The sequence below is a fragment of the Vipera berus genome (assembly GCF_964194415.1).
Source record: "Vipera berus genome assembly, chromosome: 3".
NCBI classification, from domain to species: Eukaryota; Metazoa; Chordata; class Lepidosauria; order Squamata; family Viperidae; genus Vipera; species Vipera berus.
This window is the reverse complement of record NC_138204.1, coordinates 167,150,590-167,294,768: the sequence shown is the minus strand read 5'-3', so window position 1 is coordinate 167,294,768 and position 144,179 is coordinate 167,150,590. Positions and strand designations below refer to the sequence as shown.

The following is a 144,179-nucleotide window of genomic DNA, read 5'->3' as shown; positions in this document are numbered from 1 at the left end:
TACCTGCATAAGCTGATTAAAAAGTACTCTCCCCCCTGTGGAGAGGGAAGGGAGATTTTATCCTTCCCTCTAGAAATAGTGGCGACTGACTATCCAGGGGAGTTTAAAACATTGAAAGAATAACTTGACCCAAATTTTATTTTTCAAAGTTTGTGGACTAAAAGATTTTCTATTCTTACTGAAGATTTGGGTTTTTACTTATAAAAAAGAAGCAAAACTGAAAAGATTATAAAAAAAACTTTGGACTTAAAAGAAAACTTTAAATGGTAGGGGCAACATCTTGTTGCTAAACCTTATACTTCAACTTGTTTTTGCTTAAAAGAGACTTGGCCAGTAGCCCAGACAATAGGTAAGATTTATGTAACCTTGAGATATCAGCTGTGAGAAGCTCGGCTGTGTTACATATTCAGTGACAATTTTGTTTTTGCACTGTATAGCTTTTAGCCTAATACACTACTAAGTAAATATGGATGAAGATCAGGAGCAGATTCTCTTTATGCTGAAAGCAATTCATCAAACTATTCTTACAGCCACTGAGGAAACAAGAGGTTGCAGAAAAGAACAAGAAGTCAGCCCAGATACACGAACTCAAGCTTTGGTTACAACTAAAAATTTAGCTATACAGAATATAACAGAAAAAGTAGAACAATTAAAAATCATGACAGAAGATTCAGTTGATCAACAAACACAGTCAATGGAAAATCCAGAAAAGTGACTGATAATATGGAAAAAGGAAAAGACTACAAAAATCAGAAGGAACCTAAGGATCAGGAAGAACAGGCTGAAGAGAAATAAACAGTTCAGGACAACTACATCGAGATGGAAAAATAGAGTGATGATTTGTTAATCCTCTCAAAAATATGGCAACCCAATGGTTTTTTCTACGTCAAACAATATATATAACAATACAGGGAGATTTGTCTGATGACTCAAAGCATGGACATGGAAGACGATTTGGCAAAGAAAGAAAGCTAGAATAAGACTGAAGAAAATTGGGGTTTTGACTCACTCATGAGAATTAAAATAGAATATACTCAAATAGATAAGATGCGTACTTGGAATATTAGATATTATTATGAGTTGAGATAAAGAAAACTTTGGTTATTTAAAACTTAGAAGTATAAATATTAACAGTTAAATTTGAACATTGATTTGCTTATAAAGGTGAAATGTAAAGGTAATTAAGATATATATAAGCTAAAAACCTATTGATGAATGTAACAAACATGTTTTTACTTAGCGGTAATAATAAAAATTATTAGCTTAAATATGAGATAGTAGATATAAAGAGAAAAAAGAGAGGAAGTATTAAATGTTGAAATAAGAGAAATTTGGGTTACTAAATTTAAGATATTTGGAAATTACCAGAAAATAAGAATATTATATTGTATTATTAATTAGTTGATGTAGATGGTGAGAATTCAAATAGATGTGTATCCTGAACATTACATCTTGTGATGAATTGTGATAAAGGGAATTGGGGTTATTTAAAATTTGGAAATTATAAACATCAAACATTAAATTTAAATATTAATGGAAAATTTAAAAAATGGGAAAAACCAGAACATTGTCTAAAAAGATTGAATGTTAAAACAACTAGATATGTATAAACTAAAAATTATTGATAAATGTAAGAAAGTTATTTTTTATTTAATTGATATAATAAGAATTGTATTAATTTAAATATGAGACAGTAAATACTAAGGGGAAAAGAGAGGAAACATTTAATGTAATAGTTTTGAGATCTGTACTAAAGATATTTGTATGTTATTGAGTTATTGACCAACCCAGCCACCACGTTGCTTTTCAAATATTTAAGTGAAAAACTAGAAAATCAGTAAAATTTTCTTAAAAGGTAAAAAGGACTATAAAATGACAGAAACATTTGGAAAGAAAATATATTGAAGAACTGACTCCACTGGAAACTGATGTATGACAGGCTGTCAGATAAGTAATCTCCAAGTACTAATAAAATACCAATTGAATTTCTGGGGGAGAAAAGCCATTAAAGTGTCAACAGCTATGTCCAAAAACACAGAAGACAGCCAGTGTGGTGGAGTGGTTATGTGATTGGCCTATGGTAGCAACCTAGAGGCCTCTTAGACATGTAAGCTGCAAGAGTGACTTTGGACCAATCTCTCTGCCCTGCCAACCTCACAGGGTTGTTGTTGTTGTGGGGAAAGGGAAGAGGAAAAAAGAGGATTAGGTGCATTCATCACGTTGAGCTGACCATAAATATCTCTGGTAAAAAAAGAACGCGTGATGCCGAAAACATAACAGATTGATGAGCGTGCTTCTGCTATACATCTGGACGTCTTACCGTAGTTTCTGGTGTATAAGACTACTTTTTAACCCATGAAAATCTTCTCAAAAGTCAGGGGTCGTCTTATACCGGGTGCTGAAAATTTAGGGACAGGGCTGGCTGGAAAACCTGGAGCGGATCTACCATTTAGTCTGCGCAGGGAAAGCAGGACCAATTGGAGAAGAAGCTGCAGTCTGTGATTTTTTACAGGCTGGGGTCTGGGCGTCTTTCTAAAGTTGAAGAGCAGCTGTAGTATATCCCAACTTGAAAGGCAGGTGGGGAAGGCAGCAGCCAGAGCAGCGGCTTAGCTATAAGGACACATTTGACTCAGGAACTGGGCGGGATGGCTGGAAAACCTGGAGCGGATCTCCCATTTGGTCTTTTTTTAAAAAAAATCCCATTTATATCCTGCCCTTCTCCGAAGACTCAGGGTGGCTTACAATTTAAAGCACAAATCAATGTGCTTAGCAATAGTCTTCATTCTGTGTATATGCCTGTTTATTAGGGCTTTCACCCCCCCCCCAAGCAGCATTATTACAAAGTCAGCTTATTGCCCCCAACAATCTGGTCCTCATTTTACCTACCTTGGAAGTATGGAAAGCTGAGTCAACCTTGAGCCTGGTAGGATGCGAACCTGCACTAATTGCAGGCAGCTGGTTTTACGTAAGGCTCTGCGCAGGGAAAGCTTTAGAGTGAATTAGGAAAAGTGAAAAAGTGAATTAGGAAAATAGGGAACGGTTGCTGGAATTGGGTATGTGTAGTTTAACGAAGAGAAGGGTGAGGGGTGACATGATAGCAGTGACCCAATATCTCAGGGGCTGCCACAAAGCAGAGGGAGCCAAGCTATTCTCCAAAGTACCTGAAAGCAGGACAAGAAGCAATGGATGGAAACTAGTCAAGGAGAGAAGCAACCTAGAACTAAGGAGAAACTTCCTGACAGTTAGAACAATTAACCAGTGGAACAACCTGCCTCCAGAAGTGGTGAATGCTCCAACACTGGAAGTTTTTAAGAAGAGACTGGACAGCCATTTGTCTGAAATGGTATAGGGTTTCCTGCCTTAGCAGGGGGTTGGACTAGATGACCTCCAAGGTCCCCTCCAACTTCTTCTTCTTCTTCTTCTTCTAGTTTAATCCACTTGCACTGTTTTATGTTTACGTTTGATGACAAACAGCCTTATGTTTATGTGACAGTTTTCCTACTAAGCACCTGCATGTCATAAGCATTTGAATTAAAATTACCATATTAAAATCAAATCTGATGTTTTTTAATTTTTATTTGGTGTGCGTTGGAAGAGGGGTAGTCTTATATGGCGAGTATAGCCCAAACCCTATAATTTAACAGGAAATGTAGGGGGTCGTCCTATACGCCGGAAAATACGGTATATCTTAACTTTACCAACAGGCTGAAAAATAGCTTTTATCCGTGGGCTGTTAGGCTTTTAAATGGGACATAATCTTATGCAGAATTGACTTGGGAGGCGTGTGGTATAGTTGGTTCACATAGTGTGGTGGGATGGAGGGTTTGTTGTCACTGTGTGTTGGGGAAAGAGAGGGGGGGGGGAAGCTCAGCTAATCTCAATGTACACATGTTGTACTTTGACAATAAAGGTTTATTATTATTATTATTATTATTATTATTATTATTATTATTATTATTATTATTATTATTATTATTATTAAAAAAATGACTCCTCATATTGTGCTTACAATACTTATAGCCATTTTGTGGGGCATCCCTTGGATCAAGTTTCCCATATCCCCCCAAAAACAGCAAACAGCCGAGGGAACCTCCTAGAATCGGAGGAAGATCTCTCAAAAGCGGGAAAGCTCGAAATCCCCCAAGAGGAGCTTCCCACTCCGTTCAATTAAAGCTGCGCTCCCTTCCCCCTTCCCCATCCTAGGGAATGCGACTTGAAACACGTCAGCTTGACCCGCGCGAACTTCCAGACGTCATCAGCGCCCTTCCCTCTACGGCTGAACAGGAAAAGAGTTTCAATTCCCTTACAAGGTCATCAGGCGCACTCGCGCATGCGCCCCCAAGTTCTCCTTCCCACTTTAGCCACACCCCGTCTCCTGGAATGCGGTGAGCGGACCGGACTGTACCAAAACAATAATAAAAAACGGAGGGAAGTGTTGGACCAACCGCTCCTTTGCTATTGGATTTTTGGGTTCCAGCACGCATCTAAACTTTAGAAGAAAATAAAATCTTCAGTTAATGTCTGTCTTACCAGCAACAGGCTATGTGTTTTCACTTGACTGCACCGTCTAATTCTATTTTGCTCCCCGACCTCCTCCTCCCGGGCGACAATAGTTTCCCCCGCCGTTGCGCTCTCCGGAAGTGCCGGGGCTGTTCGTTTCCTTGCTTTGAACGGCCGCTCGTCTGTTACCGCGATCCATCGGCGCCGAATTTCTTCCTTTAGAATCGAGGTGAGAGAAACCGGGAATAGTTTGGCTGAAGGGCCGACTCGTTTGCAAGAGGGAGCTAGAATAAAGGATGCGAAGGCTGCCGTTTCCCGTGTGATTCTCTTCCCCCCCGCCCTTCCCGTTTTCCCGTTGTGGTGTGAAGTTCGGCTTCGGTTACTTTTGAGCGGAGAGCAGGAAAGGCTGGGCAGGTCTCGTTGGCCGGAATCGGAGGTTGCCTTCTCTTGGCAGCGAGTCCGGACGGGGTGCGGCTGGCATGGCGGTGGCGGCTGGAGAAGGGCGTTGAGTCGAACAGGAAAGGGGAGGTTGAACGGTCGCCGTGCGTGTCCGGCAATCGCGCCGGCCCCGGCCGATCTCCTGATCCTGCAAAACCTCGGCCGGTCTCCGGTCTTGGCGGGTTGTCCGGCAGAGGCGTCGTCGTTGTTTACCTGGCCTTGGTCAAAGAGGGAGGCGGGTTGAAGCTGTTTCTGAATGCTTTGAAGAGCCTGACTAGTCTTCGCTGGATGCGTTGAGACAAGCGTCCCCATCATCCGCAGCAGACAAAAGCGTTCCTTTCCCTCTTTTGTTTCCTGGCTTCTAGTCTTACACGGCTCAGCATTATCGTTCCCATCACACTCAATAAGCTTTTGTCTGCTGCGGATGATAGGGACGGTTGTCCCAGTGCATCCAGCGAAGACCAGTCATCAGGCTCTTCAAAGAGTTACGAAGGCTGCTCTGCATTTCGCAATTTGATGTTGCAAGGAAAACGAATCAATCTGGAGAATAGAAGTTTATAGGATAATTTCCTGAACCAAATACTTTAAGAGAGCTTTGACTGCCCCCAGAAAGCAGATTGGGTGCTGCTGCTGTTCTGCCTGACCATATTTCCCAACAAATGGTATTATGTAGTTGGTGGTTTCCTCTAACGTCTTGCTATGAGATTATGCAGATTTTTCTTTCCTATCAAAAAACCACATCTCTGCTTTGGTAGATCTGTCAAATGCATCCAAAAGGCCTGATTCACAGGCCTTTTAGATGCATGTTTCAGTTTAATTTACTCAAGCTATCATCAGAAATCCATAGTGTAGTATAAGTATAGTATGCGGATTCAGCCAAACCATTGCATTTCAGAAAACTTAAAAAACCCGTCAATGAGGTACAGAACCCACAATATCAGAGGAGATCCACATTAAATTACAGATAATCCTTGGTTAATGATTGTCCTGTTTAATGACCATTCAACTTATGATGGTGCTGAAAAAGTAAGTTTATGACCTTCAAACATAAGATGGTCACAGCATCCATGTGATTACAATTTGGGTGCTTGGCAACCTGTGTGAATTTATTTAACACTCATAGCATCCTGTGATCACATGATCACCATTTGCAACTGGGCAGCTGGCTTCTGGCAAGCACAATCAGTGGGGAAACTGCGGGAAGTTGTAAGTTGTGGTCATATAACATTGCGCTTAATGATCTCAGCAAAACTGAAATAAGTTGGGCAACATCATGTAATGTTTTACTTAATTACTGTATTCTTTGTATTTTGGCCATACAGGTCCTTGACTTACGTCCATAATTGAGCCCAAAATTTCTGTTGCTAAATGAAACAGTTGACTGAGTTTTTCCCCATTTTATGACCTTGCCACATTTGCTAAGTAAACCATTGCAGTTGTTAAGCTAGTAACATGGTTGTTAAGTGTATCTGGCTTCCCCATTGACTTTGCTTTCAGAAGGTTGCAAAAGGTGATCATGTGACTGTGGGACACTGCAGCCGCCGTAAATATGAGTCAGTTGCCAAGTGTCTGGATTTTGATCACATGAACGTGGGGATGCAACAACAGTATTAAGTGTGAAAAATGGACATAAGTCACTTTTTTCAAGGTTGTTGTAACTTCAAATGGTCACTGTACAAACTGTTGTAAGTAGAGGACTACCTGCACAGCTACTTTTATGAAAGATGTTTCTCTGATCTATTCTTTTAAGGAATGAATATTCAATAACACTTGAGAATTTGATTTGTTCCAAAATGAAGACCTAAAATATGATTTTTGTATTCGAATTTGGAATATGTGCTTCTCTCTTCAATTACTGTGCAATATGAGGAGCAGATACATCTTTCCTACTCATTATGAACATACCTGCGTAGTATTTTCATGAAAACAAAATAAGCTCAGAATAATTATAAAACTGATTTGTATTAGAATTCATAGACTTTAGTACAAGATGTTTATCATTTCCATGTGAAAATAACTGGAAAAAAAATAAGTCTGGAAAACCTTGGACTCTGAAAACGTGCTGATAGTGGTGAGGAATTTGAAATATTTTCCCAGCCCCTTTTAGTTCATTCTGCTTAGCACATTCCAAAGGAAGCCATGTTAAAGAAGATTTGCACTGTGCTTGTTTCCAGTTATAGTATTGATTGCTATGGCAAACCCAATTCTAAAACCAAAACTTTTTAAAAATGGTTTCTAACAAAATAGGCTATTTTTGTATTCCGAGTCATAATCTCAAATTCAGTATAGTGAATGTGTAATCTGGAGAGACAGTAGATGGTTTCCTGCCCCCCTCACTCTGGAAAACAAAGTTTGAAGTGAATAAAGATTGGGCTTTGGGTTTTGTTTTGTGCTATCATGCAGCACATTTTTAGGCGAATGTTCAACAATGAAATCTAATGGCAAATCAACTTAATGTTCATAAATTTACCTAAACTCAGAAGTTCTTATGTTTTAAGGATGCAAGGTAGAACAGGACTTGCGTGAAATAAAATGTTGTGAATATCTGTCCAAAGTCAGTGCTTCTCACTCCTGTGCCACCGCTTTGAAAAAGGAAGCTTTTCTGATGGTCACTTAGAAATGCTTTTTATAAAGTTGCAAACTGAACAAATTGTAAACACCCAAGTCAGTTATAATTCAGAATAAAAGGTAATGAGTGTAAACGTCTTTTATATTTTGGCAATCAGGTGCAGTTTACATTTTATTATATTTTGATAGGAGTAATAAATATTACTCTGTCTTTTCTGTTTAATTGCAAGACCAATGTAACTGAGATACATCATCTCCTACACTATATGGTGCTATTAGCAGATCTTGGGAGTCCCAGAGTTCAAACCTTTTTTTAATTTTTTTTTTACTTAAGATTTAAGTGTACCCAATAGGCTTAAAATACTGGTTGTTTTCAAGCAGGAGAAATCAGAAAACCATGTGGTAGAAATAGTATCATTTGATTATAAATCAGATTTTGGTGCTTTTGGCTCCAGGTTGCTGAAAGATGCTGTTCTCTCATAAGAGAAAGGTAACAGTGCTGTCCTTGGAATCTTGGGTTTCTCAGAAACACAAAAATAATTTTAAAAGGAAAAGTTGAGGGGAAAAGGATATCACTAAAAGAGGCCAGTGAGGACTGAGCATGCTCATTTGGTATAAGCTGGACTGATTAATGTAGGGGTCCCCATCCCAGGTCCATGGAGCGGCGCCGTGGGATGTAGGCAGCATGCAAAACCATGCCCTCTGCCATCCACAGACAACACCTTTCTCCACAGAACCAGTCCCTGGTGCCCAAATAATAATATTATTAATAATAATAAATAATAATAATAGTAATAATAATAATAATAGTAATAATTTGTATACCGCCCTTCTCCCGAAGGACTCAGGGTGGTGAACAGGGCAAACATATAAAAATACAAAACTACAAATATTAAAAAAGATTAAACAAAGTGCCCAAAACTAACAACAATAAGTTAAAATGCACTAAAACAATATTAAAATCCAAACCCATCACCCATCAGGCCAGGCTGGCTTGTTCGAACAAGTAGGTCTTCAGATCGCGTCGGAAGGAGCGAAGGTCGGGCGCCATCCGGAGCTCAACCGGCAAACGGTTCCACAAATCCGGCGCGTCCGCAGAGAAGGACCTCCCCCTGGGGGCCACCAGACGACATTCTCTGATCAGTGGCACCCTGAGGAGGCCCTCTGTGGGAGCGCACAGGGCGGAGGGAAGTTGATCCCAGCAGCAGGTGATCCCTAAGGTACGCTGGACCCATGCTATGTAGGGTTGGGGACTGCTCTATTAGAGGGAAAAATGTGATGACTGATGAATGTAATGGACGCTTTAGAATCCTGAATAGTACACTGCATTGCATTTAGCTTCTAGAAGTCTGATAATTTAAAATTGATTAAAGTATTTGATTTATAAGTGGGGTTCTCCCCTCCCTCAGCTATATTAATAGATTAATATAAATCTTACAACTTTGATTTAGTGCTTAAGGCACCAAGCTAGAAAGCAGGAGACCGTGAGTTCCTCCTTAGCCATGAAAGCCAGATAGATGATGACTTTGGGCTAGTTACTCTTCAGGCCAACTCTCTTCACGGAGTTGATGATCTGGGGAAAGTAGGAAGAAAAAGATGTGTTAGATATTTTTGCGGCCTTGAGTTATTTGTAAAAAAAGGTCGGATACAAATAAATAAAAATAAATATGTTTTACTGCATTCTTAGTTCTAAAGTATTTATGTTTGAGTTTCAGTTGCTTTAATCAGAACAGACAAAAAGGCTCATAAATTTCCCAAAAGAAACATGTTCCTTAAGATTGTATATAAAAAAGTAGAAATGTTTATTTTTGTCTTCTGCCAGTTCTAATTTTAATTAATTAATATAGTCGCAATCATTATAAGATATTTGGAAGTCAGGATCCTCTGAAAATGGAGTCGTTCCCCCCCCACCCGCTGACGAATAGCTGATTTTTGCTGCCAAAGCTGGTTCTTCAGCAGCATGCTGCCCAGATTTTAATGGGAGCAACTAGGATCAACCCTGGATGACTCTTGGATGACAGCAATTATTTACCTGTGATGAGGAATTTTAATGGTTGCAGTTCACAGTAAGAACGGGTCAGAGAGTCGGTTTTCCATCTTTTCCTATCACTTATTCAGATTTTTAAGCGTAGCTTTGTTGTAACATCACTTTTTGAAATTGTTTTCTTTTGCTTCCGACTTACATTTTAAATGCTAAACATCTGATTGAATGCTGAACTATTCTTTACCACTTTGCTAAATTATAAATGTGATTTTTTAAAAATATTTTTACTATTTTTTGGAATAACAAAATACTTTTGCTTTTGTCACATAGAAGTTGATGGGGTGAAGATTTCTTCTTTTATAGTGAAAGCAATCTGATGTACACTGGACTCTTGCAGTAAAGAATTTGTATTTTACCAGTTTTTATAAGAACTTTGCTGTTCTACTGAACTTTATTTCTGAATATTTCTCTGGTCCTTTTTTTAAAAAAAGAGACAGGAACTTTTTTCCTTTGTCTCTTCTATTCATTCTGTATGGTGGGAAAAAATATCTCAGTCCTTTCTGCTGTTAGCCATTGGTGGAAAAGACTTTCCTTAAGAGGAAATGCCTATGTTCTTAGACTACATTAAAGATGAAAATAACAAAAACCTTCTTGAAAGCCTTCAAAGGAAGAATGCTTTTTAACCTACAAAAATGTAGATAATAGGTTTAATGAAGCAACAACAGTTATAAATCAAAGAGGACACTCAGATACAGGCAAAAGCAGAATCAGATTTGCAACCAGATGGATTGGAAATTAATTTGTTGCTGACAGGGTTATGGGGAGAAAGAACTTGGTTGGAATCTTAAGTTTGGTGAAGAAGGCTGAAAGGGCCATTAATTCAGTGATGGTGGATCAGTAAAGAATTGGACTTTCTTAAGAAAATTTATGGATTTTTGAAAAACATATGCTGTGGAAATATTTACAACAGAGATCTGACTTTTTGGGAAATGAAATGCAATTATATGGAAAAACCCTAGTTATAATTTTAAGGAAAAGTTTTATTATAAAGAATCAATCAAGGATATTTGATCCTGGACAAACCAGAGACAATGACTGTAGTGCAGAGGTGTCAAATGCCGGCCCGCAGCCCAGACTCATCATCGGGAAACCACATCCACCCGATTGCTGGCAATGGCGAAAAAACTCTGATACGTTGCACAGCATCACATGATATCGAGAGTTTGACATGTCTGCTGTAGTGGATAAGACTAAAATCAAAGCTGTTGTCAACCTTCTACAGGATAAATACAATGATAGATTGTTAATAGAGGGTTAAATTAGTTTTTGCTGTTGGGCTTATCTGTTAACTGCTTTTTTTTTACAGTAATGGAAGGTCAAATTGCTTGGGTAAATAGAGCCATAGAAGCTTATATATTGTAGCTGTGTTCTGCAAAGGGGGGGAAACTTAATGTTGAAATATATTTATCAGTATTCAATTAGGGTAGACAATACTGTATATGTGTATTTTTAATGCAGTTTTTTGGTTTGATTGGTTGTTCTTTGTCCTGTTTAGTTTTGTTCTTTTCTAGTTTATATTTTAAAATTATGAATAAAAAATAAAAATTAAAAAATATTTGTAAGTTGTAAATTCCCAAGTTTAAATTTATCTTAATTATGGTAACCAGACTTTATGTTTACATTTATGTTGAAAAAGAATTTTAAATGATTTTCCAGAGTACTGTTTGCACAAGTAGTCCTCAACTTGCCATCACAATTAAGCCCAAAATTTCTGTTGCTAAGCAAGGCAGTTGTTGAGTGAGTTTTGCCCCATTTTATGACTTTTTTGCCACAGTAATTAAGTGAATCACAGCAGTTTTAAGTGAATCGTGCAGTTGTTAAGTAAATCTGGCTTCCCTCATTGACCTTGCTCATCAGAAGCCAGCTGGGAAGGTTACAAATGGTGATCACATGATCCTGGGACAATGCAACTATCATAAATACATGCCAGTTGCCAAGCGCCTGAATTTTGATCATGTGACCATGGGGATGCTGCAACAGTGGTAAGTTTGAGAATGCCATAAGTCACTTTTTTCAGTGCCATTGTAGCTTCAAATGGTTGTAAGTTGAGGACAATTTGTAGTTTGGTTATTTGTGATAGTTTTAAATATTTTTTAAACTTTTGAATGTTTTTCCCCCCGAATTTGAAGGTAGAGTGATTATCCAAAGATTGGAGTTTAGTATGTGATCCAATTTCTAATGTCAGTTCTTGTAATAAAGTCCATTGCAGATATTTTTAAATTATTTTTTTCACATTGGTTTTTCTCAGCTATTGGGACATTTATTTAGGAAACTTGATCAACAATTTTTCATATATTCAGCATATATGTATGATGCTGAATAAATAATATTTTAGCTAAAATGTAGTAGTCTCTAGGATAATTGCAGCAGTAGTTGTATACAATTATACCTGGAAAGTTTTTACATCTAACTGTGGAAAATTATATTTTTAATTCTAGTAACTTTGATTTAGATCATTTAACATCTGAAAGAAAGTTGACGCTTCCATGGAAGATTCCAAATATTATGCTTGTTGGCTATTCTAGCTATGGGGTAATGAATGTTTGTTGAGTGACTTGTACATGGGCTTATTTTAGTCGACAGTAATTTGTGTTCTTATATGTCAGGGGACTGTTGTAATAGATGGAACACAAGTTTAAAATTGTGAAGTTAATCAGCGGATGATATCAGGCTTACCTATTTATAGATCTTCCCTTTCAATATAACCAGCAGCAGCATCTTTCCCTGCTGTCTGAAAGTTTGGACTAAACTATTGGGCTGTAATCTATTTTGAATTATGGTAAGGTTTTACTCTAGTATATAAATTAAAATAAAATTCAGATACTTGATTTCGAAAAGCGTTTTAATTTTTAAATACCTAGTTGCTAATTCAGTTAGAAATTCAGCACTGTTTGGTTCAACAGCAAAGAAATCAAAACATATTTTTGTGGGCAATTGAAAACGGATTTATCTTCATTTATCAGGTTGTTCCATTGAAAGGTTTGCATTCCCAGATCTATACAGTTGTGCGCTACCAGGTCTGATACATACGCCCCTTCCTATTTTCTCTCTAAAGTGTAAATAAAACGAGAATGTTATAGGATATGAACTTTTGTGAATTTCAGGAGTAACAGGTTATTTAAATTTCATTTTTCTGTATTTGAATACAGCATGCTGGCTTTTTCTTCACGCTATCTGTTGCTATTTTTGTTTTTCCCAAGGATGCTTTACAGTGAAGATTTCTCTGTTTAGAACAAATTGTAACTGTGGTGATGATGAATTGTTAAACTAAACAGCCTTGAAGATAGATTGTGGCTTCCTTTCTATACTGTCCCTTATTTCAATGATTTTCTTTCTTCCTAGAATCTAGCCACCAACATGTCAAGCAAAAGAGCAAAGACAAAGACCACTAAGAAGCGCCCTCAGCGGGCTACGTCCAATGTATTTGCTATGTTTGATCAGTCACAGATTCAAGAATTTAAAGAGGCATTCAACATGATTGATCAAAACAGAGATGGTTTTATTGACAAAGAAGATCTGCATGATATGCTTGCTTCACTTGGTAATCACTTTTTTCTATTTTATGTCAGCTATGTTTCTTCTAGCTAATTTTCGCGCCAGATAAAAGTGCAAGGAATTTTTATTTAACACTTTAGCGTTGTGTCTTAAAATATAACCCTCCGACTGTTCATATTGCTCAGTTTTAAATGTCAATTGATGATTGTAGGGAAAAATCCAACTGATGAATATCTAGATGCCATGATGAATGAGGCTCCAGGACCCATAAACTTCACTATGTTTCTCACAATGTTTGGCGAAAAATTAAATGGTACTGATCCAGAAGATGTAATCAGGAACGCCTTTGCATGTTTTGATGAAGAAGCAACAGGTAAGAAGCTATAGAGTATCACAAGTAATTTCATAGCTTTTGATTTTGATTATATAATCTCGGTTAGTTATATGTAAAATTATATACCAGTTCGAGGCAAAGGAATGAAACACCATCCAAACGCCATGGCAAAATAGTTGCCTGAAAAGCAAGGCTGTGTGACATTTAATTTTTAAAACTGCAAAAATTAGGGATATTTTCTGCAAAGGAATTTGGCTTATATTGGGTTTATTATTAACATTCGAACTGGGATCCGATCCCTGGCCTATTGCTTTCTCATCCAGTCAGAACTGGAAATTTCTGATCCTTTCTTCTTTGACTTATTTATCTATTCGATAACAATACCACAGCATTATTCACATTTTACTTCATTATTTCCAGTAGCCTGGGTCATTTGCTGAAATAGTTTTACTTAAGATCCTAGTCATAACTTTAATTTGGTAACAGCCATAATTGACAAAATTGAAGTCTCTGAGACTTCATACTTCTACTCATGCAAATAGTATTTTTGAATCCATAAATTTTATTTAAAGTGGAAAAAATTTCAATTATTTAGTACCGTGTTTCCCCCAAAATACGACCTAGGATAAAATAAAACTTAGCTTATTTCGGGGGGTTCGGGCTAATATAAGCCCTACCCCAAAATTAAGCCCTACTTAACCCCACCCACTCTGTCCCACCGTAGTTTTTTTGGCAGGCTGGATCATGTGCCTCTCCCTGCCTCACTTGATGCCGATGCCACCGCTGCATGTTCAATTTTGCGGCTCAGCTAAATTGTTGCAGCAGGCCGCAGTTCCCATCAGCTTCAGGAAGCCTGGGGGATGGAAACCTTAGGCCAGGCTCCTCACAGCTAAGGCAATCCGGCTTGCCTGGGGTTAGGTTGACCTTCCCCCCAAAAAAACTTTTTTTGTTTACATGCACGTGGCGGTGGATCGTGAAGGAGAAATGGCACAGGTAAGGAAAGAAATGCAATTCCCTGGGGAAGTGAGGGCATCTGGGCAGTGGTGTGGCAAGCTCTCCAGCTCCACTGGGAAGGGGCAGCTGGCATTTGTGCTGATGGCAGGATGCCCACCTGCTTCACCACTGTCCCTCCCCAAGCCTCTGGCACTCCACCTGCCAGTTTGTTCGGCGTGGCTGTCCCCACCTCAGCGCCCTTTATGCCGCCGCCCAGCACGGCTGTCCCAGGCTGCAAAGCCTGGTCTGGCATGGGAAGGGCACATGCCTTACCTGCCCCGGTACCATGCCTGGTCCGCCATCACGCTCTTACCCCATGCTTCACCGCATGCACAGGCCCTGCTCCACCCCTGTGCACTTATGGCCTACTGGTACCGGCAAAAAGTAAGCCCTCCCTGAAAGTAAATCCTAGTGCTTACTTGACTGGGTTTACTTTCGAGGAAATAAGGTAGTAACTGTATTTGCTAAATAACTACAAACGTTTTATTTGTACATGCAATTAATTATTTGCTAAAGTATAAATAACTGCTGAATTAGTAGAATTTTAAAAGCTTTTAATAAAGCCCTTTGATTAATTTTGCATTTTTAATTTTAATTACATTATACTAAAACTTCTTGTATTAAAATTCTCTCTTGAAATCTTTTCATATTTCTAGGTTTTATTCAAGAAGACTACTTGAGAGAATTGTTGACAACAATGGGAGACAGGTTTACAGATGAAGAAGTTGATGAGCTGTTCAGAGAGGCCCCAATTGATAAAAAGGGCAATTTCAATTACATTGAGTTCACACGCATCCTGAAACATGGAGCAAAAGACAAAGATGACTAAAACAGAACTCTTGCCTCTGCATTGCTCTTTAGATCTCATGGTTATCTTCAATGGGGATTTTTCCTGGTAGAACCTGTTGCATGCAGCTAGCTTTAAAGCTTTTACCTATCTTGATGTATTTATCTCTACAAGGCCATTCTGGCACATCTTGCACCTGTGTAATAAGGCCAGCAATGGAAATTGTAATTTTGGGGAATTTGGAGGATAAGACCAATGAGTTTGAAGGCCCAGGAAAAATATTCTCTGTTTTTCTGGTTTAGCTGGATTTTTACATTTTGTAATAATGCCATTTTGAAATAAGATTGCTATATCAATAAAATACCTCAAATGCTAGATTGCGAAGTATAAGATTTTTTTTAAGAGTTGACAGTCCAAATTTCATGATTTCTTTCAAGAAAATAGGAAAATGATCTTACGAAACACTAATATCACTATATCACTATTTTATATAGATTCATCTGTATGTAATTTTAATTTTATTCAGGGTAAACATACCCTGCACATATATTTTCTGAGTAGATTGGCCTAGGGCAGGGGTAGGCAACCTCTGCTCTTTTATGACTCATGGACTTCAACTCCCAGAATTCCTGAGTCAACATGACTCAGGAATTCTGGGAGCTGAAGTCCATGAGTCATAAAAGAGCCGAGGTTGCCTACCCCTGGCCTAGGGAACCATGGCATTACTACTACCATGGATCTCGTTTTTTTACCTACCCTTGTTAAATTCATTATTCTTAAGAAACTTTTATTTTTTGACATTGGTGAGAATTTATGGATCATGGTATTCTGGATTCATAAACATAATATAGTTTTTCTCAGTGTGTCACTGTACAATAGAGTCAGAAAAAATGAACTAGGAGTTTAGGAAAGCATAATGCTTTGATTTCTTCCCTAGCTAGTTATCACTGCTTCTATTACACGGATGTTTTTTTCCCCCTTTCCTTTCCTGTATGAGCAATAGCTCCTCTAAGCTTCTGCTTCTAAGAATTTTGGTGTGTGCTGTTGTCCAGCCAGAAATGGAGAAGCATTGCTATCCATCCTGTTTTGTAACCTGCTTTAGAGTGCTGTTCCTATCAGAAAAATGCACACAAAAGTAATTTCCATTTTTTCTAAGGACTGTATCCATTTCAGTGGATACAGTCCTTAGAACCTGCAACTCTGTGCAACCTTTTAGTAACCACGCTTGGTATTGTTGGCTAGAAATCACAACACCTCAAATAATGTAAGTTTATTGACAACTCGAAAGAAAGTACAATTGAAAATATGTGGTAAACTGGTTTTCATTTCTCATACTTGCCCCGCCTAAGAAATAATGGTTTTTGGACTAGTGGAGTAGGAATGAGAAGACCTAAATTTTAGTCTACCATGGCCATGGAAAATACAGAAAAGTTAGTCATGAGAAGCATAGAATTAATTCCTGGATTACAAGAATTTATCACATTAATATTTTTAAACTTAATAAATAAGGTATGCTCAGCTTCAAATCAGATCCAATTACACTGTGATTTGGTTATAAGTTATCTCTATGATTATCAGATATGGAATGATGAAGAACAAGGTTCAAATTGTTACTTGCTTGTTACTGTTGATGTTTCCCCTTCCTCATGTAAAGAGATAGCTTATATACAAAGCCCAGCGTTGTGTTTTAAGAGTAGGGATACATATTGTGGCACATTTAAAATTAACACAATTATTTGATCATAAATGTTTGCTTGTCAGATCCCAATTTGACAGTTGCATGATGTAAAACAGACACCAATCAATAAATGCATTCATGAGCACACAGAGGGCACAGATGAAACTAATTTACTAAGCTCTTAATTTAATATTTGCAATGCACTTTTTCAGGTCATCCAGATGACAAGCTGATACCATCCTTAAGAGCTGGGCCATGTTAGACATAATATCTAAAATTCTTCAGAGGCAGTATGATTCTGCATATCCCAAAAGTGGATTAAGGAAGGCAATCAATTTTCTTTCTAATGTTATCAGCTCCCCCAGAATTTTCAGTGCTTGTAGGAAAGAGAAGATTTGAATACATGAAATGTATAAAATACGTGCCTAGGGGGCTTTAATAGCCAATCTTATTCCTGATGCCATGGATATTATGTGATTCCAATTACAAGCCTCTTAATGTTTCAATGTCATGCAGGAGATAATTTTGAAGAGTGGGAACAGAAACTGCAGCTGAAAAGAATCTTTGGGGAGATTTACAATTTTATCACAAAAATTTGAAGTGGGCTGTTGCCACTCGAGAGACAAGAAACAAACTGCCTCAAAATGATAAGCTTCATTGCAATTGAATTGGGTGGATTGTCTTTGCTTATAAGTTCCAGGAAAACATGGCTGTTTTGTGTAGCTCAACATATCTGACAGTCATAACCCAGCATGTTCACAAACAAAGTCTAACTTTCACAAGGTTGATAATGTGCAATCATTAGCTATCATCAAGCAGACAAAAGAAAACACATTATGTGGACATACTTGCTTTGTAATTCCCTTACAGCTTCCATTCAATTTGGTTAGGCAAGTCAGGCCCTGACAACAGTGCGGGTAGACAAGTTGTATAGGCATGCATGAAGGATTACATATGAATAGGCTGACAGAATAAAGAGAAGTTATTTTTGAAAAGGAAATGCATGCTTGTCAGCACAAGTTATGACAGTCTGTCTGTCTTTGGATTAAAGGCTGTTAGTCTAAGTAGAGTTTATTCATTCAGAATCATTCCACCAGGTGGCACTGTATAAATACAGTGATGTCAGAGGCTTAAGGTTCGTTCTGTACCATCAGGATCATCAAAGCAGGTCTTGTATTATTTTCTCATCTGTGTATTTTTCATATCAGCTAAAGAACTGCTTCATTTGTATTTGAAAAGAGAAAAGAAAAGCTTGTTAATCTGAATATTGACCACATCCAGTATTAGTGTACTGTATACATTCCCTAGGCAGCTGTGAAAAATAATTTGGATCCATCAGTCTTGGGAGATGAGACATCCTAACTGTCCTTCAAGCTTTATGAGGAGCTTATCCTTAGCTTTGACTAAATATATGCTTTGTTGGGAAGAATTCACCATAATATGTACTGGGTCGCACCAGACAGAAATGTTTACTTGTTTCTGCATATGAAGACTCCTTGCCTTCAGGGCTATGGGAAAATAATTAACATTTAAAGATTCCTTATTATCTAGGGATGTTGTGATAGACATGTGTAAAAAAGCTCATAATCTCAGTAAACTACACATTTTATACCAATTAGAATTTATTTCTGTAAATATTGTCCACTGTTATCATTTCTATTATACCTATAGGATGCAACAATAAATACAATTTAAAAAATAAATCACAAATATTAATGAAAGTAAACTTATCAAATTTAAGATATATGTAAAAAAAGGTCCAGAGCTTTAATTGTATTTTTGATCTTGGCTTTTTAATCTCCTCATTGCAGATGCCCCCTATTTTAGATATGTTCGAATTATGGATTTAAGCCTTAAAATTGTTGTATCTACATTTATTAAAGACATGTTACAACAATTCTTATTCATGCTTATTTAGGAGTATCATTGAATTTTGTGCTCTTGGTCAATTTTAGTACATTTAAATTTTATCTGGAATATATGCATTGTGAGGATAAAAGGTACACCAGAATAGTGTTGAGTTTCTTGAAGCATTTACATCAGGGATGCCAAACTGGTGGCCTGCGGGCTGGATGCATCATGCACAGGGCACGCCTACCTGGCTCCAAAAAAAGCAAAAAAAGTCACAATATGTCATGATAACTCATGTGACATGACTTATAGATTTTAAGCTATTTTCCTACATAATGTACTATAATAAACATAAATGCAGATTTCTCACATCTTGAAAGAGAATCAGGACTCCATTTGAAATTTCAAATTGAATGGAATTTAATTCTGAATAAGCTAAAAGTCTATAACCCTATGTATTTATTACTTTAATGAATAGCTTTTTTTTGTCATAGAACGCACCAGAACAGAGTCCCAGCACCCTTTTTTGATGGATTTTCCAGAGTTGCGTTCTTTTCCTATTGTTGCCCTTCTTTGCTTTTGAAAATGCCCTGCTGGTGATACAGTGTGAGCGGGATCCCCTCTGGGAGATCTAGGAGGAGCCATGAGGCACCAGAGCACCACAGCCAGAGCGTGGCTTGATTGGCTGGGTCGGACCATGTGGTGTGGAAGCCGATGGTGGCATGGGAGACACATAAACATGGAGGGTGACTTTCATGAGAGGGTGAGTGAGCCTTTTGCCTTCCCTTACAGAAAGTGGGGTGTGAGGTTAAAAAGAGGCGAAGCGAGAGGAAAGAAAGGCGGCTGGCGTGGAAGCTTGCCTGACAGCAAAACTTTGCTGTTTTGGTTCTTGGGGTAGTTCAAAGGCTGGGATTTCTACGAAAATCTCTTTTTAGTCTTTTATACTTTATATTCAAACTGTAGAGGGGAAGAATAAGAATAAAGCCCATGTCTTGTGAGTTGGATGTATTATTTATATTAATTATGTATTAGTTAGATGTAAAGGTAGACCTACAGTATGAGGTTTAATCAGATCTATTTATTAAATTGGGTTTAACTTAAACGTAAATTAAAAGTAATCTGTTCACTGACAAAGTTTCAACTTTAATTTGTTTCAAGTCAATATCCATATTAAACTCCAAATGTAATTTTTTCCACCTTGTTTGACAACTTCTTAAAAATAATTCAATCTTTTACAAGCAACCAAATTTTGTTTTATTGGGCCAATTTCATTCCACATAGAAAGCTGACATTTCCACTCATTAAACTAAATGGGTATGCCAGTGGTAAATGTCCCCAAAGATTAATAACATGCCTTCTTGTAATTTAAAGCCACACAGTGCATGGTAACATTAACTTACCTCGAACAAAATCCTACTCTTTTAGATACACTAAAAATTGAAGGTTTTTTTTCCCAACTACAAAGGTAAACCTTGTGGGGTAGGCAAGGCGGGTTGTATGACGTGTGTGAGTTACGGCACCTTTTTTTTTTACACAAGAAAAGCAGTGGCTTTAATGAGTTTCAATTCCCTGTAAAATCCCATGAATGAGACACTAAAATCCTAGTCTGGAAGTATCCAGTGATGGCCAAGGAACTGAGGCTTCCAGGATAAATAGTTTTCAACCTGGCCACTTTTATTTTTAGAATATTGCCTGGCATCTTATGTCCTTTTATCCGACTTAGATTGGCTTTCCATTAAACATATTACTCTCTGTCATTTACTTGAGCAATGCTCCACATAAAATCTATTAAAAGGATTGAGAGGAAACGAGCCCCAGCAAGTTGTGCATTCATACCGTCTCACCCTTTTCCAGGAAAGGAGATCCTGTGAGTTTACACAACAGTAGTTTTTTGGGATCCATGCTTGGCCCTTTTGCTTTCAGACATACTTCCAAATGTCCATGGCATGGAAGTGTTTTCAGAAGGTTATAGCTCCAAACATGTGCACGTGTACTATGCAGCTACGTTACCTGGGGGCAGAGAGGCTGCGTAGGATCCAACAGGAGCCAAACTCGAGCGAAGGAAAGTACAGGTAGTTCTCAGCTTATGACCACAATTGAATTCAAAATTTATGTTGCTAAATGAGAAATTTGTTGAGTTTTGCCCCATTTTATGATTTTTCTAGCCACATTTCTTAAGCAAATCACCGCAGTTGTTAAATTAGTAACATGGTTGTTAAGTGAATCCATTGACTTTATCAGGTTGCAAAAGGGGATTACATGACCCCAGGACACTGCAACAGTCATAAATGTGAGTCAGTTGTCAAGCATCCAAATGTAAATCACATGACCATGAGGATGCTGCAATGGTCATAGGTGTGAAAAATGGTCATAAGTCACTTTTTTCAGTGCCGATGTAACTTCGGTCATTAAGCTTATTGTTGTAAGTAGAGGACTACCTGTACCCATACTCAAGCACTCCCTTCCTGGTCTCGAGCTGAGTCATGCCAACATTTAGGGCAATAGATCTGTGTAGCCCAGGGGTAGGCAACCTTGGCTCTTTTATGACTCGTGTACTTCAACTCCCAGAATTCCTGAGCCAGCATGGCTGGCTCAGGAATTCTGGGACTTGAAGTCCACGAGTCATAAAAGAGCCAAGGTTGCCTACCGCTGGTGTAGCCGAAAGGCGATCCTCTGCTTCCCGGAACAAGGAAGTCAACCTCATAGGAAGGTGGAAAAGTCAGGCGAACAGGGATTTCCTCCCAAAGGCGCCGCGTCCTCATCGCCAGTCACCGCATTGGCTGCGAGCGAGACTGCCAGGATGGCAAAGCAACCGCTTGGCGACGCTTTGGCGCGCTCAGCCCGGATGTGAGGTGTTCCTGACTCAGCTTCGGTCACCAATTGCAGCCCATCGCCGAAAGCGACCCCGGGGCTTCAGGCAAGAAGGCGCTGTAAAGATCGAGCCGCCTCCGCTGTGCCGGGCAGCTCTTTCGCAAGCGCAAGTCCAGCGCCGCAGACCAGCAGAGGAGAGCCTTGAAAAAAAAGAGAGAGAGAGAGAGAGAAAGAGAGAAAGAAAGAGAGAGAGAGAGAGAGAGAGAGAGACAGACAGACAGACAGACAGACAGACAGACAGACACGCAACGGCAAGGCAACACTGCGAGAAAAGACCGGTGCCCTCGCCTTGTTATATATAGTCTTGATTTCAGAGGAATGAAACACAAGCCTCGATAGTTGAAAGAACGGATGTCGACCAGAGTTTTAGGTCTCTTCTGAAATGTGAAAAAAGGCTGGGGGGTCACACAACGTCATTCTTACTATACTGTAGCGTGCCTCCTCGGAATTCCGCTCGGTGTTGCGGATCAGCTGAGCGATTCCGTCATTAATGATGACACGGCAGATCTGCAAAAGCCTCTCAGAAACACTTTGAGAGGGAGGCGTTAATTTATTCCTTGGGCCCGATAACGGCTTTCGGTCCAGATAATATGCAAAAGAGACGGGAGAAGTTTTTTTAAAAAAGTTCACCCAGGACTGCAACTGCAGATTAGTGCCTTAGGACGATCCTAAGGGGGTGGTGGTGGACTAGAAGACCTCCAAGGTCCCTTCCAGCTTTATTCTATTCTATTCCTACCCCCTACTGTATCTAACTACATGAACTGGCGCGCTGCTAAGTTATTTAAAGGAAACGACGAGGCTTCGGTAGCAACGTGGTCAATCACTTATTACCTTTGTGTACCGAGGACTGGAGTAGTTCGAGCATAATAAACACGATTCCTCCCGGAGCTCCCATTCCCCCCGCCCTTCCGGAAGTGAACCCACGTGGTTCTCTGAAGGCCCTGTTGTCTGCGGCTCCGTCAGCTGGTGGTTCAGTGGCTGGAAGAGCTTGTGGCCCCTTTCTATTAAGGCGTCTCTTGTTCGACTGCCCTATGCTTGTTGGTTGTTGGTAATTACTGCATGACATTCACATTTAGTCATGATGACTGTGCTCATTCAATTCAGGATTACGCGACGAGCTAACGCTTGAGCAAGAGGGTGCTTTCCCCGCCCCTTTCATCCCAGATGAGGAGAAGCCTCTTCTTACAAGGAAGAAAAAGGAAGACTTCTCTGTCCTTGGCAGCCCACTCATAAGTCCCTAAATTCCAGCTCCGGGTGGCCTGACGGAAGGGGTCGGTGGGTCTCATTCGGATGCCGTAACGTCCAAGTCACGCTGCTAGGATAGTCCAGAGGGAAATACAGTAAATGCGTTACGCACATGTTTATTCAGTGAATCAAACCGTGAGACTAAAAAAAAAATGAGAGGTCGCGGGAGCCGAACACCCACCCCCTCCCTTAAAATGCCATGTTTAAAATATATGAAGCCATTAGCAGAAGCGGAGTGGTGGGAAGATATTGTCATTGCGGGATCGGCGAATTTCCCTCCGTGTAAATTGGAACTGACGTAATGTTTTCTCCCCCCCCGACTCCCCTTCTCCAACTTCGCCGTCTGAACGAACCGCACGGTTCAGGCAACGGTCTGATTCTCGCGGTACTTAACCCCCCCCCCCCACACACACACCCACCCACCTCCTGTCCCGAGTTAAGCCAAACACGCTTCATCTTGTTGCTGGGCTCTTTTATAAGTTAGCAGATCACGTGTATCCCAAAGCGCGGCGAAGTAGATTCCAGCAGATTTGGGATAGGATTGAGGATGGGATGGTGGTAGGGGTTTTTATAAGAATCGCCGTTTCTCCCCCCCCCCCCCCAGTAAACTCAAGGAAAGGATTTGAGGGGTTTGTTCAACCCAGCAATGAGTTATTCGAAGCGGGAGCTGCATCGATCTCAGAGGAAGCGGAAGGGGAACAAGATTTGAGCCACCTGGCCGCTACGTGCGCGGCCGAAAAGGGGGAAAAAACTCGCTCTCTCTCCGGCGGGCCAGGGAGTGGCTCGTGGCGAGGACTCCACCAATGGAAAGAGGCCGCCAACCTGACTGTAATAATCCAAGAAGTGGCGCCTGAGGAGATTCCTCAAGCGGGCCCGCAAGGCTATTGACGCAAACTTTCTCAACGGTGTTTATAAGCGCTTCAGGCAGAGAAAACCCGGCGCCTGAAGCATTTTATATTCTCTCTTCCTTCCACTCCGCCCGGGGGTTCCCCCCCCACACCCTCCCGACGATTTCCCCTTTTCCTATTTTTCCGTTTTTGTTCAATTAGCGACCCTTAGGACTGCTTAGGAAGCGAAGCATTGAGGTTTCCCCCTCGCCTCCCCACGTTCACGCTGCGTCTCGGGAAGAGCTGCTCTACCTCCTCTCCGGTTTAGCGCCGGTGTTTGACAGTCTTGCCCTCCCTTCCTCCCCCCTCCCCAAAAGCCGTTAGCCAGCCAGCCGGCCAGCCTGCAGGAGGGGAGGGGAGGGGCAGCTCTGGCTCCTCTCCCGCTTAGTCAGGGCCGGGAGGTGGGGGAGGGCACACCTCGTGGCGGAGGCGGCAGCAGCAGTTTGTGCCAAGCACCAGTTGAAGAACAAAGAAGGAAGAAGCGGCGAGAAGGGCCACTCTCAAGTTACTTTCTGCACCAGCCAGCCCCGTCCATCCCGCGCGTCAGACGCTGCCTTTGCAAAAAGACTGCTTGGAGGCTGCCTTCTCTCCTCCGCTCTTTTTTCTCCCCCACCCCCGTTTTTCTTTTTTTTTTCTTTTTTCCAAAGTTTCTTTCGGCCTTTTTTCCTCCCTTCTTCGCAATAAAAGGAGAGCGGGCGGGGGAGGGAGAGAAATCTTCCACGAGAAGGCGGGAAGGCACCGAAATGAAAACTCAGAAAAGTAAGTAGGTTTGTCCTTCTCTGAGGCGTCTCTCTCTCTCTCTCTCTCTCTCTCTCTCTCGGCTTCTGCAGCGGCTCCAAGGGAAAAAAGGGGAAAAAACAAACAAGGAGCCCTCGCTTGCCTACCTCGTGGCGTTGCTAAACAATTGTCAGGCAGAGTTGTGTTGCGTGGGGCGTACGCAACTCTCTTAAAGAGAGTACGGTGCTGTGGAAGAGATTGGGACTTCTGCCTCTCCATTTCTTTGAAAAAGCCGGGCCTTTTGGTAACAGCTTTAGCACGAAGTTGAGGGGGGTGGTGGTGGGGGGGGGGTGGGCAGGTGAGGGGGCTTCCCCCTTCGGACAAAACATGAGCTGCTGGCGCCCTGTCAAACAACAAAGTCTCCCCGCGGCCTGGTTTGTTTGTCCGAACCAAAGTTTTCTCTCCCCGACCCGCTGGCGGCTCTTTCTCGAAGCCTGCTTCTTTCACCTTTTCTGTTCCGTTCTTCTGTGAAAAGCGCGAGCTTGACTGAGCAAGGCGGCATCCGAAAACAAATTCTTAGACTAGCAACAGCGTGTGCTCGAAGTAGTTTCTTTGTTTGCGCTTGTCGGATAGGGAGGGGGCAGAGGGGCGGGGGTGGAGCCTCGGCAAAAATCGGTTAAGAAAGCCTGGAGAGCGGATCTCCCACGCTTAAGACTCTGGACGTGTTAAAAAAAAAAGTGCAGCTTATATTTTAAGAGGGCACAAAAGCAAGTTTATAGGCTGTTTCCAGATGCAAGCCTGGGCTGCTACCCAAGATAATTGAAAAATCACTTTGGGAAAAAAAACAAAAAACCCGGAGAGGGTGAAATGTCTTGTAGGCATTGCTGTTTGGGTGAATTTAGCAGCACAGTCTCTTGTTCACGTTTTTTTTGTAATTTGCCCCAGTGAGTTAGAGTTTCTTACCTGTGTGTACTACCTGTAGTTTATGTTACAATAGTTAGCTGCACGTACACACTGAAAAAAAAAGTCAGTGGCTTAGGTAGTTAAATGGAGAGACACAAACGTAACTCCTGTTTTAACGATTCAGGCTTTGTGTGTGGTTGTGAAACTTATTTTTGCTTTTGAGATGCATCTAAAACTTTTCATGCAACTGTTCTTGTGTAGCGACATGTAACTATGAAATATAAAAAGGAACCTGAGCTAACAAGTTAGTTAGAATCATTAAATGGTAACAGTATGTGCTCCAACAATACCATGGCCTACCTCTGAAGTTAAAGACAAATAGAATTGCTTTTGAACTTTGTAACAAAACTATTTGTAACATTATTGGACAAAAAAAAATCCAGCCTGGATAATTTGTATAGTTCTTTTTGTAACTGCTGCTGTGCTCTCTTTATTTTGAACAAATAAAGGGGGGTGAGCTGATTTCCTTCCTGCTGATCCATTGTTCCAAGATTTTGGGGAGGGGGAGGGGTGGATGTGAGATGCTCTGTTTTGTGCATGTGTGTTTAAATCTGGAGCTTCTGTCTTGTCAACTTTAAGCATGCTGCCTGTTCCATCCGGCCAGACAGTGTTTAATAAAAACTTTCAACACATTAAGTGCATGAAAGAAAGTGGAAGGAGTTGAGGAGTGGAAGAATTGATCAAAAAGAGCATGAGGAAAAGTTTTTAGGTACATGGAATATAAAAGAGATCAGAACAAAAACATTTTGAAAAGTTGGATGGTTGATGGTACTTGTGGTGTAGACTAAAATTTTATTTGTGCTGTAATCTAAAGATTTGTACAATTTTATATGAATGTATTTTTTCTATTGGTGGTGTAAGTTTCTGTGGTCTGAGAAATATGCATAAGGTTAAAAATATTAAAGGTAGGATAGATGAGTTAGTAGACTTCAAATTTCACTGACCAGTGAAAGTGTTCTTAAAACATCTATTAACTGCACAGTATACTATACTTATGTATGCTTACACAAATTGTGATAAATCTGGCGTTAACCATTGTTTTGTGAAAGCACACACTGAGTTACATGTGACTAAACTTTAGCATAATGATTATGTGTATCTCTGGGATTTATTTCCTCTTACTTCATGTCTAAAAATTTCTCCTTTGTCACTACAACTTGGGATCATACTTATCTATTTTTTGCCTATGCTAAAAGTTTTCTATTTTAAAAAATGGTGAGATTTCATTCTGTAATGAAAAACATGTTGATTTTTGAAGAACTATATTCCTATTCAAATCTCTAAACTATCTTTTCTAACTTTTAAAGAGTTAGATACACATCCTTTCTACAATAAAGATTTATTTTATTTATTTTTTATTTTAATTCCATTTATATCCCGCCCTTCTCCGAAGACTCAGGGCGGCTTACAAGCTTAGCAGTAGCCTTCATTCTATGTATATGCCTGCTTATTAGGGCTTTCACACACCCCACAAGCGGCATTATTACAAAGTCAGCTTAATTGCCCCCAACAATCTGGGTCCTCATTTTACCTACCTCGGAAGGATGGAAGGCTGAGTCAACCTTGAGCCTGGTGGGATGCGAACCTGCACTAATTGCAGGCAGCTGGTGTTACTTAAGGAGGCATTAGCCCACTGCTCCACCAAGGCTGCATCACAGATAGGATGCTATAACTTTCTGGCCAAAATGAACCTGAAGGGATTATATGCTTGTAATTATTAGAAAGTCAGTTCTAGGGAAGTTCTTATTTTTTCAAGTAATATTATCTTAGCAGATAATAACTTTTGTGTCAGTCTCAAGTCTGCTATTTTTCTTTGTAATTTTGTCTTTCTTGCATTGAAAGAGTCAATACCACATGTGTACTTAAAGTTTTCAAATTAGGAATAATTTAAAGCTTGTATTTTTAAATTCTGTTTTCTGGAAAATTACTGAGCTGCTCTGGAAAACAGCTTGAAAAGAGTTTCACACACAAAGAGATTTGTGGAGAAAGCAGTTTTGTACATTGTTTATGGCACAAAGTGAACTTATGTGATATAAGGCATTTTGAACATTTATCAAAGCAGCTGGTATGTACCACTTTCCCATGTAATATTCCCCCCCAATAGTTCCACTATTTCATAAGGTTAAATTTTTCAGTAGGTTTGTCATTTCCTTAATATGCAAAAATCAAGGAATTAATTAATATTTTACCCATGCATGGTTTACAGATGTGGCCATGGCTTAAGGAATAATTGCATGTTAACTTTTTGGCAAATAATTTAAATAATGTACACATAAAAGATATTTTTCCTTGTTTAAATATATTTAGACAAGCTGTCATACTGTACATGCCTTTAAAGGACTTTTTCAAATTGAGTCCTGCACTATGAGATGAAAATCAACTGTGCCCATAAACTTTGGACAAAGTGACCTTATAATGTACCTGCCAATTATAACTGTGGTTTTGGGTTTCTTTTGTTAGACAAATAGTATTGTTAAAACTATTGTCTCCAGAAGAATAAATGACTACTGAACATTAAAATTATTTCAACAACACAGACAAAACTTGTGTGTGTGTGTGTATACATACACACACACACACGCATTAGTATGTTGTCCAATGTTAAATTGGTGTTAGCTAAATATTTCTCAGTCCTCAGATGAATTTAAAATAAGCTATTTTTTAACACTGAAATTGGCGCTTTGGTTACATTATGACCAAGTAAGTCATGTGAAAATTGTAAAAATTGTAATCTGCTATGTTAAAACAGAAAATTAATATTTCTCCCTGCAAGAATTCTGTAAAGAAACAAATAACAAAGCACTGAAACAGGCAGCCTAGTCAGACCACCTTTTAACTGTTCCTTGTTAAAACAGGAAATGCAGAGCACAGACTGATTACAGGCTAGCTTTGGTTTTCTCTTGTTAGTAATCAGCACAAATGCTCCAATGTAAACACTGCCATGGCAGCACCAATGTGGCCTTTGCTCTAATAAAAAAAATCAGCTAGACTACTTTGCATCTAATGCTCCCTGTAGTTTCCTGTAACTGCAGCTTCTGCACAAATTCAGGGTCTCCTTCCCGGCAGTTCAAAGAGTTAGTGCTTCTTTATTGAAATCTCATTATCTTTCTCCCCCCCCCCAAAAAAAAAAAGTTGCATAGCATTTTTCTCCTGTTTAGCCTAAACCTGTTTTGTATCATTAACCTCTTAGCAGAGGGAACATGTCACAATAAGTAAGCAGATCAAAGGGCACTCAGTATTGCAGGTTTGTTCTTGCTTTAATTTTTATTTATACTTTCAGGAGCTTTACCGGTTCTTCTTTTTTATGTTTATAGGATGAGGAGATCAACTTTTGTATTTTGTTTTGAAGGGACCAGAATAAAATTTCTAGCTTTTGAACACTTTTTATTTCAAGTTTCAAACTTGTTTGTTTCTTTTTCTTTACTTTTAAGGCAATCTTCTGTTCTAGGTAGCTGAAATAGTTTGGCTTGATTGCTTTTCTCAGCATTTAGGTGTCAATCTTCTGTAATATACTAGGATCCATTGATTCGCTTTTTATTACATCCCTGAATGAATTCCCATTTTTTTATCTGTGTATGGAAAGAGCAATGACTAAAGGTCCATGAAGGTCCATCAGACTGTTATGGAAAGAAGGGTCGGTCCCAAGTGCATCCAGACAAGAGGGAACTACTACAACAATAAGCTCTCAATTTTATAAACTATTTGGTATCACAGTACGAAAGTGTTCTTAAAAGGAATCTTCCATTCTGTTGACACATTACTATGGTTTCTATAAGGTATAAACTACCTTTTTATATTACTTTCTGCTATCAAAAGTTTTAGCAAATAGAAATATACTACCGGTATCAGACTGAAACCTAGGCTATTTATTGCTGGAAGCACACTGATGAAAAAAAATATCTGGCCTTGTACAGTTCAAACCCTGATTGAATGCCCCCCCCTTTACATTTGTTCCATTCATGGGAAGACCTCTGTCACAAAATCCTCAATTGAAAGAGACCATATGAATGTGTAACGTATTATAAATTATATCAAACACAATGAAAAGAGACCCCAATTTTCATATATTATGGTCACATGATGCATTGGATCACAAACTGGCTAACCACAAGCCTGTTGGATGAACCCAGATCTTGTGTCTAGATACACTGTGTGATCTCAGAAATGTTGATTAGTTGATTAAACCAGGTTTAAATCAGCAATGGTTAAGAAAGTTTTGTAAACATCACCACACCCCCTTACTTAATATACTAGATAAATATCTGAAAATGCAAATAAACCAATCCACATCTACAGCAAATGTCTGGGGCCTTTCCCTTTGCTTTCCACCTTGTCACCACCCCCTTCTCAGCTGGTGGTTCATTTATGTTTCAGGACACCTTGTTAATCTCTGTATTCTGTTCAGGATAAATGGTCCAACAGTTAGCTTTATCATTGTATTTAGAGAACACTGACCCATTGTATTGTAATCACCTGGTTTACTGACACTAGTGACACAGCATGACCAAAATTAGATCTTGAGCCCTGATACAATTGAACACCAGAAATCTCATTCTTAGCCCTGCACATGATCTGTTATGCTGATGTTTGTAGATACAAATGCATTTCTTATTTACCTTGAAAACTTACAATTTTTATTGAACAGTATCTCTTAAAAGGTATAATAACAAATTGGGTTACCAGAGTTTATGTTCATAAATAACCCTGGAAGTTACTAGTAAAAAAGTATCCACCAATAAACATTGAGCACCATCTTCCCATCAATGTATTTTATGCTTAAGAAAGCCCCAGCTTTTATCCCTTACCATCAGACATTCTGAAAAGATACAGGACCATTGCTAGAACAAGCAAAGCACAGAAAGCGTGCAGAATGTGGCTTCTGGAACGATATCCAATCCTTTAATTGCAGCTCCAGTCTAGCTCATGTGACTGGAATGGAGGATGGAAAGGATTTAGAATGGAGGTGATAATAACCTAATTCCTTGCCTAACTGCTTCTTCTGTTAGGGATGCATTGGAATAAGTTTTCTGTATTTATTTATTTTTTAATCCACAGCTCTCAGCCTGATGTGGTCCAATTTGAAAAGTAATCTTTCTTTTGCCAGCTCTATAACAAATTTGATTAGTTTTCATATTTATACTGGGGGATAAATTACATAATTTATTTTCAGTGTTACTTTGGAACAAGAAAGAATAAAGGGTGGCGGTGCAAAAGAAGAACAATCAAGCCCTTCTCACAAGAGGTTGTTGAATTAATTAAACCGTTAGTAATAGTTGTATTTACTAGTTTGAGAAAATAACATCACTAGATCAGTATTCAGAGGGAGGAGCTCTTTTTGCTCTGTTATTCTATTGGAAAGAACAGGTCTTGATGTGTAGCTGCTGCCATTGTCAAGAGACTGAACTATTTTCTTGATGTGTTTCAATATATAGGATGAAAATTTCTGTGTTCATGGAAACGGAGTTATGATCAGAAGTTATAATCATTTCCCCTTTTTATCCAATCCAAAATATACTGAGTTCTTCTTATAATAAAACCTGTTATCACTGTTAAAGAAGTGCTAAAAGAATAATTGAACTATAGGTAGTCCTTGCTTACCAACTGCCTCATTCAGCAACCATCCAAAGTTACAGTGGTGCTGAAAAAAATAACTTTACAACCAGTGTCCACATTTATGACTTTCACAGTGACTTTCAGCCATGTGATTGCCGTTACAGTTACTATGTATTGTCCGGTGCCTGACCTGTTGGTCTCTCCCAGTATTGCAGTGGAAAGATTGGGGAGGAAACCTTACAAGAAAGAAAGAAGGTACACAGTGGGGGGGGGGATACACCAGGCCATTTGTTCAGTACGCTCATGGTTGCCAAGGCCAGCATCTTGCTTTCTATGTGTATTCCCCAATACTCTCTTGTAATGCCTTCCTCTCCATTGAATGTAAATTACATTCAATTGAAACATTAATTTCCTTCTTGCTAATTATATGAGCATCCCCAGAGCTTGGGAAGTGGTTAGGAGGCAAACAAAGTCAAAGTTGTATCTTGTCAGTTTCAAGCCAGCTATCCCAGCACTAGTGGGGTGAGCATTTCAAAGGACTGGGGAGTGGGAGAATGGATAGCACAGTTGTGGTCATATAAGTTCTCAGTTAGTAACTGCCTCACTTAGCAATGGGGTTGCTGGTCCCAATTATGTTTGCTAAATGAGGACTATCTGTAGTCCCTATAGAAAGGTTAGACAAAAAACTTCATTCTAATGTAGACAACCACCTTTCTTGAGGACTTCAGAGAGAAGATGAAGGAAATGTGGATATCATTCTGAGGCATAATTTATCATTTTCTCACGATTTTTTTCTCAGTACATTAGTGCTAAATGCTAATTTGCAAGTACAGTTGTAGAAGTAGGATTGATATTTCTATTCATAAAAGAGATTGTGATACTCCATGCAAAATGTTAACTGTTTTGTGTGAAGTCTCATATCTAGCTATTATTGGGCTTAATTTTAGTATGTCTTCTAATTACGAAGTTATTATTCTTAGATGACTTAATGTTAGAATATTCATATAAAGTTGGTGTAATGAAGAGCAGCAGTTTAAAAAGGTCAACTGTGAATGGGAAACAGCTGGTGTTCCAGAAAAAAATTGTGAATTAATTAAATAACCACAATTTAGTGCTCTAAGTGAATTAGCTGTGAAAAACTGTTATAAGTTAGTAAAAAGTGGTAGAGTTGGTTTTGAAGAAAATTGGCCAGATGCATATCCACATTGTTGGTGTGGTTCTCCAAATACAGCAAATCATTGCATGTATACAGACAGATACCCAAGTTGTCCAGATTTTCAGAATGAAAGATACTAGGACTTTTTGCCTAATCCTCATCGCTGCATATTACCACATTTTATTGCAAAAGGATGGTGATAATGTGTTTGAGTAGAGAAATGCAGAATTAGAAGAGGTAGCATCACACCTGCCTTTTCATGTGCATCGTAGGTGCTGCTGCAGTATCAGGCAGTGAGACGGAAGATGATGATAGCATGGATGTCCCCTTGGATCTCTCTTCTTCTGCCTGCTCAGTCAAGAGGAGGAGACGGGGTAACTTGCCCAAAGAATCGGTGCAGATTCTTCGGGACTGGCTGTATGAGCACCGTTACAATGCTTATCCTTCTGAACAAGAGAAAGCACTATTGTCAAGACAGACACACCTTTCCACACTGCAGGTATGTAAGCGTGTCCTAGCGAAGCTTAAGGCAATAATGACAGGTTCGTCTGCCTGATGAATAGTATGTATTTTGCTTTTAAGAAAATTAACATTCAGTGTTCTATTGACTACTAGCTTCCACTTTACTTCAAAAATGTCTTGATGTTTGATTGACAAAGGTGCTATTTCAGCCTGGGTTTTGCTGTAAGACCCACAAAGTTCATAGCTTAAGTGGTATGGATACTTCCTTAACCAGCACTAACCTTTTGGCCAGTGCCTAAAATAAGTATGAATGTTCAGTGCCCATCTGTGCCTTTTATTAGGGCAATTTAAGCTTCCAACTTGAATGAGAAATCTTGATTTACGTGAGCAGTAACAGTGATGGAAAGAATGTAATTTCAGTTTTTCCAATCTTCTGGATGGAGTACCTTTGAAACTCAGTGCCCTTTCTTACTGAAATACTTCTTTCTGGATAATTAGAAATCAGTTCATGTCTAATTGTCTGATTTACCTAAGAATGCAAATGGTTGGTTTTTGTTCCAAATTCTGAAAAAAAAGTGTACAATTCTGAGTATGTAAATTATACTCCTTTTGTCTGTGGGATTTTAAACACAATTTTCTTCGAATCCATTAACTGCCTGATTTATTTTTTAAAATAATACATTGTGTGTGCAGAATTTGTAACAGGTGACGAGTATATTTGTATTTTTGGAGTGTGTCAGTTCAGCCTATTTCATGGGCTTTATTGTAAATCTCGTTTTGCCATGTTGGCTCAGTAATTGGTATTATTTCTTTGTAGGTATCCCACACATTTTCTTTGTAAGGAGAAACAGTTCTTGTGCACTAAACAAAAAAGGACTGTTGGACTTTCTTTTATTGCCCAGGAAACTGGCTTGATACTCAAACAAGGGTAAACTTGGTGAGGTAATCCCTCTTTTGCCTGTTGACATAGTCAATTGAACAAGGCAAATCAGTAACTCCTTTAGGGTGGAGTCACTGTTTCAGAGGAAAATATTTTCCTGTTGTTAATTAACCTAACTGTAATCAATTGGATTACTCTTTGTTCATTACATATATTCAGACTTAAAACCAAACTTAAGGCTCTACCCAGTGCAATATTTGGGTTTTCTGCTGAGAGGAAGGGCTGGCCAAACCAAGAAAGACTCTCTTTAGGGTGTGTCAAAACTTGTTTGCCAGCCTTTTTTTTTGATTAGGTTCAGGAATCTAGCTTGAAGGGATTCAGGCATTTAGCTGAACTGCTTTTATGCAAGATATAATTGGAATTGAATGAAAGCAAGAATGAAAATGTCATTGTATTCTCAGGTCTGCAACTGGTTCATCAATGCACGGCGCAGGCTTTTGCCTGACATGTTGAGGAAGGATGGGAAGGATCCAAATCAATTTACTATCTCACGAAGAGGGACCAAGATAATTGAGGGCCACCCAGCGGAATTTTCCAGCTCAAAAAACTGCATTCCCCTGATTGAGAGCTCCTTTCTCTCTTCTAGCCCAGGATCAAACAAGACTTGTAATGCTTCTTCTCCTGCATCTCTTCTGGCTCGTCCCTCGGTAATTTGTCATACCACCGTAACTGCACTGAAAGATGTCCCTTTCCATTTCAATCAGCTCATTGGTACAGGCCAGACCACAGATGATCTTCAGTGGGCTTCATCTACCAGCTTTACAGACAACTCTCTCCTATTGCACGAGGATAAGTTGGGACCTAGTTCAAATGCACAAAGTGGGCTTTTCAACACTCCTCCTCCAACTCCCCCAGATCTCAATCAGGACTTCAGTGGATTTCAGCTCCTGGTGGATGTTGCACTGAAACAGGCAGCAGAGATGGAATTGCAGGCAAAACTCATGGCATAAATTGTTCTTCATATTTTCTCCCCCCCCCCAACAGGGATGTAATAGAAAGATGTGGCAATTCTTTCAATGATATCAAGGATTTAACTGCATTATTTGTTCTAATTAATCTTATTTGCACAAGGGATTGCTGAAATGAAGCTTCCTATCCCTGTAATGGTCTTCAGTGGATTCCAGTCATTCCAGGAATTATAAACTTAAAGCTACTGTAGAAGCAAATTCCTCCTTTTAAAGTTTCTTAGTAGGGTTTTTTTCATAATGTGAGATAGTTCCCAAGATCATGTGATTTTGTTTTGTTTTGTTTTCATTATTTGTCTCTTTCAGACTGTGCAATATTTAGTAACAAGATTAGTATTCATATCATTCCCATGTGGAACAAAATATACCAACAGGCTGTCTTTAAAAAAATTCAGATTTTAAAATGTTTGGATTTGAATGATTATACTTTTTAATGATATAATAAAATATTTTCTTTAATAGTTGATTTACACTGAGTATTTTGTTGAACTAGTGTTTCAAAATGTAGCAAATTTGTAACATGGAGACATTCAGTTATTCTAACACTATATTTTTTTTTAAAAAAATGTACTACTACTGATTATAAGTTGCTGGCAATGAAACATGCTGTTAGATTTATATGAGCTTAATATATTTCCTTTGGTACAGTTTTTGGCATATTCTTGCTTGTAGACAGTTCTGTTTAAACAAGTAAGCATTTAAATGCAAGCTCCTTGTTTATTTAAAAATAAGTGATTCCATTGTCTTATTGATTAATCACTGGTTATTTCAGTATGGTTTGTTAAGATTGTTTTCCAAAATGCCTTATAAGAAATCCATATTTATGTGAAAACTGAATTTAAGATGACCCTGCCCCAAAGGATTATTAAACACATAATTTTTCCCATTGTCTAGGGATATTAGCCATTCTCAAGTGGGACCTGGATTTTCGCCTCCAAATACATGCAGATGGTCCAGGTTAAATCTGGTGTTTATTTCAGAGTGCAGCAATGTGATCTGAAAATGGACAATTGGTTTTCATGCCTCTCACCATCATGTTTAATCTCTGCAGAAATGTTGAAATAATCCACTCAAGGTCTGTTTGGGCTTTTGGGATTGCTTGAGTATTTCCCCTGTCAGCTTTCTTGCATGTCTCACTAATCTCTGGAACATGAAAATGGTGAGGAAGTTTAATGGAATTTTTCCAAATTTCTCTCTTCCATTGCAGGATCTAGCAAGTTCCTTGATTCTTTCTGTAGAGGAACTGCAGAAGATGAAACAAATGCAGAGATGGTGGAAAGTGATGGTGGAAAAAAATATGCACCTAACCAATCACAGTTTTATCTCTGGGAGTATACCATAACAAATAGGACAGCCATTTCACTGCCCTTACTATATCTGCAGACTTGCACCAGTTTAAGGATACCCATTCCCATTTGGGAAAAAATAGTGAAGATACTGTTGGTGTCATGAAGCTACACTTACAACTTTGTTTATAGATAAAATATTGCACATTTGCTTCAGGCTTGGTAGAGTCTGTCAACAAGTCCAAGGCAATGTCTTGCAAGAAGATCTGACTTGGATTGAGCAAGATCAGTCAATGTGTATTGGGCCATTTATTACATGAATTTTCCCACATTGTTTCCTGTTTGTGGTTGGATTCGGGAGGTGATCACTGCTTTGTTAAGGGAGTAGGAAGTTCTAGTCATCTTGAGGAAAGTAATGGTATGCCTTCTTCTAAAGCCAGTTTTCAACCCAGACACTTAGGACAACTATTAACTAATTTCTAATTTTGCCTTTTAAAGGAAAATTTTGGAAAAGGCAATTAGAATCTAAACAGAATTCTAAAGAAACAAATTTTCTTGACTTCTTGCAGTTGAAATTCAGGCCTGGGCATGGGATGAAAATTGCATTAGTTGTCCTTGTGTATTACCTTTGTTTGATCAGAGTGCAATGTGTCCCTCCTGATACTTTCTGGATGTATGCTAAGATTTGAACTTTGAGATAAAATTCTGCAATGATTCTGTTCCTATCTAACTGAGCAGTTCCAGTTGGTGTATGGGGAGAAATAGTCATCTTGCCACAAAGACTTATCCTTTTCCTTATGCTATTTAATAACCCCCTGAAGCTGCTGGAGGAAATGATTAGTTTGGGATGCAGTAGCATCTGTATATTGAAAATCAGTTAAACATCATTACCCCAAGTATGGCTATCTGTGTCCCAGTCTAAAGCCTGGATTCTTAAGCATCTAGATGGGTCAAATCAAGCTTAAATTACATCTCTTCAGGACTGGTACTGTTTGTTGATGTTTCATTGGCCTGATCCCAATTCCAATTCCTAATAGGGTCATGCTCTTCTATTGGAGCAAATCCATGTTTTGGAGGCCCTTCTGATTCATGACACTTCCTGGAACATTAGATATAGGCTGTGGCCTGGAAGGTCTTTGCATTAATTTCAATTCTTTTTGAACTGGGATTCCCTGGCTAAAGTTAATCATGCCTTTGGCATACTCCACTCTAGGACAATGTATGCAGGTCTTGGGGCTGCTTTTAAGATGGCTTGGAAATTTCAGCTGATCTAATAACCAGAAGCCCATGAGTTAAACAAGTGGTGTTATTACAGTGTTGGTGTTTTCTTGTGGGTTAAAAGCAAAGTGCTGGTTATAACCTAATGCTGTGGCAGGTACTCACCCTACAGGAGATGAGGAAAAAGAGCACTCAGCAACAACACTTCTCAGAGAAAGCTTTGCCCCTTGGTGTACTTTATTTGCAGAGGTGAGGAATGCATCCTATTAAGAAAGCTTTGAAAACTTTCCTATTATACAAAGCATGTGGGCACTGATAGTCTTAGGGCTGCCTTAGATTACCTAGATTCGTTACTTTTTTATTGGCTGCTGTTACTCTAAACTGGTGCAAATCCTTGTGTAAGTAGGCAGTCTAGAAATGATTTATCTATGTAAATGTTACATCATTTGAATGAAGATATTTATTATGTGTGTGGTATCTCTTTCTCTCCTCCTCCCCGATGGATGAATATGGTGGGAATGAGACTTTTGTACATGTTCTCATATATAGATACTAACACCATACCTGCATTTATATTCCTGATTTAGGAGCTTAAATATAGGATTCTGATATCTTTGTAGCAATCAGATGTTAAAGCATATAGATAACACCCTAGCCAGCTGAATATGCATATAAACACATGGATAGATGTTCAGTGATATGTGAATATCACCAGACTTCATTTACAATATTTACAAATGCTGTTTCTTCCCCAGAAAATTAAGAATTTGTGACCTAATTAAAAATAACAATTTCGAGTTATCGCCCACAAATATATTGAATTAAATTCTGAATAATTTATACAGAATTATATAATTCCTTTAAAGAGAATTTCCCACTCAAATGGAATTCGAAAGCAATATTACAATGTAGGCAAGGGTCATCTCATTGAATACATGCACTTTAAAGTATCCCTTCAAGTGGCAGCAATTTGGATATAGCTAGAAGGAAGAGGACAATACTAAATTACGGTACTTTCTCCTAATGTTCTCCCACTTGAAATGTTGTCCACTAAAATGTTCCTCTACAGGTATTTCAAATACATTTTTTTCTGACAGAAATGCCTTTATTCTAAACATAGTTGTAGTGAAAAGCACAAGTTTCCAAGTTTCACCAAAATTCTTCATAGTACCAAGAATATCTAAAATATTAAGTTTCTGATGTATAAGCTATGTTTGTGGGTCTGATTCCAGTATCCTGTGAAATCAACTTTGTTTATTTTGTACCTGAGCCCAAAATGATATGCCAGGCAGTTTACATCAAAATCTGATATAACTAGCTGAAATTGTTTTAAATCTGAGCTGAATTTGCTGTCAATATGGCTATAGATTTTATGAATATTTCAGATTTATCAGCTGCTATCGTTTTTTTTTACTTTCTTAGCTAATTTTCTTGAGTATTTTAAATTGTTTCAACTGTTATCTGTCTTGGTTTCAACACTTTCCCTAAAAATGCCTATTTTCTATTGAAAACATTATTATGAAGTTTGTTTAGTTGACACATAAGATGTTTTTGGTTAGATTAAATTACTTTCAGTGTAGTGGTAACCATGATTCTAAGTGAAGAAAAACAGAATTAATAAAACTTTGTTTTAGTGAGAAACAAAAAAAGCACTTATGGGCCACTAAGATACTTTCAGCTTAGCACTACTGCAGTGAGAAAAAAAGGAAAGAGATTGTGGAAGAGAAAAAAAAATCCATAATAAAAACCATTTATTTTGTTGCTAAACCAGGAATGGATCATGTTTTGGTGGGAAAGAGCTGAATTAAACCGAGTTTTTAAAGGTATGGGGGTAATGTTTCTAGGTTTTCTTTTAAATGTTGGAATTTCTATTTTAGGGTTTAAGCTACAAAATGGTAAGAAATTACTATGATTATTAGTTTAAAAAGTGTCAGACAGAGGATCCAAGATCTAGGGAAAGCCTCATCCTTGACCTAATTGATAAAAATCTGATTTGGATCTTTTATATATTTAGCTGTGAGTTCTACATCTACTTACCTAAGAGTGAACCTCACTGAATATACCTATGTACAAAATTATTCTCATTCTTTTATTTGTGTACACATTTAAGATTCACCATTGTAAAATGGCCAACAATACTTCAGTTTTGGAGAGTTCTGTTTAGTCTGAAGCCTGGGGTATACTTGGGAACAGGAACATCTGTTTTCTTGTGGCAGCATTTGTATCATGGTGAGGCTCATGAGTGTATCTTGTACCTACAGAAATCTTAGAATGAAGAAATCGTATACTCCAGAAGCCACATTTGACCACTGTACTCTTCGTAAATTCTAATACCTATCCTAAGCTTTCCATCTCTGTTAGGATGGCATCTTGAACCTAGCTAGTACAGATACTGGTTTATGAATGGAAAACAGTAGAATCCACTGCCAACCTATCAAAGATGGAAGAAACAGAATAAATCATGGATTTCCAAAGGAAGCTTAGTGCAGGTTCATATGGGGAAGAGCAATACAATTTTCTTAGGTTAAGCTTTTGTGTTGTATCTCATAGGATAAATGACTTTGCTCATAAAAAATGGGGTTATGACTCAATGAAAGAAATATAATTTGAATCTACCCTGCAATTTAATCATGCCATCTCCAGGTGAAAGGATTTTTGCCTGAAATCTTGATCAATTAAGAGGGACAACATTTCTCTCATTTATCAGTTTCTAGCTGCATCAGGAATGTAACACTCAGAATTCCCAAATGGCTGGGTTCTTGTTTAAATCCAAACATAGTAAATCCAAATATAGCTGAAGGGCATCAGATTAGGAAAGGCTGATTAAAAACTATCTGATCATAGACATTTGAAATTATCAGCTTATATTTCTGTCACTTATTTTAAAGAGCAGATACATTTACTACTGTTCAAATATATTGATACGAATTATTACTGTTCAAATGTTATTGTTTCTTGTTCCAGAAAATTGCAAATTCAGATAATTTCTTGTTTAGAAAAGATAGATCACACAGCTAAGATCATATTATTGCAGAAGAGCAATAAATAGCTAAAACATTTATATCTATATGGTTACATATAGTCTATGGTTTACATTGGATGCTCCAAAATGATGCTTTATAAGATAATTTCAATCTTTTTCAAAGTTGGATTCATTATGCCTTTCCACTATCAGAAGAAATATTTTATTCCACTTAAGCAATGCGTGAAAAAAATGAATTTAAACCTAGAGCTATTTTGCTTATGGAAACATTTCTGGAAATAAAACCTCTGTAGCTGTGGTATTTTATATCACTGCATAAATACTTCCATTGCCACATTGTGCAGGCATTCATAGACCAGCATTAAGAGTTGGTTTTCATTTCATTTATCATTCTTTGAATTTAAATAGAGTCCTTAAACACAAATATATTACTGTAGACTTTATTTCATGTCTTGAAATAAAATCTGACATGTCTTGTACCAACAAGTCATTGTAGATGTACATAAGCACTAATCACTATGCAAATTTTTAGATCTGAAAGAGCAGAGGATGATTAAGAGTTTTTGCTTGATATACCAGTACTTTATTGGAGAAACTCCTAAGCAATGAAGTGATTATAGAAACAAAACTGTTGTAACACTTGCTTTTGCTACCACTACACTGCAAATTAAATTTAGAGTACTATCTGGAGAACAGATACTATAACAGATACTGTATATTGCCCTTCAGAGATTTTTTTCAATTGCTATAGCCTAGAACACCATAACTTATACAGGATGATAGGTTGTGATTTGGTGGATATTAAAAATATCCAGATGTAATTTGGAAATAGAAGACATGAATTACTGTCCTTTTTCATCATGATCAAAGTAGACTAATTATTTTGGAGATGCTGGGTACCTATTTATTTTATCTATTTGAGATGGTCCATCTGATAAATCCTCTGGGTTTCTTGAAGAAATCCTGTGGGAATTTTCTAAAGGCCATGGTGGTCTGTATTTCTGGGACTTAGTTATAGTCTCAAGCATAGAGGTGGCTCTCACCTTAGTCATGATTGCCATTGAGCAGCCTAACAAGCTCCAAGTAAACTTCCTCTGTTTACTGAGGAGCTTCAGGAAATGAAGACATATCTGGGGCATAGCTGTCAAAAAAGAGAGGGAGAAGTGAACCTGATTGAACATGGATAAGGGCTGAGGTTCAAGCTTCTGTGAGGCAGTAAGATTGAGGAAAGGCATTGTTTCTCTGCTTCTATTACATTCATAGAATGTCATCTAGTGAGTCAGATTGAAGCTGTGAGTCCTGAAGAAGTAGAGTTCTCTGGCATATCAGCCCTGCTACTTGTAGCTTAGATCCTGGTCCTTTCTGACTCATGAAAGCTTTCAGGGAGTTAACAGGAAGCTGGGTTCAAGCAGTGCAAATGCTTCTTTCCTTGAATGGATGTTTCTGCATGTCTTGAAAGGTAACAATGTGACCTCTTCTCAAGAAGCCATTGTTCAACTGCCAAGTCTAAATAATCTTTGATTTTTGGAGACACCGTTAAGACACTGGTAGGTCTACAATAGCAGATAGGCCCAGACAATCCCATTTTTTCTGGATTTGATTTCAGGCCAATCATGAATGTCAGTCCTTCAAAAAAAAGACTGGGTTCAAAACAGACACCACAAGGATTTCAGGAATGCCACTTCATTGATGTAAGGGTTGTTCATAGAATTAAAAAGCCTGTTCAAAACCTTCACTATATCCCTTTTAACAATAACATCAATGCGGGACTGTTCTTTCTCACATTTTCTCACATTTTTTCCTTTCCCAGAGCTGAGCAACTTTTTTACCTTGTCTTCCTTCCTTCTCAAGCTCAGAGCTAGATTGCTTTACATTGCACGTTCTTGTGAGATCAGGACACAAGAAATGTGAACTTCCTAGTCCTGTTTATCTATTAGTGGCATTCATGATATTATTCTGAACCAGCTATGAGTGTTGGAACTAGGAATGACTTTTTTATATATGTGTTTAAGTGGCTGGACCAGTCAGAGGTAAGTGAGAATTTGAACCATAAGAAACTCCACTGAAGTTTGCGACAAGACTTGATGCTTTCCCCTCCCCATATTAACAACTATGTGATATCATTGAGTGAAATCATCAGTCAGCATGGAGTCAGGTATCATCATCATGCTGATAACATTCAGCTTTACTGCTAAACTGTTGATCAAATGGGAGATGTAGCCAAGGCAGTGTCCCTATCACTGAAGGCTGCTGGTATCTGGATTGGGAGAACAGGTTTATGTCCAATTCATAGAGAGAATTGGTTTATAATCTTGGGATCTTCCTGAATCCTCAGCTCCTGTTCAAAAATTTCTTAACTGCAGTTAGGAGCGATTTACACAGACGCACCCTGTGTGTCAGTTAATGACTTTTAGAGAAGTGGAAGTCGCTCCTCATTGTCTCTCATGCCTTGGTCATCTCTTTATGCACAAACTACCCAGAAGCTTCAGATTATCCAGACTCATCCCAAAAGCATTTCTTTGAGAACTGTACTGGTTGCCAGTTGCTCCCAAGTGCAATTCAAAATGCTGGTTTTCACCTTCAAAACCCTTCATGGATCAGAACCTTAGAATCTTCATGATTGCTCACTCTCGGTGGTTTCTGCCCAACTGTAAGATCCAAAACAGAAGATTCCCTCTGGTTCCTTTCTCCAAGAGTATGCGATCTGCAGAAACCATAGAGAAGGACTTTCTCAGTTCCTACACTTGCCCCTTTCCCCCAAATCTGGAAAAGCTTTGCCCTGAAGATCAGCTTGATGTCTGCCTGGCTGAATTCTGAAAAACCATAAAGATGATTTCCTTTCACGTCAGTGATGTTTGATTTGCTGTCTGATCTATTTTTGGGTAGGAATGTTGCAAGAAATTGGTTGTTAACAAGGCCTGGGATATTTTAATGTTTTTGTGTTGTGTTTTTAATCAGATTATTAGATATATGTGCCAGTCAGTCACTTATGATTGGAATAGCATACGAGCCCAATAAATAAGCAAGTTAACAAATAACTTAGATTACATAAACATTGGTTCATACACGAAGATTTTTAAATTTACAATCAAAATTCTAATGATTTTTAACTAAATGGAGAATGAAAATGTGAAAACTAATGAAAAAGAAAAATATGGAGGCTATACCACATGGCAAGAAACCTTTTTTTCAATTATTTCTGATAACTTTTAACATTTTTGACAAGCCTTGGTGGAGCAGTGGGCTAATGCCTCCTTAAGTAACATCAGCTGCCTGCAATTAGTGCAGTTTCGCATCCCACCAGGCTCAAGGTTGACTCAGCCTTCCATCCTTCCGAGGTAGGTAAAATGAGGACCCAGATTGTTGGGGGCAATTAAGCTGACTTTGTAATAATGCTGCTTGGGGGTGTGTGTGAAAGCCCTAACAAGCAGGCATATACATAGAATGAAGGCTACTGCTAAGCTTGTAAGCTGCCCTGAGTCTTCGGAGAAGGGCGGGATATAAATGTAATAAAAATAAAAAATAAAAATAAAAATAAACATATTACTATCAGCAGCCAGCCAACCAAGCTAAAAGAAAAGGATTCTATTTGTATTAGATCTCTTTACACTAGTATTTTGATGCTCAAGAAAATTATCCCATCACTACTAAAAAGTATCTGAAATTTGTTTAGAGAAAACCATCAAGTCATATGATATATACCAGCATCTGTCCTCCTAAGGATTAGAACCATGAGGTGGGAGCAAATGTTCACATAAGTCTTTACAAAGCCAATCTAACAATCTATCCTGTAGATACTCAGAAGAGCTGCTGTTTGTTCCAGACATCATACAACCACATCAAAAGCAGGGTTTTTTGGGGGGAGGGGTGGGTTTGCAAAAAGGGAATAAAAATTTATATTGAAAAGCCACAGCTCTTACAAGCAGTGCATTATTTATTTTATTAATTTGTTCTTTTTACATTACGGGAAACAATCTATTTACATGTTTGTGTGTCCACATATTAGATAAGTAGATAATCCTATGAAAAACTAATTCAAAGTGCCATATAATGCTCTCCAGCTTTCCATCTAGAGTTTTTTAAACTGTAACAGTTTTGCAAAAAAAAAAAAAGGAAAAAACAAAAACGGATTATCCTGACTGGGAATACAGCTAGAATGCATCTGTGTCACTGATTCTGATTCACATTCTAGTAAAACTATGCATTATAAATTAAAAAACAAACTGTAAATTCATAAATATAAAATACAAATTAAAGTGATAGTGCATAACAAAACATTCAGGGGACACCCAATAAATAAATAGAAATATATTATAAATAAGATACTAGCATTTACTTTTTTATATTAAAACATTTAATCTTTCTTTATCTCTCATTACAAAAGAACAACAGTGCATGCTTATGTGTGTCTACTTAGAAGTAAAGCACAGATTAAATGAGATTACTCCCAGATTAATTACAGTTCAAACTTGTATCCTATCAGGCTTCTCCAATTTGGCACTATTGACATGTGTTTGCCTAGTGTGCTTGGAATTACTAAAAATTTAGAAGTAACTCCAAACTATCTGAAGGTGCCAGCTTGGGTAAGAGTATGAAGCTATACTGAGTGGAAATAAACTCTCTTTTACTCAGTGACACTTACATCTAAGTAGACTTGCATTGTATTGCACTGTTAAAAGTATTTTATGGAAAGATCTGCAAAAATATATATAATAAATATTTTAAAACTTTTGATTTAAGAGGTCAACCTCTTTTTTTAATACCCCCTAATCCCAATTGTACTTTAAAACATTGATTGCAGCTTTTTTGCAGAGATTCAGAAATTTGAATAAAATAAGCCCTACAAAATCAATTGAAATAATAAAAGACACAATTTAGCCAATTAAAGTTTCTAATTCCCACCAATTTCAATTGAAGAAATCTGAGCATGATAAGGTTCCCTGCAAACAAATTATTTGAAAATGTTTTTCTTTTTGCTTTGTATAGATAAAAAGGTCTGCAGTAGGCAATCAGAGTAAACGCAGCAGCCTGATTTATAGACCTGCAGTGCCAAAGAGTAATCTGGGTGGCACTATTGTCCATTGCAGGACTGCCGTTTCTTAAATCCTTCTGTTGCCTACAGATATTCAACATCTTCATATCTTCTGCATTGTTCTAGGAATTTATTAGAAGATATAATTGTTATGTCTACATCAAACCCAAATGAATAATGAGGTATCATGTTAACAAATTTCTTTAAGTCATGATGTGTAAATACATCCTTCCTAAAATATAAAATTAAATTGTGATCCTCACCATTTTTCCCCCAAGGGTAATCCAGATAAAACAATTGGCTACTTTGTAGTACATCGTTGTTTGTAATCATATGGTATATAACATTGCTAGATATATTATCTTATCTTAACACATTTTTTTCAGCAGCATTTCAACTAGATTTTAAACTTTTTTTACATGGGATTCAAATACCACAGAAATAATATAGTTGTGAAAACAGATCTATATGACATGTTTTGCACATCTGTGTATGAAGAGTCCAATTTTTTAAAAAAATATGTCTATATTTAAAGGTGGCTACTGATATTATATTGACTGCAAACAATGTGCAAGCCTTCAAATATTAAAAAGAGGCTACAAAGTAAAGCAAAAAACATTCTCAACACAATACAGTTCAAATGTTGCAAGTCAGATTTTCAGTTTTGAGTTAACACTGGATTTTTATCCTTGCTTTTAAAAGTCTTAAAAATATGAAATTATTAGCCCTTTACTTGTAAAACACAGCAGTGATATTTTGTGCCCTGTTAATAAGTGTATAGCTTTGATATATTAATGGCTTTGAGAGGTAGCAAATTTTCTAGTGATTTTACATTTTTTAAAAGATTTCCATACCTGTTACCTCTCCCAGATTCTTGGGGGGGAAAAAGGATAGAGCCTAAAAATGATGCTGTATCATTACAACGTGTTCTGGCATGATCTGTTGATATATATTCTCAAAAAAGGCACAAAAGAAAAAGCCAACTTTTGAATGGTAATTTCTATCACTGCGAGATTGAACTGTGTAATTTTACTATCCAACCAGTTAAGAGTTTCATATTTGAAAAGTTTTGACCTTGGAAGATAGTTGAAAGCCAGTTTTGATAATACAGATTACAAGACAGTAATTCAGTGTATTTCATTAGCACTAGATCACTTCTTTAAAGTTCTTTCTCGATCTGTCAGTAAAGTATTATTTTCCATACTCGACATGGATGCCAATATGAGTAAAGTTAAATATTAAAATAATAAGTGACCCACAATTCTTTGCTCATGTGACATGGGAGGATACAACTAAAAATGATATATAGTCCAGATGTACAATCTGTTGAGTGTTTTAGTCTCATCTATGGTTTTGGCAACAGAATGTAGACGAAATCTTGCAGCTGAACCCAACATCTCCATTAGGACATGAACTATTAATTCTCTAATGCTTTAAACATGCACATTAGTGCATGTTAAATGCTTTCCTTAAAATTGTGGTGCTTGTGAAATCATCCTACTTTCTGCTAGTATGATAGTTTGATCAGATTGTATTCTACAGTCCTATACCAGGATTCCTTATTAGGGCTAAGCAGTGTTTCATATTTGGTTCCAAAAAGATTTTTGTTTTAGCAACTTTGGAGAGAGCCACATAATCATAGGAAAAGATATGTCTGCTTTAAAGAGTCACAGACAAGTTCTATGTTTGTCCTTCCAAAGCTGAAGCAGCTTTTTTGAAATCATTTGTAAAACACTGCATAGCTCTGTTGCCTATCAGTCTTTTTTCCCAAACAGTCTTGCATTAGGTGTAGACCAAATGCTTTAAAACAGTTTTGTAAAGAAAGGTATTCTCTATTTTAAAGAAAAAAACAAGGGGGAAGTATGAAACACTTGAGATCAATGGTCATGAGTAGTATACAACATGTATTTCATTTACAGCATTTTAGAAACAAACAGCTAGTTGGAGATGTGCAAAATCTGAAAGCTCATCAAAGTCAGGAAATCAAATGATTTTCCCTTTTAAAATGCACACATTGTAATAAGAAATGACAATATAGTACAATGTTAAAAATTCTTACTAATTGATTGGATGAAAATATTCCTTTAATCCCAATTTTCAATCATCTTTTAAATTCATCTAAGCTTTCTTGTTATTGCCTTAAAATATTACTACCTTGGAAGATAGATTTTACAGTCTTCTCCTGATCAAAAAAATTCTAAGTTGAGTTTGAGGAAATAGAGTGAGGCAGTTTGTGCAGCTGCTAGTCTTTTCATGGGATGACAGACATTTCATCCCCATGACTCATTTGAACTTTTACTACAATACACCTATCGCCCCATCTTCTTCTGGTATGACAGATGAAAAGGATTATCTTGAAAGATCAAAATCATATGTTTCTCTGTTTCTAAAAAATAAAATAAAATAAAAAAATAGTCATATAAAGAAGGGATTCTGAGCCCAAACTCCATTCACTATCAATGTGGAGGACAACAGAATCCTAAAGGTATTATTACCCTGAAATACTGGATTTCCAAAATACCAAATAATGGAATATTGCTGTACACTAGATAACAGACTAGCTTTTAGGAACAAGGATGAATAAATCGGTGCATCTATCATACAGATCTCTCTGTGTGTACATGTGTGTGTGCGCGCATACATGTGTGTACATGAGACATAAAGGAAGGTGTTATTTGTGGGTGTATGGGATTCTTTACAAGAGGCGAAGTGGGCAGCATCAGTACATATGGCAAAGCACTAGGCTGAGATGGGCAAACCTTTAGAAAGCAAGGGATGTTAGCAAAACCCTCTTGGAGAATTGACAGTTACACCACAGAAGTGTTAATTCATTGGGAGAGAAGAGAGAGATAAAAGGTAGAGGAGAGAAATACAAATACATATTGGTATCTCTGAGCATGGACCTAGGGCAAATTATACAAGAGATATTTCTTGCCATTAACAGTCCTCCTGGTTGGATCCCTTCATAGCCTGGTCTGGGCTTCGGGGATGTAAATCTCAATGCTTTCGGCGCTTTCAGTGGCTGAGTTCTGACGAACCGATGCAGCTCGTTTGGCAGCCATCAGCCGTTTCCGGGCCTCCTGACGCTGTGAGCTCTCCAAAGAGCGTTCCCGAATGAGTGGCACCTGACCTTTCGATGGCTTCTTTGGCACTGGAGGAGGGGCCCTTCTCTCCTGATCAAAGCAGAAGGTTAATGACATTATACAGCTTCTCAGGGGAAAAATTTAAAGAAAGGACGGGTGGGGGAGACAAACAAACTAGGACAAGTCAGTGGTTAGAAGATACTTGTTTACCTAAAGTTAACTCACTTTCTCTTCACTGAACTGCCACTGAAAGACTTAAAAAAGAACATAATCTTAAGGCAAAAAAGGATGGCATTAACAACAGCACTAGCTCTCCATAGATATGTGGTGTCTGAGGCTCAAAAGGATGAAGCTCCCACCATTAACTATTGTATGTAGCTCCTGCTGCACAATCTAAATTCCTCTTCTGGATATTCAGAATTAGAAAAGAGAGCACTTTTACTCTTGCTACTTAATACAATGTCATAATTCTATAATCTTAGAAAGTCAGATTGTAATTAAAATAATCTGCCATCTTATTATTAATAAAATTCTTGGACATTCTTAATAAATTAACTCCGCATAATAGAATAGTATATGGAAAAATGAAAGACAAAGATAATGAGCACTGTCCCCTTTGTATACAATATACATACACAAGACTAAATGGGCTTACAACATTCAAGACTTATGGATCGATTTCACACAGTCATATGAACTAGCAGCCTGAGGTTAGTTACCGTAGCAAAATTTAAAAACAAAATGAAAAAGAACGTGGTTGGTGGTGACTGGCCATGTAACATTGCATACTTTGGGTGCAAGTGCTTCTTAAAAATATAGTATTAGAGTCAACAATCTAGAAACTGAATTCATAAGTGGGTGGGGACAATTTAAAGATGGAATTCTGAGAATATACATTAGTAATTACTTTGGCATCCAAAGATATCGTAGCTAATAAAAAGGAAGACATCTGTATATATCCACATGATATATATCAATATATCATATACATATCATATAGAAAGACAGAGAATTGGGGGGGGGAGAAATGTGGGTATGTTACTTCTAGAATTTATATCTAGGATCCAAATAGGGCTACACAGTAATCTGGATTTGAAGTGCAAAGGAACACAGGAGTCATACAGTCTGTATCTAGCCTTCTATAAATTAAACAGAAGCCCATCTTTCTGGGCTTGCATAGTGGCTATGGGAGCCCAGGAATGATGCATTTTCTTTAAGGAGTTGTCAACAGATGTTATATTAGTGCATGATGCACTCCAGTTCACCCTTTCCCCTTTAAATTTGGATCCACAGGTCTAATCCAAAATATCTCTCTCGTTTACATATCTATTTTTTCAAAAATTATATGGTATTCATCTTAATAATTTCCTAAATGGATTATTAATTGCATTATGCTCTGTAAGTGTAATCATAATTTATTATTATTTTCTCATTGTTGATCAAAACAGTTCCTCAATGGAAATGAATTTGTTTGAAACACTGCATTCGATCTGCATGCAAAGAATGAACTATGGCAGTTACCCATGTTTAGGATGAAGGATAACAAGCACAAATATAAAAACAGATTCACAACTTTTTTCATATTTTGCTTAAATAGGGAAAACAAGCAATTTAATTTAAATATTAATGTAGCCACACTTGGTAACCATGATCCACAAAATATATTTTTTCACTACAGGTTGATGATACATCCTGATTTTTAGGTCTGTTTAATTTACTCCTTTAATTTACTCCTTTATCATTAAAGTATTGCTTTCTTATGCTAGCAAAAAAACCCTTTTAGCCTATTTAGGTATTATAACTTCTAATAAAAATAGGGTGCTTTAGAACAGAGGTCCCCAATCTTTTGAGCACCAGGGACCGGTTCCGTGGAGAGAAGGTTTTCTGTGGACCAGAGGGGTGTGTGGTTTCATGTACTGCCTGCATTCTGCAGATGGGACTTTGCTTGTTTGCGTGGACCGGTTTTTGACATGCCGCAGCCTGGTGCCAGTCCACAGACCAGGGGTTGGGGACCCCTGCTTTAGAATCACCAAAAAATTTGTCTTAGAAATGTTATCTTGTGGAACTTCAAGAGTCATTTATTAGTATTTTGGTTTGGAACAAGCAAGAATGCAAATGCATGATTTTCTCAAAATGTTGTCTAAACCAAATGACTTCGTGCTTTTCCCTACTGAACATTTATAGGTGAACAATTCTTTTACTTGACTTAATCATGCAGTATTTATTTTGGTGTGGGTCTATATTGAGAACTGGTTAAGGTTCCAGCATGCGGCTTAACAAATTCAAGAATGGTTCAACAAGCCCATTCTTTTCCTTGGACTTTCTTCATATTCCCATAGCTAACAAAACAAAGATTCTGAGAATACTGACATTATGGAATGAAATCCCATTTTTTTTTAAAAGTATCTCTTGAAAAAAATGAAATATCTACAGCACTTATTCCCATATTATTATCCTTTGCCTTAAAAATAATACATGAAATAATCATAGGCAGAATAAGCCAAAGTATAAACAACATTCCGAACAGCTTGAAATGTTCTAAACAAACAGGTGCAAAGGGGAACACTTTGTCCCTCTTTTTCAATTTTCTTTAATGTGTGTGAAACTGAATTTGTGCTTTTCCTTGTAAAGGCACAGGCCTTAGAAATATTTGATTAGATCAGCAGTTACAACAACAGCAAATTTCTCTTTGCTATGGAAATGTAGTTTTTTTTTTACTCATTGAAATAAATTTCCCACTACTCCGCTAGATCTCCATCTTAAGTCCTCAACTTAAATTTTAAGGGTAGACATATTATTAAGGGCAGCAGGGTAGGAATATATTAAAGTACTTCATTTAAATAGTACATTTTTACATTTCATAGTGGGAGAAAATATTTCAGAAGACTTTCATTTTTTCCTCCTAATGTCCTTTCCTTTCCTTCCCTCCCTTCCCAATTTTGGGCCCTGAAAAAGAAAAATGTTTACATGCAAGTTTTCATATTCTACCTATCAATTTGTATATTTTTACTGATATTATTGATGGGATACATTTCAGCTTTAAAATGCTTACTGATCTCTAGGGAAACAATGACTACTTCTAATACTACTGCTGAAAACAATGTGTGAAAGCACACTAAAAATTACCTGACATCCAGGTAAGTCTAGGAAAGGAAATTGAGTCTTGATTTACCATCCTATTTAATGTTTTGAGTCTGTAAGACAATGGAGGATAGGGGCATGCTATGGTCCATGGGGTCGCGAAGAGTCAGACACGACTTAGCGACTGAACAACAACAACAAATTAGTGTTTTAGAGCTAGAGCTTACTGAATGAAATAAAAGAGGTGAAACCACCTATGAGGCCTCCCTCAAAATAAAGTAATGACACAAGAGATTTTCCAGGTAATATTTATGATGGCTTGATTGGCAGATACCCATACATTTATCCATGGGAATGGGGCTGGTTACCAAGTCAGTGCCAATAACACTATTCCCCTAGTTTACTTATACATTTCATAGTGCATTAGTAAACAAAACTCTTACACTAGGCAGCACTGTGTTCTCTCTATATTATTTATTTTAATTGTAAGAATCAATATATGAGGCAATTTTTTCTAACAGTTGATTATCTAATATGATTATACGTTAAGTATAATAAGACAAATGAGCACATTCCCATTTTTCACATGTACAAGTTTGCCTTAAAAATATGCCTGAACATATTACAGATAATATTCCAGGTGATTCTTAAAGTAAACATTTTCTTTTCTTTTACAATGGAATTAATCTGATATGAAATCCATTTCATGTTTTTAACATCAATGAAGTATGCAGAGGCCTATTTAATCTGTCCAGAATTTGTGCAGGGTGTTAAATGAAGCATACAAAATCGACAATGTTCTACCTTCTTGTCATGTAGGTCCAGCTGTTTCCAATTATTGGCCTTTAACTGATGAAGTTCATCAAATTTCATACTAATATTTTCTATGGACAACTGCAGCATATCCCAAAACCCTGCTAAATCTTGGGAGGCTGGTCTCGGGTGTGCATTGGGATTCTGTGTGAGAGAAAAGAATGGGGGAAAAACACGAAAAAAATCAAAGTCCTTGAAAAAGTCAGATGGAATTTTGCTTTTTATTTCTAATGATGTTGGCTACCTTACTCCATCAGATTCATCTGGAATAACAATACAAGTTGATTAAATTAACTAAGTCATGCACTCAGGTAACGGGGTGTGTGTCTTACAAATGTCATAGTTTTATCCAGTGCTTTTTTTGTAAAAGAAAAAGGTGCCGGAACTCACACATGTCATACAACCTGCCTTGCCTAACCTACAAAGTTCCATCCAAAAAAGGTGCCGGAACTCCGTTCTGAGCGTTCTATGAGAAAAAAAGCCCTGGTTTTATCACAACCAGTATGGACAGCATATGCTGTAAATTGGCTAAATGTTTGTGGGAAAGTTAGCTGAAACAATCTTACCTTGGAATGAATGTTTTGGCAGCAATATGCTGAGGTAATGACTATGGATATTTTCTTCTGGACATGTTTCTGTTATTGCATATACAAGTAGTCCTTGACTTATGAGCATTCAACAATGGCTTGAAGTTACGATGGCCTCCGAAAAAGTGACCCATCTTTGGAGTTACAACCATTGCATCACCCCTGCGATCATGTGATTGCAATTCAGGAGCCTGGTGACCAGCTTGCACTTATGATGGTTGCAGTATCTTGCAGTCATATGATCACAATTTGTAACTGTCACAGTGGCTTCCAAAAAGCAAAGCCAAATGGGGAAGCCGAATTTGCTTAACAAGGCAGGATTCACTTGCTCTTGTGACGCGCTTAACAACCACAGTAAAAATGGTTATAAAATTGGGTGCAGTTACATGATGACTTGCTTAACAACCACATCACTGAACAACCACTTAACCACTGAAATTTCAGTCCCAATTGTGGTCATAAGTTGAGAACTACCCGTACCAGAAATAGAAGGCCATAATATTCTGACACATTCCTGAGCTTTCAATAATTTCTCAAATCAACATTTTTTGTATAGTTCCAATACATCTGTGTCCTAGACAGTATACGTTTGGTAAAATTTAATGTAAATTTCTGTTCTTTGTTATAATATAGGAGAATTGGAAATAAACACAGGCCTACGAATGTTATAAACTCACTTTTCTATTTTATTTTTAGTGTTTTTTTAAAAACTTCCTGGGAGAGGCGGTTTTAAGATTTTCTTCTCAAGTATCAAAATATTTTGGCCAGCCTTAGATTCTTGCACGTGAGTTATGGGAAGAGCAACAGTGGCATTTTACACTATCCTGCTTCAGACACTAACATATTTTTTTTGGATGCAAGTAATAAAAAACCCAATATCATAATACATGTTACATACCAGATTTTCTTCACAGAGTTCTCTGAATTGGTAAAACTTCTGAGCCATGAGAAGCTGGGCACTACCAACTGCAGTTTGAATTTTACCTAAAACTTAAAAATAATCAGAGCATAAGATACCATTGTGATGTATTACTGTAAGCAAATATTGGAAATCTCTCCACTGTTACAAAGTCAGCTACAGATCTAATTCAGGAGTGAGCGAAGTGCAATCATATGCAGCCTGTAGCCTATGGACTAATTTCAAATGTTGTCTGCAAGCTATCCATATTAATATCTGTGGGAAGAATATTTTTTTCCTTTTGTATATGAGAATGAGTGAAAGACAGAAAAGAGATTGCAGTGTCAGAAAGAGGAAGAGAGGAAGAGAGGGGATTACAGAAAGTGAGTAAATGTGTATTGCTACCCACTCCTAGTAGTTCCATATCAAATGATTGCTTAAGCTCAGCTCACCATTGATGATTGGTGCTAACAGATTTCAATTAAGAAAATGCAGTCCTCTACAAGAAAAGATCTCCATTCCTTTCCAAATGCTACTACTAAAAACCCACAGTTCCTTTTAAAAGTGAACATATATTCCCAGTCACTGGAACTCCCTCCAACAGATACACCAATTAGCAAAAGCAGGAATGCAAAAACAATGAAAACTCTCACATCCAAAAAATAACCAGCACTGAGTTTCAACTTGGCCTATATACTTTTCACATATGCAGATTTTTTTCAGTTGTGTTGCTTGTTGAATGATGAGGGATGATAGAAACTCAGTTCAATAATATCCAGAGAGTCATGTGTAATCCTTCTGCTGTTTGTCATTGAAACAATACAGTAATAGTCCAAAGAATGCAAAATATTTAATCAAAACTGAATCTGTGCTGAGTTCCCCACAGGCAACATATGTTTGGTTTGGCCAAATATATGGACTTCTGTAAAGTAGCAAGTTGTACAGTGCCAAGTTAAACAGATCTCTAAGCCAATGAAAAGGCAAATCTATCTACCGGGTAGGAGACCATGAATTGTGAACATATAGGAGGCCCAGTGGCTTGGATCCTAAATTGCTTCATGCCACTTTATTCCTGGAAATGCTCCTCCATTTTGTAGCTGCTTGCATCTTATCTTAGATTTTCATGGTCATTCAAAATTGAAAATAATTATTCCTTGTTCCTCCAAATTTAAATAAGCTTTGAGAGAAACCTCAAAAGCATCTGTATTCAGTTCTGAGAATCTTGGGCGTTCAATAGGAGTTATGTCCTAGTTGCAAATGTTATGGCATAATTCTAAAATTGCACACTTGCATTGGTGGCAGTTGTGGTGTGGGTTCATAGATGAATGCTAGAATTCCATGTGAAATCCTAGGCTTCCTCACTTTAGAGTATGTACTGAGATGTTTAAAGTGATAAAATATTGTGGGATGATTTTTATCACAGAGATGATCCACTCTCCAGCAGTTCTGATCTTTTTCTTTATGAGGGCCATTACAGCTACTGTTGACAAATTCTGAGGACTATCACATAAGGCAATTAGATATGAGGCACCTGTGGTGCCATGACACATACTCTAAACAATCTCCCAAAATCATAAAATACTAAGGTAGCAGTCTTACATACTCTAACTGGGAAGTAAGTTTCACTGAACAAAAATAATGGGCTTTATGTCTGAGCAGACTTACGTCCAGTATATACATACATTGTATTAGTAGTTAAATTATTATATCTTTTCCTCTGGAGGTCCTGGAAACAGAGTTTTCTCCTTAGTTTTAGACATCAACATAAAAAAGAAACAACTTTGAAGAGGGAAACATAAATTCACACTACACAGCACAGGGAATTCTACACATAACTGCCATTTTTCCATTATTGTTTGCAAGGGTTGCGTGTCTAATTCCCTAGGCACTGTGCTGAAAATGTACCCCTTGGTGTGTCTAGTCTTTTATTCGTACTAATGTGCAAACCACTCAAGTGAAAGAAGCCTTCAATAGGGGGGGAGGAGTTAATCGGAGAGCTTTCATGTGGTTCCTATTGTTGTGAGAACCCTTCCCACTGCATCAACTTCAGAACAGCTGCCTCAGCTGGAGCTGGGCCATCTAACATTTCACAAGGCATTTTAAGAATTGAAAGGAAGGATGAGAGAAATAGAATGGAGATGGTCTCCCAGCTGTGCATGAGAGGAGAATTTTGCACAAAGCCAAAAATTGCTCGGGTGATTATACTGATAAGAGAAGTTGCTTAAAAGTTGTTTCCTGATGCAGTATTGAACAATAGCTTGAATACTCCTTATTAAAATAGTACTCTATAATATTCCAATACTTTCTGGAGGAAAGAAGATTGAGGAAGATAGAACGTGTCCAAATATTTGGTGATCTAACACAAATTCTAAGATGACTATGACTATGAAATGAATGCTGAAGTTGTTTTGCATTGAGTTAAATGAACAGAACAATATTGAGCTCTTCCGGCTTGGTGTAGTATTCAGTGCAGTAGTGTCTTCATGCTTTCAGACTTCAAATCTATCCAGTGATTCTAGACAGTGAACCTTGGATGTTTGGCACGCAAAGTACATGCAGTCACACCTCTTATACCTACTTCTTATAGCAATCTTTCCCCAGGTTCACTTTCCAGATGTGTCAGATTTAATTTCATTAATACCCATTCCCAATGGCCAAAAATAAGTAACCAACTCCAAAAACAATGCTGATAATTTATAAATCCCCAAATGGATATTGACATGTATTCCTGTTGGACATTGATTTAACCGAAAGCCTATAATAGTTCTGCCTTATACCTATTTTATCTCTGATTTCTTTTACATCAGCTAAGTAAAGAATACACCTACAAAACAAAATTTTTATTATGTATAATGTTTAAGAATAAGCATTCTTAAACTCTTATCAATAATCAAAGCCCATTCTGGAGATACTTCTCTCATTCTGAGACTTTCACTGGTAACCTTTGCTTGTCTATAGTTGATTACTTCATATGATGTGTGTATAAGTAAAATTAGGCATATTTAATCCAGCTAAAATATCACCTTATTGGTTTATTGGGAAGAAAGAATGGTCAGAAAAATCTATTCCACTGAGCTGCACCTTCTTAGAAATAAGTGTCCATGTTCTAAAAAAACCTGAACAAATAAATAGGTGCAATGGGCAGAAAACTAGTTGATGGTTAATGAATAGAAATACCAAACAAAAATCAAATCAAAACTAATCAGTGTATTGTCCAGTACACTAGTTTCACCTTCTTTGCTCTTGTGTATTCAATAATCTACTAATAACAGAGTTTTTTTTAAAGGGACATATCTATTTAGCTATTGGCATCGTGTACAATCGCTCGGTTCAAAATGCTTTTTCTAAAACTTAATCAGACACAGTTCCCATGGTACATGTGTGTTCCTATGCAGATTTGGCAATTTTATGTTGATCATGAACACTGACCTAATCTCAGCAATTAGTACAGACAGGCGTGGCTTTAATAAGCTAGTTATTATCACTATTATGAATAAGCACTGTCAGAGGAAAGTAACAGAACTGTAATGTAATAAAACATGTGCATAATTAACTAAAGAACTATTTCCAGATGTTTTTTAACTCAGCGACTGACATTATAAACTGTTTTTATATGCAACAGCGGGATCAGCAGCAGCAGTAACAACAAATTGCATTCATAACTGGAAACACTCTTTTCATTGTGACACTTTCTTTCTCTGAAAGATAATAACAAACATGTCCGTGGAGCACACAAGACCCTGTCAAGCAGCCCTAAGCCAGCTCCTCCAGACAGCTGTTGTACATAAGGAGGCATTGTCTGGAAAGGCTTGTATCAGATTACTCCTTGCTTCGGGGTGGGATGGGAGAACATTCCCTCTCTCAGCTGCCAAGATATTGAGAAAAATTCAGTCTGCAAGTTACAGTAAGGCTTAGTATGGTGTAGTGATTAAGACATAATGGATAAGCACATAGTCAGATAATAGAGAAAGGGAAAGGAAGAGGAAGTTGTTTGAAGCCATTCTTAGCCCTGGAAACTCCCTGTTACTGTTGTGGGAAATAATTGAAAGAAAGAAGGTTCTGTATTAGGGCTTTGCATTCAAAATAGGGCATTTTATTCAGAGTGTGCATGGACCAAAAACTTTGTAAAATCTGTTGGAATAGCAATGCATCTTTCTTGGTGTAAATTACAAACTGCAGAGAGCTGCTATATCAGCCCCCAAAAGGGAACAGTTGCTTTATGGTGTTCCTAACATGGTGTTACATTTTTCCCAATAATGCCATATTGGGAATATTAATGAAGTAAAATGAAGTGAAAGCAAAAAACATGCAGGAAAGGGGAGGAATGACAAAATGTGTACAGGTAGTCCTCAACTTACAGCAGTTCATTTGGTGACCATTCAAGTTACAATGTCATTGAAAAAAGTGACTTATGACCATTTTTCACACTTACGACCATTGCAGCATTCCCATGGTCACATGATCAAAATTTAGACAGTTGGAGACTGACTCATATTTATGATGGTTCCAATGTCCCAGGATCATGTGACCACCTTTTGTGACCTTTGACAAGGAAAATCAATGGGGAAACCAGCTTCACTTAACAACTGTGTTATTAATTTAGCAACTGCAGTGATTCACTTAACAACTGTGGCAAGAAAAGTCGTAAAATGGGGCAAAAGCTCACTTAATAAATGTCTTGCTTAGCAACATAAATTTTGGGCTAAATTGTGGTCGTAAGTTGATGACTACTTGTACAATGTCAAGAAAATACTGTGCCAGGTTTGTGTCAATGTCAGAATGCAAGAATGTAAGGATGTCATTTGTAATGAGGTCAGCACACACTGATTGTCATTTCAGTATCACTTCAATTTGCTATGGATGTTAGCAAAATGCACAGTGCTTTTTGTGGTACTATTAGCAGTAGAGATATATCTTGAGAAATTACAAGTGGAATTGGTTTTCCAATCTTTAGATTTTGATTTAAAAGATAACAGAATAAAGGCAACTTCTCTTGTTAGCATTGGAATTACTTACTTTCTTCTGGAAGATGATTTTCTTGTTCTTCTCTCTCCATTTGTTGGCACCAACCCTCCATGCGTTCTCTTTCTGCTTGAAGAAGCTTCAGAAACCAATGTCCATCTCTGTGGCACACAGACCTTTGAACAGCTTCAATTGGATCTTCAATTATAGAATCAATCCAAGGATCCGGTGGAGGTAAAATGGAAGGATCAAAATCAGTGTCAAAGTCATCATCTACTGCACATGCATGATAATGGTTTCCTGAGCCTTGTATGCTAACAGTGGAAGTGCTAATATCTCGGGAATATTGTCTTGACATTGGCCCAGAATATGATTGATCATCTTGAGGGTCCATGGACATTTCAAAGTTCTCATGGAAATCCATGTCTGCTTGAACAGCTGTTGTAACACTATTTGATCGGGTAAATCTGCGGAAACTGAACAACACAAAACAGAAAGTTTAACAATGCAGACATTCACAGGCAGGTATACTTTACAGACATACAGATGCAACTGTACAATAGGTAAAGGTAAAGGTGCCCCCGCACATGCGTGCTAGTTGTTTCCGACTCTAGGGGCTGGTGCTCATCTCCGTTTCAAAGCTGAAGAGCCAGCGCTTGTCCGAGGACGTCTCCGTGGTCATGTGGCCAGCATGACTAGACACCAAAGGCACACGGAACACTGTTACCTTCCCACCTTAGTGGTCCCTATTTTTCTACTTGCATTTACGTACTTTCGAACTGCTAGATGGGCAGAAGCTGGGACAAGTAACAGACGCTCAATCTGCTCTGCGGCACTCGGGATTCGACCTGCCAAACTGCCGACCTTCTGATTGACAAGCTCAGAGTCCTAACCCACTGAGCCACCGTGTCCCATAATTGTACAATAGGACAGCTTTAAATTCAACCCGATATTTTATAACATCAGCAATTGAAATAAAAACACATTTGCTTTTTATAGGCATAATAATGGCTTACGTTTTGCATGGTTTTGAATGCAAATATTATCACATTCACATTAGTCCTTGATGTAATAAGATTTTACACATAAGGTTAGAGTCATAGTGATATTTCTTTAGGATGTTCTTGAAAATTTGATTTTTGTTTAGTATCTAATGATATTCATTTGTGTGTGTGTGTGTGTGTGTGTGTGTGTGGTAGTGGTAGAAAGCCAAAACTGAGAAAGGACAGAAGTTAACATTTTCTCAGAATACTCCCACCTTACTACCTCGTAGACCAAAATCACAGCTATCTTTCCTACTATACCAAACACAATTATTAGATTTCTATGCATGACAATGTTTAGAATAGTGTTTCTCTTTCATCATTCAAAGCACAGAAATTGCATAAGACTGCCAGTTCTACCTCTTCTCATTTTCCCTTACATCTGATTTCTATATTTTTGTATCATTGTACGGCAGTACCTGCTGCTACTGATTTCATTTGAATTTCTATAAAATAGCTGGAAGTTTCCATACAGTACAATTGAACTGAATCAATAATACTCAGACACAGACACAAACAGCATGGTTTCCCCCAAATAAGTACCTGTGACTTTATGAGCATGGGTGTGGATGAGAGAAACTTTTTTTGTCTGTAAAATAATAATAGTAATAAAGGAAGAAACTACTGTGGCAGAAAGGAAGGCAACCCACTTCTCAAAGAGGACAAGCGACTCCTATTAGCCTAGTTTTTTGTTGTCCATGTCTAGAGGGTAATTGCAATGAACAGCAAATGAGAACTCTATAAATGTCATGATCTCAATAGATGGAAAGTCTCAAAAGATTAATAGGCTCTTCATTGCAGACATTAATTCTTCACAAGCAGAAGGGAAGAGAGTGGAGTAGGTTTAATAGCACTATCAGTCCTAAGTATGTGTATCTGAAAGTAGCGGCCAATGAACTTAATGGGACTTCTTACAAAGTAAGCACATGTAGTTTTCTTTCTTTAGTTGCAGTCCTGCACAAAGTATTTATCATTTTCTGCAAATGGGGGAAAACGTAGCAGTCCAATACCAAAATAAGCTCTTCTGCAGCTTCCTTCCCAATTTTCATAGAAGCAGCCCAGAAATGTTCACCTAAGACTAAGAGATTAAGCATTCTTAAACTCATTGGGATTTCTAGCAGAGTATGCTTATATGGGTTTATACTTTTTCAGGACAGTTTTTAAGTTCATCTTTATGTGTGTAAGTGGAAGGTAGATTTGTGGGGGAGAGAATGGTTTGGATAAATGTGTATGGGGGAATATTAAAAGTGGGGTAAAATTAATTTCAATCAAAAGTCAATAATTAATATTGGTTTGACATGTCCATGTCTTTTTTTTAGAATGCAAAATATAAATATAGATACACAACTGACATACACACACAAAATCTTAAGAATGGTTTCATTGTGAAATGGATAATAGATGCAGGCAGCTGGATAGTAAACAAAATTTGAGTATATATGTTTATAACCATTATTTTTTTGATAGTGGTTCACCTTAAATTCAATTTAAAAAGAATAGTGTAATAAAAGATACTGTTTCTGTTGGGAATGGCTGGTGCACAACTTTCATATGGGACAGTGAGAAATAAATGCTGCATGAAAATATATTAATAATTTCCATCAAACACAAAATACAAATTTTATGAACTTCTCTGCGAAAATATAGTGCTGGATACAGTCATTGCATTTTAAAACAAGGAATGTATCACTCAGTTCTGAGGTTAAACTTGTATAACAAAAGACAGGCTGTGTTGAACATGTACTAAGGAGTGACCCAATTTTGTATGCCTTTGTATTTATTTATACAACACTGTGGCTAAGCCTTGCTGAGTGGACTGTTCTTGGCACTGAAGCATGGAGCTACAATGGAGATTCATGTAACACAATCTGCTAAAAGAACAGAAAAATTCTTTCACTAATATTAACAAAATGTGAATCCTCAAACATATCTATAATGACCTAGATTATTGTTGCTATTTTCATGAACAAAAAAGAAACAATATGATGACATATACAAATCTTCATACAACAAAACTTCATTACTGACTTAGATGCCTCAGTGTTGTTGATAAACCAATATAACTTTATTAGATATGGCTATATATAGCTCCAAACATACCAATGATTAGAAGTGAATATGCATGCACAAACACAGGCAGGAATAACTTTCCAAGCCACTGACAAACTTGGAAAAACCACAGCTGCTTTAATGATTTAAAGAGAAATGCTTTGTTCATTTTTCTGTGCATTGTGAAGCATCCCATTCAATGTTTTAAACAATGCTACAGATCAGACAGTGATCATTTTATGTAATTCTGTACTACAGATCTCCATTCTAAATGCAGGTAAATAACTCGCAAAAACTAAGATGGAATTATGGGTCTATTGCTTGGTCAATGAGGCCTGCACTCATTCATGTATTGTCACCTGTAATCCTTCTAGTTTAAATTAAATTTTTGCAATTAAAAAAAAAAGAACTTGGCATGCTCAGTTTGATTCAGCTTAGCTATAGTAAAGGTAAAGGTAAAGGTTCCCCCGCACGTGCGTGCTAGTCGTTTCCGACTCTAGGGGCCCGTGCTCATCTCCGTTTCAAAGCCGAAGAGCCAGCGCTTGTCCGAGGACGTCTCCGTGGTCATGTGGCCAGCATGACTAGACGCCAAAGGCGCACGGAACGCTGTTACCTTCCCACCGTAGTGGTCCCTATTTTTCTACTTGCAGTTTTTACGTGCTTTCGAACTGCTAGGTTAGCAGAAGCTGGGACGAGTAACAGGCGCTCACTCTGCTACGCGGCACTCGGGATTTGACCCGCCAAACTGCCGACCTTCTGATCGACAAGCTCAGCATCCTAACCCACTGAGCCACCGCGTCCCTTTTAGCTTAGCTATATCACTTGTGAAAATCTGGACTAGATAAAAAGATCTTGCTGCCAGTGGCATATTGCTTTACCAGCATTGAGTTTTATCAATGTTCCTATATTGTTCTTAGACTAAAATCCCAACAATTTCCTCACTTTGTTGTGCTTTGAATATCTGTACCTTTACATTCATTCATGCCCCACAGGCAGGATATTATATGGTAATAATAATTACAGTCTCTGAATACTTTGACAGTTACCTGGCCTAAAGTGCAGAAAATCATGAAACCACGGACTGACTAAATAAGCATAAAACACAAAACAGTCTATTCCAAATAATTCAGGCTCTTTTTTTATATCCCCTCCAGAGTTCTGTTTACATTTTTTAGTCAAAGAAGATTCTTCTTTTGCACAACAGTGCCAAACGATTTACAGGTGTTTTTGACTATTTCTATTACGTACTTGTTTATCATGTCTTGAAATTTTAATCACAAAAATTCATATCACTTGGCTCTGACTCATAGCTGAGCTGAAGTTACAGATGGTAAATAGCAACAGTGCTGATGACGATTTCAGCCTGCTTCATTATTATTCATTAGGTTGTTGAGAGCGTGGTGGCGCACCAACTCCCTCAGATCCTGGATGAAGCGGTTTATCTAGACCCGTACCAATCGGGCTTCAGGCCGGGCTACAGCACGGAGACGGCATTGGTCGCTCTGATAAATGATCTCTGGAGAGCCCGGGACAGGGGCCATTCCTCTGTCCTAGTCTTATTAGACCTCTCGACGGCTTTCGATACCATCGACCATGGTATCTTGCTGCGACGCCTCAGGGGACTGGGAGTGGGAGGCACGGTTCTGCGCTGGTTCTCCTCCTTTCTCCAGGGTCGCTCGCAGTCGGTGTTGGCAGGGGGACAGAGGTCGACCCCGAGGCCTCTCGCTTGCGGAGTCCCTCAGGGGTCGGTCCTCTCGCCTCTCCTGTTCAACATCTACATGAAACCGCTGGGCGAGATCATTCGCAGCTTTGGAGTAGGGTACCATCAGTATGCTGATGACACCCAGCTTTTCATCTCAACTCCAAACAACATCAGTGATGCCCTCGACGTGATGTCCAGCTGCCTGAAAGCGGTCCGGGAATGGATGGGGAGGAACAGGCTTCAACTGAACCCGGACAAGACTGAATGGCTGTACGTACCGGCAAGCCAGGATACTCAGAACATCCCATCCCTTAACATCGGGGACAAGTTACTACCCCCTGTTGATAGGGCCCGCAACCTGGGTGTCCTCCTTGACTCGCAGCTCTCCCTGGAAGATCACATAGGAGCTGTGACCAAGGGGGCCTTCTCCCGGGTTCGACTAGTTCGCCAATTACGGCCTTATCTGGACCTGGATGCCTTACGTACAGTCACCCATGCTCTTGTGACCTCTCGCCTAGACTATTGTAACGCTCTCTACATGGGGCTGCCCTTGAGATCCACTCGGAAGCTTCAACTGGTGCAAAGTGCAGCGGCACGGACACTCTTGGGAGCCTCCCGATACTCCCATATCACACCTCTCCTCCGTGCGCTGCACTGGCTTCCGGTTGCCTTCCGTGTGAAGTTCAAGGTGCTAACAATGACATACAAAGCCCTACATGGCATGGGTCCGGACTACCTACGGGAGCACCTTCTGCCAATGTCAGCACCCCACCGTCCTGTGCGCTCCCACAGAGAGGGCCTCCTCAGGGTGCCACCGCTCAAGGAATGTCGGCTGGTGGCCCCCAGGGGGAGGGCATTCTCAGTGGGTGCGCCAGCCCTCTGGAACAGCTTACCAACCGAAATCCGGATGGCCCCCGACCTCCGCACCTTCCGACGTGAATTAAAAACTTACCTGTTCCACCAGTCCGGCCTGGCCTGATAGCTCTAATTGGGGTCCCAGTTTGTATTTTACTATTGTTTTTTTCACTATTGTTCATTCTGTATGCCCACCTTATTCTGTACACCGCCCCGAGTCCCTCGGGAGAAGGGCGGTTTATAAAAACAAACAAACAAACAAACAAACAAACAAACAAACAAACAAATAAATAAATAAATAAATTATTATCATTTAGGATAGATGGCGGTTACTGAATAAGTCCCGGAGAATGACAGCGAGATGAAGCAGGTAATGAAAAACGTTTTAATTCATGAAACTTCAGTTGCTGAACATTTGCAAGTTACCTGCTTTGTTGTTTATTTTTAAATTGCAGACAAAAGCTTTAGGTAACTTGTGTTCAAGGATGAGATTGCATCTACAATCTTGATGGGAATTATTGAAAATTGCCCTCCCCATGAGCATTTGTTGTTATTGTTAGTTGCGAAGTCGTGTCCAACCCATCGCGACCCCATGGACAACATTCCTCCAAGCCTTCCTGTCCTCTACCATCTTCTGGAGTTCATTTAAGGTCACGCTGTTGTGATTCAGCGTTAGCTTGTGGTTTCGGCAGCTGAATCGGACAATTTTGAGGAGGAGGAGGAGGAGGAGGGGTTTGGAGAGCCTTTGGTTGCAGATGCATCGCAGAGCTCTCAGCCAGGCCCCTCCCATCTTGTTCCTCCTCAGACCCAGCTGTGTGAGCCTGAAAGATTAGACGAAGGTGATCCACAGCTGGCTTGGTTCAAGGACGCTCGAAGCAGGAGGCAGACAAGCAGAAGTGAACAAAGAAAAGCAATGAGGCACCTCGGGAGGAGGCAAAGAGAAGCCATGCCCTGAGACTGTTGTTTAAAAGGGGAATGTGTGGGAGGTGCTGGTTGCTGAAGGCAACCGTTTGAAGAGCTTCTGATATAGTCTCAGTCTGTATTTGTTTTACTCTGTTTTGAACTGTTTCATTTAGTTTTTGTGAATAAATTTGGTTGGCTTAATTCCAGCCTATTGAATATAACAAAGGGGTTGTCCCTGACATTTCTGCAGGGCCGGTTGTAAGCTGGAACAGAACACACGCCTACTGCTTCAGTGACTCCATCCAGCCATCTCATTCTCTGACGTCCCATTCTTCTATTGCCCTCAACCTTTCCCAGCATTAGGCTCTTCTCCAGTGAGTCCTTCCTTCTCATTAGGTGGTCAAAGTATTTGAGTTTCAACTTCAGGATCTGGCCTTCTAAGGAGCAGTCAGGGTTGATCTCCTCTAGGACTGACCGATTTGAATGCTTTGTAGTCCAAGGGACTCGCAGGAGTCTTCTCCAGCACCATAGTTCAAAGGCCTCAATTCTTTGGCGCTCAGCCTTTTTTATGGTCCAACTTTCACAGCCATACTTTGCAACTGGGAAAACCATGTCCTTGACTATACACACTTTTGTTGGCAGGGTGATGTCTCTGCTTTTTAATATGCTGTCTAGATTTGCCATAGTTTTCCTCCCCATGAGCATACATTATGTTAAAGTTTATCTAAAAGGAAGCCCACTCTCAGCTGCTATTCATGCATTATATCAATCAACAACCAGGGTAATTACTCATAGGAAATATCTTTCCTACACCAGGTAAACTGTGATATTATTCTAAATTATTCAATGCCGCTCATTTCATGGCATGACTGGTAGCTGTCAATGACTAATTGGTTGATTTTTCAAGATACGACTGGACCAGATAGTATTTAGATGAAAGACCACTGGAAATCCAAGGGTAGAGTTGTACTGAAAACTTCAAAACACATCCCAGCAGGTGAAGGGCATCATCCTATAATTGCAGTTTCATATGTCAATCAGAAACTGAGACTTAAGTCTGACTTGAATTGTGAGCAATATGTATTCACCAATAAATCCTAGACGTCTGGGACTTCCTTCCATGTAAATAATGCAAAAAGCATATTTTGTCAGTAAAAGAAGGAAAACAATCTTGGCATTTCCCTTCTCTTGAAGAATCCATGCCATCTCCCATAGTGGCCTAATGGGCCCCTTTATCCCACAAACTAGCACAATTTAGATATCATCAGGGAGCCAAAAGGTCTTAATTAAATCACAAAACAGTGAAATAACACTAGAAAAATACAAACGTTGTTGAATTGGAGTGCCATATTATGACTTAGAAACTGGATGTCATTCTGCAATTCTAAATAAATGCCAATAGTTGGGAGATGTTATGCAGAAGTTAAAGCACTGATGGACAATAGAGCTCAAGCCATAAAATGAATTTATAACTAAAATTGGTATTGGCACAGAAATATACAGGGAAACATAAGGCAAAGCCCCCATCCATGTATTACATAGCAATAATTTGGCAGGAATTTTCTACAATTTCTTTCTGTTTTTTTTTTAAATTTTACAGTCAACCAACCTGGATTGCTAAGTAGTCTCTCATTTAAATACCAAACTCGTCCACTCTTGATAGTATTTTCTCATCAGTCAAGACTAGAACATAGCTTGAAGTAACAATATTAAATTGTTTAGCATTATATTATTTTCTGTCTGCAGCAGCAAAGATATTTACTACGGTGGGAAAGAGGAGGGAACGTTAAGCAATTTCCACCAAGAAAACAGGTGCAGAAGGAAACTCTTTGCACACTGGTATCTTATTTGTTTATTACTCAAATGTATTCTTCGCTTGTCAGAAGGTTGCAAAAGTTGATCACATGACACAGGACACTGAACTGTCAGAGATACATGCTAGTTACCGAGCATCCAAAATCTGATCACGTGACCACAGTGGCGTAGCGTGGGTTGTCAGCACCCGGGGCAAGCACCCGGCCGCTGCACTGTCCCTCCCCCAGATAGTCCCTCGCTCTCTCTCCGCACCGCACCGCACGCCTGGCACCCCCCCTCCACAGTGGGCGGCGACCCGGCGGCTCGGATCGGATTCGCACAGCCAGCACTGCAGTGAGAGAGAGTGAGTGAGCCAGGCAGGGGCAGAGAGCTGCAAGTGCGAGCGCGCCCCCCCAGATGTTGCGCCTGGTGCGGCCGGCCCCCCCTGCACCCCCCACGCTACGCCACTGCATGACCACGGGAATGCTGCAACATTTGTAAGTGTGGAAATAGTCATAGTCATTTTTTTCAGTGCCACTGTAACTTAAAATGGTCACTAAACAAACTGTTGTAAGTCGAGGACTGTCTCTTGTGATTACAGTGTTAGACTATGCCAAGAGACCTAGCTATAAAAGTGCTGCAAGGGTAAAATGAACTTATTAAGTAATCAGTGAGTTGTAAATAAATCTTTATTTTTATCATAGGAATAATTAACCACATGCTCAAGTATCACTGCAGGAAATTCTGCCATCTCCAAAGTAAGGGCTAGGTTTATACTATGTGGATGTCTACTGTGTGCTAAAGATTTATTTTGCTATTGCATGTTATGCTTTAATATACTTTACTTATCTGAAAAAAGGCTCAAATTTAGGAAGATGTCTCCTCACAAAGGGAAGATTACAAAGAAAACATTTTACTGTTCTGTGTTGCTAAATTTTCAGATATTTTAAGATTATTATAATTTAATTTAATTTAATTTTCATAGATTTGTTAGGTAAATCAATTAAAAACCACATACTCGAGTTTATTACAGTAATATTACAAGGAATAGCTAAATCAGGCAATCAGACACAGAGTTAACATTTGGACATATGCCTTGATAATCACCACTGCATAGACATTTGTATTCTCTAACATTGGCCTTAAATTAAAATAAGGAAGAGACCTGAAGAGAATTTCAGTTTATCCACATGGAATACAGAAACAGAAACTTGACTTCTTCGTATTTCATGAAGGTTTTTTAACCATCAACAATATAGCTGCAAACTATTGATAACGCACTTAGAATATAAAATTAATATTTGCTTACCACTTTTCCTCCTCCACTTGAACACCTATGGATTGGAACTTACTGCACACTCTGGTTTCACCGGAACTAGAGGATTCATCTCCACCATCAACCTGCAGAACAACCAAATTAAAATAGAATTAAAGGCAATGTGTGAACTTTATTGAGGATGTGTTTTTTAAAAACCGTATCTTGCCACCTTAAGCTCTGTTGTTCTATGTAAAGCTCCGACTTAAGACAGCATGAACTCATTGCAAATTTTCAGCAAGATTTCAATATGTTATTTTGAAAATGAATCAATTTGATTCCGGCACTGAATTTATCTTGTCTAAATTTTGTCAAAGAGCGTGTAACTTATGGCACTCAACTTGAACCAGCAGCTTAAAAGTAAAGACTCTATTATCATTAGAGTATATATAGGGCTCAGTGTAACTGAGTGTACATTCAGTGCATTTGTTTAACTAATCCATAAATGTATTTAAAATAAGAACTGTGGACAATGAAGCATTTTTCTTTAAAAATGATAAATAGTATAGTATTAGTTACTGTACCTTTCTGAAAGGGATTTATCAGTGATTTAGATCCTAAAAATAACAAAAAATGACATAGGGGTAAAACATTGTTTTAGCTATTCTTCTCAAGATGCAGCTCTGTAGCTCTCTCTCTGTGCTTTACATAGTCACACCTGAAGATCAGAAAGTGTTCTGGAATGGCAGTCATATAGTAGATGAGTTTGATTGTAGTATTTTATTGATAGAAAATGGAAAGTGCTCCATTGTATATAAGCCACTATATCCAGGATGAAAAGAATGAGAATCAATGTCATATAACAGCGGAGTGTTGGAGACCAAGTCAGGATCCTATTTGTCCACAAAACTTACTACTACCTCTCAGCTTAACTTGCTTGTAGATTTGTTGTAGGAAATTACTACTTATGCCTCTTTAAACTTTTTGGAGGAAAGGCAGCATATACATTCAAAAATAATTTATTCTGGGTTGTTTATTAGTCTGCTTATCCTTTTTTATGGGTAAATGTGTAACTAGCTTCACAGTAAGATCAATTTTTCAAATGCCATCTATGTTGATTATCTATTGAATATTACATTTCTTAGAATTACTTCCCTTAGACAAACCTCTAGTTGAGGAGAAACACTGCTAGTATAACACTATCTTCTCTGGAAAACTTCATTGTAATATGAAATCCAAATTCCAAATAAGAAACAGGAGCAAATGTATATGTTAACAACGCAAAGTATCAAAGAGTTACAATGTGTTTTTCTACTGTACTTTCTAAGAACTTGCTGCCTTTAGTGTAATCTCCCTTCTTACTTTTGTGTACATTTTGAGCATTTTGAGATTGTAAATATAATATATCTGCTTGTTCCTCTCTTTTCTTTCCACACAAATAAACTATAACCTTAAGTGGCTTGATTGTTGTTTGAACAACATTCATAATTCTAAATTTCTGTACATCCCAGTTTAACAGCATATTTATCACGATGAAAAGAAAATAGAGCCTTGGTGGAGCAGTGGGCTGATGCCTCCTTAAGTAACACCAGCTGCCTGCAATTAGTGCAGGTTCGCATCCCACCAGGCTCAAGGTCGACTCAGCCTTCCATCCTTCCGAGGTAGGTAAAATGAGGACCCAGATTGTTGGGGGCAATAAGCTGACTTTGTAATAATGCCGCTTGGGGTGTGTGTGAAAGCCCTAATAAGCAGGCATATACATAGAATGAAGGCTACTGCTAAGCTTGTAAGCCGCCCTGAGTCTTCGGAGAAGGGCGGGATATAAATGGAATTAAAATAAATAAAAATAAAATAAAATAAAATAGGTTACTTGAATTGTTAACAGCCTGCCCAGCTATGATTAGTAATTTATTTAAAAAGCAAGGTTCTGAAGATAAATGATAAGATAACAAAGAGTAGTCTGCCTTAATTCTAAGTAGGGCAAATAATACTAACTGTAGTAAAGGAACTATATCTCATTTATATTCTTTCTTGGCCTGGACTTAGTTAAGTTTTATTTGTTGAATTTCTTGCTCTGCCAGTGTAATAAAAATCTAATCTATTTGTATAGGGAGTGACAACTGAGATAATTTGACAGGTGTTTTAGGGAACCAGATTAGAATCCAGAGAGCTGGATGAAAACTCTATTCAGCCACTAAACTCACTTGGGCATAATCAGAAAGCTGTGTCAAGAATCAAATTGGAGGGAAAAAACCTCGTATGTGCCATCCTTGGCTGCTTAGACAAAGAGTGGATAAAATTCAACAATAAAAAACAACAAGATGAACTGCTACTGCTTGCTAGGCTGCCTGTTTCACCATATTCACAAACTTTCCAAAAGCCCCTGCAACAGTTCTGCCTGCTCTGTAGATTCTTGAACCGTTTGCAACAGCAATAAAAAAAATGTTTATGCTGAGGATTGTCCCATTTGATCTTGTGCATTGCTCTGAATCTGTATTTCAACTGGAAAGGGCACTTAGCTTCAAAATGCAGAGACAGAGGATCGCTCAACTAAATACTTCATTCCATGGTGAAGCTGGACATCTTAGGGAGAAAGTTAGTTTCTCATCTGTTTGAATAAATTCAAAGTATAATTTATTTAAACAGGGTGAATCAGACAGATCATCCTTTGGCCCTCCCTGCTGATTTAACAGCTAAATAGAACAAAGCTGCTGCACTGAAGTGAGTAACATGTGATGCATGAATAAGCAGTGACAATTCAGCTAAACTGACAGAAAACATGTCTCTGGTGATGGTGCAGTGTAAATCACTGCTTTACACATTCCCTTTCAATGATTTCATTCATGATTTCCTCACTCCTGCAGGGTTATGAATCACAGGTTTAGGTTTCTGTGCGGTCATTCAAATAAGAATATATTAAACATCCAGAAGCTTCAATAAATCCTTACATCTGATGAAAAAAACTTGAAGAGCTTAAAGTGATTCTAATTGCCATATGAGTTACCTAAACCAAAGTAAAACAGGGGAGCAACCAAAACCAAGACTTTAATGATTGGACTGTCTGAGTGGCTGAAAAATGACTCCCAATAGCAGTTAAGACACTAAACTGTAATATAGTCCCTCATTTTGTTTGTACCTGTATTCCAATGGACAGACATCTGTTTTTCTTGAAATGATCTCTTTTTCTGTCATCTGCAGTTACTGTTGCAATGGTAGCAGTGGTGGTGACAGTAGCTGTGTTGTTGCCCATATGCTGACTGGCAGGACCATGGATCTGTGCATTAGCTGCTTCAATAGCAGCAGTGAGTGCTTTCATACTGTCCAAGCTTTCAGTAGAATTGCTAAGTCCTGACTGATTGATATCTCCCCTTGGTCCATGTCCATCCATGTAGGCATCCTGGGCAGATTCTGTGCTGCTCTGGGCTGTAATGGAGATAAAAGGTTTGGTGGTGGTTCTTGGTGGGACAGGAGGTGGTGTCTTCTTATAGGTGGTAATGCAAGAGGAAACTAAAATGCAAACACATATGAACGTATGTGATTAGTATTCTTTTTTTCAAAACCACATGATAACAATCTGTTTATATTGAAATGGAAAACTTTCTACCATAAAGTCAATAAAACTTTGTGACCAAGCTCATAAACACAGAAAGATGTCTCCTAATTTTTTTAATTGCAATGTTTAGCTATGTTTAATATACAGAGAATTAGACTTTGTTGGTTTAGTATATATTTGTATATAAAATGTTACTAGTAATCTAAGAAAAAAGATACAAACTTTAAAAATCTTTTGAATGTGTATCATTTAACATTACTAAATAGTTCGATAACTCTTTCCACAGAAATCTGCTCTGAAAGTTTCAGGTGCATTTCTAACACCAATGTACTTTCTACCAACTTATCAATTATTTTTGAATGAATCACAAAAGATATTTATTTGAATGTAATTACACAGAAGCTATTTCATATTAGAAAATATTGATAACATTTAAACATTTTCAGACAGAAGGTAAACAGTTATGAAAGACAAAAATTACCATTACACAATTATATCATATTGATAAACTATAAGCCATACAACAGTGCTGAATGAATGGTACTTATCCTTGTTCTTGGAGTTTCAGCCATCAGAGCATCCCTGCAGTCACATGATCATGATGTGGGCACTCAGTGCTTGACTTGTAATTAGGATGCCACAGAAAATCAAGGTTATGATTTCCAATGTTCCCCGCTGGCTTCCCACAAGTCACTGGGGAAATCAGCTGGAAGTTGGAAGTTGCAATCATGTGAGGTGCTTGCTTAATGACCCACATGATCCTTGCTTAATAGCGGTGATTGGGAGTGCCAGAATTACCACTGCTGAGTGGCACACTCATGTAACATTGTGCTTTGTGTTTTATGATTGTTGTTCCGTGATGGCAATTGCAGTTCTAATTGCCATTGTAAAGTGAAGATTACAGTATATCTAATATATTATATGTTAGTATAACAAATTATAACATAGTACATAATTTCATGTTATGGATGAAATAAGTTATATATCAAAAATGAGAATGCAAATTGAAATAAATCAAGCAGGTATTGCAAATATGAATTTGTTTTAATTTTCAGACATTTATTTATTTGTGAGTGAAAGTATAAGCTCACCAGTTGATAAGAACTTATTTTTGTTTTCCACTGAAAACAAAATATTCTTCTTTAGAATATTGGTCCTTTCATTTCCAGTTTCATGTTTGCCCAAATTCAAATGCTAAAAGAATATATTGAACTTTTTATAATTAGTATATGATCTCCTATCAGTCTTCCCATTATCTTTTTTGCAGAACAAAGCAATAATTCACTTTCTCATATGAAATATTCTATGCACACATCCACCCACAAATATTAAAAAGTGATTATTGTAAATACTTCTGAGTTTGTCAGAACTTCTTCTATTAAAACAACATTCAATTAATGTTATGAATTAAAACAAGAGGAGCAGGAAGAGAAAGTACAAAAACAAGGCTTCTTAAACAAGATAATGCAATCTTTTAGTTTCTGAAGTTACATATAAAGTTCAGAAGCAGACAGAAAGCAAATCATAATGTGGGTGGAGTGTGGGGGCAGAAAGGTAGGTGGAAAACTTCAGGCTTTTGTACTGGAAATGATGTAAGTTATTTGCCATTCCTATGCTGGAATTACAAAATAAGCCACAAGTTTCAATGGAAGCTTCTAAAGGTCAGCAATGACCAGAGAACTTCAGGTGCATAAACCAGAAGAAGCAAATGGACTACATGCCTTGGATTTATTTCTAAACACTCCAACAGCCTAGCAACTTTGAATCATGGCAACAACGGCAAAAATATTTTAAAAAAGAGGTTTTTTTTTAAAAGAGATGCAATAACTTTTTGTTGTTGTTGTTCTGGAGCCAAGTGAAATTGGCAGGAGAAAGCAACTGCAAGGCAATGTGTGAAATCTTCACAGAAAAGGATCCACTCCCTTTTTGGCTAGGGTGAATGATGGTCAAAACTAGGGCTTTTTTTCTCATAGAACGCTCAGAACGGAGTTCCGGCACCTTTTTTGGATGGAACCTTGTAGGGTAGGCAAGGCGGGTTGTATGACATTTGTGAGTTCCGGCACCTTTTTCTTTTACAAAAAAAGCACTGGTCAAAACAAATGTCAGCCAGATCAACTAAACTGAGAGAGGTGGCTAATATACTGGCTGGTTTAAGGAAACTTGTACATTCTGAGGATAGAGTAACTTTACCTTCTTCCTTTTCTTGCTTTCCCAAATGCAAATATGGGAAAGCAAGAGTTCATATGTCATTTTTCTTTAACCTGGTATGTTCCACTATGTTGTGCATAACATCAATCTTAATCTTCCCATAATTCTTAAGTCAACCAAATGGGGATTTTTTTATTTTAGTTATGTTGCCCGAAGAGCAAATTTTTAGACTAAAAGAATAAGGCAGGAAGTTACTTTAACAGGTAGTGCATTTAGATAACTTAGTCATGGGACAGGAATTTGAAACAAGGAGTGCCACCCATTAATTACAAAAGAAAATAAAGTTAAAAGTACGTACTCTACAGCTGTTAAGGACTGTGAAGTACAGCCTTGCCCAATCCATGAATAACAAATCTAGGAAATATGGTGGGTACCAGACTGAGAAGTTTAATTATATTCTGAAGATGCTGGAATGCTAAACAAATAAAAATGATGGAAGTGATCAAGAGATTTATTCATCGATCAGCCAGAGAAAAATAAAGGCAATATTCCTATTATTCCATCAAAAACTCTCAGTTTTGCCTGGCTTCAGGAAATGAAACTTTGTGCCACCTTGAATGACATAATAAAAAGTTTGGCTAACACAGGTATATAATAGAATAATATACAAAACAGCTCTGTTAACTCAAGAGTTCTGGCTGAACAGAAAGCTGACTGGGAAAGAAAGTAATGTGTATTTTAAAAGGTGGAAGTCTATACACACAAATTTGAGAAGCTGTGAAAGATTGACTGTATTGGTGAATTGGCTACTGATAGGAAATACTGAAATATTGCAAACTTTTATTTAGCAATGACCGAGTAGAAAATAAATTTCCTACAGAAAGCATGTGGAAGTCACATACAAGGAATAAGAGAACAGAAAAAGAGGCAAATTTGAAAAAAATAATTTATTTTGTGTTTCAGCTGAGAGTTACTAACATGGAAAGACTTAGTGGCTGGCAGTTCAAAGGCTTTGAATTTTAGGGCCCAGGTGGCTGTAAATTACTTTATACCTGGCAGAAAAAGAGCAGTTTATTGCTGCCTTGATTTGTTTATTTATTTTAGCAGCTGTATAAATGCAGATGTTTATCAGTTTTCAGCAAGAAAGAAGTGAAGATTGTTGAAAAGAAACAATACCTAACAACACAATTTTTTAAATTAAATAATTTTATTACATTTGAACATCATTATAGAGAACCAGTCTGTTAGTTAAGGCATCACACTAGAAACTCGGAGACTGAGTTCTAGTCTTGCCTTAGGTATAAAGTCAACTAGGTGACCTTGGCCAGTCACTCTTTCTCATTTGAGGAAGAGGGAATTGCAAACTACTCCCAAATTATTGTCAAGACAGTCTCAGTGACTTTTTCAGGCTGTCACCAAGAGTGAACAAAACTGATTCAAAGGCAAATATGCCTTCTCACATCTGTTTGTCTTTCATTATACCTATATGCAAATATTGTGGTGGAATGTAGTATGGAGTCCCAGTAGGGAGAGGCTGTCTCCCAGAGGGCAAAGAGGCAGCAGAGCTTCAAATGTCTAATAGGCAGAAAGAGGGCAAAGACGGTTCTACTCTAGCAGTTCACAAAGTATATCTATAGTTATGCAGGTAATTGGTTTGGTTTAGCAAGATTTCTGTTTGTAGGCAAACAACATTACGGTAACTACTCAGAAGTTACATGTTGTTCTTCCTTCTTAGATGTGACAATATACACAGCAGTTCAGAATGACATGCTGTGTCTTATATAATGTATAAATGGGCTCTGATTTAGAAAAAGCTATTTGTTGTCTTTGTGATACAAGAAGAGCCTTGGTATTTAGATACATCAAATTATCAATAGATCATTTTAGAATTTGAAGAAAAACCCCCGAGATATAAAGTTCAAGTTGTGTCAATATTTTCTAAGGAAAAAAAGTTTAAAGTATGTACTTTGTAAGTACATTAAACTGCTACTTCTATTAATGATTGTAGTCCCTTTTTGGTTCTTTCCCTAAATGCATTAAACACAAATTCAAGATTCTTAATGCCCAGAAATAACTTTCGCATTGTTGTCCAGGATAGTAGATTCCTGGCTAAATCTGAATATCAACTACACAAAAAGAATTCCTATTGACAATTCATTTGTGACCACCCCAGTACCTAGATAAAAGCTATTCTAATAAATCAGTGCTTCCAATAATCTATTCTACAATATCTTAGTTAATGCCAACTAAGTAACACTCTCTATTGCTTCAGCAAGTAAAGGATTCGGCCAAAGGACTGGGGATCCTAAGTTACATGAAGGTTGCCAAGCCAACGTTGGCATTAACAATGAATGTGCTAAAGTGAAGAGCTTTCCATTTGCTTTTTCTCTTAGGTCTATCTCTAGACATGACAAAGGAGCTTGACACAAGTAAAGAAGTGTGAAGAGCTCACCCAAAGATAGACTCGCTATATGTTAGATTTCCAAAGTGCTAATGCCAATGGATGCTATAGGTAAGAGACTCCCTCATGTAATGAAGTAGGGAGCAGACAAGTATTTGCAAATGTCAGAAGACAATCTCTTAATACACCAGAGTAGTAGAGAATTTGATTAAAACCATTCACACCTGCTGTTTTAAGCTCTTAGGGACACATCTTTAAAACAAATACAGTCTTCTATGAAGCTTCAGTCTTTCAAAGAAGAACATCAAACTGCAATGTCCAGCTCAAGAAGTAACCTATATACTTAGAATGAGTTTATGTTCTTTTACTCTTTCTTTCCCTACAAAGCAAATCTGAAACGCCAGCCTCAGCTGACTTTCATAGTCCTTTTAGACCATTCTTACTACCAGGCACTTGTGTTTGCTTAAAAAATTCAATTCTCTGGTAGGATGTCAGCTGTTGCAAAGCAGCAAGTTCTCTAAGGAATTGGGAGACTTTTACTGAGTAAATATTTTCTGAAACAAGCATACATGGAATTGTGAAGATTTCTGAAGATCTGAAAAAGCAACACTTGCATGGTTTCTTAGGAGAATTTACTTGCATCTGTTAATTTTTTTAAGTTATCAGCAATTTCCACTATTGAAAACATAGCTTTACTATTGTTAAAAACACATTCATAATTGGTTAAATGTAAATCTTGTAATAATCATGTAATTTAAGTGAAAAATGAATGGCAAATTGCTAGTTGCTTAAATTGCTTTTCTGGTGTTGTATTACATGGTACTGTATTGTATTGCCACATTGTTGTTTCTTTAAATGTAAGAGGTGTGAAACTTGAAATCTGACCATCTACTCAAAAGGCCTGTGAGGCAAAAGCTGTCCTTAATCTAGTCTTTGTCTCTTTCCTTTCAGAACTTCATAAGGATTACTTTCATAAAGAAGTAGAATGTTATACATATTATTGAGTTTATATAGTTAAATCATAATTTTTTTCCTCAGTGACAGGAAAACAGCTGTGAGGGTGACTTCCATAGTGTGTAGAATGTTCAACTGTTAAAGGCACTATTTCCTGTACACAAATGCATATTATGACCATACTTGAAATATTATCGTTTAAATCTAACTGTACTTCTAAAATGATGCCAGGGGGAGGGGCAGGGCAGAAAAGATGCAGAAAAGGGGCTTCCGGTTTGTGTGCATGGCGCTTCCAGACGCGCAGGAACAGTTCGCTTCCTGCCGTCCATTCTTTCTTTTTTGGAGGACCCTGAAAAGGGTCGAAAATCGCCCTGGAGGGGTGACTACCGAGAGGAGGCCTTCCCTGTGATCATGGAAGGGCAGCAGCCCTCTGCTTGAATCTGGGTCAACTCCTTTGGCCCGAAGAAGAAGAGACCGGCCATAAAGATGGCCGATCATTAAGCCGCTCCCTGCCGAAAGCCAAAGGCACTAACTAGCACTAAGAAGCAATCTGGAGGACCTGGGTGAGATTTTACCATTCTTACTCTCTTGACTATTTTCCTGTGGGACTTTCCTGAAAATTTCTTTCCCCACTTTTTTAAAAAACGACGAATATCTACTCTGGGAACAAATCTTAAAGCCTTAAAGCCTTAAAGAAATTCAAGTAATTCAGCAAAGAAAATAAGTAATTTTATTTGTATTTACTAAAAAGCTCCTATTTTTGGTGGGGATCTACTATTTCCCTATTTCCTCTCTAAGCTGTGAATTAAAGAAAACAAAACTGGACTAATGCTACAAAAATTTTATATTAAAATTTGGAAAAAAAGAGAAAAATTTTACATTGCATTTTATATGCTATTGATGACATATTGTGGCGAAACCTGGTACAATAAGTAAACTTTTCTCCTGTTGTGAGAGCTGACTGAATAACAGAGCTGTCCTTGACATTACTTTTAAAGATAAGTGTGGGAACACCTGGCACTGAAAACAACTCTTGGAGGTGGATAATCTTTGACTATGATTAAAATAGCCCCCATGGAAGATTTAGCTGCAAACAACAACGAAATGGATGAATATATCCCACCACTTGATTATAAACTGATACTGGACACGATTTTGGCAATGACAGAGCAAATTAAAGCCAAACTGCAAGAAAAATCTGACAACTTAAAGCCACCAAATCAAATTCTGACCTTAAATGAGGAAATAATAATCCAAGAGCAAATAGAAGAAGTGGAAACTAACACTAAAATAGGAGATTTCAAAGAACAACAAATGCAACCAACAGAGAATCTTAAAGTCCAAACTTCAATGTCAACTACAAAATTTACAACTCAAAAAGAAGAAAGCAATATTAAGAGTGAAGACATTAAAGGCCTTCAAATATACTTTATTGAGATGTGCCTGATTTAATGACAACTATATTACATCAATCATCAAAAACTGAATTATTAAAGCAAAACTTCAATGGTTACAAAGGGGACACCTTCTTTGCAAAACTGACATTTGAATACTCTCCCTGGATTCAAATAAGGGGTATAGGAAGAAAGGGAGATACATTTGAGAATTTAAAGATGCCAAAAGGGAAGCCTGATTGGCACAAAAGGAAGGCAAGAGTTAGATTTAAAAAACTGAACTTGTTTCTTTTTTGGGATTCCTAAAGATAGACTATAAAAATACCTTTCAATGGATTAAGGGGAATCTCTAAAAATATAACTGATTTTACATTTAGGTTTTAGATCTGTAAGGGAAAAAAAGTAAGCTTTTAGAATATAATTCTGAACTATATTATAGAATTTGGAATGATATATCGAAAGATAGTATTTTAACAATTGATGTACGGTTAAGACAACTTATAGAATATATTAGTTGTTACTTTTGAACTATATTATAGAATCTAGAATTTTACATACAAAAGATCAGGGCTTTTTTGTCATAGAACGCTCAGAATGGAGTTCCGGCACCTTTTTTGGATGGAACCTTGTAGGGTAGGCAAGGCGGGTTGTATGACATGTGTGAGTTCCGGCACCTTTTTCTTTTACAAAAAAAGCACTGCAAAAGATAGTATTTTAATAATTGTTGAATGGTTAAGACAAAAATATCTTTCTAATAATTGGTGATTTGTTAACATGAAAACTAGATTTTAATGGTAAAACATAAGAATGTTTTGTAATGAACAATGTAAGTTTTGTAGGCAAGAGAATTATTCTTTATTGGAATAGGGAATTGTGGGTTACCCAAAAATTAAGCTTTCTTTTGTACATTATAGGCTATTCTAGAATATTCTATTGCAATTAGATAAAATTTAAAAACAGGAAATTGATATGTATTAGTGAAAATATATTGAAAATTTTGTTAATTGACTAGGTTACAACTAGAAATGTATTAACTTGACTATTCTGAATATGTGATAATTAAGGGAATCAGAGAGGGAATCGTTGATGTAACCTGAACTATTTACAACTTGTTATTTGTTATTTTGACTACCCAACCACCGTATTGCTTCACAAATACATGTATATGTAAATATTAAAAAATCAATAAAACTTGTATAAAAAAAGGTGCACAAAAGAGTAACCCAAAGTACCAATGGCTGGAGGAAATATTATCGTTTAAATCTAATTGTACTTCAAAAATGATGCTGGGGGGAGGGGCAGGGCAGAAAAGGTGCAGAAAAGAGTAACCCAAAGTACCAATGGCTGGAGGAAAGTTAAAAGGCCAGGAAGTTATGACAGAAATATATAATATTGTCTCATATTATATGTTACATCATGTTACAAAAGTACACAGGAATTTTTCTTCTTTGCTTCACTACACTTAGAGTAATTTGATGAAACTTCATAGTCGGGTCCTTAGGAATCAAGCCATGTTTTTCACTACTGGAAGATAATAAAAGCCAGATTAAAGGAAATGTGCTCATTGCCTATCAAACTGTGGGTCACATTGCTGGCCTCTATTCAATTCACAATCCTTCACTATTCTGAGATATTTTTTCCAACTATTTCAACCAATACACCCCTTCATATGTCTGTGCACTTGGTTTTTGTTTCCTATATACACATCTTTGCATTTAATACTATTCATTATTATTATCTGATACTTTAATTTTATACATGTAATCTACTGAGAAAAGGGACGCGGTGGCTCATTGGGTTAGGATGCTGAGCTTGTCGATCAGAAGGTCGGCAGTTTGGCGGGTCGAATCCCGAGTGCCACGTAACAGAGTGAGCGCCTGTTACTCGTCCCAGCTTCTGCCTACCTAGCAGTTCGAAAGCACGTAAAAATGCAAGTAGAAAAATAGGAACCACTACGGTGGGAAGGTAACAGCGTTCCGTGTGCCTTTGGTGTCTAGTCATGCCAGCCACATGACCACAGAGATGTCCTCGGACAATTGCTGGCTCTTTGGCTTTGAAACGGAGATGAGCTGGCCCCTAGAGTTGGAAACGACTAGCACACATGTGCGGGGGCACCTTTACCTTTACCTAATCTACTGAGATGATTTAAATTTTTCATGTGTTAAACATTCATCTAATTTTGTGTCATCTGCAAATCTGACAAGCATCCATCCACCTCTTCATTGAAGTTATTAATACAAATGCTGAAGAAAAATCTCTTTTATGTAACCTTACCTGCTGCATAAGCTAAAAGATAAGGGCATAGCTACATTTTCAGAACTTATTTTTAATTCAAATCTGTAGTTGTATTTCTGTTCTCACACATATTTGCATGTGCTGTATAAACCACAGAACATTAGATTTCATTTTTGCTTAAAATAAAAAAAAAATCACAGAAGTTGCTAATATGTTTTTAGGGTTTAGGATATTGGCCACACTTGGCATGAAACAGCTTCAGACATATTGTAGCTTTGCAGCCTTCTCATTTGTCCCTTGAGGACATGCAGGAAACAGCTGCTTATTTTACTCTGTATTTAGCCATTTTGAGTTCTGCTCTTTTCTGTACTGTAATATATTGTGCAAGAGAGTCACTGTGAAGCATATTTTTGGGGGAAGAGAATATGCTAGCAACCTACATAAGGAAAACATAAATTAATAATTATTTGTTCAACTTTTGAAGGGTAATTACATACACACACACACACACACACACACAGAAACACACACGTTTGTTGTGCTGATGACCAGTGTTGGTGGGGATTATCATATTAGTAACTGATCATCTCTTAAAATGCAACAAAGATCTATCCTTCCCATGTTTAAACTCTTATCAATAAATAAATTCTTAAAAACCTCATCATTTTAATCCCAATCAGCAAAGGTATACTAAGAAGAGCACCAGAGATGACAACATATCTATTTTAACCTTAATCCAGTAAACCAACTTTTTATTTCCTCCCTTAGTGATCAGTCTCAGTCTTGTCTGATAAAACTTGTTCCTCTTCCATAATACATTTTAAATATAGTCTATCTATATAGAGGCAGAAACTCTTAAAATTAATTTTTGGATCCATTATTCAAAAAATATCTTGCAATATATCCAATGTTAAAATATTCTTCTCCTTTAATTATAATATTTAGTTCCTTCTAGTTCCCTCTAGTGTCCAACCTTCAAAATTTCACCCTATTATTTTTTAAAAATGGAATTTAATAAAAGTATTCTCCCGTGGAAATTAATTCCAAAATCTTATTTCAAATTCATCTGGATCCTTAGTCTTTCTGTAATTTTCAAAAATCAAAGTTCTAACAGCTCTTCTGCTGTTTATTTCTAAACACAAAGATTTAAATCTTTAAACTTTTATATAAAATTTCTTTACTTAAGGTTCAAAGGAAACTCACCCGATGTTTTCATATGCATGAACCGAAAAGGTTCCTAATTGTTGCAAGCAGTTAACAAGCAATTTCCAAAAGTGATTAGGGAAGGAAGTATGCAAACTCAGTGTCTTTTTGAATACACCAACCATGGTTTGAGCAAGATGGCTATTCTCTTGTCTCCCCGAGTAATAAACCCCACAGGAGACTGCTTTCTTGCTGTCACTAGAGTCAGTAGTGATTTAGTAACATATAAGTTTTAAAAAATAAATATTGATTTCCAAATCCAACTAGCTTCTTGAGGAAACACACTACATTTTTAAATAATAACCTTTAATATGATTAACAGTGACAATGCATCCATACGCGGCAAAAGAATTCTGCAAGAAGTTTAAAAAGTGCAGTCATTGATACTGTGGCTATTACATTAACAGAGCACTTGGCAGAACAAAGCAGCAAGTCCTGCTGGAAGGAAGATGCTGACAGAACTGAATAGCTGATGTGGGAAGGGAAGGGAACCAGCTGGCAGCTGTCAAGAGGGAAGGGAGAAGGGAAGCAGGATGCTGACAAGCTACTGGGCAGCTGCTCTTCCAAGTACTCCACAAGCTAAGCAAAAAGCCTTTGATCTCTTGAGCAAACCTGGGATTCCAGCCAGAATTCATATCCTTTCTATCGCAGTTTAAGTCTGTTTCCCCTTACTAGTTCTGCTTGTTGATCACAGGACAGTCCTCTAGAGTAATTTTTTTCAATCAATGAAAAAAAAAATGAGTTTCCACAGCTTTTATGCCCAAATATTTATTTTCTCAAATCAGAAAATATGACATGCTGCTCTGGTTTCCCATCTTGAAAGGAGCTGAATGAACAAAGAAGCTCCAAATTATATGTTTTGAAAATCTGGCTATGCTACGTATATGTACTGCTGCAATGCTGTGTGACCAGATAAGCAGTTGAGCTGAGCGGAGCAGACAGGAGAGGAGAAAGGAAACTGATTTTTGATCATTTGCAGCTGGGGTTAAAGCTGGATTGACAACACAGGAATCTCAAATCCAGACAATAATGTATATTATAAGGGCATTTTTCTTTTCAGAAAACTAATCTGTAAATTTTAACAAATACATAAATAATTGGTGCCTGTAAATTGCACAGTGCATTAAGAAAAATGCATAGTCAATGAATTGGTTACATTCAGAGTTATATTTCTTAAACAATATTGCCAAGGAAAATGAGGTCAGTATATACATATGTTATTATGGTTCGCTTCAAAAAGTATAAATCAATCAGGAACTTGAGTTGGACTTACTGTACTGGATAATTGCACATTAGATTAGGACAAAACAAGTGTAAGGTGAAATTCACACCAAATTCTATTACTTCTTCGAGAATGTTTTGGGGCAATAGGCTGCAACATATTACAGTCCACAAAGTTGTCAAAGGGAGGCCATAGCATATAACAAGCCAATTTATGATAAAACTATAATTTACAAATGCAGTTGATAAGCAATTATTTACAGTTTATTTTGAAATAGTAGAACTTGCCATAAAATTATGACAAAATAACTCTAATATGCATATTACGCACACAGACACACAGACACCCCCCCAAAAAACCCCACCTACTCCTGTTTTGTCCTAAGAACTGCCCGAAGTAAAGGTAAATGGATTATAGTGCCTGGCTATAATCCTGCATGCTTACTTGAAGGTAATCATAACCAAACAAAATAGATCTTGCTTCTAATATGTGAATCAATTAAATATAATAAATTAAATGTAAAATTGGATTGCTACATTTTGAAAATATTTTTAGATCATTCCTCAATTTAATACCATTCCTTCCCTTAAGCAGACACTGAAATAGTGGCAAGAAAAAAAATCCTAAATTATAAGAATATAGAAAATATTTTACCAATAAATATAAGAACAATTCATATTTGTGATATTTCTGGTGACAAGAAATTTAAAAATCTATATCAAGACATGGTGAGATTGATATGTACTATGTGAGAAATGTACAACTAAACATTTCTTCTTATTAGAGCACTTCACAGTTCTTGTATTATTATTATTATAATTTTGCCTTTTGAGAAAACATTGATTAAAAGAAGAAATAATCTCTAGGAAAATCCAGTTTTTTAAAATACATAGCACTTTATACTTAATACTCCTGGGACCATTTTGGATTTTCAAAAGAAACAAATAGATTTTTAGATAAGGGCAAACTGCTTCATGCATATCATTGCCACCTTACTAGTTCAAAGAATTGCAAATGCTATGTTTCATCATATCTCTTGGAGGTCAGTCAAGGCATTGCTACTTCAAAAATAAATCCATGCATTCCAAGGCTTCAGGCTTGTTTGTTTCTTTCTTTGGTAAAACTATCTTTAGCTTAAAACACATTTAGAAAAATCAAGTACAGGCTTGGCATAGCATAGAACAGAATATGATTCATATAGCACAATACCACTTTCTTAAACATAGGTAATCTCTATAAAATTATATGCTATGTGCTAACTACATTTTATGTTGCACTACTGCTATGGTGCAAAAGAGAAATTATTCAGATTTATGTATCAGTCCCTAAACAGAGATTATCCCCAGTTTGTTCTTTATACCGGAAGGGTTCTGGAACAAAGGGAAATTGTTTAACTGTTGCTTTCTTGCTTTTGTAATCAGCTTTTGCACCAGAGAAATTTTATGCAAGCTTGGGAAACATGTACATGGATGTGATATACTGAAAGAGGGAATAAGGGAGTGTACAGGAATGATTGATGTCTTTCTTATGATGTAATGGCTCTGTTGTCTGATTTTCATTGGCTAACAAAGTTTATAAAGCAGTGCTACCAACTTTCTAATGCATGGCATTTCTGGATGTAATTCTGCCAGCGTTCCAGATTATTGGCCACCCAGCTGCTTAATTTGATCAAATAAAGTGCTGCTTGATCAAGAAGTCTCCGCTTGGGTTATCTGATTAGATTGATATGGTATCTCAAGTTCAAGTAAGGGACTGGGACCTTGCATATCTAAATTTTAAAAAGATGGCTATGAATCAGTTTGTATAGCATTATTACAACCACAGATTTGCATGCCATTTTCTCTATATTGTGTAGGCTGTAACTTGCATCTTTTCAGCATAATTTCCAACCACTAACAATCTTTGGATAACTGAGAGATATAATTCAGTCTAAATGATTTCTTTGGGAACACTGTAAGGGCAGCTTCAGGTGGGTAAAACATCTCCTCAAATTCAGAGGTTTCCACAGGTAGGGGAAAAAAACCTATGAAGGTAGGATGAGAAAGGAATGCTGAATAGTGAATCCAGATTTGTTTCTCTGTTCCCCCCCACCCCGAGAAAGATTTTGGATATTTAAGTCCTGTTCTTCATTATCATCATACAGCCTATCAGAGGGGGAAAGATGGAATTCTGTCTGAAAAACCATTTCCTTGGGATGGTGTTTAAGATAGAAGGCCTTCCAATATTTCAATTCAAACAAAATTCACATGGAATCCTAATAAAATTTATTGTTATGCTAAATGATAGTCACAGAGTTACAAAATGTTTATTAGAATTTAAAATTGTCAACTTTTCTCCATAAAGATGACTTAAAAGCTTTAATTTGCACTTGACTCTAAATGAACAAATTCAATATTTTTTTTGAAGTTCAAAGCTCTTCTGCTAAAGACTTCAGAAGAACAATATCTCCCTCTAGTGTTTAACTACAATTGTAAATTTATTATTTTATTATACGTTGAAAAAGCTATGGTATCTGGATGCCATTCCACTTGTTAATAATTTCATTTAAATCGACAAGCATTCCTAATAATATTTAGTTTTTATTCACTAAAAGCTTACAGCGCATTCAACAGCTTAGAAAAGGATTGAGATTCCTAAAAAGGACTCTGGCCATCTCTGGCTATCTCTCATTATATAATAGCAAATGGATTAAACCAATGGCTTATTAAGAATTGACTGCTGTCCTTCATCTCCTTCAGCCCCAATTCAATTTAACATAAAACACATAAAACTAGAGAAAGAAAAATATCATATTAAATCCTAAAAAAAAATCCTGATAATGAAAAGTTCCTCTAACTGAGGAAAGGGCACAACTAGAACAGAAGCTGATTCTGTGCAAAGGTTTTCCTGGCCACAGCTGCTATCTGCTCTTTGAGTTGTGCACAAGTCTTGACTGAGGAGGTTCAGCCCTATCCAACACCAAAGATGATGACATCTCCAACTCAAGGGTTCCAAACGGCCCTAGCCACTCAATCTTTTTAGAATTGAGCCAAAGTCTGTTCTGCCATGTCCAACTTCCAGACAAGGGTCAATACACTAACAGCTTCACCTGTGCATTTCAGGCTAGAGATGTAAAGTTAGATATTATCAACATACTGTACTGATAATAACACACCCCAAACTGGTGGATGGCCTCACCAATGGTTTCATGTAGATTTTGAACAGGAGCAAGAAGGTCATTGAACTGTGAAGCATCCGACACATGAGGGACCCAGACACAATTTCTTTTCCCCTGTCAACACTGACAGGAACTGGCCACTCAGGAAGGAGATGAACTACTGGATGAACTACTACTGGATGAACTACTGGAGCACAATGCCTCCTACTCCTACTCCTGCAGCCCATTGTGGTTAATAATATTGAAAGCCACTAGGAAAACAGCAAGCACTAGGAAGGATGCACCCCATCCCAACTCTGCCAAAGGTCATCAGTGGGTATGGGTAATGCTGTCTCTTTACTGTATCCTGGCCTGTAGACAAGTTAAATATCTTACTAAAGATTTTTTAAAAGTGTCCAGTCATATTTGTGAATAATTTGAAGGGTAACCCTAAAATTGGTAATGCTGTTAACTGAGATTGTTAATCCTAAATACAAGGAAAAGTTTTGCATATTGATGAATCAATTGAAAACAATTACAAAATGCAATAGTCTTAGTGTATAGATGTAATGAAAATCAAAATGGGTCACGTTTGCTTAAAAAAAATTACCACATCCTCCCTCAAAACAAGTTGGATAAAGAGGAAATTAATTAAGTGACTTGACTAGACTGCCTAATGTTAGTTAAAGTCAAAATGATAAAATAAGAATGAAGACATGGACAAAGGAAATACAAGCACTAAAGAAATGTGCCAGCAGGGGGTAAAAGGGATTTTGAGAAATGGGATTTGATATCTTTCATTCACCAACAACAAAAAAAAAAAAACAAATTTCAGCTTTCAGATATTCATTTTCCAATGTCTGAATAGTACCGTATTATAATTATACAGCTGTTGCAGAATTTACAGAAAACTACAGGGCAGCTAACTCGATTCAGGTAAATTGGTGAAAAGAAACTCTTAAAAATACTTATCAATCATATGGACATAAAAGGGCAAGTCCTGCTAAAAAGAATCAATATAGCTTCTTTAATGGTGCAGCCTGATTTACTAAGCTATTGGAGTTATTTAATAAGTGCCAATAAGCAGTGAAATAAAGCATATATAATTTATTGAGAATTTCAGTAATGGTTGTGGCAATTGTAAAAATGATTTTCTGTACTGAGCACTGATCATTTTCAGTATCATACAAATATGCAGCTTAGGAAAATATGATCAAGGACAGACTGTAGCAGTGTCTCTAAGTTATAATATATGTTTCCAAATTACTAATTAGTCTTAAATGCTGCTATGATTCTGATTGATTATAAACCATGCTCCATGAAAATACATTAATTCTGCATAAAACTAGTTTTAGGTTATTCAGTTGTTAAGTGAGTTTTGCCACATTTTGCAACCTTTCTTGTCACAGTTGTTAAGTGAATCACTGCAGTGTTAAATTAGTAACATGTTTGTTAAGTGAATCTGGCTTGCTCATTGACTCTGATTGTCAGAAGTTTGCAAAAAGCAAAGTTTTAAACCAGAACAATAGAACTGGAAGCTGCAGATTGACAGGTGTTTCGAGTGGTTAGCTAGGCTGGTTGAAAATTATCATCAGATTATAATTTTAGAGAAATTATTAAATATATGGTATAATCATGTAAATGCTAATGAATTGTTCAATTTTAATTGCATTGTTTCTTATTCTGACTTCTGGGATTGTTACATTCAGCATGCCAAAAGTCAAGAGAGTTGCAAGCCCATGGAACAGAGCATTAAGTGATAGAAATTTTTTTTTACATTTTCAGAAAAGTTTCCATAAAGATGAGGGATGCTTTTATGTGTACAAAAGTAAGAAGTAGCTAAATGGACATAATAACATAGGTTGCCTGAAATTGCTGATTGCTGTCCATTTAAAGAGATAAGAAAATCAGATGTATAAAAAAGAAAGACATGCAATCAGACTTGGAGAAATAGTTTAAAAAAGCAAAGTCAGCTGCTCTACTGACCCACAGCAGTAATAACAAATACAGAATCCACAATATACAGAAACTGACAAGAAGCAGTAAGAACAACTATTGTCTAATCAAATCACCACTGGGAGAACTCAAAAAGAACCACAGATCCTTATCGGTGCTTATTTGAAGAGGTCCATTTCACTTCAGTTCTTCAATCAAGCTATCATTTCTTGGTTTTGAAATACGATTTTCCCCCTGCTACATGCAAACTGTATGGACAGAAACTATTTTAAGCATGGACTATTTATAATGAGTATAATTATTCATTAAGGCTTTTGGGTAAGGAAAGGGCTAACACTTTAAAGGCTGATACAAAAGAAAGTGGAAATTTACTTGTCAAAAGAATTTTCATGGTTCAATTTCACCAGTCTTTTCGTGTTCCTTGGGTTCATTATATAATTTCTTCAAATTAGAATTTTTTAAAAAGTGTTTTGCTGAATTTTAGGTTTAATGCTATTACATTGTACTCAGATAGTTTCTGAAATTTGTGAGATTACCTTATTAATATCCTCATTATACAGTAAATCCTAGTGTGGGAAATTCAATAATCAAGATATGCTCTTCCAATATTTATGTTATTCTGATGAGGAGAACACACAGAACTTTTCTTAGCTTCTGCATGTAATCAGAAAATGGAGTTTCTAATCCATATATTCTCAGCACAATTATATAGAAATATACAACAAAGTATTAATTAAATAATAATATAAAAGAATCTGGAAAATTAAGATATATACAAAATAATATCATATTAAAAAGCTTCCTTGCTAATGTAAAGACATATTAATTAACCCACAACAAATCAAAGGTTGAAAGACAAAACATAGCAGCACAGCACTGCTGAATATCAGGTGGTATGATAATTATTTTAGCCAAACCTGGAACATTCCTAGTATTTTGATATTACAAATACTGCGACTATATTAAAGAATACCACACGTAACTTTCACACACATATTTATCCAGAATCATAGTAATGTCAGCTGAAAATGCAACAATAATAAGAGTATTCTGTATTTTTATAATGTTCCATAGAAACAGAAGAAAAATGTTAAATTATATAGATCAGGGGTAGGCAACCTTGGCTCTTTTATGACCCGGCTCAGGTATTCTGGGAGTTGAAGTCCACGAGTCATAAAAGAGCCAAGGTTGCCTACCCCTGATATAGATGATCCAAGGAAAGAAAATATGCATCAGTATGATTGAAACTTTTAAAAACATTTACCAAGACACTCAAAGTGTATTCTCCATCAAGGTCATGGGGAGATGGTCAACCATATATGCTTACTGTTTAAGGATATCTTTTTATCCTTTAAGACTATCTTTGCTGATATGTGCTGTCAACTTTGTCAGAAGATGGAAACATCTGCCTAGAATGTCTGTGGAGATATTTGCATTCTTGATTTAGGTGACCTTGAAGGCAGATAAACCCCCAAGTCACCTCAATGGCTCTCAGAGAGAGCTGACGACCAAATGACTGCAAAGAAATGCAATCCTTCCATTCCCCTCCCCACCCCCGCCTCCCAATCCTGTCAGAACCTATCCTTCCATCCTCCCACCATCCAATCACAACTTATGAAGCTTCTTGGATGAAAAGCGAAATATCTTATTCGTCCTCAAAGAATGCTTGAAAAAAAATACAAGCACCTTTGAGACATCTCCCAGAAGTGCTATACAGTATGATGATTTCTTTCAGGAAGCTATATTGGTAATGTCCTTTGATTAGGCTAAACTGGTACTAAGATGATACTTCTATTGTGCTACTGACTATAATGAACAAACTCACTTTTACCTAACTCAGCTCTCATCTCTTTTACTCACATATATACACACTGTTCCCTGTTTCTGCCCTTTCTCCCCCTATTGTACATGTGAATGCACACTCATACCCAGGTACTGTCCTGAGCCTTGTCAGCTTCTTCTGTTCCCTTCATTTTCCTTCCATTCCTTCCTAGAGTTTTGATGCACTGATTTGCCTTCCTATCTCCCCCCTTTTTTTGCACTCTTTCTCTTCCCCACTCTCTCAGGAGAAGATGGAAGCTTCGACATTTTACAGCAGTTGGAAGTACTTTACAAGCTGTCAAGCACTCCTGGGATGCTTCTCAACAAACCAATAGCAAAGCTAGGTACACGAATGCAATTTTTTAAAATTATAAGTGCAAAGGAAAGTCTGGTGTGATGTTGTTGTTACCATATACACCATTACAAAAGTTGTCTTTACTTGTTCAGTGACTGTTCAAAATTACAACAACACTAAACAAGATGGACTTATGACCAGTCTGCAAAGTTGCAGCTGTCACAATATCCCCATGATCAAGTGTTGCACTAAGCAGTGGTCATATGATTGCAGGTTTTGACCTTTCCTGCCAGTTTCTCACAAGCAAAATCAATGAGGGACAGGGAAGGTTGCAAGTTGCTTCCATAAATCACTCCTGCTGGGGTTTCTCTCAACAAGACCCACTACAGAGTAGAAACCCCCCAGGAATCTTGTACTCTTTAGCAACCATTCACCTGCTTGCACTGCACAGTGGGGTCTAGGACAATTCACTATGGCCAACTCATCATGGCCAACTTGCCATGACCAACCTGCCGAGGATCAACTCGCCACAGGACAAGAGTTACACTAATATCTAAGAAATGGTAGAATAGAATCATTTAAAAAAGGATGCCAAAGGAGGGACAAACTGAAATGTAAATGACAAAAATTTAAACATTTTTTAAATTATTTTAAATAATTAAACTGAACTGTTGAATTGTCCCACAGTGAGTTGTCCCACAGCCAATTGTCCGACAATAAGTTGTCCCACAGTGAATTGGCTGTGGTGAGCTGGCCATGACAAGTTGGTTGCAATGAGTTGGCTGTAGCGAGTTGGCCATAACATGTTGGCCCATTCCAGCACAGTGTGTACCCATCTGCAGCACTCCTCCCCATCCTGTCTGTAGCACACCTGCCCATAGCATATTGTCAACCACAGCTCTCATTGACCTGCCCGAGGTCCTACCTGGCTTATCTGCATTCCCTAGTAGCCACGTGCAACCCTTGCTGACTATCCAAGCTCCTCAGTACTCATCTGCAGCAGCTCCCCCTCCAAAACCCCTCCCATTCCTTTCCTGGGACTTCCATCTCATTCTGCTTAATACCCACATGGTCCCGGTATCATGACAACAACCAGAACTGCCATCACTAAGCAATATGGTCATGTGACATTGTGCTAAATTTATGACTGCATCACTTAACAACAGCAACCTGTCCAAACTGTTGTCATAAATCAGGAACCACATGTATTACCAATAAAAAAACCAAATCTGCTGAGCATAAGCCATTACAGACTGTTCTGACTACATGCAACAATCCACAAAGGACAGACAGACAATGCAAATTTTTAAGGGATATCTAAGGAAAATGAAGCAAGTGACTGTGCAGGGCATGAAGGTTCATTGAATTCAGAATATCTAGGGTTCAAAAGAGCCATTTAGGTGATTACATTTAACATTCAAAATTATGAGTGGAGAGAAATCCACTGATGACTTACCAGTGCTGCTTTGGATGGTCCTCACAGTAGTGGCTGTGCGAGGTGGAGATGAGGATCTCAAAGACAAACATTCATCATCTTGGGAACAGCCTTTTTCGATTGCTCTCACATAACTGTGGCTCCTCATGCGGAAACACCCAGGCATTGGCAGATCTAGGGCTTCTACTGCCTGAGACTCTAGTTCGCTGAATACAGACTCACAGACTGATTCAAACTGACCATTTACTTCCATCTCACTCACCTGCAGGCAAAACACACAGCTTAATTGTACCCAATTATAATGAATAGAAAGTGCAATCTGTAGTACCATATTATAGCAGGAAGAAGAGGGATCAAAACATTATTTTCCCATTGTAAAGAATCACAAAATAGGATAAAAGCTGTATAAACCATTTCCTTTCGGGTTTGTAAGTTTTTAAAATATATAAGGATATAAGTGAAATATTTTCCTGTTCCATTACAAATTTTTTGGTTGTCTACAGCATGATGTAACTGTCCACACTAATTACAAAACTACCAAAGAAAGACATGAAGCCTTAAATATGCCAAATGTTTTAAGTCAAATGCCTTAAATGTACTTGATGTCAAAAAGCCCACCTGGATTTTTTTTTAAGCATGTTATCCAAGGGGACAGGAATCAATAAAATAAATGCAATAAAAGTATAAACTGATATAAGGAATTCACGATTAAATAATAGTAAATACTTAGTAGACAAAAAAGTGACAAAATACTGATGACAAATTATTAACAGTGTTCAGTATATTTAAGGCAAACATTTACAAGTGGTCCTTGACTTACAACCATTCATTCAACAACTGTACAGTTACAGTGATATGAATGAATGATGGCTATGACTGATCCCTGAAGTTCTCATTGTCTCAGCATTCCTGAAGTCCTGTGATTGCAATCAGAGTGTTTTCCAATTATGACTGTTGGCCAAGTGTCTAATTACTATATGATCACCATTTACAATTTTCCATGCCAACTTCCCTTAAAGTCAAAGGTAAAATATAACTGGGATAAATTTCACCCACCTATACATCTTCCCCCATGTCCTTTATGCTTGTGTTGACTACTTGTACATCCATGTACCCTACCCAGTCTGCACAGCATCTGCTACCTCCATGCATTCTCATTGACCTATAGAGCGCCTTTTGCTCCCCAGTCTGTGTGTCACCTCTTGAGAGTTGCATACCCTGTCCAACCTGTGAAATGAATCTTGCATGTCCTTTTGTATCCTCCCTGTGCCACACTTCTCACACATTTTCACCAAGCCATACAGTGTCTCTCATGCATCCTTCTTGACTCACACAATCCTTCTCACAGACCCTCCTCAACTCATGCTATACCTCTCACACACCATAGGGCTACTTTCATATACCTCCTTGCACCCTCCACATGATATGCCTCTTGTGGACCTTCTCTGACTTTCCCCCACAGCCTTGCCCACCCCTCATTTCCTTGTTAACCTGGCAGCAGCTACTTACTTGCCTATGGGATAGGACTTGAAACATCCTTCTAGACTGCCTGCTGACTTTGGTTGTGGGATTCTGGCAGGAAGTTGTCTTGTTTAATGACAGTTAATAACAGCAACAAGAACTGTAGGGATTGCCATTCCTATGCGATGATGATGCAGTTTGCAACCACATTACGTAGCAACAGAAATTCCAGTCCCAATTGCTGTTGTTAGTTTAAAACTATCTATATGTCAGTCACTCACAAAGTCCTCCACAATGGCTTTTGACTATTATTATGACATGCATTATACAATATATAGATTTTTATCATATTTTTTCTGTTGTTCAAAAGATCTTTATGCTGAAGATGTACCCAGATCTTTCATCCCCTATGGACTGTTTTTTTCAGGGTAAAATTCCAATGCAAACAAGCAATGAACAATAGCATCAATATTTAAGAGAAAATAAAATGAAAATAATTATGGTATATCTCTTTACGGCTTTTCTGTTTGACTTGTCATAGACTTCACTACAAGCACTACTAGTTGTTTCTGTAGGGTCTCTGCACAGAAAAAAATGCAAATGTTGGAAAATCATTACTAACATTATTTGTCCAAAAACTTGCAGGAAAGTTAGATATGCAGAATATCTATTGTTCCTCTTTAAATTCTAAATGATAAAATTCTGAACATGCTACTAAGATCCAGAAGTGAACCTCTTAAACCCTGAGTAAATTATATGCTGCAAGTTGCTGCTTAGTGACATAAAAGCCTATGAACCAATTGAGTTTCAAATCTAAAATAAGACTGACAGATTAGTTATATTCAAAGACAAAATGGAAGACAACCATGTAACAAGCTATTAAGTCACAGGTTTCTGTTAACTTCACTATCCATCCTAAAAATACCACAGCTTTGCTTGTGGTTTAGTGAGGAAACTATTTTGTATGAATATAGAATAATCCCTGGGGTTCTCTCTATGTGGATTTTTTTTTAAAAAAGTTCCTTAATATAAGTTTCTTTCTTCTCAACTGCTTTCTGTCAGGATTTCAAGTTCCTGCCTACTACTTCAATGGTGGGTGTATTAGTAGAACTAGGAATATTCACAGTATTGCCAGCTTGCCTAGATACAGAAAGGAACTTCTTGATTTGTGGCGTACTGTCCAAAATGTACAAGAACCAACTGGCACTGTACACTACAAAAAAGTTTGTGATTGAATAATGGCTGAATAATGATTGAATAATGCTAGAATGCTAGACGACAGAGAATGAGGTGGCTGGATGGAGTCACTGAAGCAGTAGGTGTGAGCTTAAATGGACTCCAGAAGATGGTAGAGGACAGGAAGGCCTGGAGGAACGTTGTCCATAGGGTCGCGATGGGTCAGACACGACTTCGCAACTAACAACAACAACAATGCTAGAATGGGTGGAATATACCAATATCTATGGCCCTGTCTGGCAACTACCATAGAATATGGAAAATTGCAACTTTGAATTCTGATTGATACAGAATATGAATTGAAAAAAAGGAAAGGAAAACCATTTGCAATATTGTATGTCTGTATCACTAACATAAAAAGAAAGGGGAACAATGTAATAATCTAAATGAAGGCAGTATAATTTTTGTAGACTAAAGCTAATAAGATGTAAGTTTAATTATAAAAGAAACAAGTAAAAGTTATATTAGAAAGTATGAATTAATACCATCTAGGTTGCGTGGTAAGCATGAAAGCAGGAGTTTGTAAATTGGAGTCCCTTGAATGTTTTGCTCTAATGAATGGTGATAATGGAAGAAGCAAAGATAAATAACTAAGAATTGTGCAATAATACTGAATGTTTAAGATCCATAGGGAAAAATATTCTGTTAGGTGACATAATTGGATGGCTGTAAGACAAGATAAGAGGGAATGCTAAAAATAACTGAGCTATTTGCAGTCTAAGAATGAATGAGACTGATGATTGGTGTGTTTAGAAAAAAATCTATTTCAATTACAGTGTTTAAGAAAAAGACTATCAAGCTCAGTTCATGCATATACATGTCAAAGGAATGGATGTGAATCTTAAAAGAATGGCTGATTTAATTGTTTATGATGAAAAACTGATACAATTAGTAAAGGATATAATGGTGGTGCAAGGTGATGAATGCAGGGAAAACTGTTTTTCAAAAGTGTCAAGTGGATCTTGGGAAAAAATGCTTATGAAAAAGGAGAACAAAGTAAAAAAAACTAGAATGAAAATAGAACCACAGTAGGAAAAGATAGTATGACTCTCAACAAAATGAGTAGAAAGTGGATGTAAGGAAAGAGAATGCGAAAGATGTGTGAAAAAAAAGCAAAAAGAATTATAGTGGTGAGTATTTATAGCTCGGGTATAGGATGAGGTTGAAAGTTCGTTCTCCAAGCTTGTTTGTTGATTTCCGAACATTTCATTACCAGGCTAGGTAACATCTTCAGCAGAATTTAGGGCATGTCAGTGTCACTATTCTTCTGTTTATAAGGGATTCAGGTATGGGTGTGTCAAGTGAAGGTCTTGTGATGGGTCTTGTGATGATGGAAATGACAGCCAGAATTTTCCAACCCATAGAAATAGCAATAGTCCCAAAACCCACAGCCACACTTTGCAAGGAATTATCCAGAACCAAAGACAAGATACAGAAGGATGCAAGAAACAATATAAGCTTCAAAATAATCTGTAACGATTACAACCAATTCTATGTAAATATCATGTCAATTAAAAACCAGGATCCATGAACACTGGCTAGCAATCAAATGCCACAATCCCAAATTCTTAATCTCTACCCACACTGACACCAAACAGCACCAGTTCGATTGGAGCAACGCTAAAATCATCAGCCATGCTACTACCTGCCAAGCTTATGAGTTCATTGAAGCCTGCCGGTCCACAAGCAATTCCATCAACAGACACATTGAGTTACAACCAGCCTACAAACTCCTCATTCAGAGATCTGCATTGCTTGCAGAGACATCCACAGGGGACTTAATAAGAAGTGGGTGACAAAAAAATGGTCATATCATTACACCACAAGCTCTATCCACTTTATATATGCATTATGATGTTGTATACTTATGAAAAATGTGGTATTTGCAGTGTGGCAGGTGATACGGTTTGGTCATTTTCACAAAAGTTTTGAATCCTGCAGATACCTCAAATTTTAATATACATGAGCATCCCGGGATATTCAGAATATTCCATCTCTTTCTATGGGGGGTGAGTTATTACCCCCCGTAGATAGGGCTCGCAACTTGGGAGTCCTCCTAGACTCACAGCTTTCTTTAGAAGACCATATAACAACTGTGACTAGGAGGGCCTTCACCCAGGTTCGGCTGGTGCGCCAGTTGCGACCCTATCTAGACCGGGATGCCTTGCGTACGGTCACTCATGCGCTTGTGACCTCTCGTTTAGACTACTGCAACACTCTCTACATGGGGCTGCCCTTGAGGACCACTCGGAGGCTCCAACTGGTACAGAATGCAGCCGCGAGAGTTGTGTTGGGAGTTTCCCGATACTCCCATGTTACACCTCTGCTCCGTGAGCTGCATTGGCTCCCAGTTGTCTTCCGGGTGAGATTCAAGGTGCTGGTAATGGTCTTTAAAGCCCTACATGGCATGGGTCCGGCGTACCTTAGGGATCACCTGCTGCCGGGATCAACTTCCCTCCGCCCTGTGCGCTCCCACAGAGAGGGCCTCCTCAGGGTGCCACCGATCAGAGAATGTCATCTGGTGGCCCCCAGGGGGAGGTTCTTCTCTGTGGGTGCGCCGGATTTGTGGAACCGTTTGCCGGTTGAGCTCCGGATGGCACCCGACCTTCGCTCCTTCTGACGCGATCTGAAGACCTACTTGTTCGAACAAGCTGGCCTGGCCTGATGGGTGATGGGTTTGGATTTTAATATTGTTTTAGTGCATTTTAACTTATTGTTGTTAGTTTTGGGCACTTTGTTTAATCTTTTTAAATATTTGTAGTCTTGTATTTTTATATGTTTGCCCTGTTCACTGCCCTGAGTCCTTCGGGAGAAGGGCGGTATACAAATAAAATTATTATTATTATTATTATCTATATTTCTCTACCCAGGCAACATCTTAAATAAATGGATCAAATATTTCATTTCCAAGGCATACTGAAAGCATAGATCTGTATGCTCAATGTTTTGCCTACATTAATTGGCTTTCATGTGCAGGAATCCTTATGAAAATATGTTAATTCAACAAATAATATGTGATTAATTGAGAGTGTGTTATTGTGTGCAAACCTATAATCTTATATTTTATGGATCAATGATGGAATTGACAGAGGCAATAAAAAGACAAAAAAAATGAAAAAAACACTGGGACCAGATGGACTCCTGGCAGAGTTTTATAAATGTTTACAAGATATATTAAGTTCACTGAACTTCTATTGGAGGCAAAGAGCCTTGGTGGAGCAGTAGGCTAATGCCTCCTTAAGTAACACCAGCTGCCTGCAATTAGTGCAGGTTCGAGTCCCACCAGGCTCAAGGTTGACTCAGCCTTCCATCCTTCCGAGGTAGGTAAAATGAGGACCCAGATTGTTGGGGGCAATAAGCTGACTTTGTAATAATGCCGCTTGGGGGGGAAAGCCCTAATAAGCAGGCATATACATAGAATGAAGGCTATTGCTAAGCACATTGGTTTGTGCTTAAAATTGTATGAGTCTTTGGAGAAGGGTGGGATATAAATGGGATTAAAAAAACAAACAAAACAAAACTCCCAAATACATGGATAGAAGCTGATGTTACTTTGATACCAAAAGAGGACTCAGATCTGACCCAGATCAAAAACTATAGACCGATATCATTACTGAATGTGGACTATAAAATCTTCACTTCAATAATAGCTGAGAGGCTGAAAAGATTTTTGACTAAATTTATACACCCAGATCAAAATGGATTTTTGCCAAAGAGACAAATAAAAAATAATTTGAGGGTAATACTAGATACATTGGAATATTATCATCCAGGGAAACAACTGGCACTAGTACTTTTAGATTCCCAAAAAGCATTTGATAATGTTTCCTGGCAATTTATGATTCAACAACTAAAAACAATGGACTTTGGTCAAAACTTTATAAATACAATTCAGACAATATATCAGAAACAATTGGCAAAAGTAATTGTAAATGGAGATTACACAGAGAATTTTGATATATGAAAAGGCACAAGACAAGGATGTCCTTATCCCCATTGCTATTTATCTTAACTTTGGAAGTTTTAAATAGAAACATTACGTAAGACCCAGAAATTAAAGGATTGAAAATAAAAGGTGAAACCTACAAACTGCAAGCATTTGCAGATCATTTGGTATTCATTCTAGAGGAACCTTTGGAGACAATTCCTAAACTATTGGAAAAGATAGGACAATATGGAGTGATAGCAGGATTAAAGATAAATAGAGAAAAAACTAAAGTGATAGTTAAAATTTTTAGGTAAAGGTAAAGGTTCCCCCGCACATGTGTGCTAGTCGTTTCCAACTCTAGGGGCCGGTGCTCATCTTCGTTTCAAAGCCAAAGAGCCAGCGTAGTGGTCCCTATTTTTCTACTTGCATTTTTACATGCTTTGAGGTATATTTGTGTGTGGCAACAACCACCAATTTTATAGAGTTCCATTTTGAGACTCTTGATTGTGTCAATGATTATTCAATAATATTATTGAATATTAGGAACTGGCATTTATATAGATAGCTAAGGGATTTTTAATAATACACGCTGTCATACATTTGTTTTATTGCAGAATTGTCCATACATCGGTTTCTTATATAGATTTTATATTTATATTTATCAGAGGTGTTTTTGTTCTAACTTTATTTTTTTTAAAATTGTACAGGCATGTCACTCACCTGACTAATAGTGCTCATCGCCCTCATGTAGCTTTCATTTCGGGAACGAAACTTAGGAGATGTAAGCAGAGCCGCAGGATCCAAGCTATCCAAACTCCTATTGATTGAAACTTCACTCACTGCCCTCAAGTAACTGTGGCTTCTGATTTGAAGTTTTGGAGAATGTTCACCGGATATCCTTAAAGGAAAAAAGCAACAATAATTCACTACGCCGTATCTATATTTCATCTATAATAATTAAGAACAATACTATGTATCACAGCAAAACAACTATCATAGTATTCACACACACAAAAAATCTACCCAGTGACCCATAGCCATATATAGACATACTGTAGAACTCAACCCCCAGAAAGGGGACTGTTCCTATTCATGTTCAAATAATTTTTCCAAGTCTGAGCACCATTTGTCAAAACAGCATCATCTAGTTTTGTGTTCTTTTCTAGTATTGTTTTTAATGTTCTCTATGGTATTTCATTGTTTTTAAAACATTTTTAACAATTGGTAAACCATGCAGAGTTGCTGAGATTGGACAGAATATAAATTTAATATTTTGGTTCATACTATAGGCAGTCAGGTGTTCAGACTGGATTTGGCATTTTTATCCGTGGTGTCACAGGTTATAAGCCGTTTTGAGTAAAGCTGCATTTTGCAATTGATCAGTGGTGAATTTGTTAATGACGATGAGGTTCAAATGGTGCTTGAGTTATTTTGGGATGCACTCCCTATTACTATTAGTACCACCTTTGCTTTCTTTTGCCACAGATGTTCCATTTATATTTACAGGTCTTTGTATTTGTTATCTTCTCCAATTCTTTCTCTTCAATTCTGCTGTCTCGAGACTTTTTTTTGCCTTTCTTATTGACAATTGTTAAGTGTGATGTGTTTTCAGCAGGTGCAAGTCTGTTTGAATTCTAAAGTCTCAGAGCACTTTGGCGTCTTCATTTTCAGTTACTTTCTCTATTTTATGGTCCCACCAGTTCTTGTTTGCACACAAATAATATTTCTTGCAGATCTTCCAATGTCTGATTGTTGTTACTTTGTCATGCTATTCTTTGCAGTCAGTCTGTGCAATCTTCTTGCAGTAGCTAATTAGGTGATCCACTGTTTCTTCAGCTTCTTTGCAGAGGTGCCACCTGCTGTCTTTTCAGTTGTGGCTTTGTATGCATTTGTGCAGCCAGAATTAGCCGATCTCTTTCTTCAACTTTCCTGTTCTTATCAGGAAATTGGCAGATCTTGATGTTATCTGCCTTGCCTGCTTTTTTTTTAAATGTTCTGGCCATGTAGTACTTTGTCTTCCCATGCCTTTTTTCTGTTCTTCATCTTTCTTGTAGGTCATTTGGTTTCTCCAGTATTCAGCAAGCTTCCTGGCATGCTAGCTTCAGTGCATCTTCTTCACTATTCTTCAGATATTCTTCCAATGCCTTTTTTCTTTTCCAAACGTCTGATGTACTTGTAACATTTCATGCCTACCTATTTTCCCTGGTAAATAGAGTCTGTCAACGCCACTGAAAGGATGAAGACCATGATTCATTGTCATTATTTTTCTAGGGCTTTTAGTTCTGCTTGAGTCCAGTCCACAATTCCAGCTGTGTATCTAATGACTGGAATTGTCCAAGTGTTAGTTGCTTTGATGGTATTTCCTCCACTGAGTTTGGCCTATAAGATCTTCTTTACACTCTTGATGTATTCACCTCTAAGCTTTTTTTTTCACTTCAGATGTTGTCAGCCTGAAGGATGCCCAGGTTATTTGTAGTGATCATGTTCACCCAGACTCTTGATATTGATTCCTTCTGTTTTCACTATTTTCACCCATTGGATGGTGAGCATGGCACATTCATCCAGTCCAAATCAGTTCAATGGGGGTTGCAATTTGGATTTGAATTCATTAATGAAGAGTGCAAATTATTCAGTAGGCTTTTTAAAAATGCTTTTTCAAAATGGATTTGCCTCTTTATCGTGGCATGATTGAAGCAGAATTTTTCTGTTCTAAAAACTAAGGTTAATTGTAGAATACTTAAATATTTTTACCCAAAAGTACCCACAGAGATTTGTGTTGCCCTGTATATATCTGAAAAATCTGCTGTTTTGATAGCCTGATGATTACTGGCTTATATAATACAATCCGACATAACTCATTATATATGAAATAATGGATAATGGTTTTGAACAAACCTGATGTTTAATAATGGATGATGTAAACTTAAACGAACTACAAAAGCCTAAAAGAAAAACTAGAATGATTTCTATAGCTTTTTTTTTACTGATTCTCATTCATCTTGTGTTAGCCAGATACAATCATTCTAAGAACTATCATTTTAATCAAGCTGTAGTATAGGTTGAAATATAAACATAGTCTTTAAACACACACACACACACAAACACACACAGAGAGAGAGAGAGAGAGAGAGAGAGAGAGAGAGAGAGAGAGAGAGAGAGAGAGAGAGAAAGAGAGAAATTAAATGTAACTTAAATAGACAATTTCAAACACTGATTTAGTTTGATACCAGTTTTTTCCATATTCAATCCACCTATTTTCAAATAAATGTACATACTAATTGTGCATTTTAAAATGTGCATGCTAATCAGGAACTATCATGAATAGAAAAAACTTTCAGTTGGCAACCTTTTCAAAATAATTGATAATTTAGTTAATTTGTCTCTAGTGCTATATAATTTTACTTAGATGAGAAAGAAAGGAGAAATTAATGAATTTCCATGGGCTCTCTCAGTACAAGGATTTTAAAAGTAAAGATAAGCATTCAATTCAATTTATTATTATTATTACAGCCAAAGGCCACACATAAATTAAACATCCAAATAAAACCAAACTAAACAGAACCATCACAAGAAGGCATAGCAATACATCACAATCAATGATGCAATCAATGGGTGACCAAGGTCTGCCTAGTTTTACAGGCAGTATATCAAAAACAAGCTATCTGCAGAAAACTGAATCATACTGACCTGACAATAAAAATACAATGAGTATAGTCTAAAACTGTATAAAACACGTAATAAAATCAATTATAAAAGATTATCAAAAAGTTCTAAAATGATTGTTTATGTTTCTGGTCGGGCCTTTTTTTTTGTCATAGAATGCCCAGAATGGAGTTCCGGCACCTTTTTTGTATGGAACCTTGTAGGGTAGGCAAGGCAGGTTGTATGACATGTGTGAGTTCCGGCACCTTTTTTTTTATTACAAAAAAGCACTGCTTCTGGTGAATCCCCAATGCTGCTGCACAGAATCTGGCCACCTGCACCATGATCTCTGCCTGCTCATCCTTAAGCAGCCACAGGAGATAAATACTTTCTGAACAACCAGGATATGGGGAGGATATGGTTTTTCTGAATGGCTCTGTAGAAGGAACATCGAAGGAGTACATGTCCAATGGTCTCCACCTCTCCTGACCCACAGGAGCAGAGTCTTTCAGACAGTGGTGTCTTTAAGATAAGCATTCTAAATATGATAAAAGTGGTTTGCATTTTGAGTGGAATGTCGGGCTGTACATTCTGCGGTGCTCCATTTTTTGTTTTTAATCAAAAGCACACATCAATTTTAAGCTGTCAATATGGGGGGGAATAAGTTTAATTCTGTTCTCTCCAGAAAAAGAATTTTTTTAAAAAAAATACTGCATGAAAAAGGGCAAAGAATTTATAAATTAAATTTTAAAAAAAGAATAGTGTAAGATACATGCTACACAATTAATATGTATATATGTGTTCAAACTATGTCCAACCTGCACTGACGTATGTGTCCATTCTCTATGAATGTTTTCAAATAATCAGCTTAAATACAGAATGTAGAACTTTCTAATAGAAAAGGCTTGTATGTACTTGGAAGAACTTCATTTTGTCTTGAAATGATAGTAAATTTCCAGGCAAACAGCATAAATGTGTTTATTTTTTATTTTTTATTTTTATTATATTTGTATACCGCCCTTCTCTCGAAGGACTCAGGGCGGTGAACAGGGCAATACATGTTAAAAAACAAGAATACAAAAGTTAAAAAAAAAGATTAAACAAGATGCCCAAAAACTATAACAGTAAGTTAAGTTAAAATACATAAAAAACAATAAAACCCAAACCCATCACCCATCAGGCCAGGACGGCTTGTTCGAACAGGAAAGTCTTTAGATCGCGCCAGAAGAAGCGAAGGTCGGGCGCCATCCGGAGCTCAACCGGAAGATGGTTCCATAAATCCGGCGCGCCCACAGAGAACGCCCTCCCCCTGGGGGCCACCAGTCGACATTCTTTGACCGGTGGCACCCTGAGGAGGCCCTCTCTGTGGGAGCGCACTGGGTGGAGGGAAGTTGATGCCGGCCGCAGGTGCTCCCTGAGGTATTCCGGACCCATGCCATGAAGGGCTTTAAAGACCATTACCAGCACCTTGAATCTCACCCGGAAGACAACTGGAAGCCAATGCAGCTCGCGGAGCAGGGGTGTAACATGGGAGTATCGGGAGACTCCCAACACAACTCTCGCAGCTGCATTCTGTACCAGTTGGAGCCTCCGAGTGGTCCTCAAGGGCAGCCCCATGTAGAGAGCGTTGCAGTAGTCCAAACGAGAGGTCACGAGTGCGTGAGTGACCGTACGCAAGGCATCCCGGTCTAGATAGGGCCGCAACTGGTGCACCAGGCGAACCTGGGCAAAGGCCCCCCTAGTCACATTTACTATATGGTCTTCTAAAGAAAGCTGTGAATCTAGGAGGACTCCCAAGTTGCGAGCCCTATCTACGGGGGGTAATAACTCACCCCCCATAGAAAGAGATGGAATATTCTGGATATCCCGAGATGCCGGTATGCACAGCCACTCAGTCTTGTCAGGGTTGAGTCGAAGCCTGTTCCTCCCCATCCAGACCCGAACCGCCTCCAGGCAACGGGACATCACGTTGAGGGCATCACTGGGGTGGTTTGGGGTCGAAATGAAAAGTTGGCTATCATCCGCATACTGATGATACCCAACTCCAAAACCACGAATGATCTCACCCAGCGGCTTCATACAGATGTTGAACAGGAGAGGTGAGAGGACCGACCCCTGAGGAACTCCACAAGTGAGAGGCCTCGAGGTCGACCTCTGTCCCCCTGCCAACACCGACTGCGAACGTCCCAGGAGATAGGAGGAGAACCACTGAAGAACCGTGCCTCCCACTCCCAATCCCCTGAGACGCCGCAGCAGGATACCATGGTCGATGGTAACGAAAGCCGCTGAGAGGTCTAATAGGACTAGGACAGAGGAATATCCCCTGTCCTGAGCCCTCCAGAGATCATTCACCAGAGCGACCAATGCCGTCTCCATGCTGTACCCGGGCCTGAAGCCCGATTAGTACGGGTCTAGTGTTATATGCGTTATTTATAACTATTTATGACTATAAAGTATACTGTACTTTAAGTAAATAAACACGGTTGGCATTATGAAAAGAAAATATATAAGATAGTATCTACTGATCTTAGAATAAATGCTACTTATGGTAGCATAAGTTCAATAAAGAATGCAAAGTTTTTTGTTAGGCTGATCTCATAAATTAGGCAGGGATTTTTTTTCTGTAGGGGACTTATACACAACAAATCTATTATTTTGTTGTTAGCTGCGAAGTCGTGTCCGACCCATCGCGACCCTATGGACAACATTCCTCCAGGCCTTCCTGTCCTCTACCATCTTCTGGAGTCCATTTAAGCTCACGCCTACTGCTTCAGTGACTCCATCCAGCCACCTCATTCTCTGTCGTCCCCTTCTTCTATTGCCCTCGATCTTTCCCAGCATTAGGCTCTTCTCCAGTGAGTCCTTCCTTCTCATTAGGTGGCCAAAGTACTTGAGTTTTAGCTTCAGGATCTGGCCTTCTAAAGAGCAGTCAGGATTGATCTCCTCTAGGACTGACCGGTTTGATCGCCTTGCAGTCCAAGGGACTCGCAGGAGTCTTCTCCAGCACCACAGTTCAAAGGCCTCAATTCTTTGGCACTCAGCCTTTCTTATGGTCCAACTTTCACTGCCATACATTGCAACTGGGAAGACCATAGCCTTGACTATATGCACTTTTATTGACAGGGTGATGTCTCTGCTTTTTAGTGTGCTGTCTAGATTTGCCATGGCTTTCCTCCCCAGGAGCAAGCGTCTTTTAATTTCTTGGCTACAGTCCCCATCTGCAGTGATCTTGGAGCCCAGGAAAATAAAATCTGTCACTACCTCCATTTCTTCCCCATCTATTTGCCAGGAATTGAGAGGGCCAGATGCCATGATCTTGGTTTTCTTAATGTTAAGTTTAAACCCAAGTTTTGCACTCTCCTTCTTCACCCGCAACAAGAGGCTCTTTAGTTCTTCTTCACTTTCTGCCATTAGAGTGGTATCATCTGCGTATCTTAGGTTGTTGATATTTCTTCCGGCAATCTTAATTCCAACTTTTGATTCATCTAGCCCTGCCTTTCTCATGATGTGCTCTGCATATAAGTTAAATAGGCAGGGCGACAGTATACAGCCTTGCCGGATTCCTTTCCCAATTTTGAACCAATCAGTGGTTCCGTGTCCAGTTCTCACTGTTGCTTCTTGACCCGCATATAGGTTTCTCAAGAGACAAATAAGATGGTCTGGTACTCCCATCTCTTTAAAAACTTGCCACAGTTTGTTATGATCCACACAATCAAAGGCTTTAGCATAGTCAATGAAGCAGAAGTAGATGTTTTTCTGGAACTCCCTAGCTTTCTCCATGATCCAGCGTATGTTGGCAATTTGATCTCTAGTTCCTCTGCCTCTTCGAAATCCACATACTGCTGAAGTCTAGCTTGTAGGATTTTAAGCATGACTTTACTAGCATGAGAAATGAGTGCAATGGTGTGATAGTTTGAACATTCTTTGGCACTGCCTTTCTTTGGAATTGGAATATAAACTGATCTTTTCCAATCCTGTGGCCACTGTTGAGTTTTCCAAATTTGCTGGCAAATTGAGTGTAGCACTTTTACTGCATTGTCTTTTAAGATTTTGAATAGCTCAGCTGGAATACTGTCACTTCCACTAGCTTTGTTGTTGCTCAGCTTTTCTAAGGCCCACTTCACTTCACATTCTAGGATGTCTGGCTCGAGGTCAGTGACAACCTCATTGTGATTATCAGGGACGTTAAGCTCATTCTTGTATAGTTCTTCTGTGTAATTTTGCCACCTCTTCTTAATCTCTTCTGCCTCTGTTAGGTCCCTGCCATTTTGGTCCTTTATCATGCCCATTTTTGCATTAAACGTTCCCTTCATTTCTCCAATTTTCTTGAAAAGATCTCTGGTCCTCCCTATTCTATTGTTTTCTTATATTTCTTTGCACTGTTCATTCTGCATTCAATTGGGTGTATCTTTCTTTTTGTCCCTTGCCTTTCGCTTCCCTCCTTTCCTCAGCTATTTGCAAAGCTTCCTCAGACAGCCATTTTGCTTTCTTGCATTTCTTTTTCTTTGGGATGGTTTTGGTTGCTACCTGTTGTACAATGTCGTGAACCTCTGTCCATAGTTCTTCAGGCACTCTGTCTATCAGATCTAATTCCTTAAATCTATTTGTCACCTCTACTGTATATTCAACAGGGATATGATTTAATTCATACCTGACTGGCCTAGTGCTTTTCCCTACTTTCTTCAGTTTAAGCCTAAACTTTGCAAGGAGAAGCTCATGGTCTGAGCCACAGTCAGCTCCTGGTCTTGTTTTTACTGACTGTATAGAGCTTCTCCATCTTTGGATGCAGAGCATATAGTCAATCTGATTTCTGTGTTGACCATCTGGTGATGTCCATGTGTAGAGCCGTCTCTTGGGTTGTTGGAAAAGAGTGTTTGCTATGACCATCGTATTCTCTTGACAGAATTCTATCAGCCTGTGCCCTGCTTCATTTTGCACTCCAAGGCCAAACTTGCCTGTTATTCCAGTTATCTTTTGGCTTCCTACTTTAGCATTCCAATCCCCCATGATGATAAGAACATCATTTTTGGTGTTAGTTCTATAAGGTGCTATAGTGCTTCATAGAACTGGTCAATTTCATCCTCTTCAGCACTGGTGGTTGGGGCATAGACTTGGACTACTGTGATATTGAATGGTTTGCCTTGGATTCGAACTGAGATCATTCTGTCATTTTGAGGATTGTATCCCAGTATTGCTTTTCCTACTCTTTTATTGACTATGAAGGCTACTCCATTTCTTCTGAAGGATTCTTGCCCACAGTAGTACACCTGATGGTCATCTGAATTAAATTCACCCATTCCTGTCCATTTTAGTTCGCTGATACCTAAAATGTCAATGTTCAATCTTGTCATCTCTTGTTTGACCACGTCCAGCTTTCCTTGATTCATGGATCTTACATTCCAGGTTCCTATGGAGAAAAAATCTTTACAGCATCGGACTTTCCTTTCACCACCAGACACATCCACAGCTGAGCGTCCTTTCGGCTTTGGCCCAGTCGCTTCATTCTTTCTGGCGCTACTAGTACTAGCCCTCTGCTCTTCCCCAGTAGCATATTGGACGCCTTCCGACCTGAGGGGCTCATCTTCCAGCGTCATATCGTTTTGCCTTTTGGTACTGTCCATAGGGTTTTCATGGCAAAGATACTGGAGTGGGTTGCCATTTCCTTCTCCAGTGGATCACGTTTTGTCAGAACTCTCTGCTATGACCTGTCCATCTTGGGTGGCCCTTCACGGCATAGCTCATAGCTTCATTGAATTACGCAAGCCCCCTCGCCACGACAAGGCAGTAATCCATGAAGGGGAAATCTATTATAGTTTATATTTAAGAAATACATGGTGCAAATTTTGTCAGTCATGCTAACTTTAACTTCAGGAATATTTAAATAAATATGCCTTAAAGGATGGAAATGAGATTATTGCTAGATAGCAATGCTGCTGCTTGCACCATCCGCTGGTGCATTCTTCTGTATGTGAGAAGGCAAGTACAGATAATCCTCACTTTATCCCAGTTGGGACTGGCAGCTCTGTCGCTAAGTGAAATGGTTGTTAAGCAGAACATCACATCAATGCTGCACTTAGCAATAGGAGTTCCAGAAATCCTGGTTGCGGTAATTATAAGTGAATCACCCAGAGTCATTAAGCAAGACATCACTTGACTAGGATTTGCACCATCTTGCCAGCTTCTCCACTGACTTTGTCAGAAGCTGGCTGGAAAGGCTACAAATGGCAATCACATAAGCTTGGGATGCTACAACCATTGTAAATATGCAAAAACTGCCAAATAACAAATACAAGTGCGAGGACTGATGATAAGTCACTTTTTTCAGCATTGTTAACTTTGAAATGATTGCCATGGTTGTTAAGTGAGGACTATTGCAATACTGTTCGAAACATCTTAATCAAGTAGGATACTCTGCTTGCTTAAAAATGATCTAATGCAAGAACTTTCTTTGATGTGCAATGAATCAAAGCCTGAGGTTGTATGCTTTAACATGTTAGGTGTTCCTTGAAGTCTCAAGTTATTTTCAGTCAAAAAGAGTTAGTGACTAGCAGTGAGGAAAAGCCTTTTCTCTTTCTCTAAAATGGATCTCTTCTCTTCGCTGAGAAATTAACAAGTTACAAAGTTCTGGAAACAAAAGAAAGGATGCTGATTATGTTCAATTATGAAAGATATGGAAAAAAACATGGAGGAAAGAAGCTGTGGACACATCCTTGATTGAGGAAAATCAAGGAGCCATTTCATTTTCTGATTTTATCATCATTCTAAAACAGGCACGTCAAACTCGCGATGTCACGTGACATCACGCTGTTCTGTACCAGCCTGCTACCGGCCTTGCAGAAAGGCAACCCCTGTACAAACGGCAGAGGCTGGAAAACGTCTGAGGCTGGAAAACGTCTGCCAAGTTTAATTCACAAACAAACAACAGAACATGAAACAAGATATCGGAACTTTGATCCTCAAACGGAGCGGTTGCTTTCAGCAACCAGCCCTTCCCCAAACACTCCCTTTATTAGAGTTCAGGGCGTGGCCTCCCTGTGCCTCCTTCCGAGGAGTCCCACAGCCTTTCTCTGCTTGCTCCTGCTTGACTGCCTCCTGCGTCGGGCGTCCTTGAACAGGGCCAGCTGTGGGTCATCATCATCCGCACTGTCGGGCTCGCGCAGCTGAGAAGAGGGGCCTGGCTGGGGGCTCTGCGAAGCCTCCAAGCCATCATCAGCAAGTTCGTCTTCAACACCCTCCTCCTCCCCCTCGTCTGAGTCATCCGAGTCATCCGACCCGGCTGCCGGACCCACAGGCTGACCCTGAATCACAACACACGCAACGTATCGTGACTTTTTCCCCACGGGCCGGCAGTTTGACATGCCTGTTCTAAAACATGGATTGAACTGATTTCTGAAGTAGTTATTTGATGTTAAATTATTTTGCTGAAAATGATGATATGACAATTGCACATGTAGTGTTGAATGCCAAGAGGTAACAGCCACAGATATATATCTGCATAAATCCTACTGTGGCTGTTTTTTATGGAAGCCAGTTACAAACACATTGTCTAAAAGTACCAAAAAAGAAAGCTGTCTTTGAAACAGGAACATCACACTTTTCTCTAACCTTTAAAAGCTGTTCTGTCTTCCCTCAGTGGAATTGTGAGGTCCCATCTGTTCATATTTTTAACTGCTTATACCATCAACACTCAGCAACCAGGTCAACTTTTGACAAATGGAGCCATTTTGAAATTATACATAGGAGAACTACGCTGTTATAAGGAAATCAAAATCAAAATCTAAAATTCAGTGTGGAATAATAAGTGGGGAGGATAGGCTACATAGAATTACAAGCTTCTTTTCTCTATTATCTCCCTTATGACTGCTTGGACAGACATAATCTTAAAAGAACAGATGATTGGCAAGGAAAGGATTAATTATTAATAGTGTGCAGATGTACTCTGAACTAATTTGAACTAACAAATAAAGTCACTTTTTTTTGAATCACTGAACTGATTCAGAGACATCTGATTCAATCAGGAGATTTAACCATGTTGCCTTTGGAACAAATATTTGAATCAAATCTTTGCATAAACCTATCAAATACCTTCTCTCTCCCTTATGCTTTCAATCTTAAATCAATCTGAAGTTAATTTTTGCTGATTCTTTGTAATGTAAAGCCCAGGGACAGAGAAATCATAATATAATCTCTTCCTCCACATATAAAATTAATTCCTAAATGGACTTTGAATCAGCAGGTGTTATGATGTCTTTGGACCTCATGCAGCTTAATAATACAATAAAAGGAAGTCCATCCTGCTGTAGCAGATAATGATTTCCATTTAAAATAAACCAAAATCAGTATTCAAGATTAATGCAAATGTTAATAGCCACAGCTATGATTCTTTGAATTTTAAACTTCAGATTGGCTTATTTACCCATCTCCTTTTTAACCTCAGTGTAAATTTGGAGGTTTAATTTTAATGTTCAAATAAAATAAACTTAAAGTAAACACTGAAAAAAGCATGTAAATTGAATGTTTTTAACTGCATAAGTCATATTCCAACAGGGAAAAGGATTATGTTGCTAATCCACATGCATTATATCACATTACTTTAATGGAATATATAGAGAGTTGTCACCTTACAGAAAGATGCTAGAGTTAATTTTGTTGTGAAATATGATGGAAACAGAACATTCAAATTCACTGCTATGATATACATGCCAGAGTTCAAAGTTCTGACCGTGAATTTGGAACAGTTGAAAGATATGACCATGAGCTTGGGTCTGGCTTACATGAAACCCTGCCTCCTCTTGAGTAAGTCTGACAATATTGAAATCATTTAGAAACCCTTCCTTCTGTACCATGTTAAAAATATTATTTAAATTGCATACCAGGGTATTGTATGGATGATCACAGAATGCCTTTTTATTGTTCATCCTCTTCCTCATCTAACCAGTTTCAGATTACCTAGATTGGGCATGGACTTTACTGTATTTCTAAATACAGATTTTTCAAAGGAAATGGGTATATCACTTTGCCAGTGCAATAGTGTTTCTTATTAAAGTAGAGAACATAAGGAAGAATTGTCTCAGTTGTCCAGCTCAGTGATAAAGAAAAGTCTATATTTTCATATTCAAATGAGTGCATATGCTTGGTGTGTGCATATTTGCAGCTTTCTACCAGCTTTGGGCAATACAGATAGTTCTCATGCCAAAACATTTGCCCACATTTGTATTAAAAACTAATGGTTAATGGAGAATTCCAGAACAAGAGTGCAGAGCTGTAAATCAATGTCTGCACATAAAATTATGAATGTCTTGCTGCTGGCAAGTCAAAAGGCACTCTAATTTTGCAGCTAATCTTTGATTGAATGACAAATTCAAAGTGGAACATGTTACAACAATATAAAGCAATATACTGGTAATAAATAGGGGAAATTAGAAATTGTAACTTGGGAAAACAAAATGATGTGATAGACATAATTGAAACTTGCTGGGATGATATTTATGATAAGCACAAGCATCTGCTGAGAATCCTACTGTGCCAAAAGCTGAAGTTTCCAAAAATTCTCATTCATTTTTTTGCTAACAAATCCAGATTCTTTTACATTTTTATTCAAGCAAGCAAACATCAGAGCAAACAAGCAAGTTATCTCCCCCCCTCCCCCGGCCAGCATTTTTAATTGCAGTATTCCGGCTAGATTCCTTAGTACAGAGGTCCCCAACCATTTGGGCACGAGGGATCAATTTCATGGAGAAAGTTTTTTCCATGGACCGGAGAGTGCGTGGTTTTGTGTGCTGCCTGCATTCCACGGATGGGACTTTGCTTGTTTCTGCGGACTGGTTGCTGGCATGCTGCAGTCCCTGGGGTTTGGGGACCCCTGCCTTAGTAAGTGATAGCAAGAATGACTTATAGTTATAGAAGACGAGGCCATATCCATACTTCCTCTTTCATCTCTTCCTGAAGCTTGATTTTCAATCTGACTTTTCCAAGAGTACTGTTAACTTGCAGTTGAAGGCAGAATAGTCTTAAGCCTCTCCAGGCATGTATATCTATGGAATACGATGTGACTTTATATGTATACCATCTTTTCTGACTCTCCTAATTTTAGTAGTAATTGCAAACAGTGGCAATTTTCTCACTGATTAATAAAAAAAGTTTATTTTCTGCAATCATCTGGAGCCCTGTCATGCTCTTTGGATTGTTAGTTATTGTCTCTCTATGCTCTTCACCTTTTCTATTTTTCTTTAGATTGCTGACAACTTCAATTTTGTTGTTACCCATTTTTTCCAAAATTTCAATTCCAGTTTTCCTCCTTTCTTTTTCTTCCCAAAGTTTGCTCTGCTGCCAACTGAATTTATTTTGCCAGGCCATCTGCACTCCACATCAACCCTTCTCCTGTGAGAAGCTTGTCTATGAGAATCTAAAATAGTACCTATCTTCACCTTATTTTTAAAAAAGCTAACACACCGTTCTTGATTGGGTTTTGGCCTGGAAGTCTAGATATATGATACCGAGCAAGAGGTCATGGCTTGTCATAGGATAGCTAACACTTTCAGTGAAAAAAGAGAAGATTCAAAATTAGTTAGTCAGGTTTGAGTAGTGAGCTGAAATCAGCAGAATGGAATTTAACTGAGAGAAATGTAAAGTTCTACATCTGAGAAAGAAAATTGAAAGATACAATGGATGGGTAAGGCAAGTCGTCTCATCTCTTGCATAAAGATATTGAAATCCCCAAAACTATGATCTATCTTCCACCAATCTTATTGTTCCCATTATCTTAAGTTGTCCTTAAGAGTATAAATTTGCTTAAAATTTCCTCTACAGTCTCTCAAACCTGATTTTATTTTACGTCACTTTGATTTTTTTGCTCTGTCACTTTTGCATAAGCATGGGTACCAGTATTTAAATTTATTCTAATATATAAGTAAGGAAACTTCCATCTGAACTAAGAAGTCACTGACTCACGTTCACCATCACTGATCCAAATACATTTTTATATTTTCTGAAATTGAAATGCAAATTCAGTTGGTTTATGTATCTTACTCTTGGCATTAAAAAATAGGATCAGGCTGTCTTTCTCTTTAGTCTTTCCAACACAACAGAATGTTGGAAAGAAATTATGTAAAGGGGATCATTACTCTATTAGTCAACATAACTCTCTGAAAATGGAAAACAGGACGAAGTTTGGTGTGGCGGGGATATGTTAACTAAAAAAAAATTGTTAAAATGGACTATATGCAAGGGGCTGTCAACCAAAACAAAAGATACCAACAATGAAAATCCCAGAAATTTCCCCTTAATACAACCTCATGGAATTGACAGGTGGGCAGCTATGCTGAATGTTGCCAGCTCCTTCTTTCTAATCATCTTTCCTCCAAGGAGACCTATTATTAAGTAGTTAGAAAGAATTCCAGAAGCCATGTTCTGTAATGCTTTTCCTACTTTGTTATTATTTCCAAATTACATAAAGGACAAGGGACTCTCCCAAGCCTGAACAAACGTAGGATGAGAGAAGATGCAAAAATAAATCCTGAACTAAAACAATGTCTCCAGTTATCCAATATCAAAGACTTGATATTACTTGTGCTCAGTGGATGAATTGAGCATAGAAATAGACTGTGCAAAGATGATTGCAATGAAGTGACATCCAGGGAAAAAACGGCAAAGGTAGCTTGATGAAAAGCAGAGCCAACAGAATTTAGAGCCAGCAAGGAGACCAGATGTTTGATAATTCCTGTCCAAACAAGGAAAGGATTTGAGATTACCCATAAGTGTCCAGTCTGCTGCTTCTCACAATGAATATGCAAGAAAGTGCTATCTGGAGGGTTTACAGTTCTGGCAGTTGAGGGATAGCTATCTTCTTGAAAATGCAGTTATCACTTTGAAAGGACACGGGGTTCTTCCTGTTCTAAGGAAGTACTAAGCAGATACTTCCTTTTCTAATAACTTTTTGAAATTGCTAATTAACTTGTGTTGTTTTTTTTCTGAGTAACTTTGAGATCAATACGTTTTATAGCATCAGGTTAAGTGTTTTGAAATATTTAGTGAAAGTAGTTTTAAATGTAAGTTTATAGACTTTAAGTTTCTTTTGAATAAATAGCAAAAGTATGACTGGAAAATTTATTTTAGAAAGTTAAAAATGGAGTAAGGGTCCAGATAAATTCCAAATAGTATTTTGGAATTAATTATAAAAAATCCTACCCAAAGGGAAAATACATTTATTTTGAATTCTTTTTTAAAAAAAGGATAATAAGATCAAAACTTGGACACTAAAGGGAACTAAAGGTAAAGGCAAAGGTTCCCCCGCACATGCGTGCTAGTCGTTTCCGACTCTAGGGGCTGGTGCTCATCTCCGTTTCAAAGCCAAAGAGCCAGCGCTTGTCCGAGGACGTCTCCGTGGTCATGTGGCCGGCATGACTAGACGCCAAAGGCGCACGGAATTCTGTTACCTTCTCACCGCAGTGGTCCCTATTTTTCTACTTGCATTTTTACGTGCTTTCGAACTGCTAGGTTGGCAGAAGCTGGGACGAGTAACAGGCGCTCACTCTGCTACGCGGCACTCGGGATTCGACCCGCCAAACTGCCGACCTTCTGATCGACAAGCTCAGTGTCCTAAGCCACTGACCCACCGCGTCCCTTAAAGGGAACTAGTAGGAGCTAAAAACTACAGTTAAAGAAAATAATCACTCAAACTTAACTTACAAACAGAGAATGAAGCAAAATAACATTGGGCATATTGTAGAAAATTGTTGATCAATGGACCCAGAGTTTTAAGACCCAGAGTCCAAGAGTGTCTGCTTCTATACATAGACTATGCTTAAAAGTATTTATGGAAAAAGACCCAATTTTACCTAATAAGACTGATACTAATTTGAAAGTAGACTTAAAAATGACAGGCTTGAAGAATGATAGGGAAAAAGATGTTATATTGCACATAAGAAGAGATTGGCTGATGTCTTAATAATAATTAAAAGGGATGTGTAAATAATAAAGCAAGAGAGAGATCTGGATAATTTTCCTATATTTGATTTACAAAAGAGGTGTGTTAAAAATAAAAAAAATTATGAGAAGACATGAAGAAAAAATGAAAAGAAATCAAGTTTTTTAACATTATTTCCAGGGATAAAGATCAAGATTGTTAGAAAAAAAGAAAGGAATGTAAAATTGGTTTACTTGATCAAGGTAATATGAATATATTGTTATCTGAAACCCTTAATGGATTTTTTGGTCTCATCAGAACTGAAATAATAAGTTTTTATGGATTTGTTTATAGATAAGAGATAGGATATGGAAAGGAGAAATTGTTGTATTTTAAGAAATTGTTTATACTTGTGATGGAGGAAACCATTTTTATATATTTATTTTCTTTTTCTTTACAATATTTTTAATTTTCTGTATCTTCTATTTTTTTCTTTTTTTAAAGTGTATTAACTTTTATTATTGTAATTTTTAATAAAATTACTATAAAAAGAATTGAAATGAAATGTACCTATCTTTTATTGAATATTATATAAAAATTAAAATATATGCGTGTGCATATATACACACATCTATATGTATACATACAAACTGATGATCAATTATTTATACTATTTGTCATATAATTGCATTGCTACTCTTTTAAAATTATTTTAATGCATTTTTATTGATTTTTCCTGTTTTATTTAATTAAAAAAATAAAGGAAACAAAACTCCATTTTTTAAAAAGTGCCCCATAAAGATACAAATTTTCATAAGTGTAACTTTTAAAGCTTTGCTTGAAATATGTTTTCTTCAGAAACTACCTGTGTCACCCTACATAAACAGAGGCACATACAAACATGGTGGCTAATATTTCATTAAAATAAAATAAAACTTTGGCAATCATTTTGTATAAGGTTGATAGCAATTACAGATAATAAAACCAATTGTAGTCTGCTGAAGGCTACTACTGCAGGATTTACAAGTGAACATTGTTAAATATTACTTTGAGTCAGAATAATTATTTTGAATTTTTGAATTAAAATAGAAAAAAATGTATTTTTAAATCTCTAAATATGTCACAAGGAAGACTGCATACTAACACAAAAATTACTTCATATAAAAATTAGCACATCCTGAGGCCTTTGAAAATGTCCCTTTCTGTAGAAACAACAACAATTCACTTGGAAGTATCTATTGTTATTGTGCATTCTTTACTATCATCAACAATTTTACTATCAGCATCTTAAATGTTCTTTGAGAAATACTTCTCGTATCTTTTTAAAGATTGGATTGCAATTGGTAAACTTTCCTCTGACATCACTGCAAATCTGCATGTGTTAGCTTTTTATTGGTAGAAGAACAAGCAATATTTCCATGGAAATGTAACTTCAAATTGATCTGCTAAACCAAAAATCTTCACTTTTCAAATTTAAATATTTAGCTTTTATTTGTTTATTTATTTGTTGCTGTTTATATATAGCAGTTGTAAACCCCTTATGCATTACACTGTTTAACTTCACATACCATCTGCCTAAAGGCTTGCTTATATTCAGCACCTAATCACTAAAGAGAAAATGGTAGTACCATTGCTTTTTCCATCAAAAGTGCTTTTTCTATCATTCAAGTAATAATTAGCACTATATTCTGTATAGGTAATAATTCAAGGATTTATCGTAACTAGCTCTGTCTTCCCCCCCCCCCATTAGATTCACGGGCCATGTTCTGTTAAATCATAATGCTTTTATCTGTACACTTAAAAATCAAGAAAATTATTTTAAGCATTAATCCGCATGGGAAGATTATGAAGGGCAGAAAAAGAATCAGTTTAATCAGAACAGTGTTATTTGCCTGATAATTATTTTTATTCCCCTCCTCCCTTCCCAGCAAACATTGCCATCTGAAGGAAAAAATAACAACAGCTTCTCACTTCCTAGTAGGATAATGGGAGTAAAAGAGCGGAGGTGTGATTTCATGATCACAGCAAGCTGTGTTTTATTCAGAATTTTAACTATAATGTTCAAAAAGTGTTCTGTAACCACATGGAAACCATGGCATGGGGAACAGATTGTAGGAGGGAGATTGTGAGGTGGGCTAAGGAGAAAATATATTAAAAGAAATCAGAAAGTGTTTTTGCTTATGTAATGTGACCACAATGCAGCTCTGATTTCATACTCAAATAAAAAGCACTGTGGATAATGAAATATTCTGCCTTCTTATCATTCTTCAAAAAAGGATGATTTATATTATATGTCTAGTATTGGAAAAATATTGGGAATATCTAGTATTGGAAAATTGAAATACAGCAATATTCCATGCAGTAAAGGGAAAATGTGGTCATAAAACTAGAATATATAAATTCACTCCTACTTGCCTTAAACCCTACAGAAATTATGTTGCAGTCAGTTTTGGGCTATTATCTGAGATTGAAAAATCAGAAGCAGTTTAAGTAAAGAAAAAGAAATCCATACTGATTAAAGAATGTTCTGATTCATAAGATGCAGCTCAGACTTCTCCTACTTAACAGATCTAGTACTTCACTAGTACAAAAGTTTTATATTTTTGTTGGGACATTTGAAATGATCTTATTTATCAAGATAATTAATTCTAGGCTTCTAAGATGATTTTGCAAAATCTGCAAAGATGGGTAGAATATTTTTATATGTACAAGAGAGAAGTCTGATACAACCACTAGGCAAGGTTAGACTGTTATATAAGGGAAATTAACTTGCTTCATTATAATATTGATTTAATTTTAAATTAATTAAATTAAATTAATTTTCATTTCCTAGATCTGTATATGTACTAAGAATCTGAACTTCTAAAAATTTTGCAATGCAGTTTACAATTCAAAAATATACAATAAATTTACATTAAATAAAATTACCTGCAAAAATGAAGAATGCTTTTTGAAACATAAATACTAAAAAATTGCATAATTACAGACAAATAATATCTTGCTGCGACGCCTCAGGGGACTGGGAGTGGGAGGCACGGTTCTGCGTTGGTTCTCCTCCTTTCTCCAGGGTCGCTCGCAGTCGGTGCTGACAGGGGGACAGAGGTCGACCCCGAGGCCTCTCGCTTGCGGAGTCCCTCAGGGGTCGGTCCTCTCGCCTCTCCTGTTCAACATCTACATGAAACCGCTGGGTGAGATCATTCGCAGTTTTGGAGTAGGGTACCATCAGTATGCTGATGACACCCAGCTTTTTATCTCAACTCCTGACAATATCAGTGATGCCCTAGACGTGATGTCCCGCTGCCTGAAAGCGGTCCGGGAATGGATGGGGAGAAACAGGCTTCAACTGAACCCGGACAAGACTGAATGGCTGTACGTACCGGCAAGCCAGGAGATTCAGAACGTCCCACTGCTTAACATTGGGGACAAGTTACTTCCCCCTGCTGATAGGGCCCGCAACCTGGGTGTCCTCCTAGACTCGCAGCTCTCCCTGGAAGACCACATTGGAGCTGTGACCAAGGGGGCCTTCTCCCGGGTTCGACTAGTTCGCCAACTACGGCCTTATCTGGACCTGGATTCCTTACGTACAGTCACCCATGCCCTTGTGACATCTCGCCTAGACTATTGTAACGCTCTCTACATGGGGCTGCCCTTGAGATCCACTCGGAAGCTTCAACTGGTGCAAAGTGCGGCGGCACGGACACTCTTGGGAGCCTCCCGATACTCCCATATCACACCTCTCCTCCGTGCGCTGCACTGGCTTCCGGTTGCCTTCCGTGTGAAGTTCAAGGTGCTAACAATGACATTCAAAGCCCTACATGGCATGGGTCCGGACTACCTACGGGAGCACCTTCTGCCGATGTCAGCACCCCACCGTCCTGTGCGCTCCCACAGAGAGGGCCTCCTCAGGGTGCCACCGCTCAAGGAATGTCGGCTGGTGGCCCCCAGGGGGAGGGCATTCTCAGTGGGTGCGCCAGCCCTCTGGAACACCTTACCTACCGAAATCCGGATGGCCCCTGACCTCCGTACCTTCCGTCGCGACTTAAAAACTTTCCTGTTCCAGCAGGCTGGCCTGGCATGATAGCGTTAATTGGGGTCCCAGTTTGTGTTCATTAGTGTTTCTTATTATTTTATTGTTCGGTCTGTATACCTTCCTTCCTCTGTACACCGCCCCGAGTCCCTCGGGAGAAGGGCGGTTTATAAAAACTAATAAATAAATAAATAAATAAATAAATAAATAAATGTATTACAAAATCTGTATTGGAAGAGTTACTTGCATGAGTTTTCAAATGAGTAAATTGGTATTTATGATTTTAAAGGCTAGAAATTATATGTATCTGTTCTCTATTCCTCATAATCTATTAGTCTGGGTTGAGCAAAAAGCTTTGCTACCAGTATTAAAACAAAAATTGATTTATTTTAAATAAAAGCCAAATTAATTAAAGTTTTTAATATATGAACAAAAAAGAAGGATTACCTTCAATTTAAACAATGTACTTCAATAGAAACATTAAAGGAAGACAATTGTCACCATTATCCTGCAGGAAAACCAAAAAAGTCAGGGATAGCTAGGTCTAGTTAACAGGAATTTCCAGTACCGGAGCATTAACCTTTTTGGGAATGCCTACCATCTTATCCAATATCTATGCCAGCTGATGGCAATGGAACAAAGTCTCAGAGGTAGATGGTGAGCTTCACGTGCATTTGTCTTTTCATGTAACAGGGAATCATGGCATGTAATACATATTATTTACCCAAACTGTAACTTAGACAACATCTTAACATATCAACTGGTAACACAGGCACACTCCTACTCATTTCCATAATTGGTGGTTCAGAAAACTCACCATCTGATCATTTTTGAATTTGTATCCTATAATAATAATTATTAATACAGACTTACTTGAGGGTTGTGAGCTCTGTAAGTGATGGCTGGGTGGCCTTAAGATAGCTCTCTCTGCGTGCAGCAATCTTTGGAGATGGCTTTGGGCTGGTGTCTGAGTCTCCACTGTCATCATCTCCCATAGCTTTAATGTAGCTGCCACTACGCATTCGCCGACAAGGAATCTCTTCATCTTTGCCATGAGGAGTATATCCAGACCATTCATCTTGAGGAACCTATAATTCAAAATCTTTTCAGTTTGCTCAAAGAACACTGATGCTAAATCCAAGCTTATCAAATTGTCCTAGAAGCAATGTAGGTTTGGGGGAAGCCAAAGCTGATTCTGTGATTATATCAATGTATATTATACCATGAAGTAATTTCTTTGGGCACATTCATTGCAATAGTCATTGCAAATGAACTGCTTAAACTGTTCAGCAGAATACGCATATCTAATAAGATTCTTATAAATGAAGCATCAAGCTTTCATTCTGCATTACTGAAGCTTTTGTATGCAAACCTGACCATATCCCCAACCTTCTCTGATGGACAAAGTGACAAAGAGGCATAATCTATTTCTCAAAAATATTTTGGCTTATACTTTTTGTATAGAGAAGTACCACTAACTTCTTCAGGATTCAGCTTCTTTGAACTATTAAATGGGAATTTTATCAAAAGACTAATGGGCTACATAAACATGGTACTGTGACTTGTCTAAAATTAAAATTTCTAGGAGCCAATCTGGGTCAGTCACCAGGACCAGAGATTTAGTCTTCTGAGCTTTTAGACTCTTGCTGGAGACCATCCTCAGGGAACTTCTCTCCAGCAAGAGTCCAAAAGCTTGGAAGTCTAAAAGAGTCCAAAAGCTTGGAAGTCATCTGGTCCCAGTGACTGACCCAGATTGGATTCTGCAGCATTTTCTTGGGACACGTATATTCACCTTCATTTGTTAAGATTTCTAGTTGGTCTTGGACTTGCTGATTAAGTTGATAATTATAATACAGAATTTTATCAGTCTGGATTTATTAATTCAGAAATTTACAGATTCATTGAAGATTTACAATTAACGTGATTCAAATGTTCAGAAGGAATATGTTGGGTTTCATCTGATGAAATTAAATGTTAGGAAAAATTAAATCAAAAATAAGAAATTCCTAACACTAATCAGTAAACATATTGCAGAATCCCACTCTTTGGGATACTGATCTACTCATTACTGTTACAATAATACTGATGTGTATCTACAGGTCGTCATCAGGTTACAATAACAACTGGGAATAGAATTTCCATCTCTAAGCAATGTAGGCATAAAGCACTATGTCATGTAATTTCATTAGTTAGCTACGACAATTCCAGCAATCCCAGTTGCCATGGTATCCTCACAACTACAAAGGTCATTAAACAGAAACTAGTGGGAGTTCAAGGCAAGCTGGACAGTGGCTGAGAGCTGTGGATGAGAGTTATGGGGGGGTGAGTGCAGGGGAAAGGTGCTATGGAATACATGTGAGTGTGCAGTGCTGCAGGCAATAAGTGTGCATGTGGCACGGTTAGTGAAAAAACAGAGGGAGGGGGAATGACTTTCAACCTCTTGCTGGTTTCTCAATTGACTTTGCTTGGGGTAAGCCAGCAGGGAAGGTTACAGTGATCATGGGACACTGCAACAATTGTAGCAGTCAACCAATTTGCAAGTGCTCAAATTATGATTATGTGACTGCGGGGATACTGCAATGTCTGCAACTTTATGGATTGGTAAATAGTCCTGCTCTTTCTGTGCCATTGTAACTTTGAATGGTCACTGAACCATTGTATCACTAGGACTACTCATATAAGGTAAATTCTTACAAGATAAAATACCATTTACTGAGAATATACCACTTCCTTTGCATTTCTGTTGATCGATAGGATTGAAAAAACAATTTAAATGTAGAACAGATTTTCTTTGATAGACTTTGATAGATAGTATCCATAAAGGTAAGAAAAGATGAAACATGGATCTCAATATTGTGATCAAATCCAAAGTTGTGGAATTTTGTCAATTTGGCATATTTATAGTTACCTGCAGAAATCTCTGTCAATTTGTAAATTCAAAAAAACATTCTGAGATCTTACTTGCTGTTTTACTGTTATGGTTGAAGACAGTAATTGCTTCCTTTGCATCATATCTATATTATGCTGTTCTAAAATAAAGCAGGGAGCCAGTAGTGGTTAAAGCATCAGGCTAGAACTGAGAAATCATAAGATTAAGTCCTATCTTATGCACAAAGCCAGCTTGGGCAACGTTGGGCCAGTCATTTTCCCTCAGCTCTAGGAAGGAGGCAATGGCAAACTAATTCTGAAAAACCTTCCCAAGAAAACTGCAGGGATTTGTCCAGGAAGTCAGTGAGAATCAGACACAATTGGACAAAAGCAAAAAACAAAACAAAAAAACCCCCCAAAACATTCTGCATCAGTAATCAGCTGAATTTTGTAAAATAAGTTCTTTGGATGAGAAGCGAAACATCTTCAAAGTTTTTAAAAGTATATTTCTAACCTTTAGGCTTCAACTTACTGTACATCACTTTTCCCATAGCCACAAGTATTAACTGCAATGTGTAAGAATATTCTCCCCAAAATAGCTTTCATTCATGTTTTATCCTTTAGTTGAATTTTACAGCAAAATAACAGTAACACAAATGAAAGACTTAGCCCTTTAATTGTCTTTTTTAAAAACATATCTTTTTAAAGAAACTTCAGTACTTTACCTTGGAACATGCAGCAGAAGCCAGTGCAACCAAGTTAGATTGAGATTCTATAGTAGTGTTTTTCAACCTTGGCAATTTGAAAATGTGGATTTCAATTCCCAAATTTCCTTAGCCACTATGACTACCTGGGGAATTCTAGTAGCTGAAGTCCACACATCTTCAAATTGTCAAAGTTGAGAAACATTATTCTATAGTGTCCCAGGTGCCAAATCAACAATTTACTTGTTTTCCTGGTTGGACATTGGAGTTGGTGAAACAAGGTATAGAAGATCTTAAAGCCATTTCTACTACTATGCCAAATATTCTATGAGGGTAAATAAATCTCCGTTTGGTTATCAATGACAGACACTCACAGATATAGAACTTTTATTATACACATTAGAAAACTACAACATTACATTACTTTGACATAATTGCCATTCAAATTGAGGCACTTGTAATAATGTCTTATAAGATTTGAAATTCCTTAATAGTAGTCACTCAGTGCCAAATCTGGGCTATCAAAAACATCTCAATGGAACTGCTTCAAACGTTCTTGGGTGCATCTTGCAGTGTGCAGGCGAACATTATCATGAACCAATACCACACTGGTGCCATAGAAAATCCTGTCAAATGTGAAAATGCCAAAGGAGTACTGCTAGTGAAGTTCATGGAGTATGGTTCGAGCATCAGTACAGAAGTCTACTGTAAAACATTAAGAAAACTCAGACAAGCAATCCATAACAAGCGTCGAGCTTGCTGACTTCTGGTGTGTGGTGTTGGTTCACAATAATGCTCGCCCCTTATAGCCCAGATTTGGTGCCGAGCGACTACTACTAAGGAATTTCAAACCTTGTAAGACGTTATGACAAGTGCCCCAATTTCAATGGCAATTATGTTGAAAAGTAATGTAATTTTGTAGTTTTCTAATGTGGATAATAAAAGTTCTGTATCTGCAAGTGTCTGTCATTGATAACAAAACAGAGGTTTATTTCCAAATTGCCTTCGTATTTTGAGGAATGTTCTGGACCCATTTTGAGACTGGTCTATTTTTGAAGCAGACAGAATGACCCAAATACTCAGAGGTCATTCTTTATGCAGATTTTAGTTAATCTGATATTATCCTCTTTCCCCAACCTTTTCTCTCCACAGAGTTCTAGAAAGAAATAAAAAGAAACCCCTGTCCTAGAATTGATTTTTTGGTGTGGGATTTAATTTGATTGCTATAAATACTAGAGTTGACTACTGAAAAAACCATTAGGACAAATGGATAAATCTATTATTTAACACAAGTTGAATTTGTTTAAGACTGTAATTCTATTTCTGGAATGTATCAGTATCATCTTCTGAAGTTAATTACATGTATGGTGATCTTCTTTCTCTTTTCATCCTCGTAAACCTTGTAAGATATATAAATTGAGACAAAATGAGAGAGACAGGAGAAAATGACCATCCTAAGAACTCCGTGGCAGAGCAGTAATTTGAAATTGGCACCCTCTGGTTCTAGCCCAACAGTCTAAGCATTATCCCACACTGGTTCACTGAACCATGAATGAAATTAAGCCAACCTACAAAGCAAGACGACTATTTTTTTCTCTATAAGGATTTGAAAGACTCAAAGGAAAAAAACAAATGATGATACATTTTTATTTCAAATGTCAATATTATTCATCTTATTACAATAATATTTTAATCACTTAAGAAAAAAATTGAAATAAATCTGTTTTTCTTAGGAGTTTAGTACAAATACAAATTTCTTACAGTGGTGTCTATGAAATCCATACAGTGTTTGGCTGCAGGTACATAATCTAATTCAAATAAAGTATTTAATAAAATAAACATAGGTCACCATTTTCTCTATCTCCCTCCAAAATAAAATTTCTCTAATATAAATGATTCTATCATGTATGTATACTAAATGATTTATTATATTCTTAGCAAGGAATTCACTACTGTTTATTATCTATTACATTTACAACAGATAAATTATATTTTTAATATTGTAATAACATTGATTAATATATTGAGTATGATATCCTTTTTTCTATAATTCACTTTGAATTAAGCTGATAAATAAAATAATGAACTGTACAGTACATCCTTCTGAGTAAACTGTAGGCTTTTTGTATTGTTTCAATGCAATTCTAGTCCTAAATAAAGCAAAATAACAATAAACCAACAATAAAAGTAAAATAGCATAATAATTTGTGCAAGAACATTCCTTAAACATCTCTGCCCCAGCTGAAATATAAATACGTACATCATACATTCTTCTAAAATAGATTCTCTTCTCTGATTTTTTTTTATGCGGGGGGGGGGAATTATCTCTTATAATTTCTATGTTCTTACCTTGTATGGTGAAAAAGCAAATAGACTTGTTTTGTAGCATAACAAGTTCATTATTCATATCACTTCTGCTATACTTTAGTGCAGCTGGGAACATTTAAGCTTCTTTTGGGCTTCGTAACGGCAAATCTGAGTTTGAAAATAAACAGGAGGTCTAGGAAGGAGGAGTGGTTGGCTATCACTCACCGCAGGAGAGCAACTAGAACTTACTATTAATATGCAAATATTTAAAGGAAGTGAAATTACACTATTGAAGAACAATGACTAATGATTGCTCAGTATAGATTTTCAAATCAATGCCTTTTAGGATTTATTATGGATTTTATACGTGCTGTTCAATATTATTTAGTTGTTGACTTTGTTGTTGCTGAAATCTATACATCTAGAGTCATTCTACAAAATAAAAGGTAACATTTGTGCTTATTCCTAAAGATTGCACGTTAAAACAGATTTTTAACTTATATTAACTTTTAAACAGATGTTAATATGTGAATTTGCAATGTATGGCAGTGAAAGTTGGACCATAAGAAAGGCCGAGCGCCAAAGAATTGAGGCCTTTGAGCTATGGTGCTGGAGAAGACTCCTGCGAGTCCCATGGACTGCAAGGCAATCAAACCGGTCAGTCCTAGAGGAGATCAACCCTGACTGCTCTTTAGAAGGCCAGATCCTGAAGTTGAAACTCAAATACTATGGCCACCTAATGAGAAGGAAGGACTCACTGGAGAAGAGCCTAATGCTGAGAAAGATTGAGGGCAAGAGAAGAAGGGGACGACAGAGAATGAGGTGGCTGGATGGAGTCACTGAAGCAGTAGGCGTGAGCTTAAATGGACTCCAGAAGATGGTAGAGGACAGGAAGGCCTGGAGGAACATTGTCCATAGGGTCACGATGGGTCGGACACGACTTCGCAGCTAATAACAACAACAAAAATATGTGAATGAATGTCATCTCTAAAAAAGGTATTTGAAATTCTGAGAATAACAGATTGAATGTTGTTTGATCTAGAAATCCCTTCCCTTCCCTCAACCATGTTTTTTATTGGAAACAAACCATACTTGTCCTGTCTATAGGATAGGCTGTACTAGATGTTAAACATATTTGTTTTTGTTTTGTTTTGTAGTTTTTTGAGGGGAAGGGGAGTGTAGTAGAATGAGTAGCAGAACCTGTGGCCAGAGTTAAAAGAGGGATCAGCCTAGTACCCCTACATAGTCACAAGTGAACTAAGCCCAATTTCCATTGAATTTTGTAGACCCTTGTTTAATCCCAATTGTTAGTTGAGAAGATTCTTGTGCATAGGCATGATAGGGAGATTGCATACATGCATATTTTTACTTATTTTACATGAAGTTATGGAATAAAAATGTGATGTAACAATAAAAAAGCTGTTATAATATCTGAATTCATCTTAATTATGTAATTTTAAAAATATTTGCCATGGAATCTCTTATGACAAAGCTCATGTGGTCAACTAAAGCAAATAGGTTTGAAAAGGAATTGGTCTTAAAATAAATGATTAAACATTATAATTAATACAAATCTTTCACCTCCTCAGAATCAATATTATATATGAGACTATGGGCGACAATTTCATTTATAAAAATGCACATATACAGTGCTTTTTTTCCTATTCACTCAGCTTTGGTGAAAAACCAAGCTGAGTTGTGCAGTTCTTAAATGTTTTTTTTATTTTATTTTTTGGAATTATGGAATCTTAGATTTTCACAGTAATTTAAAAAGGGAAGAAAGAATAATTTACAAAACAATTTTGTCTGTTCATAATAACTTAGGACAGAATGAAAAAAGGTCAATAAATATCACTGCTTTTCATCAAAGCCACCCTCATAAAATCTATGAGAGTGAAGTGCTATGGAACACCCACACCATATTTGCAGTTTTGTTTTCAGTCATCCTATCAAAATAGAATATTTCTGGTCAGAAAAAAATAAGAAAGTAAAATACAAAATGCCAACTTTATCTGGATGATCTGTGAACTGCCATGAATCATGCATATAGCACACTGAAAATTAGTCTGGATGCAGTCAAAATTATTCAGACTGTTCCCATTAAAATCTCTTTTAATATTATGAATATTATTATCTTGTACCTTTCCAGGATTCTTATTATTGTAAAGTCATTATCTATTTCAGTGGTCTCCAACCTTCTGGGCACAAGGGACTGGTTCCTTGGAGAGAGGTTTTTCCATGGACCAGTGGGGTGTGTGATTTCATGTGCTGTCTGCATCCCGCGGATGCGGGTTCACTTGTTTGCATAGACCAGTTTTAACATGTTAGACCTGTTTAGGTTTAAACATCTGGAAGGCTTTAAAAATTTTTTTTCCCCAGCAAATCTGATATCCTTTTAATAAGGAGCCTGCATGCTGGTTATATAGTATGTAACATCTTACCTTCTACAGTCTTGTTTTATATATTCCTACTGTTTTAATGGGTTTGCAAAATGTTTTAATTCCAGGTTTTATTATATGCAGCTCAGAGTTCCTGCAGATGAGATGGGTAATTACTTAAATTTTACAAGCAAATAAATAAATAAAATGTATCTGTTTTCCATGTATATTCAAATTCAACTAAGAAACTAAGAAGAAATTTCCTAATGGTGAGAACTAGTGGAATGGCTTGCCTTTACAAATTCTGGGTACTCCATCACTGAAGGCTTTTAAGAAGAGACTGGACAGCCATTTGTCTGAAATGGTATAAGGTTTCCTGTTCGAGCAGGGGGTTGGACTAGAACAGAGGTCCCCAACCTTTTGGGCACTAGGGACCGATTCCATGGAGAGAGGTTTTTCCATGGACTGGAGTGTGCACGGTTTTGTGCTGCCTGAATCTCACAGATGGAGCTTTGCTTGTTTGTGTGGCCCAGTTGCTGGCCTGGCCTGGCTCAGTACTGGTCGACGGACTGGGGCTTGGGGACCGTTGGACTAGAAGATCTCCAAGGTCCCTTCCAACTCTGTTATTCTATGTTCTATGTTATAATATTTATTTTTCTTCTGAGCTTGGATTTTAAGCTCCCCGAGACTTTCCATTTTCCACTTCCCATACCTTGAGTCCCAACAGGCTTTTTTGCATTCCCACTGTGTCCTCCCAGCCTTAGGCCTGATTCCAAACCTACCAGGCAAAACACTCTTCTCACCACATCTTTTGAAGAGCTCCAAGGACTTCCAGAGTGCTGGGATGACTTCCTTCTTTACAGACATATGGCGCGGATCTGAAAGTGGCTGCCATTTTTGTCCCTCCCACAAAAGGGTAACTGCATTCGAGTCACCACTGCATGGGCTGAGGACAAACTGCTCCATTTTGCTGCCTTACCAAGGTCTGCACAGTGCTGCTGAAGCTTTCTACAGTATTCAGAAGCTTCTATAGCATTGTGCAGAACTCTCTAAGGAAGCAGAATAAACCAATTTTTCTGGGGGCTGCCATTTTGTCCTGCTCACAACCAAGCAGGACAAAATGATGGCCACATTTTGATAGCTACCACATAGCCACTTGGACTGCCCTCCTTTTTAAAACATGAGGTCTGGAGAGCTTCAGATGGTAAGTGTGGGGCATGATGGGGATGTGGGGAAGAGGCGCAAGTGCTGCAGGGTTCTGGTAGGATGGGACGGTGTGAGAGAAGTGGGAGAGCTATCCTTTTGTTTATTAGTTTGTTTATTATAGAAGAATGGGTGTCTAAAGTTTTGAATCTTGCAGAGATGTCTAAGATTTTTTGTGTATTTGAAGGATCATTCACAGGAAAGATATGTTTCAGTTTGGAGGAGATGGATAGATTATATTTAGAACAAATATGGGATTAAGAAGTTCCATTTAGCTTATGAGTAGATGTTAGTGGGATATTGTTATTGGTACTTTGATTGTAGTTATGTTAAAGGGGAGTTAAAGCACATTATGAACTTGGTTAATTGTATATTTGCATAATTTTTATTTAGAATATGATTATTATAACTACAATCCTGTATTTAGCTCTGGGAAGTGGGGGGGGGAAGTGGGGGGTTTTGGGGTGGGGGGATTTGGGGGTAAAACTTTGTTTTTGTAAAACTTTTCAATAAAAAAAAGAGAAGTGGGAGAGCGCTGCAGCAATCTTGTGGTGGGTCATAAGGGTGAATGACGCAGGCTTGCTACAGCCCTTGTAACTTTGAAGTGGGGGTCATACGTAGCTTTTGGGATGGGTCTGTTGTAATTTTGAATGTTCATTAAATGGCCTGTCTTACCTCAAGGATTGCTGTCACTGAATAAGTTTTGTCCTTGATAACTATGTAGTTTGCCATTATTAGGACACAAAACAACCTGATTCAACAAATTGCTTATACTAAGAACTTTAAAATAAGATTTCAATTATCTGAAAGTATAGGGGAAAAAAACTATGACAAACTGCAAGAGAGGTAAACAACAAAAGCAAGTACCATAAAATATATCCATATCATTTGATAGGTTGCTTAGTGGTTAGAATAACTCATTATTCTATACTCAACTGCTACAGTCAGCCTCAATGAGATTTAAAATACAGTGTGTACAAATTATTCCAAATGATAGCAGCAAATAATGTCACATGACATTAGTGGAAACAAGCTTTGTACTCAGAGGGGAAGGAATCAAGCTTTATCTATTTATTTATAGACATGAGGCAACATCAACATTCAAGGAAAACAAGTCTAAAAAAAAATAGGCAAAGTGTGACTTATGGATTCCTCCCCTCCACCCGACTCTCTGAATAAGTTCATCAGTGACACCCAAGAAGAAAGAGGGAGAGAATTTAGAATGTAGGAAACAAAAACATAAATTAATGCTTATATAAACAAATATTGTATTTGACAAATGCTTGTTAACTATTAGATTACCTTGCTAGGCCCCAAACATGGGACAAATCTTTATCTCCTGTGTCAGCCTATCCTGAAGGCCATCGACAGGCAGTAGTCACACCGGTGACAGCTCATATTTGTGTAAATTTTTAATTGTCCCATGTTTGGGGCCTAGCAAGGTAATCTAATAGTTAACAAGCATTTGTCATATATCTCCCCTTGCTTCTCTGCTAACAAAGCGAGAGAGATCCTGTGGCTTAGAGGTGAAAACAACTGCCTAAGGTGTAATCAGCCCAGGTTCGAATCTCGGAAGGGTATGGCTGACTGATGAAAACTAATAAGTTTGAAATGCATATCAGTCTCCCTTAATTCTTTGTTAGCAATTTAAAAATTTACACAAATATTGTATTTGTATACACACACATACACATACAGAGAGACATTCTTTCTCTCATTCTTTCAAGTATTGCTCTATTTAAAGCAGTTTCGTCTAGTTCATTTGCACTTATTTATGAAGAGTAATGAGCATTTTCCTCCATACAGGCCTATATGAACTGCCATGAAGGTCCATTCCAGTCCCTGACAGGATGGGCATTATTGCTTATGCACTGCAAGCTAAGTGATTGCCATATAATTAGCTAATTGTCTGTGTATCTATTATTAATATGTAGCAATCAGAACTTACACCCACTCCTTATTTAGCAACCTGAGATAGCGACCATTCACAAATACCATGGTAATAAAAAACCTCATTTTCTGACCAATGTGCACATTTATGATCAAATTTTGTGCTCCTGACAATAAGGCACACTGGGATAAGAATAACAATGGCACAACAGTGGAGCAGCTATATGAGAAAACTTCTTTTAAATGAGATGGAGCAACTAGTGATCTTTGCAGTTTTTTTCTCTCTCTCTGGCATGTGTTCACTTAGTGACCATTTTGCCTGATGACCTATTCCTTGAAATGGAACTTGGTTGCTAAATGAGGAGTACTGTAGGTGTACTTAAATCAGTTTCAGTCTCTTTCTCTGATATTTTTTGGGAGCTACCAATTAATTTACATCTCTTTTGTATTTAAATGTACATTAAACCCTCTCCCACATCTGAGCCTGAGTCTAATTCACCAAATTTGAGTCTGAGTCTAATTCATTAAATTTCCTATTATATTTTTAATTTTTTAAAAACGTGTGAATCAGAATTCAGTACAGGTAGTCCTTGACTTACAAAAGTTCATTTAGTGACTATTTGAAGTTACAATGGCAATGGAAAAGTGACTTATGACCACTTTTCACACTTACAACCTTGTCATGGGTCACGTTATCCCCCTTTGCCACCTTCTGACAGCAAAATCAGTGGAGTAGCCAAATTCACTTAACAACTGTGTTACTAACTTAATAATTGTGGTGATTCACTTAACAACTCTGCCAAGAAAGGTTGTAATATGGAACAAAACTCACTTAAAATATGTCTCACTTAGCAACCTAAATTTTAGGCTCAGTTGTGGTCATAAATCAAGGTCTACCTGTATTCAAGTAAGTAATGGAATATATTTAGTCTGGTCTGCTAATTGTGTGTGTGTGTTTGTATATGTGTATTTATGTATAAGGGATGCGGTGGCTCAGTGGGTTAGGATGCTGAGCTTGTCGATCAGAAGGTCGGCAGTTTGGCGGGTCGAATCCCGAGTGCCGCGTAACAGAGTGAGCGCCTGTTACTCGTCCCAGCTTCTGCCAACCTAGCAGTTTGAAAGCACGTAAAAATGCAAGTAGAAAAATAGGGACCACTACGGTGGGAAGGTAACAGTGTTCCGTGCGCCATTGGCGTCTAGTCATGCCGGCCACATGACCACGGAGACGTCCTTGGACAAACGCTGGCTCTTCGGCTTTGAAACGGAGATGAGCACCGGCCCCTAGAGTCAGAAACGACTAGCACGTATGTGCGGGGGAACCTTTACCTTTACCTTTTTATTTATGTATATTTATGTATATAACTGCATATATAAAATCTAATGGATACACAGCTGTTACATAGGTTTTTAGAAGAGAATAAAAATAACAAGAATTACAGATACAAGGCTATTGAACACCAAGAAGAACACATTAAAGGAACATAAATGCAACTGAGGCCTGTATTTTATTGGTCTTTGGGGAAAAAGTTTCCATCATTCGCTTTTATAAACTTATTAAATTGACACTGCATTTTCCTTCACTACTAGTAATGAGACAGATGCATTTCTTTAGTTTATCTAGTTTATGCTCAGAGACAATAATACATAGAAAATAACAGTTTAGTCTTCAGATGACAAGAATGCCATAGTTGCTGCTTCACACCATCCTGTCTGTTATATGAAGCTGCCTCTCAATCATCAGGCATACAAAATCAAAACTGAAATGGCTCACTTTCTCCTAACCCAGTTCATTTCCCAGGATTGTTGTTGTGGGGAAAAATAGGAGGAGGAAGGAGTATTAGATATGTTCACTGCCTTGAATTATTTTTAAAATAATACAGGTGGGATAAAAAATAAACCTCACCACTACACAAACATTCTGAATTTGATCTTCATTTCTTTACTGTTCTACCTCATTTGCATGGCTTTAAGTCCAAGCCGGGAATAAACAAAATGGAGACTGCTTAACCAAGAAGGGTCAGTTTATTTTCACATCTATTGCATCACCTCTTTGTTATTTTTTATATTTGATAACTATATTCGATCATAATAGTTCTTTGTAACACAATTTACATTTACTTTATTTTGTTTTTATGCATTTACACATTGTTCTGAAAGGGGGTCTGGACATTTAACTAGGTTCTCAAAGGGTTCCATGGTACAAAGAAATTAAGATCATATTTCTCTTTATTTCATACAGGATACCCAAATATTTTATAGGCTACAATTACAAATCCTATACTGTACATACTTGCTTTGTCTTGCCTTGCTTTATTCAATCTGGTTATGCAGTTCCTATCTGGCCAGCAATTCTCATGGTCTTTTGTTGATTCTAATGAACCTCTTTCTTTGATTGAAATACTGAAAGAAAACTGAATCTAAATTATTGCTACATCATATTCCCACATTTATAAGAATTCTTTTCCTTAAAGCAGACTGATTTGTAAATTTTCTCTTATTGTGTGCAACACTTAAATTGATATGTTCTGTTGCAATGTTAACATTAGGCACATACAAATTAATTCTTATAACTGTTTTATGTTACTAATTAAGTTAATTAGCAACTTACAAAATTCCCTAGCCAGTTAAACTCCACACTTCTTATAATTGCTGAAGTTGAGAAACACTGTCCATATCCACTAATAAATGCAGTCACAGACCTACTCAAGCTTGAGAAGAAATCAAACTAGGAAAACCAACTCCACCTGTTGTTAAACTCTTGTAAAAATTTCAACAGAAGTTACGAATTCTTGAAAAAAGTTTCTTCCATGCTCTGGCTACAAAATCAATTCCATTGTTTATGGATTACTTATTTTTTTCTCCTACATGTAAGTTTTTTTCAAAATTCCTTACCATTTGGTCTGATGAAAAATTCTATAGATTTTTGAAAACTGTCACTCTTTTTGTGAAACACATTTTTTGAAAATGTTTAAATATCCTGCTTTGTTATTTTGACATTTTATAAAGTTAGCAGACATTTTCAAAGGATCTTACTCTTGCTTCCACTTCTTATTGTAACTCCTTTTTTATCTAATATAATCCAACTATATTTAAGATTTTTTTTGTTACCTGGATATAATGTTCATACATATTTCCTTTCTTTTCATTTTGCACAAACATAATAGAAAATGCTACATATTTAGTTCATCCTTTGTGATAGTGATATGCACTGTTTCGTATTGTGGCAGGAAAGAATTAATGTCTGTTACACAAATATAAAGATACCATGATACATGTTAGTTCCTGGATAAAAGCTACACATGTAATTAAATGAGACCATTTAATACATCTATATTCTGTCAACCTCTGAGATGACTTGGCATATTTTGAATGTTAAGTCTCCTTCACTGCATACTTCCTTTTACCTTCTGCTTGTTTCCTCACCTCATATGGGCATGTGGACATATTTGATTTACCAAATCAAAACACAGCTGTTATTGTTACTAATTAGGGGACCATTTGGGGACCACTTTTGCCAAAATACTGTATGTATAGCTGCATTGGCTGTTGACTACTAGGGCTTATAAAAACCTCCTCAGGGATCAGAGCACCAGTCCATTTAGCGTAATGTTTTTCAAACTTGGCAACTTTAAGTTAGGTAAACTTCAATTCCCAGAATTTCCCACCTAGCATGAAACACTGATTTAAAGGCTAGATGTGGCTGCTTTGGAGGCATCAGTGTGTTTCCTGAGCACTTATGTTTATGCATAATGCTTGACTTGCTGCTAGAATGAAGTCCATCTTGTTCATAAGCTGTTTTACAGCACTTTCCCCTTCCAAATATGAAATTAAGCAGAGGGTGATCAGACAAAGTACTCTCTTTGTTGTGGCAATATGGATATGGAAATTCCTGAGCAAAATAAAAAAAATTACTAGCATGAACTTTGATATGTTTTCATTGTCAATTAAAGATTTCCTCACAGTATGTTTTATAACTTTGTTCAATTATGGAAGTTTTGCTATGAATTTGATTTTTCCATTCCATTCCATTATTTGTTTTAAAAGGGTAAGCGTCTAAAACCTCATTGTTGCTCAACAACTGAGTAAATAAAGAATAAATTAAAATAACTTGGTCTTTTATATTATCTTTTAATTAGCAAACAAGTCATAAATAAGATTTCAGGAGCCAAGTCATTTTTAAGTTATTATTGCTATAACTAGTACATTTTGTTGATAGAATGTCACCAGCCTCTGCTAATTTTGCAGTTGGAGGTCAGTCAGCTTGACTCTAGCTTTTATTATTAAAAGAGATGGAGGATCAGTCTTCTCTTCTCTTCTCTTCTCTTCTCTTCTCTTCTCTTCTCTTCTCTTCTCTTCTCTTCTCTTCTCTTCTCTTCTCTTCTCTTCTCTTCTCTTCTCTTCTCTTCTCTTCAATTCTATTCCTAGTCCAGCGTAATGACTGCCCTGTTTAGCAATCATGGTTATAATGGCACTGGAAAAGTAATTTTACAACTGGTCCTGTTACAGAGTCTCTGCAGGTCCAAGATCAAGATCTGGGTACTTCACAATCAGGACATGTTTATGACCATTACAGAGTCCTGCAGTCACCTGATTGCCATTTGTGTGCTTCATAGCTTCTAAAAAGCAGAGTCAATGGGGAAGCCGGCAGAAAAAATAAATGTCATGGTCACATAATGTCTTATTTAACATTTTGTGGTGACTGGCTTAACAACCTAAGCAGGAGTAAAGTTGTAAATTTGTTGTGGTCACATGATATTTTACTTAATGACTGCATTGCTCAGTGACAGAGTTGCCAGTCCCAATTGTGGTTATGAAGCAAGGACTACCTCTATTCTGTTCTATCCTGTGTTGTTCTATTACCTTCCAAATAGTTATTCAAGGTTTTGAATGATTCAACTGAAGCAATTAGTTCAAAAAAAAATTCTAAAAGGTATGATTCATGTCATTAACAGCAATCTCACATTTTGTTTCCATTTCCCATGTGATCTACGCTGAACTTTGAAGATAGTAGTACATTAGGTTAATATAATTAGATTATATTCTTGTTTCCCCAATTTAATTAGATATGGAAACTATTTAATGACTTTCATATCTCAAAGATTTTGGGGGGCTAAAATGTTACATCTAAGATATTTTGGATTTAAAAGAAAATAATTCTCCATTTGCGGTATGTATATCATTGTTGCTAGTAGCACAACTCAGATTAATCCTTTTTTGTTCAATAATAGTGAATGAAGAAGATTTAGGAGAATCAAATAAAATTACCATATATACACAAAGAAAAATACTTAGAATTTATGATAAGCATAAACAGTAATAAAAACCCTGTGCAATCCCCCTTCTCAATATTGAGCTGCCAGATTCAGCTGAAACCAACCACTGTGTCCCCTATTCCATAAACGTGAATTTGGATATTTTTTTAAACTAATTCTAGATGGAACAGAGAGAGTTAAATCATTGTATCCTAATTAAAGTACAGCAGGGCTTTTCTTATGATCAAGACTACAAGAACTGTGAAAACTATCTGGTTTTATAGCACCATTCAAAGTCAGGGTTGAATCTAAAAGCATGCTTATCTGATCTAAAGTGAAATTATCGTGACATTAAGAAACAGAAGATCACTTCTGTAAAATGATGAAACCCCTATTAATAGCACTCCCACTCTGATTAGATGCAGTCCCCCTCTATTTCATTACTCAAAAGTATTATTACATTGCCCTGCCTGGATTACAAGAGAGTAGAGCTGAATGGACATCATCGATACAATATCTTATTAATTATCAATTCTCTCAGCGATTTCAACCAATTAAAATAGAAAAATGTAAACACCAAGAAAAACAAGATTGATTTTTCAAGATCATTATTCAGTTAAAAAATACCTTCAAACACAACTTCTGGAATGTCTAGAAGTTATCTCTATCTGACACAGACAGGTAATTATATGACAATAGTAGACATGCTAGTAAATAAAACTACTGAGGCGTCTGAGCATCAGTTGGGATCTACATTTCATGCTTCCAGAGCCACAGTAGATTAGTAAGAATGAATAATTATCTGGGTGATGATCATAGTTAATTCTAATATTCACATTCATTGATTACAGATAGAGACCTCCTATAAACTTGAGAAGCTTAAATAAGTAGACAAATACAGAAAAAATAGGAATGCAGAAAAATCATGCTCATTTTGTCTTTTGATATACTTTTCGTCATTCTCTCTGAATATTTATTTGCTACTACAATTATGGAAATGTATGCATTTTAGTGTATAGATTCTTATATTCTAAATTGCAAAAATAATGCATAGGACTTGGATTTACCTAAAATAAATCATTATATTTATAATTAAAATAAGGTAACAATGGTTGATTAGTGTCATTAGAAAAACCTGGGAATTTACCTTACTTGAAAATTACCTATTTGGAAGTTTCCCCCTTCAGGGAAACTAATTAAAAAAAACCTGACAGCTCTTTTTGCTTAACACATTTGTTTTGTTGTGTATAAACATTAATGAACATGGCTTCTTCTAGGATAACAGAGATGTGATTTTGCAAATATGAATGTTTTATACTTGTTTGTTAAAGAACCTGCAAAAATCTTAAGCACTTATATTACTGTTTTAACTTGGAATTTTTACTTGATTAATGGAGTTAAAGAGTATCTAAAGTACTCATCTTGTTCCCTTGTACCTTCCTTATATCGATCATATTTTATTAACCATCTCAAAATAATGAAATTTCTTACTTCTTTCTAAATAAATGTCAACCTAAAATCTTACATTGCATGGCAAAATGTAAGAGCAATTAAGTATACCTTAAGTATACATTTAGAATGAATTTTATATATTAAGTGAAGAAGAATAGGTAACGTCCTCTAACATGACAAGCATATACATATCCCCTCAGATATAAGCTCCATTAAATTAAGTGGAACTCATTCCTAGGTATGCAAACTTGCATATTAATTTTATTTTGGTGAGATAATCCTATTAGTTATATTATTAGTCCTTGCAAAAGAGCCCATGCCAAAAGAAGAGACTATCTATCTATCTATCTATCTATCTATCTATCTATCTATCTATCTATCTATCTATCTATCTATCTATCTATCTATCTATCTATCTATCTATCTATCTATCTATCTATTCACCCACCTACCCACCCATCCACACACAGTCACATTCACACACACACACACACACACACACACACACACTCATATACAATCATATATTAGGTCATGAGCTATGTAACTGACAAGTTTCTGAAGGTAAAGCTAATTTTTTTCTGGCCTGACATACAACATAACAGTATCATCACTGAATCTTCTTAATTCCCCACTTTCTGATGCTAACAGTCTCCCCCAAGAACATAAGAATATGCAGAGATAAACATTCATACAGGACATACATCATGCTGCTTTATATTTTTGAATGTGCCTTCTTGTATAATGCTTTTTTATTTAAAAATAACCCCTTAAAACTTGGTATTCTGGTTTCATTTCTAGGTCATCTGAACTATAAAACTATAAGTCAGCAGGACCATAGAATCCAATCCTTTACCTGAACATGGAGATGCAAGTGCAAAATTATGATTGCAAGCTGCCCATCAGGCTAAATACAGCTAGAACTAACTGTGGAGTGCCCAATGTTTTGAAATAAAACTAAACAGCAGATAAAAAATAGAGCAATGACTTAGTCCCTACAATCCCCCACCCAACAACAACAAAATATTTTATTGATCAAACCTCTTTTTTCCTCATAGTCTTCTCTCTTCTTTGTTTGACATTATTCCACTGTCCATGCACAGTTAAGTGTGCCATATCCATTTTAAAAGAAAATGCATAAAAAATAATCCACAGATCTTTTACAGCTGAAACTGTGTTAATTTTCTGATCCACGTTCTTGCCACAAAAATTAACCGGCAGTATGATAGCTCCAAGAGCAGACATCTGATTCTTGACATTTAAAGATACAATACTGGTGAAAAATAGTGACGCTTTATTAACTGCAAACAGCTTGTGCGGGAGTCACTGATGTACTCCTAAAGAGTATAATCAGAACGCTCAATAATTTCAGTCTTTCAACTTTGCATTTTTCAGAGAGTGCTAGCTATTTATTTTAAAGGAATAACAGCCAGGAACACCAACCTGGTCACTTCATATAATTATTTCCTAAAGGCTGTTCAGTTGTTTTGTATGTGACAAAAACTGACTGTAGGTTGGTTCATAGTATACAAAATGCTGTGACATTACTAAGTGTTTAAAAGGTCTCAAGCTTTCATCACCAAACATAAAGGCAGATCCCAAGATTACAGAAGCCAACAAATCTCTGTCCTGGGAATATGAATTCATTGAGATTGTACTGCAAAATGAAAGCTTTACTACCTCTAGCTCCTTGTGACCCCGCTGTGCTGTTTTGTGTGCCTAGAGTTCCTTTTTAATCTCCCTCCCAATTATTTAAGGAGCTCTTGTTCTTTTCATATATTAAGAAAGTGAATCAGTTCCTAACTGTATGCATTCATTTGAAACACTGCTTCTTAGCAACCAAAATGCAGATTTATTCATAATTTGTATTTAGATTAACTCCCACTTACATCTTTTCATTTGCAATCTCCCCTCAGTGTAAAAAAAATACATGGAACCAAGAGCAGTACAAGTAATCAAATAAATGACATATACTATACCTGAAGATATTGGCAGGACCGTTCCTGTTGACAGGTCTCTGATTTTAGAACTGTCTGGTCCATGTTCATAGAAGCTTTTTGATAAACTTCACGAGCTCTGCTTACTGTCAGAGTAGAGGACCAAGAGCTTTTTTTCATTAACTGAGCATCCAAATTTACAGGCAGGTTTGCACAGGTAGAACATTTAACATCATTATTGCTTCTGGAAGGCTTTACTGTATGTTCGCTTCGAGTATTATAGGCTTCCATAAAGTATTGAGAAGTGGAATGGTCGGGACATCTTCCCATAGTCATTATCCTACTTGGTCCATGATAAATACAAACATCATTATCTAGATTGTCATCTGAGCTCCACCATCCAGATGCATTTGACCTGGATTTTCCGTCTGATCTTCTATCTTTACTTTTGCTACGTTTGCCATATCTTATACTCTGTGTGTCTTCTGGGCTTGATTTGCCTCCATTGATGCTGCCCCTTGATGGGCCTTCAAGAGAGTGAGATTTTGTGAAAAGCTTTTGAACAGAATGCACCAAGTGGCGGATCCTTCCTGGACTATCACTACGATGTTCTACAGCAGTCCTTTTGTACTGTAAAGTATGGTAGCCATCTCTATTAAGAGGAAGTTGCCTTTCAAATTGGTCCAAAAGATTGGCAGGGATGCGATTACCTTTATTGGTTGTTCCATGTGGCACCAAAGCACATTCATCCTTAAGTTCTTTGTGGGAATTATAATGTCTCCGAGGAAATGTGCTGCTAGCAACCTGATCACTGTATGGAGCCATGCATTCTCCTTGAAAAGAGTTTCTTTGAGTATAGTAAGTATGATCTGCAGGATGATGGTCCATAGGATTTAACAAATATGGCTTCCTATCTGAGTGATGTATCAGAGAGTCACATACAGGTTCACAGGCAACCCCATGATGGTGACTGCGACTGCCAGATAATCCTTTCATTATTGATGTAAAAAATGTCCCAGAGTCATCTGAATATGTACACGTATTTTACCGATAGATCACCAAGAAATCCCTAGAAAAATGGAGAACAAAAATGTGAAGTGATGTAATAATACGCATATTTGATTTTTCTTTATTGTATTAAAACATTTGAGGCATACTGAGTTAATTCCTACTGAAAATCAGTGTGATTAAGTTTATCATGGTTAACAATGGAAATTAAAAGCAATTAATATTCTGGATCCAAATTAAAAAAATATATGAATGCTGTGAAAATTCTTTAAGAAGTCATGCTACAATTGGATATGTTAAAAGATACATACATCCTCTGATATAGATATAGATATATATAAACTGTATATTTGGAATTTATGATAGTATTCATTGAAGCACAGTGGTAGATACTACAAATAGAGCTTGACTTACAATAATTCATTTAATGGCTGTTCAAAGTCACAATGGTAATTTAAAAAGTGATGTACAACTGGTTCTCACACTTATGACTGTCACAGCATCCCTGTGGTCAGGTGATCAAAATTTGGGTGCTTGGCAACTGGCAGATATTGATGATGTTTGCAGCATCCAAGTAAAATCAATAGCAGAAGCTATATTTCCTTAATGACTATGTGATTTACTTAGCAACCATGGCAAAAAGGTTGAAAAATTGGGTGTGACTGATTTAATAACTGCATTGCTTAGCGACTAAAATTTCAGTCCCAATTGGGGTCATAAACTGAGGACTACCTGTATATTGGTCACTTATAACTATTAAACTAAATGAAGAATAGTTCCATTCCTAAAGAAATAGTATATAATAGTAGTATGTAGATTATGGATTGATATAAGAATACTTCATACATCAGTGCTAATGTGATTGCATCTATCTCCCTTCATCTGACAAGGCACCTAGCCCACGCAACTTGAATGCATGGAACTGATCACAGAATAGAAAGAAAGAGATATTTAGCCATGGGATGTCTCAATTTACAGTCATACTGATGCATTTGTCAATGTCAAGATTCAGAGAACTTTAAAATCCTTAAAAGAGAACAGTTATATATTTAAAACAGTAAGTTTGGTGTAGTGGTTAAGGCACCAGGCTAGAAACCAGGAGACTAGTTCTAGTCCTGCCTTAGGCATCAAAGTTGGATTGGTGACTTTAGGACAATCACTCTCTCTCAGCCCAACCAACAGGGTTGATGTGGTGGAGAAAATAGGAGGAAGAAGGAATATTAGGTATCGTATACTCACTGCCTTGAGTTACCTATAAAGTAATGAAGTAAAAATGTTCCAATGGGGTTTGTTGAGATAATATATCAGTCAGACAACAAATTCTACAGGTTTGAAATATTCATAATTGAAGTTCAAGATAAATATAATTTAGATATATCACATACCATTCAGATGAGAAATAAAATCTAATTTGATAACACGGCTGAGAAGATAAATTAGAAAAAGCTCAAAGGGATTTATTTCAGCCTTAATGTTCAGTATGTGGTCCTTTTATTCTTTTCAGTCTCTCACACCTGCTTTTGACAAGAAGTATTGCCAAGCATTCTAAAAGTATGTACTTCAGTGTAAGATAAATAGCATTTTGAGTAGTCAATCAAATGGAACACAGTAGTTTATTCAAAGATGAGAATGGTTTTAAAAGGATTTAAGAGCACCTCAGAAAGAATCAAATCTTTTCAGTTACATCATGTTTACTGTTTGTGACAGTTCAGTGTAATTTTTTTTAGCATTACCAACAATTTTGCAAACATGATCTAGGTAAAGGTAAAGGTAAAGGTTCCCCCACACATGCGTGCTAGTCGTTTCCAACTCTAGGGGCCGGTGCTCATCTCCGTTTCAAAGCCGAAGAGCCAGCACTTGTCCGAGGACGTCTCCGTGGTCATGTGGCTGGTATGACTAGACGCCAAAGGCGCACGGAACGCTGTTACCTTCCCACCGTAGTGGTCCCTATTTTTCTACTTGCATTTTTACGTGCTTTCGAACTGCTAGGTTGGCAGAAGCTGGGATGAGTAACAGGCGCTCACTCTGTTACGCGGCACTCGGGATTCGACCCGCCAAACTGCCGACCTTCTGATCGACAAGCTCAGCGTCCTAGCCCACTGAGCCACCGCGTCCCTAAACATGATCTACTATGCTACAAAAGAGTCTCCATAAAACAGTCATCTTTCATCTTTATTTATTGATTAGCCCTTGGGCCATATCAAATTGCCAAGTTCCAAAAACAAAATATCACTAAAACTTGACAAAAACAATTCAAATGAAACTGGATAAAATACAATTTAAAATGAAACTGAAACCAAACACAATCAAAATAAAATCAGGATAGAATACAATGATTTAAGATACAGGTTAAATATGCTTAACATTATATTACAATATCACCCCTGCGTCTACCCCAAACAGTCTTAAAACTACTTTTAAAATCACATTTTTAAATCAAGTGATCTTTCCTACAATCTACCACACTCTGCTGCACCAAATTTGTTCTTATTTCCATCAACTTTACAGCATATTTGGCAATCCATTTCACCAACTGCAAATTAGAGCCTAACAAACAATGATGCAAGAAGTGCTCTTTAGACACAGGGATACTAGTATAAAAGATCCTGCCCAACTGATGTTCCCTCAAATCTGAATACAGGAGGCAATCAAAAATTACATGGGACATTGTTTCAACTTTCCCCATCCCACATAAACAGACTCTTTCACTTACAGGAATCCCCCTATATCTGCCCCAAAGCATGTTTGATTGAAGTTGGTCCAATCTCAGTTTGGTAAAAAATCTCCTTATGATGGGAGATAAAGGCAAGGTTAAATATTTTTCTATTTTAAAAATTTGTTTATTAGCCGATAACCAGGGGCAAGCTTTTGCTACTGTCACCTGTGCGATGTCCGATTGTGCACTTATGTCCTTAAATCTCTGTGCGATCCAAGATCGAATCTGCCTATGATCATAGTGCTGCCAGTTTAACGGAATACCAAAGCTAGATACCCGCTTCAAAACTCTTGATAACCAATTATTTTTGTTACTTGAAACAATCTGATCCATTAGCGCTAGCTTAGGTAACCTCCCTTTCTCCATCTCAGATATTCTTAGCCAATAATAAACGGTCTTCAGCATGGCCCTAGTGCCGATTGCATGGACTCCCGTTTCTGCCCTTACTACGCATGCTGGGGTTCCAGGGGACACTGCCAAAATTCTCCTCAGGAACTTATTTTGAGGAATTTCCTGCCCAGGCAGCTTAACTGATCCCCATATTTCTGCCCCATAGGTAAGTATTGGTTCAATTTTCGCTTGAAAGACCTTTAGCACTGGGGTTAATGAAGATGGAGTTTTCTCTAAAATAAGTTTGTTTAATTGGGCCATCCGAGCCATGGCCTTCTGAGCTCCAGCCATAAAACAGTCATAACTGTAGTTTCTGGGTTAGATAGTATGAATACCTGTGGATTATATTCAGAACTGTTACCAAATGTAAGATATCCTTTCATTTGTAGAATGTATGTGAACTAAAAGGCATAGGAATAATTATTTTTGGTAAAAGTTTCCCTCCTCCTATAGACAGCAGAACCATTCTCTCTATGTTCTCGGGAAGGTTATATGGAGGTTGAGGACTGCAAGAAGAATGGGAAGTGTCCTTTTATGTTCAGAATAAAATCATCCTGTTCAAGGAGCTTTGTTCAATACAACTCTGTACTAACCTTGTGAATGAAACCAATAAGTTTTCTAATTTCTTTGATTAAGATAGGAGATAGAAATATAGATATAAAGCTCATTTGTATCTAAACTTAACAATGCTATGTATTCCCAGCACAGACTACAATACATGTCATGTGCACATTTATAGCATGCAAAAAGAAATGCCCAAGATTGAAGGTTGTTGCCTGAGTGCATTCCATCTCTCATGGTTGTAAGAAATCAAAGAAAGAAATCCTGCTCTCCAAATATTTCTGAACTACAACACACACATACACAGATACACACAACCCTTTTGGCTTAAGCCAGTGGTGGGATTCAACCAGTTCGAACCACTTCAGCAGAACCGGTAGCTAATTTTTTGTTGCCCAGGCCCAGAATGGACTTCCAGAAGTGGCATCCACACAGAGAACCCGTTATTCACATATTTGAATCCCACCACTGGCTTAAACAACATTTAGCAGAATGTAGACAAAGAGTATGACATAGCCCAGAAATTAAAGGCATCATTTAAGAGAACAATGGAAACAAAAGTAGAATCAGG

General features: G+C 37.5%; 3 protein-coding genes across 6 annotated transcripts; 2 read left to right on the top strand and 1 right to left on the bottom strand.

The window, feature by feature from the left end:
- Positions 1-4,601: 4,601 nt before the first annotated feature.
- Positions 4,602-15,534, top strand: MYL12B (myosin light chain 12B). 2 transcript variants are annotated; one of them, XM_081324673.1, is made up of 4 exons: positions 4,602-4,729; positions 12,893-13,091; positions 13,257-13,418; positions 15,029-15,534. In XM_081324673.1, exons 2-4 carry the CDS (start codon positions 12,908-12,910, stop codon positions 15,199-15,201), a joined length of 519 nt encoding a protein of 172 aa, XP_081180799.1. In that variant the 5' UTR covers positions 4,602-4,729; positions 12,893-12,907; the 3' UTR covers positions 15,202-15,534. The 2 variants fall into 2 exon arrangements, with proteins under 2 accessions (XP_081180799.1, XP_081180798.1); XM_081324672.1 differs by lacking the exon at positions 4,602-4,729 and adding an exon at positions 12,191-12,329.
- Positions 15,535-24,347: 8,813 nt separating this feature from the next.
- On the top strand, positions 24,348-34,908 carry TGIF1 (TGFB induced factor homeobox 1). 2 transcript variants are annotated; one of them, XM_081322207.1, is made up of 3 exons: positions 24,348-24,450; positions 32,353-32,579; positions 33,884-34,908. In XM_081322207.1, the coding sequence occupies exons 1-3, from the start codon at positions 24,435-24,437 to the stop codon at positions 34,430-34,432; spliced, it is 792 nt and encodes a 263-aa protein (XP_081178333.1). In that variant the 5' UTR covers positions 24,348-24,434; the 3' UTR covers positions 34,433-34,908. The 2 variants fall into 2 exon arrangements, with proteins under 2 accessions (XP_081178333.1, XP_081178334.1); XM_081322208.1 differs by lacking the exon at positions 24,348-24,450 and adding an exon at positions 24,673-24,712.
- Positions 34,909-47,929: 13,021 nt separating this feature from the next.
- DLGAP1 (DLG associated protein 1) lies at positions 47,930-139,929 on the bottom strand (the record flags this gene model as incomplete). 2 transcript variants are annotated; one of them, XM_081322501.1, is made up of 10 exons in its annotated part: positions 47,930-48,139; positions 51,935-52,087; positions 53,429-53,520; positions 58,445-58,866; positions 68,046-68,137; positions 71,128-71,498; positions 91,718-92,006; positions 99,090-99,267; positions 119,816-120,030; positions 138,976-139,929. In XM_081322501.1, 10 exons carry the CDS (start codon positions 139,927-139,929, stop codon positions 47,930-47,932), a joined length of 2,976 nt encoding a protein of 991 aa, XP_081178627.1. The 2 variants fall into 2 exon arrangements, with proteins under 2 accessions (XP_081178627.1, XP_081178628.1); XM_081322502.1 differs by having other exon boundaries at positions 91,766-92,006.
- Between the last annotated feature and the right edge of the window lie 4,250 nt (positions 139,930-144,179).

Excerpts from the sequence above, each read along its gene's own strand:
- TGIF1 (XM_081322207.1), top strand. Across the intron at positions 32,580-33,883 it reads CACACCTTTCCACACTGCAG|GTCTGCAACTGGTTCATCAA; the intron begins GTATGTAAGCGT and ends TTGTATTCTCAG.
- MYL12B (XM_081324672.1), top strand. Across the intron at positions 13,092-13,256 it reads TGATATGCTTGCTTCACTTG|GGAAAAATCCAACTGATGAA; the intron begins GTAATCACTTTT and ends TGATGATTGTAG. Across the intron at positions 13,419-15,028 it reads TTTTGATGAAGAAGCAACAG|GTTTTATTCAAGAAGACTAC; the intron begins GTAAGAAGCTAT and ends TCATATTTCTAG.